The sequence below is a fragment of the Triplophysa dalaica genome, chromosome 7, assembly GCF_015846415.1.
Source record: "Triplophysa dalaica isolate WHDGS20190420 chromosome 7, ASM1584641v1, whole genome shotgun sequence".
In the NCBI taxonomy this organism is placed as follows: domain Eukaryota; kingdom Metazoa; phylum Chordata; class Actinopteri; order Cypriniformes; family Nemacheilidae; genus Triplophysa; species Triplophysa dalaica.
The window spans coordinates 13707671-13824608 of NC_079548.1; the positions used below are offsets into that span (position 1 = coordinate 13707671).

Here is a 116938-nt window from a genome sequence, read left to right on the forward strand (position 1 = left end):
TCTTCTTGATTTATAAGAGAAAAACACTCTAGCTTTTCTTTTTGGGTGACGGTTGAAACAAATTCTTCCGACATTCTATATTATTCTATTATTCTATATTAGTTGGTGCCCTGCGATGGGTTGGCACTCCATCCAGGGTGTATCCTGCCTTGATGCCCGATGACTCCTGAGATAGGCGCAGGCTCCCCGTGACCCGAGGTAGTTCGGATAAGCGGTAGAAGATGGATGGATGGATATTAGTTGGAAAGGTTATTAGTGGAGTCAGATCTGGCAAGTTCTTTACGAAACTATCTTTAGTAGTTGAGGTGATAGTTCTACCCTGTCGATAACGAGATACACAACTAATTAAGACACACCCTTCAAGTTCCTGCCGAAACATTCTGTGTCTTTTGTCAAATTAATCAGTTTTCTTTTAATTGAATTGAATTGAATTGAAATGAATTGAACTGAATCGAATGTATATTTGCCTGTTTTAACAATGCATTGTAGAGTTGTTTAGTTTAGTTATTGTTCCTGGTCAAGAGAGATATAAAATAGACAAAACATGTCATAGGAGCAGACAAAGATAAATCATCACAAGAAAATGCTCTAACCGAGTTAAACGAATTAGATTTCTAACTGGTAACAAAGATTCATATGTGAGTGGACATTTACTCGTTTGAGAAGATAGATGAACACAAGAAAGTGGTTTTAGATGCCACAGAAGAGCCTATAATATCTAACAGTAAGAATGAACATCTCTGGAAAATAAAGCATACAGCGATAAAAATTCTTAAAGTCAGCAAAATATAAAAATTAGTGGTGGGCCGTTAACGGCGTTAACGCAGTGAGACTCTTATCGCGCGATAAAAAAAATGTCGCCGTTAATCTATTCTCAAAGTTGGGTTGGGAGCTGGGTCTATACTACGCAAGCTATGATGACTTTCACCTTGATATTTTAGCGCGGATGTATACCAGCTTAACTGCACTGTACGGCATTGTATTTTTCAACTCGCGTGATTCGCGTGATTCATTGACAAGACTAAGGTTGTTTGCACCTTGTGCAATGCGGAATTGGTTTAAAAAAAACACTTTCTCTCAACAGGTAGTGGTCTAGCTTTAGTTGAAACCAGTAACTTTGTATTGAGATCTAATGTATTATGGCTCCTGTATGACATATCGCTTGTTGCTCCCTCACTCTTTGTAAGTCGCTTTGGATAAAAGCATCTGCTAAATGACTAAATGTAAATGTACTGTAGGAGCTCTTCCAGTCTCAAGTATCACCTAAACGCAAAGCATCCCTTAGCTAATGCGAAAGTAAACACAAGTTCATCTTATTGAAGATAATTTAATTTTCATCACCAATTATCATAGTAGAACAGCTTTCTCAAGCAGTTTGTGATGCATTTTGGAAACAGGAGATGAGCCCCTGGTCTAATGCGCCACCTGGCTTGAGAAACCCGTTCTCAAAGACTTACTTTTAGTCATTATTTGGGTAGCACACATATTCTGAATGCCTTCGGCATAATTCAAATGAGCCATTTTAATCTAGATTAATCTAGATTAAACTTGGAATTAATCTAGATTAAAAAAAAAATCTATGCCCACCACTAATAAAAATATAACAAATTGAAACCCAACAGAAACAGAGGTCATTTTACAAATGTTTTGTGTATGAATGTGTTATTATTAAGAAATTATTTACTAACCATGTTAAAGTTATATCAGAGTTCATTATTGTTGCCAGTTTTTCTTAAATATTTACAAAAACACTGTATACAGAACAAAGGTATGCATTAAAAACACTTGAATTCTTATAAAAGCATATCTTTGCCTATTTTATGCCTAAATCATGCTGGAATTAGTTTTACCTTGGATTTTACTTTGGCCCTTACACACATACATTATATTCTGTATACATCGTCTCATCTCGGCTTCCACTTAAAAGTGTGAACCAATCTTTCAAATCAATTTAAATGCTTCTCACTGTCAGGTGTAATAAAAAAGGTAGTGGGAATATCTTGTGTGTGTAACAATATTTTGCTGACTTTAAGTATTTTTATCGCTGTATGCTTTATTTATTTTATTTTTTAAACTGTCTATGTGAGGTACAGAGTGAAAGGCAAAAAACCACATGTGTTGCTGTTTTTAACATCATGTTCTGCAACTGCTTGTTTCTGGGTAAAACTGCTTGGATATATTCCTTGAAGGAAAGTGAGATTAGTGAATAGTGTATGTTTCTTTATAGAACAAGATATTGAGCTCAGAAGTGCCACAGATGTGCATGTTGGACCAACACAGTGGCTGTGATATTGACCATCTTGGCTCTAACTTTGTTCCTAGTGTATGGATACTGTGCTTTTTACCATTTACCTTATGAGCAATCTTCATATAATTCAGATTTTTTCATCAGTGGGTACATATTATTCTGAGTCCTCCTCATATGATGTGTCTTGGGATATTGATGGGGCGGATGCAAGTCCAAAAATAATCCCAGTACAGACCCTCAAGCAGTGGTAGCTTTTACGGGGAACATCCAGAGGGAAGAAGTAATGATGCTACTCGGAGCTTTATTTGTAACATTGGTGTAATTCTTCAGTTGAATCATTGGTCTATTGAAACGTAAGAAAATGCATGATAATGTGTCACGGAACTAAGTAGGAACCCAATTGCAAGGCAGAGACCGGACGAGATGGTAGGAGTAAACATGGTTATTTAATACAAACAAGACTATAAACTGACAAAACAAAACCCACGAGGGGAAAACAAGACAGGATAAATAATAGCAAAATAAGGACACAGACTGACTAAACTAAGACTAAGAAAACAAACACTAGATAAGAACACTAAACTAACACTTACTAGGACTCAGGGTAACAGGAACAAGGTAACATGGAAAACTGGTGACTACAACAAGGAACATCTCATACAGCAAACAACATACAATGAACATGCACGTGACAATGAATACAAGGATGTTTTAAAGGGAGAGAAATCAAGAGGGAACAGGTGCAGGGGATAAACTAATTAACAAAAAACTAGGAAACAGGAGGGCAGGAACGATGAGGCAGACCAGAGAGATGAAAACGTCTCTCTCCCACATGAAACAAAGGATCCTGTATGATTCCACCTCTAGAACAAGAAATACCTGACTGTCTTACATTATGAGACATAAGAGAAGGCAGAAAACAATTTGTCATCTTGAAATGATAAGGTTCTATCCAAGTAGGCTTGAGATATTGAGCTTTTTGCAGTTCATTTGACTTTGTAGATAAAACCTTTTGTTTTCTTATAAAAATCCCAAAATGTACACAACGTAAAGATAATAACATCACATAGTGTAAATATTTTGTCACAGAATGTTTTTGAATAATTGTATAAAATGATAATAATGAACTGATAAATGATAATAATATATGAAAAATAAAATAATAAAATATGCATTATTACACGGTGACAAATTTCTTATTATTTTTTCTTTCTTCATTTGAATGAATCATTTCAGCAATCTTAAGTTTTATTTTCTGAGAAACACAAATATTTCCTGAGGGCCACACAATAGTATTGCAAGATTTCTAGATTACTCTTATTTTTAAAGTCAATATGAGACAGTGAAGGGATGACAAAATCCCTCATATTTTTTGCATGAAAGATTCAGTGCTAATTCTGCCCAGGAAGACTCAATATCACGCCACCTATGACGCACAGACCTAACCAATTATTGTCTAACCAATCATTAATTAAACAACTGTGGTATATAAGATCGTCACACACCCTCTGTCTGTGTTCGCAGTTGAAGCCTCTGGATTTCACAAAGTTACTAATTCAACAAGTGAAGAGTTCATTTACAAAAACAGATAACTAAATTTTTCCCCCAAAATTCGGGTTCTAATTGTGCATTCCAATATATTCCAGAAATACTCTTAGCAAAAAATGTAGGTTTCCTAAAAATCGGACAGACACTAAGAGTTTCTCCTAAATCATCAAATTAGGAGCTTCTTTTAGCCTTAAGATGTTTTGTGAATACAGCTGTTTTTAAGGAAATGGAAAAAAAAATATTTTTTTTATGATTAAATACTGTGTTGTCAAGCACTGATAGATATTTGAAAAAACCCAGTTACTAACATTAAGAGTGACTTAAAAGCATGAAAAAATAGAGATACAATTTATAAACATTATAAATGTTATGCAGAGATAGGACTGTTATGGTTGTAATACTGATTCTAAGGAATGTTTTTGTACAAAACCACACACTGTTGTCTTGTCTCTCTTGCACAGTAAATAAACGTGTCTTTAATTTGCAGCCCAGTCATCTGAAGGCACTGCTTATTCTTGCTGTTTTCTCTTGAGATACTACATCATGCCTTAACCTTTTCAGAATAATGGATATATCTTCCACCCCACTCTGGCTGTTCATCCAGCCATCCAGTAGTTTCCTAAGTCGAAACCAGAAGCAGTGCAGGTCAGTTTGTGAGATCCTCCAGGTTTAATAAATACAGATTCAGACTCCATCAGATCTTGGCTCCTACAGTATTAAAAATGAAGAAAGGACACTAAATTTAATCAGAATATATGTGTTAAGTGGGTGATATAGTGGACTCTGTTTGGCACAATTTAAGGACAACACAAAACAATTGCAATACCCTGTGATAAAGCAATTAAAAGCATTGATTAATCTGACATGATATCCATAACACATGATATCAGATGAATAAAGTGTGATTTAGTTTTATAGATGTCTGGGATGTTAGTATATTTTGGAAAACAAAATTTTGTGATTGTATGAAGCTCTTCTGTCGTGTGAAAGCAACTGATAGCTTCGCTGTCGGAAAAGCACTGCAGGACTGGACCTCTCTGTTGAGTGATTTCACTGGAATTCAGCAGCGCTGGTTCCTTTTCCCTGCCACCATCCGGCAAAGCTCTTCGGATCGAGTCTGTGTAACCACTCAAGCCCCATGGAAGGATCTTCTTTGTTAGGAGCAGGGTATGTCCCTAGGCACCACATTCAGATGTAAGGTAGTCACGACAGAAGCCTCCGCGATGGCACACCGGCCTTTGGCCACTGGTCGATTCAGGAAAAGGGACTACACATCAACAGTATGGCTGGCCCTTCGCTACTTCCTTCCGGTCTTACAGGACTGCCACGTCTTAGTCCGATCGGACATCATGACAGTGGTGTCCAACATAAATAACCGGGGAGGTCTCTCCTCAAGACGCCTTATTTCCCTGGTACTTCGCCTCTTGGAATAGGCCTAGTGCAATCTGCGCTCACTGAGGGCAAACACGTGCCGGGCAGACTGAACCAGGGAGCAGATATGCTAGAGTAGAGTCCCTTCAGAAGAATGAAAGCTCCACCCCAGAGCGGTTCAGAAAATCTGGGAAGACTTCGGCAAGGCAGAAGGGCCCCCTTCAGGCGGTCGGAACAACTTTTTGTCTGCTTTGGTGACCACACCAAAGTATAGTATATGCTTTGTCTACGGTCACGAAGCATATACTATCTAAATGGGTAGTTGAGGCTATCGCACTGGCATATTCTTCCTTGGGCCTTCTTGCTACGCACCTACGTACTCGGTTACTAACTAAACCTCCGTTCCCTGAGATACGGGAACAAGAACTGTTTTCCTGGCCGTGTTTACAAGCTGCATATGGTCGTCGCTTCAGTCGAAGTAACCTGAGGGCCGACCCTACGGCGATGTGTCTGCCGAAATACCAATAAGCCCCACCCCTTTTAGCGGGCACCATCGCCATAGGTCCATGCAGCTTCACTGCCATCGGCTCAAAGTTTTACTTCGCACGCACCAATGACCAGCACTATTCACTGCGTTATTGTAAAACTTCAGTCATCAGAGAAAAAGGAGTTTTCCCCATAGCATCCAGCTACACATTACTTGTTTCCATATCTCAGGGAACCGAGGTTACGTTAGTAGTCGACTGCGTTATTTTTATACTTGCAGTAATGTGAAATTATTTGCTTTGTTACATTATGAATATTCTATTTCTTTTATGGTTTTAAATGTGCTTGAAAGGACTCAGAGATATTTTTTCAGAGCAATTTCTCTAACACAAATATATTCTCAGTAAATCCACATGATAGAGGAAATTGTTGGTTAAATGATATAAACATTGTAGTCATATTTAACTGTATTACTTGATAAACAGAAAACATGTTTTTGTTCAGCGATTCAGTCTTTTGTGTAACTGTGACTCCTTTGCACAGTAATACACAGCTGTGTCCTCAGTCTTCAGGCTGTTTATCTGCAAATACATCATGTTTTTGCTGATCTCTTTGGTGATAGTAAACTGCCCCTGTAGAGACTGAGCAAAAATTGTGCCAGTGCCATCTTCAATTCGCCCAATCCATTCCAGTCCATTGTATGGTTTCTGACGGATCCAATGCAACCAGCTGAGTGAGAGTCCAGTAACCTGACACGACAGTTTGACTGTTTCTCCAGGTTTCTTCACTTCAGGGCCAGAGGAGGTCAGTGACTGACCATGTACATCTTAAGGTTTATTATTCGCTTATATTTAGAAGTAAGCAACAAGGTCTCCAATAATATTGATAGGCAGATTTAAACTTACATGAAACCAGAACTATGAGCGTAAAATAACTCTGATACATCTTCCACTGATATCTCTGAAACTCCATCCAATATAATGTTTCAGGTGTACAATGGTGCTTGACCAAAAATGAACAGTTTTTATACAGAGAACAAACAGTATACAGAAGTGTTCATTTGAATAAGGGTGTGTCTTGGAATCTGTTAATACATAATTTCTGCTCTTCCCGGTTGGGCATGCAAATCATAGACAGCTAAAATACTACTTTAAATCCTTTTAAATGTTTATCATTACTGATAATATCTAACAATTTGTAATGTCCTTAGTAGGAAACAATGAGGAGGCATACGGAAATAAAGAATACTTTAAAACAAATCAAGATGCAGAATAGCACAGCGCATGCAGCCGCAGGCGGAACAATTCTCACGTCCTGTCTCCTATCTTCACATACAGATAAGCGCAACCTCTACTGCCACTTACTAGTCAACTTGCACAAAAGAACACAACACAATTATGTATTCCTTTATGCATTGCCAAAGCATGCTCTAATCTAATTTAGTCTAATAAAAAAAATACATTTTATCTTAGTCAGGTTCTCTTCTTATCAAATTGTATTGAGGTAAGCACACAGGTTTTTGTTCAGGGCCACAGTCTCTTTTGTCTCTGTGGGCGTCTTGCACAGTAATACACCGCTGTGTCTTCATTCTTCAGATTGCTCATATGCAGATACACCTGCTTCTTACTGTTGTCTCTGGAGGCAGTAAACCTTCCTTCAACAGCACTGGAGTAAAACTTTCTATCACTGTCACTCTCAATAGTTGCAACAAAATCCAGTCCTTTTCCAGGAGCTTGTCTGATCCAAGCCATCCAGTAGCTACTGATGTCAAGGCCAGATGCAGTACAGGTCAGTTTATGAGATCCTCCAGGTTTAATGACAACAGGTTCAGATTCAGTCAGCGTCTGACTCCAACCGTCTGTAAAACAAAGCAAAATTAGGTTTGAATTAAAAAAAAAATTTTTAGTGATTAAAATAGTTTAACTTACATTGAAATGTCAGGAATGTTGTAAGATAGCTCAAAATGGTACTTGGCTTCATTTTTAAACTCTCTTCACTTTATACTGTAAAATAGAAGTCCATATGCACACTTCTGTCAGTGAGACATAAATACTTTAATAATGGGAGGCGACTTGATTTAGTTTGCATGTCCCTTCCTCTTTGAGGTTAAATATGAACGGATATCACCATCATTGAGTCAGTGTGGGATAACATGAAGAGACAAACCAGCTGAGATAGTCACTCCATAGTGTATATAATATTAATATTTGTGCCATACCATTTAATTAGGAAGTCTGAATAGGCAAAACTTTGTTAACAAACGTGTTTTAGGGTTTTTTACCAGTCATCTGTAGGTACAGCAGATCCCTGTTGTTAAAATTCCTCTTAAAATTCTAAATTGTCTGTTAATCTTTTCAGAATACTAGATATAGCTGTAATAATGCAAATGGAAACAGTTTAATTTAATATGATGTTAAACCTTTAAGAATATATTTTACTGTTAATTAAAATTAAATTGAAAAGATGATCTCATAAATGATTTTTTGTATGCTTAAAAAAAGCAAAGCGTGTTTCAAATTACCTCTATTTTAAATTTACTTTAATTCAAGTAATTTTGATTTTTGATGATTTCCAAAGCTCCATGTGTTATGAATCTCAGAGGGGAACCCAATTGCAAGGCAAAGGCAGGACGACAGCAGGCGAAGGGTAACAGATTTATTAACAAAGAACAGGGACAAAAAAGGCAAAACAAAACCCACAATGGGGAAGACAAGACTGGAAACTAATAACTAAAACAAGGACACTGACTCACTAAACTAGAAAACGAAGACTGGATATGAACACTAAACTAACACTTACAGGACTCAAGGTAACAAGGTAACAAGGACAACTGGTGATTTCCAGAAGGAACAGCATACAAAATAGCTACATCCAAACAGATAGAGAAACAACTTACAGGCAAGGTAACACTTACAATGAACGCGCACAGGACAATGAAACATGAGGACTCTTTTGAGGCCTGGGGGTAAAAATGCAACTTTCTGTTTTGTTGTAAAATTTGTGTATGGCCCTTTAAGAGATTTCTCTCCCGTTCACGTGATAAGGTGCGCTGACTCTGTTTGCGCATGCGGGGCTCCGCGAAAAAAACGTGAAACATTCTTTGTGTGATACGTGTCATAGCGATCGGATGTTTGATGCATAGTTGTAATTACGGGATACGTGGATCGGTTGTGCACGTGGCAATTGAACCTCGTGGTGAGTGCTAGCGAGCATTTGGCCACTGCCGTATTTTGTTTCATTGTGTTTTGTTTCGTTTTATTTGCGTGTGTAGCGTATTTTTTTGTTTCTTTTGTCTGAATGAGGTTTATAACCTAATTGAATGGTTTGTAAGACATTTAAATTTTTGTAACACACATTTGATATTTTGTCTCAACCCTTTTATTGTTGGTGTTATTTTATTTCTTGTAAACCCGTTTGCTCCCATCGACCGCTGTAATACTTATTTTGTGAACAGCAGTCAGATTAAACCTCCATAATTTAATATTTTTGCCGGGTTGTGTTTTATTTCTCTACCCCCCGGCTACACTTTATAGGGAACAAACTTAAGAGGGAACAGGTGAAGGAGATAAACACTCATGGGAAGGTAATTAACACAAACTAGGAAACAGGAGGGTAGGAACGATGACGCAGACCAGAGAAAGAAGAAATCGTCTCTCTCCCACATGAAACAGAGGATCCTGTATGATTCCACCTCTAGACCAAGAAATACCTGACAAGGTGAGGTGGAATCATGACAACATGATCTGACTCAGAAATTTCATGCTAATAAATATCTAATAACATACTTGGGAAAAACTTAATTTGTTTTTGTACTGAGGTCTGTGTGTTATGTACATTGTGTCCCTTTTGACACAGTAATACATCGCCGTGTCATCAGCCGGCAGACTCTTTCCATGCAGAGTCACTGTACTAATGGATGGATCCTTAGCAATACTAAACTTGTTTTTTTAAAGAATCTTTTTGATAAATGCTACCACCACCCCAGATGTGAGCAATCCACTCCAGAGGTTTTCCTTTAGACTGTCAAATCCAACCTGTTGCATAGTTGTTATCTGTAAGAGAATATCCAGATACCTTACAAGTAAGAGTTAATGGTCCATCAGGTTTAACAACCTCTGAATCTGTCTGGTGGAGCTCATTTCCACACACCACATCTAAAAAAGAAAAAAGTTTTTTATTCATCCTTTTATGAATCAAAACTAAAAATATTTTTACCTTAACAACATCAATATTAATATAAAAGACCCCTCACAGATTAAAGCTGACAGCTTAAACAATAGGAAACATGTAGAGAACATGTTTTCTCTGAGGCAAAGATGAATTCACATGTAATGTACAAAGAAAGGCTTAATAAATCGGCTAGTAAGTTATGATTGGATAAGAGAGGAGGATGTGAGATTTTTTTATGTGCTAAATGACATAAAGATATATTCTTAAAAGTAGTAAAAGCACATTTATTTATTTTTTTACTTCAATTAGAGAAATATCTAAAATATTAATTTATGAAGCAATCTATATTAATAGAACAGCGTATTCAATTAAATATTTTCCTTACGTTAGTTATAGAAACTCACAGAGTTTACAATACAAATGATCCTATTGTTATCATAAGATTTGAATTAATATCACAATTTAGACAACATGCGACTGTAAAATATATATTTTGTTGTGTAAGGGAAAACTGAAGTGTGCCTGCTCATAGGTCAGAACATCTAACACAAATTCCCCTTGAGTTCTCACAGATGTAAGAACATTACGATGCAATTTTTTATTTATTTAATCTATTGATAAAGAGTAGTTTGTTTGTATTTTTTTCATACAGTAGTTTGGGAAGTTTTCTGTTTTAGTATCCTCAGGCCTTCAGTCATTTCATTCATGAACAGTTTTTGTGCAGCCCTGTAGTTTTCTGTTTAACTGTGGGTCTTTTGCACAGTAATACACAGCTGTGTCCTCCATCTTTAGGCTTTTTATTTCTAAGAGCAGCATGTTTTTACTGTTGTCTTTAGTGATGGAGAACTGTCCCTGCAGAGACTGAGCATAATATGCAGTTGTGCCTGTATCTATAAATCCAATCCATTCCAGAGGACTCTGTGGTTTCTGACGGACCCAGTGCATCCAGTAGCTGCTCATAGAGAATCCAGACACAGTGCATGAGAGAGTGACTGATTCTCCAGGTTTCTTCACCACAGAATCAGAGGACGTCAATGATTGACTACTTACACCTGAAAAACATGGAAAATTAATTCTAGATAATTTAGAAAAGTGAAGTGAAAATAAAAATCCAGGGAACTGAAATAATTTTCTCACATGAAATAATCGTCAGCAAAATCCCGTACTGTAACATTTTTAATATCACCCTAAAACTGTCAAATGAAGAGAATAACAAGTTACAGTTTACACTAAAAGGAAGCTACAGGCACAAACACTGACTGAGGATTCAGTTTATAATACAGTCTATAAGGACTTTGTGTGCCCCTCCCTTCAAAATAATTTGCATTTATAGAGCTTTCCAGATGTACAGTACATTGTACTTAAAAGGTGCAGCCACATCCACATAAAGATTGGAAGAGTTATTATGATCCCATGGATTTTCCAGTAAAATTGGATTTGTTTGGTATCATTTTAATTGTAAATACAAAGTGAAATTGCAATTTTATACTGGTTTCTTCTAAATATCCAAAATATTAAATTTGCTTTTGAGCATTGCAGTATAAACCTGAAGTCCAAGATTACTGCTTTGAAATTGTTCCTTTGCATCTTTACAGTGAGGATGAGGTCCGCTTGTATAAAAAGTTTAAACATACTTTTTAGGATTTTTTTTTAAGTTAGCATGATGAGCAGGCATGCATGTGGTGAAGAAAGAATCGCTCTATAGGCTGAACAAACTACAGCAAAAGATGTTAAAACTTGTAATGTTTAATAATTGTTTTGTGTTTTTATGTGTGTTTTTCTATTTTATTTATATATTATGCTCATATAAGCAGTTAAAGCAACATTTATGTATTGATTTGTAGATGACTTTTTGTGGCATGTAGCTATAGATATAAGGATGATATCCCATTTTTAGAAGTCTGATGACAGAAAAATGATACAATCTGATATAATACTGTTGACCAGTATTCATGAACATTTAACAAATCAATTTTGATTGTCATTTCCAAACAGTTCTTGTAGAGCTGATTCATCAGATCGAGTCACTGTGACTCTCGAGCACAGTAATATACAGCAGTGTCCTCTTCTCTCAGACTCTTGGCTTCAAGATATTGTGTACTTGCAGAAACGTCCTCACTCAGAATAAAATGATCTTTCATTGAGTCTGCATATATAACATCACCGCTACCAGAGTTAACTCTTCCAATCCACTCCAGAGCTTTCCCTGGTTTCTGTCTTATCCAGTGCATGTAGAAGCTTGTCATTTTAAAGCCAGATATTATACAGGAGATCTTCACTGTTTCCTGAGGTCTCTTTACCACAGCAGGAGACTGATCTAATCTGATCTCATCACCGCTGATACCTGTAAAATTAAAAACATGAATCACATAAACTCTTCTGTCAATGGATTAAATGCTCATTTAGCTAGAAAACATACACAAATGTTAAAAATACCTTGATGAGTTAAAACAACAATAAAGATGAAATGCCAAATGTGTGTGGTTCCCATAGTCAAAGTATTAATTTAGAGACGTTTCTGCTGCAAATGAAATGCTGTATTAGTTCATTGCCTATAAAGTGACAGTAAGCTGAATTTGATTGTTATATAGAGTTGAAAGGAAGTGTATTTGCAAACAGTATGATCTCAAAGATATGATTATTCTAAAACAGGTGTGCAAATGAGGAGGAGGGGTTACTGAGATGCTTCTTTTCTAAAAGTACTGCAAAACATGTCAAAATAGGCCATGGTTGATTATGAAGTCATATTGGGAAACAAAACGCCCTCTTTTGGTGGCATGGATCACTACTGAGTAAAGTTTCATGATTAGGCTATAGCAAATTTCAGTGTTGCTGAAAGTTATACAAAACACTCTGTGTGATGGTGTGTCATGTCAAAACAGTGTGTGATAATCTAGATTAAGAATTATGTTGACAAACGATATCTGTTGTGATTTGTGTACAGTGCCTGTGTGGTTTCTGAGGTCTTCTGGCACAGTAATAAACAGTCATGTCCTCAGTCTGTACACTTTGACCATGAAGAGACACTGTGCTACTAGCGTAATTTTTTGAGATGCTGAATTAAAAGACTTAAAAGACATTAAAATTCTTCTGTTGTGTGAGGACAATAATACAATTCACATCTGTAACAGAGAGAACAAGAACACAGAATAAAAAACAAATACCAGCACTGTTGTCCATACGTCTGATTCATGTTATGTTATAGTAATAAGCATAAGGGAGTCAGATTTCTGTTGATAATGACTTTTCTTTACCTCTCTGTGTGGCAAACAATACACTATATAAGACATATTGGGGAGGAGAAACTGCAAACATTTGCATAGAGCAATAAGATGTCTGGTGATTAGTCAAGGTGCATATCATATAGCTTAACGTCTCCACATTGACCATATTCCTGGACTTGTAGACTTGAGATGTTACCATTCTGAAACTAGTTAAATCATGTATTATATTAAATATTTCATCTATTTTGACCATCTTATAATTTTATTTTAACATTACGAAAGAAAAAGAGCGAAAGTATCTGTACGTTTTATTTATATAGTCTATTGTGTGAGTATATTACATATATAAAGACAAGTGTATGTTAACCTGCTTTTTATGTATCTTTCTACAAATTACTGTACTTTAATGCATTGAACTTGAATATGAAACTGTAATGTTATTTTTGAAGTGCTTGTCATCTGTGTATTAAGTTAGTATAACAAATATTTTATGAGTTTGTATGCACATGCAGTTTGATGACTGGTTTGTTCAGTTTTTTAAGGTACTTTAATGTGATTTGCCATTGTGGCTCACATGCACAATAATGGCGGTGTCTTCATTTTTCATATTATTTATGTTTCTTGTTGTTGTCTCTAGAGATAGTGAATCTTCCCTGAACAGTCTGAGAATAGTATGTAGTGCCACCACCACCAGAGATGTATGCCAAACACTGCAGACCTCCTCCTGGTGTCTGCCTGATCCAGGACATGTCATAATCACCACCAAATCCAGAGGCCGTGCAGGTAAGTGTGTGAGATCCACCTGGTGTGATGACCACTGCTGTCATGGTTCCACTACGATGTCATGTTTTATTCCTGTCTCAAGTGGAGCCATGGCATTGCCTGATGGTTTTATGTGGGAAAGACCTAGTTCTTGTCATTGTTCCCTACATCTCGTTCCTCGTCAGCCTCTCCTTAGTGCTAATCCCCAGCACCTGTTGCTCGTTATGATCCTGTGTTTGTCTCCTATAAAGAGTCCTCATGTTTCATTGTCCTGTGCTCGTGCATTGTTTGCTGTATGCTGTACATGTCCATGTCCTTGTACCTGTACCTGTTGTTACCTTGCTCCTGTTCCCTGTATAGTAAGTGTCAGTTTAGTGTTTGTTCCAAGTGTTTGTTTTCTTAGTTTTAGTTTAGTAAGTCAGTGTCCTTGTTTGTTGTTAAAGTATATATATTCCTGTATTGTTTTCCCCCATCGTGGGTTTTTGTTTTGCCTGTCTTGTTTTGTTGTGTTTATCTGTTAATAAACATCCCTGTCACATCTACCGTCCGTGTCTGCCTGCAATTGGGTTCTCACGCCATGTCTCACATTGAGAATCATGACACACTGCCTCAGATTCAGTCAGTGTCTGACACCAACAGTCTGAAAACAAACAATTAAACTTTAACATTTAGTGCAAATAAATTAGTGTGAAGGTCAAAGTGTTTCTCAAGAGCCAATCTTACATTCTAGAGTAAACATCAAAATAAAACCCAGCATAGATCAAATATTCATGATCATGTTGTGAAATCAGGAACCTGATGCAACTTCTGTGGTTGAATAAAAGCATGGGTGCTATTTAAGGAGAACAAGATGTTTGCATCGGATGCCCTTTAAAGGTTGATATTTCCGTTCTGTTTCTTCATCGACCTGCTGTAACAATGCCTGCCTTTCATCTTCTTGTTTGCTTATCCCTATTTAATAAGGGACATTTAGCATAAATAACTGGATTTGTAGCTTATTCATTATTCTGTTTGTCCTTTTTCTTTCAAAATCATCAGACAAAGACAAAATATTTTTTTAAATACTGTAGGTTTTTGTAATTAAATATGAAATTTGCATTTAAAAGTAGGTGACAAAATCGAATCAAAGTGTTTCTTAACAGAATATGCTGCATGTGACAGCATAACTTGTGCTGTCAAAATTGGAATTCAACACAAGTTTGTTTATACGCTAGATTGTTTTGCTGTAGGAATTTATTGATATTGAAAGTATTTTAATTTCTATTAGCATGTCAGAAAGAGATAAAGCAAAGAAGAAAGTGTGTTCAATGTACAATAAAATTAATTATATCTAAACCAAGTGAAAGATAATACGCAGTATTGCTTTATTTAAATAATAAGATAAATAAGGTGTGATGCATTTAACCTAATGTTTTTTAGAAGTCACTTAACAGAATTGTCATTAAAATTATTAGGTGATGTCTTATCTCATTTACCTTTACATCAACAGGCCATAGTTTTTAATAATTCAAAGCAATAATTTCACAGTTTATGGTTTTGTGGAAGTAAAAAAATACAGGCTAAATGATTACTATTTCATGTAAAGGTTTATTCAAACTGCCCGGACTGGTTTTTGTATGGCAGTGCTGTCTCTTTTGTCTCTGGCACAGTAATAGACTGAAGTGTCTTCATTCCTCAGGTTGCTCAAATGCAGATACACCTGCTTCTTACTGTTATCTCTGGAGACAGTGAACCTTCCTTTAACAGCACTGGAGTAATATTGAAGTGATTGTGAGTAATTGTGGCGACCAATTCCAGCCCAACCATTGTAACCGACCAACAAAGGTTTAAATAGGAATGACAGAAATAATAATTACAGACGAAACAGGAACATAACACTGGACTGGCTAAATTTATAACAGACTTGGCACTACTGACTAACACTGACTCTTGACATAGACTAGACTAGACTAGACTAGACTTTACTAGACTAGAGGCACAGGACCAATATACATTAGCCTCGCCAGTCATAAACACTCAGACGAGCAATACAAAACAAACGAGTACAGTACAGAAAAAAGGGCATTAAATAAGTAACTACATCAGGCAGGGATCAGGTGAGGGGCATGAAACCATAACAAGTTACCGTTTTAACAAGAGGGGGGGACATAGACAAGACCGGAGAGAAAGCACATTATGTCGTGACCGAAAATAATAGGCTTGTTCGACCTGATGCGAAACTGCGCAGATTGATCGAAATTTGTATGACTTGAACCGGTGTTCTGACAATTTATGTTACTCTATCAAATTTTAATACCTCAAAACAAAACAGGACTAACCCCTGCCCCAACCCTTACACCTAAATGACCCCCAACCCAATCACAACACGAGGGTATCGCAATTTTATGGGCAGCATAAATTAATAGAACACCGGCGTTGATGCCACGTGACCTTCACGTGTGGCATCAAAGTACCGCGAGAGCATTTCTAGTACAGCCGGCTTGCTCAGCGGCGCAGCATCTCAGAAGTGGCTGCACAAGGTTGTGACGACGACATAGCTTTTCATGATTGGGTAAACAACGATCATGTGCATTTCAGGTTTATTATAACACCCTTAGTTCATTGATAAATATTAATGCATGTTTTTTTAAACCACTAAAACTCTGGTCGTTTAATAAAATAAAAACGAAATAAATACAGACTCCGTTGCTTATTTAATAAGATATTTCTATGTTTACCATAATTTTTAGACACTGTGATTGGACAAATCCAATATTTTAATCCACTTTCAAACGAAGACACGGTAGGAACATCACTACGGCAAGAAGCAGGTGTCTGACTGTTTTTCTAGGTGACCGACTTAACTGCTCCTTTTTCAACTCTCTAATCTTTTTAACAACTACTAATCTCGCCGATTGGTCTGTGCAGCGCTGCATGAGCTCGAACACACCTAATGTGTTTCTCTCCAAACAAAACACGTGGTACTATCATGATCCTGCCCCAAGAAAATCCTGACAAGACGTGGCAGAACCATGACAACGCATTGTGATAAACTCAATATTCATACCGACTTGACCTGATTTATTTTACTATCCTCACAAAAACACTGCTTCAAATTGAAAATACACTGTCACTGAAATAATATATATAAAGAAGTAATATATCTAACGCAGGAAGTATTAAAAAAACATTTTGTATATTGTTTTTTTTTGTTTCAAAGTGCTTTACAAATGCAAGATATCATAAACTTAATCCAAACCATCATCTTAACTATTCGAAACAAATTCTGAACTATTGGAAACTAAATGAGAATAAAATGCCTACAAATCGGGAGAAAATATGATTGGTGGAGGAAAGGCCCAAGTGAATGATTGGTTTCACTTGACTAATGACTGAATCAGTACTGGTTTATTTTAACAAAGTGTGCCCCCATGTGGGAAAATATTTGTAAGGAGTTATGATTTTTATTACATTTTGTATTATCATTCATAACACCAATATTTTTACATTCATCCCAATTCTTACAAGTTGAAATAATTCCTCTAACAAATTAAGCAATAAGATGATTCATTCATTGAGTGAACATATCACTGTGATGAAGCCTGTACATTTTTCATGCAAAGATGACAAATATAATGCAGCATGAAAAAAGAGTTCAGTCCATCACTGCTTTTATAATACAGTGAATTTAGGCTACATGCAGTACTGCAGTTAAAATGAGCAAGTACTAAATAAAATTATGAATTTATAGTTCTTAAATTTATATAGTGCATTATCAATGCAACTATTCTCATGACTCCTCCTCATACTGTACTTCATGGTTTTGGAACAGCTCCGTGTATTATAGTTATCACTGTGATTCTCTTGCACAATAATACACTGCAGTGTCTTCAGTTTTCAGCTGATTCATCTGCAGATATAAATTCGAGCTGTCTTTAGATGCTGTGAATCTGCCTTGAACTGTTGAAGCCGAGCTCTTGTCCGTATCTGAATAATAATAAATGATCCATTCTAATCCTTTCCCAGGTGCCTGACGGATCCAATGCATGTTAGTGCCCGGAACAGAAAACCCACTACAGGCACAGGTCAGTTTGTGGGAATGACCTGGAGCCACAACTACTGGCTGTTCAGACTGTGTAAGCACAACCTGTGAGTCAATACCTGTTTATAAACACAAGTTGTGATTATTATATTTTTATTCACACTGTCGGATACACTTTTATTTATGTAGAGAGTATACTTACAAGACATAGAAGCTGTCAACAGGAAGAGATATAAAGTGACCATGATTTATATCAAGGCAACAATGGTGATTCACCTCATAAAAGATGAAAAAGAGTGCACTTAAAATGTGTCTGTAGGTTTGTTAATATGACATGTATGTCAAATTCATTTGCATTGAAAATGCAGTGTTCCTGCTATAGCCTGCCTTAATATTCATGCTGGCCCAGCCCCTTTTTTTGCTCACTAGACCTGCCAGTCAACCAGGAAATCTGATGCTGGTTGACCAGCAAGATCTTTCTTGGCAAGGTTGGTCCAGAAAATCTGAATATGGATAGACACATATCACAAATTTACCTCACAAATTTATTTTTTGTATATGTATCAGATTAAGTAATGCAATTATATTTTTTACTTCAATACAATTATTTATTTAAATCTTAACACATGGAGCAAATTTTAGGTTAACATTTTGTCAGTGTCATATGATCTTTATATCCATGGCAAACTTCTCTTATCTCATGCCTGTAGTGTTTGTTTTTGCAACCATATGTAATATGCACAGAGACGGCCAGCTGTTTCCTCAGTTTTCAAACTTTATTGCTGCTCTGTTTTCTTGGTGGAAGTCTCTAGAGATGATGAAGTGTTTTTTTAGTCTGGCAATGTAAGCTATTTGTGTTTTTGCCTTCAATTCCTAAGTGCACAGTGACTTAGTATGTTTGACTTATTATATATTCAATTAGGAATTTATTCTTTAAAAGCACACAGTACATATAACAGTTCTTCCTTAAATTGAATGTTTATATAAAGTATCACACCATAGCTTTTATTTTCATACTGTATATCTGTGCAAAAGATGTGACTGTAGTGTTAAACTGTTTTTATCATTGTGCCGCATATGTACCAAACACAGTATTACACAGCTGTGTCCTCTACATGGAGATTGTGTCTTTTAAGATATATTGTGTTCTTAGACATGTCTCTGGAGATGGTGAATTAGATTTTCAGTGAAACATTGTAATCTATGCTATACCACCAGAATGGATCATGCCAATGCACTCAAGTGTCTTCCACTGAGCGTGTCTGATCCATGAAGGTGCCTTTGAGCCATCACTAAAGAATAACACTTTACATGAAATACTAATAGATTCTTCAGGTTTTACCACAAGAGAGCTTGGTTGGTTATGTTCCATGTTGCAGTTCACATCTGTAATTTAGTACAATATTATGTTAGGTGGGGGCACGGTGGCTTAGTGGTTAGCACGTTCGCCTCACACCTCCAGGGTTGGGGATTCGATTCCCGCTTCCGTCTTGTGTGTGTGGAGTTTGCATGTTCTCCTCGTGCCTCGGGGGTTTCCTCCGGGTACTCCAGTTTCCTCCCCTGCTCCAAAGACATGCATGGTAGGTTGATTGGCATCTCTGGAAAAAATTGTCCTTATGGTGTCAGTGAATGAGTGAGTGTGTGTGCCCTGCGATGGGTTGGCACTCCATCTAGGGTGTATCCTGCCTTGATGCCCGATGACTCCTGAGATAGGCGCAGGCTCCCAGTGACCCGAGGTAGTTCGGAAAAGCGGTAGAAAATGGAATGGAATGGAATTATGTTAGGTTAAAAATGTAGTTTGGTTGTATCGTGTATTAACATGAAACAGTATAATAATGCATAAAACTATACAAGTATATATCAGCTTGTGCAACAGTGTAATCGAGACTTTTAAAAAATAACTGAAAAGTCTGAAAATGGCCCCAAATGTTGTTAATTTCACTTGTGAAATATATAAAACGTTCAATGAAAGTTGAAATGAAAGGGTGTTAATGGTAAAATGTCCCTTCATCATGAAATTTGAGAAAAATATATAACATTTTAATTATTAAGAAGTTTTGTACTTGTATTTGAATGAATGTGAAATTTTTGCATGACAAATCAAAAAAAATTCAGAGTTTATTTTCGGAAAATTATAAAAATAAGTTAGAATTTACACTTAGTGTGAAACCCAAGAATCAATGTTCAGAGATCATCCAATTAACAGATCTATCCAATTAACATCTACATCATGTGGTTATATTTTTAAATCATATAGTTATGTTAAGTATGTCATGTAAATAAACTCACCGTTTACAGAAACCAGCAAAAGAAAGAATGTTAAAAAAAACATTGTGTCTCTCTTCCCTTTCAGCCAATGAGGTCAGTCATAAATCATTTATCAGTCATTTATATAGGAAAGATGGCAGATGTGTTTTGCATTGCTGATGCATTTGTTCATGTAGGTGTGTTCAAACAAGTTTTTTTGTATTTTTTTAAACAACGGAGAAGGGAGCCCTCTTTTGAGGTCTAAAATAAAAATTTTTGGGGGGGCACACCACGTCATGGCATATAGTAGATTACATATACATCCATTAAATTGTTTTTCAAAGGCCTAATTACAACCTTAAGTGTTCAGTGCTCAAGAGATTTTTTGTACAATTTATTTTAACACTTTAACTTTTATATTTTGTCGAATAGTATGGATGGATTAAAATTTAAAATAGAAAAAAAGTATAACAACGGTCTATTTCTGTCATGATTCCACCTCTTCCTGTTAGGTAATTCTAGGTCTTGAGGTGGAATCATACAGGATCCTTTGTTTCTCAAGTCTACGTCATCTGTTCCTGCCCTCCTGTTTCTTAGTTTGTGTTGATTAGCTTTCCCTTGAGTGTTAATCCCCCGCACCTGTTCCCCCTTAAGTTCTCTCCCCTATAAAGAGTCCTCATGTTTCTCTGTCTGGTTGCTGGTTCATTGTTTGTCATGTGTACGTATTACCTCGTGTGCTTGATGTTCTCCAGTGTCCTCAGCTTTTTGCTTGTTCCTCGTTTCTTGTTCCGAGTTACCCCTGTATTATAATAAATACCTTTTGTTACCCGTACCATCACCTTTGTGTCTGCCTGCAATTGGATTTCCCTCACTGTCTCTCCTGTGGCTCAGTTGTGGGATCGGGGATTCGTCACACCAGAGACCCGAGTTCGATCTCCGATCCTGACAATTTCATTACATAACCCAAATACAACAATTTATTTAACTGACTATTAGTCTAATAGAGAGATTATTGTACAGGTTTTGTGGTAGTTTATGACATTGTGTTTATAGCGAGCACAATAATACACAGCCGTGTCCTCAGTGTTAAAGTTTTTTGCTGATAACAGAACTGTTTTGCTGGAGGATTCAGAAAGTTACACAGAAATATTCGATCCATTCCATATCCAGTTTGTGTAGCCACCGCCTGAGTCTGAATGTCCAGTAATCTTACATCAGATGGAAAACGTTTCTCTGGGTATAACTACCACGACTGCAGGTTGGACCCGCTGAATACTCTCAACACCTGAAAAGGGGATAATACTATATGGTTCTTTATGTAATGCATTGAGTTTAATACTCAAATTGATAGAAACTTAGAAATTAATCTAAACACGATTAGTTTTATGTTTTATATACTAAGTTTAAATATACTTAGATGAGAAACCCATGTGCTTATAAGACTAGCAAGAGTGCCACCTTTTGGAAAAAGTCAGTATAAGGGATGACTGGAGATGAATGATTACATTTCTTTCTTATAGTGACTTAAAGAGATCATATGGCGGGAACACGAGTTTTCTGTGTCTTTGGTGTGTTTTTAGTTGCCCATGCATGTATTATACACTTAAAATTGCAAAAATTTAAGTATCGGAACAAAAGATGCATTCTGTCTAAAAAGGAATGCTCACCCAGACCTGCCTGATACACCTCGTATAACCACATCAAAAATATGTTACTATGATTTGACCAAGACCGACCAACTAAAGATTTCTAGATTCTAGATCAACTAAAGATTTCTAGATTCTAGATCACACTAGAACCGACTCTCTAACCATCAGGCCACGACTACCCACACCCTTAATATACACTCAGTGCCCCTGGTTAAATATGGCATACCATTACAACACGTCACCACAATCAACGCAACCATACGCGCAAACTAGTTGGCTAAGGCTGTTCTAGCCTCATTTGCACCGTTAATGCATGCTCAGTGCCCCCTGTTCTGTATGCCGTAACATTCCAACACAAAACACCATTTTATTACGTGGTCACTTGGCAGCCCATATTGCGTCCTTCCGTTTCAACCACAACAAGTGGCTGCTTCTCTTAGCAATAGTGGCAAGTTCTTTGATTTGCTGGGTTTGACCTCCATCTGTGCCCAACTAATGTTCTCCTGGAGCTTATCCAGCAGCCACTTTGTTCATGCTTTGGTTGTTGTTATGTTTGTCATGTTATCCATATATGCCCTGATTGGAGGTAGGAGCAACCCATTTTTCTGACGCTCTCCTCCAACCTCCCAATTAATGCAATGCCCGGATTATTATTTCAATTGCCATTGTGAAAGAAAGTTGTTAATTTGTGCAAGCTGCCATTATGCCAACCTCCAGCTGTTGTCATGAGTTATACTATCCAGTGTTGTAATACAGAATTGGAGATCCTGAAAAAATGCCTTAATCAGCTTTGTTACCTGTTCTGGAATGTGGAAGAAGTCAAAGGCTGTAACAGCAGCTCATGTGGCAATGATCCAAAGGCATTGGCAAGATCTAAACCACATGCTGGTCTTACGTCACCTTTTTTTGCCATTTGCAGCTGGAGCCAGATGATGTTAGCAAGTTTCACTGAAGTGTCAATGAAGTTGTTTCTCTTCAGAAATCCTGAGAGTCTATTGGCCACAACGCTGAAAAAATCTCACCTTCCACATTCAAGAGGCTAATTTTGCGAAACTGGTCAATAGTTGAGGAGTTTTTTTACTTGGGGATCAGATTTTCTCCTGCCCTTCTCCAGACCTTTGGTATCACCTGCTTTTTCTATGCCACAGCCATTAATCTCCAAAGGTACCTCAACATCCCAGGGGCATTCTTGTAAAGCCTATGAGGTATACTGTTGGGTCCAGGAGCTGATCTTGCCCGTTTTACTGCACTGTCCACTTTGTTCTTTTTGGGGAATTTAGGACTCAAAAAATTGAGATTCAATTAAGAAACAAGAATTATTATGCAGAAATGTGACTATTATGGTTGTAATAATTTTTCTAAGGACTGTTTTTTTTACAAAAGCACACACACTTGTCTTGTCCCTCTTGCACAGTAAAAGCAGTGAAGCACACGTGTCTTCAATTTGCAGTCAAGTCTTCTGAAGCTAGCTTCTGTCAGAGGCAGGGACGCCTCCGTACTTCGGGTAGAGGTCACCACCCTTCTGGCAAAACAGGCATCGAGTTCGTCCCTCAAAACCAAGATGTTCAGTGGGTCACCACCCGCACTTCATCGCTCCCAAGAAAGACGGCGGGTTTCCCCCAAAGGCTGCGTACCCTGAACAGAGCACCTTCACAAGCTGCCATTCAGGGTGCTCACACAGAGGCGCGTCCTGACATCTATGAGGTGTCAGGATTGGTTCGTGGCAATCGACCTGAAGGACGCTTACTTTCATGTCTCGATCCTCCTCGACACCGGCCGTTCCCACGGTTCGCGTGCGAGAGGCGGGCATATCAGTACAGAGTCCTCCCTTTCGGTCTGTCCCTGACCGCCCTTTCTCCCTGAGAGGAGGAAGGCGAGCGGGTACTAAACTATCTCAGCGACTGGCCTATCTTGGCACACTCGCGAGATCTGTTATGTACACAAAGGGACCTGGTGCTCCGGCACCTAGGTCGATTGGGACTCCAGGTCAACCAAGAGAGGGGCAAGCTCTCCCCAGTGCAGAGCATCCTCTTTCTCGGTATGGAACTCAGCTCTGTCACCATGTCGGCACACCTGTCCGCAGTTGTGCCCAACCAGTGTTGAACTGTCTGAAATGAACATTTTAGGCAGACAGCGGTCCCCCTGAAACAATTCAGAGGCTCCTGGGACACATGGCGTCCTCGCGGGTTAATACCCCTCGAGTTGATGCACATGACACCGCTCCAACACTGGTTTCAGAGTCGAGTTCCGAGGAGAGCGTGGCACACCGGCAGCAGGCGCATGGTGATGCCGCCCTGCTGCCGACGCACCATAACCCCTAGTCTTTATGACTTTTTCGACGGACTCAGGTCCCTCTGAGCAGGTTATGAGGCAGGTCGTGGTGACGACTGAAGTCTCCCTGCAGGGGTGCGGTGTAGTGTGCAACGGGCACGCAGGTGGGGTGTTGGACGAACCCCCGCCTGCGCTGGCATATCAATTGCCAAGAGTTGTGGGCTATGCTACTTGCACTGAGCAGGCTACGGCCTCTCGTGCGAGACATGCACGTGCTGTTCCGAGGACAGCACTATAGCTGTAGCGAATACAGATCGTCAGGGTGGCGTTCGCACACAGCAGCTAAACACAACTTGCTCGACGCCTCCTCCGGTGGAGTCAACAGGTGACTCGTTCCCTGCAGGCCACACACCCCGGGCAAACTGAACTAGACAGCCGACGTGCTTTCTCGCCAGTTTATGCCTCGTGGAGAGTGGCGACTCCACCCCCGTGCAGTCCAGCTCATTTGGAGGCTGTTCGGGTAGGCCCAGGTAAAACCTGTTCACCTCCCGTAACACCACCATTTGCCCGCTTGATAGTCCCTGCCCTCGGCACGGATATCCTTGCGCACAGCTGGCCGCGGGATGGGCCGAAGCACACCTTCCCCCCCCCAGGAGCCTTCTTGTACAGACTCTGTGCAAGGTCAGGGAGCAGGAGCACCAAGTGTTATTGGTTACACCACACCGGTCTAACCGCACTTGGCCTCAGAGCCGATGCTCTGGACAGCGACTCCCCCTGAACCATTCCCCTGACAGAGGACCTGCTCTCTCAGGGGAAGGACGCGTTCTGGCATCCCAGATCAGACCTCTGGAACACCCATGTCTGGTCTCTAGACGGGACGAGAAGATCCTAAGATGGCTACTCCCCCTATACGGCTGAGACCATCACCCAGGCTAGGGCCCCATCTACTAGGCGGTTACACGCCTCTAGACGGTGCCTCTTCTCGTCCTGGTGTCTTTCTCAACGAGAAAGACCCACTGAGGTGCTTGATCAGGATTGTGTTCCCCTCCTCACGAGACTGGAGACTAACATCTCCCTTCCACACTGAAAGTGTATGTAGTCGCTATTGCCACTCATCACGACTCAGTCGGTGGAAAGTTTCTAGGGCAACACGACCTGGTCACCAGGTTCCTAAGCAGCGAGAGGGCGGAATCCGCCTCATCTCCGCTCCATACCCTCTTGGGACCCTAAGTGGTCCTGGGGAGCCTCAGGGCCCCCCAAAGAGCCCCTCGGAGGTTCCGATCTTCCTCATAGAGTAAGACGGCCCTCCTGACGGCGCTCACTTCCTTCAAGAGGGCAGGGGACCACCGAGCATCCTCCGTGTCCCTGGATTGCCTTAAACTCGGCCCTGGAAACTCTCACGTTATCTTGAGACCCAGGCCCGGATGCGTGCCCAAGAAGATCCCACTACTCCCTCCGGGGCCAAGTGGTGAACTTGCAGGCGCTCCCCATAGGGGAGGAAGACCCAACCCGATTAGTGTTGTGTCCAGTACGTACTGGACCGCACGCAGAGCTCTGAAGCTCTGACCAGCTCCGTGTCTGTTGGAGGACAGCAGAAGGGGAAGGCTGTCTCCAAACAGAGGCTGGCGCACTGGGTCGTGGACGCCGTTACGACGGCATTCCGATCTCAGAATCTCCCATGCCCATTGGCAGTGAGGGCTCACTCCACACGGAGTTTAGCCACCTCCTGGACACTGGCAGAAGCGCCTCTCTAGCAGACATCTGTAGAGCTGCGGGTTGGGCTATGCCCAAACACCTTCGCAAGGGTTAACAACCTTCGCGTAAACCCGGTGTCAGCCCACGTCCTGCGTGGCGACATGTAGGACTGGCATCCGGGGGGGCGTATGCCTGCGAAAGCACCTTTCCACCCTCTAACAGGTTGGGTCAGTGTGCTATTTACCTTTTCTTCTTACCCGAACACATCGCTAAGAAACTGGTACCTCACCAGCCTCACTTCTTACCCAGACACTGGTTAAGAATAGGCATTCCATCCATCACCAAACAAGCACCCCCTGGGGGCTGGCTGGGCAGAGCAGCCTTCCCCCTTAGGCCGGGATACCATGTGAGCTATCACAGATAGCTCTAACCGGACCTAGTGCTACCGGACGTCTGTAACACCCCCTCCGTGGGCTGTTCCGTCTGATGTATCCTCATGAGAATGGTTCCCACTCCTGGTAACCCATGAGCTTCCCCAGGTGGGCCTCCACCTCGCGGTTAACTACTCAGTCCGCACGTTCCATGCGTTCTCCTCCAAGGACGAGACCATACCTATATCCACCATATTCCTCCCCACGGGTAGGAGGTGGCCTCTGTAGCGCTTCTCTGATTAAGAGTCGCGCTTACCCGGTGTAAACTGATCTGGACGGCCTCTCGCCTATAGAGAGCTAAGGCCCCGTCCGTGAAAGTTACCGGTCAGGGCTGTACCCATCTTTCTCCAAGAAAGCTCTGGAACCCCCCGACCACCACACTGGAAGGTTACAGTCTCACGAAAGCTTCGAGATGACACGCCCAGGCTTGTTACCGTCGCTTCGCTAGAGATTGTGACGCGATACAGCGTTGTGGCGTTTTCCATAGGCAACCCCATCTGTCGTTCTCGACACAACGTCGAGAGACCGACAGAAAGGGAACGTCTTGGTTACGTATGTAACCTCAGTTCCCTGATGGAGGGAACGAGACGTTGTGTCCCTTATGCCACGAACACGTATCGTATTCTGCTGCAGTTTGAGAGGTCTCAGGCTCTTCAGAACAAAGGTAAGTGAATGCTGCACGCCGGCCTCCTTTTATACCGGATTTCCGGGGGCGGAGCCCGGCATGCAAATTGCATTCGCCAAATTTCATTGGCCTTTTCTATAGTAGTCAGAGTTGATTGGTTCTCAAGGGCGAACCCCATCTGTCGTTCTCGACACAACGTCTCGTTCCCTCCATCAGGGAACTGAGGTTACATACGTAACCAAGACGTTACATACGTAACCAAGACGTTTTCACAACACAACATTGATTTTGTCTGTTCAACCTCATCTCTCATAATATTTAAAACACTACTTAAAACCCATCTCTTCTGTGAATACTTGACAGACAAAACAAAAAAAAAACACTAACCCTTTCTCTCAACAGGTAGTGGTCTAGCTTTAGTTGAAACCAGTAACTTTGTATTGGCACTTAATGTATTATGGCTCCTGTATGACATATCGCTTATTGCTCCTAAACTCTTTGTAAGTCGCTTTGGATAAAAGCGTCTGCTAAATGTCTAAATGTAAATGATTATATAAAGCTGCCATTCGAGAAGGTAAGATTGGTCTATCGCTGTGGAGTGGTCATGACCTCTAGTTGAAATAAGTGTTGCTTGTGATTAGGTGTAAATAATCTAGGCTGACCAAAAAAGGTGCGTTTAGCAGGGAGTTGGAGGGGGCAGCCACCTAAATGTTACTGGTCTCTTACCTCTGACCAAGATCGGCGAGTAATGAACAAGATCGGCGAGTTTGTGACCATGAGATCCGCGTATAGATGGCCAGACATGAGAAATGGATGAGTGAATATAGTTAAAAGTAAAGCAGGATAATAAAACAATGACCCAAATTGCATGATTATCACTCATAATAATCAAATACAAATAATATCATTCAACATGGTTCCTTATTATCTTTTGGAGTCAGATAAATAACGCAATGTTAAAATAACCTTAACTGTAACTACCCAGAGCGCTGGAAAGGCAGAACGCACTGGGCCATTGGGCCAGTGAGTGGTTGGTGGTTCTTCATTTCTCAAATTTTTCACCACCACACAAAACTAACCGCAGAGGAATTAAGGAAATATCATTTAGCTAAACCATTGCCATGGCAGTACTACATGTGTGTTGTGTTGACACACACGAGGAAGAGGGGTGGGGTTCGCTCAAACTCATTATCATTTAAAGTAACATGCACTAAAACGGGTTGCTGTGAGCAGAGCTGATTTTGACGAGGCAAGAAGGGTTTTGTTTGAGTGTTTTAGGGGAAAATAGGTTCCAGACATTTCATGAAGACCCTTATAAATCATACCAATTTGATGAAATTGGTCGTTTGAGGAGACCTTTAAATAATCTAAATAATTATATTTTGTCTTTTATTTCAAGTTTAGTATAGTACATAAAAGTGGGGAAAAATACTGTATTTCTAGGTCTAAATCTTCAGATTTCACATTCTTGATCATTTTTTTTATTAATAATGTTTTCCATACAAAAAGCCCCTTGGTTTTTAAAAGTCCTTTGCAAACTTTTTATAAAAACCTATTAAAAGGTTCACCCAAAAATGTAAATTATGTCAACATTTACTTACCCTCAGGTTATTCAAAACCTTTATAAATTTCTTTGTTCTGCTAAACACAAAGAAAGATAATTAGAAGTAACCACATGGATCTCTCCCCCATTGACTCCCATTGTATTTGTTTCCCCTACTATGGCAGTGAATGGGGGATGGGATCTGTTTGGATACTCATATTCTTCCAATTATCATTCTAAGATTTTTGGATGAACTATCCCTTTAAGCTGTTTTTTGTAGCTGTTAAAGGAGGATCATTTTCAGTGCGAAAAAAAGTTAGTTACATGAACCGGTCCCTCAGCAGTTTCTGGTGCTGTGTATCACGAGCACAGTAATATAAAGCTGTGTCATCAGTCTGGAAATGTTGACCTTTTTGCTTTGTTGCTTGAGGGATCAGCAGTGAACTTCTTATTCTTCATTGTTTCACTGGCACTTGTGTAACCAGAGTTAAAAAAACAGCCAATCCATTCCATTGCTTTTCTCATTGTATCCAGTTGGTACAGCTACCTCCGCATGCTGAATATACATTAATCTTACAGGCGATAGAAAATTATTCTAATGGGCTTCCATACCATGACAGGAGGCTCATTCAACTCAATACAATTAACACCGGGAACACAGGAATAGATGGATGGATGGATAGATAGTGTGGCAAGGGGGGAGTGGTTTAGCGAGGTCTGCAGCAGGAGAGAGAGCTGGGAGACGAGCGATGAGTAAGTGGAGCACGTGCAAACAATAAACACCTGTATCTGATTCCATAGGGGCACAGTGTAGCGATTTTAGCTGCATGTTAAATTAAGGATGATTTTATCTCACCAAATGATTCTCAACCAGATCTATCAAGATCACATCCATGAAATGAGTTATTATCAAGGAATTAGTTAAGCTCAAAGGAAACTATGTATAATAATCGTCATTACACATACATATTTTACAATTCTGATTAGCAGTATAGTGATAATAATCCTATATGTATTCGTCCAGCAAATGCATCAATGATTTAAACACTAATGTTATCTCATGATCTCAACACCAAACAGAAGGGGATTAGAGAAAGTTGGGCCAGAGAAAGTTCCTTTGTTTCTCATGGCGCCTCATTTGCATAGCTCTGACAGTATGGTCAGTTTGCATTTAATACCTAAACTTAGTTATGGACATAGTATGATGCATTCTATGTTTTTATAACATACTCATCATGTAGGGAATTCAGAGAGTTGTAGTTACATACGAAAAATGCAAGGCATTGAACTGTGAATCATCCCAACGTATGAATACATCAAATGAACCCTAAATCAAAACTTGCATATCTAACAGTTACAGAGTATTTAAAATGGCACGAGCGCCAACGCACAACATAGACATTTCGATACATTTATAGAAAATGATATTTTAAATCACATAAGTTCCTATTTGTTAGAGAAGTTTCTCTGGTTAGCCTCAGATGTTAAGTTAGAGATGACACAGACACTTATCACCAATACTTTGAAGCTAAGGAGTCGTAAATATCCCACAGAGAAACCAAAGGGTTATCACACTCTCAGTGAGAGTTCAAATCCTAAAACCAGACCCCATGGAGCCAGGGACACCAGGACAAAAGGGAGTGAAGGGGGTTTATGGCTTTCCTCTCAATGATCCAGTCACTACACCAGATAAAAGAGGAAGACCAACAGACAGAAGGCGAGAGAGATACGGACAGAGCACGGGAGACCAGAGAGGGAGTTAACGCCTCTGGAGAGGCGTGAGAGATGGTTGGCAAGGATTTGCCATCTCCGGGGCACTCATCTGGTCCTCAGCCAACTGTATGGCTGCGTCCAGCGACGTCGGGCGTTGTCACTGGACCCACACGGCCGTCTTCCTGGGCAGCCAGGAGGTAAACTTTTCCAGCACCACACGGTTGATGATGTCCTCGACGTCACCTTTCCCAGCCAGTAGCCATTTGCGGCAGGGGTCTCGGACAGAACAGAGCACTCAGAGAGCATATAATATTTGACAGAAACACCTGTATAATACACATTTTGTAAAATAATATTTATGGTAAGTGAATGTTTAAAACATGCCTTAATGTACTGTAACGGGGCTAAAGGCACACTTTAAGAAAATGTGTTTTCACTGCACCCGTGATGTGATTGGAGACAAAATGTGTTAACATTGATGTTTTTAGGTTAAAAATCTCATAATGTATGATGTTGCGAGGGGGGACATTTTACACAACAAACAGGGTAAAAAGCTCACCAGCATGGGGTAAAAGGCACACACTGCAAAAAATGACTTTCTAACTTAGTCTTTTTTTCTTGTTTTCCGGTTAAAATGTCTACAAATTCTTAAATCAAGATACATTTTCTCGATGAGTAAAATGACCTAAGGAAATAAGTCTTGTTTTATGGGAAAAAATATGAAATATCAGTGAATTAGTGCTTTAAACAAGCAAAAAAATCTGCCAATGGGGTAAGAAAAATAAACTCGAATTAAGGTTGAACTTTTTCTTAGTCGCTCAATTCAAGATTATTTTTCTTACCCCATTGACAGATTTTTTTGCTTGTTTTTAACAAAAGTTCTATGAAATTTCATATATTTTTACTAAAACAAGATTTATTTTCTTAGGTCCGTATACTCAACAAGAAAATGCTTCTTGATTAAAGAATTTTTAGACATTTTTACTTGAAAACAAGAAAAAAAGTCTAAGCAAGAAAGTCATTTTTTTGCAGTGCAGTACTGATGCAAATACTTGGCATAAAATAATAATGTTTTAATGACTTTTATCTAAATACTGGTACAAAAAAATCACTTTAGCAAAGTTTATACTATTAAATTTTGTTCCATAAACACACTGTCATTAAAATATGTTAATATCACAATATATAAAATGAAAAATATATTTTCAAAAAGTTAAGATTTTGAAAGCATTGGAGATCTCATATAAATATAGATTTACAGTAGTAACTGTTATTATATGATTAATATAATATTTTAAATAAATAAAATAAATAATAATGGTTTCATTACAAATATGGTGTTTATCTCTGAGGTGAGCACCCAATGTAATATATGATTGTAACGAGGAAGGCGGGACGACAGTGGCGGAGCTACACTTTAAAAACAGGGGTGGCAAAGGGGTGTCAAGGTAAAAATAAATTATTTTCCACAAAATGTATATAGATTAAATTAAAGTTGTTTATTTTCCAAAATGTACAAAATTATATATGTATTAAGTATACAGCAAAAATAGAACAACAATTATTCAAAGTGCTCCTTGGACTAATCAACTCCAAGAGAAAAAACTGAGGTATACTCGGACCTGTCAAAACAAGGCAAGGACTAGGCAGTTGTACACATTCAAACATGTACTACAAGAATAATAGTAGAACAACAATACAAAAAAAACATAGAGCCCTTTATCACTGACTCTAATGATAAACTTCAATAGTTGTACCAGGTATAACCTGCATTTACCCATGGTATGGCACCACCAAGTTCACACATACAAACATTCAGATTCAGAACAGCATAATTCTGCGGTTCTGGTGAGATGAAGCAAAATGTTTTACACACCTCACGAAGAAACCATAATTTGGAACAATTTGCTTGTTATAATTTTTAAAATGAGTACACCGTTACTAATAATACAAATACTAAAGTAATACATGACGACAAAATCTGAGTATATTGAGGTCTAGCCTATTTGACAACACAAGGAAAATTGCTTAAAGACATCTAGACATGTTATCCCAGATAGCAAATTTTTGCGGCCCACATCTGGGCCACACCTTACTCCCCATACTTTACTCCTCTGGCCCACATACGGCGTGGAATGATGGCACTTGTGCGGTCCGCTCCTGTTTCTCAGATTTGGGCCAAAGGCATGCCAAAGCTATGCCACATGTCAAACATCAGAACAAATAAAGCAGAGCTGAACCAAATATAAACAACAGTTCATTTCAATTCTGACCCAGATTTATCCCAAAACCAACACCTCTCTGTGCTCCTGTTTTACAGAATTTGTATTTAGTTTCATTATTATTAAAGTGATGATTGAGTTATTAGTGATGAACATCTGCTGTTAACAAACAACATCACTGCAGAAAAGTTCAACAAAAACTACAAATAAATTACCCAGAGAAACATAACTACAACCTGAAATACAACCTGAAATAAAACTCAGCTAACAAAAATGTGTTATAAGAACGTTCCTTAGAGGTTTTTCAGATGTTTGATGATTTTTTAATGTTTTAAGAATGTTACCATCATGGTGATCAGTGTTTCCTTGGGTTGTGCTCTTGACACCTCGGCAAAATTTTGACTGATCTGCTGAATGTGGGTTCTTCTAAAGTGCATTTGTCATGGCAGAGCAAATGTGAACCTAACCAAATGGTGTTGGTGGAACCACTGTGGTGTTATAATGTAATTCAGTACTCTCATTTAGTTTGAGTGCTCAACTGTAGGTCCTTAAAGAACATTGTAAGATCACAAAGTTTGATTGTATTTGGATATCTAGAAAGATTTGTGAAAAACTGATATATTATCAAACATTTTGGAATGACAAAGACATCAAGAATCAATGTATGAATCTCAGCAATGGTGAGAAACAACCAACTAACTCAGATAAAAGACTTAACCGCAATGCATGCTGGGAATTATAAATATGTTTTGTGCTATGATGTTACCCAGCTTGCATTACAGCATGAAGTTTTCTTTTGTTTATTCTTACCATTGTTGAGATTCGTAAACTGATTCTTCATGTCTGTGTGTCTAAGTTCAGAGTAAATTTCTTTTTTTTTTCTAACAAATCTTTATAGTCTTAAATACGTAATCAAATTCCCAGATGTTTTAATGTACATACAGGATCAGCAGCACAGAAATTTATTCAAATGTAAACATGGTAGATATCTCACTGACCATCAACCAACACCATTAATCAGAGCATAATTTCAATATCTATTACAAATGTACTGTAAAAGTACATATATGTGCAAGAGTAAATGTCATGGGTCACGAGCCCAACTCAAGGAAACACTGATCACCATGATGGTGATTTTGTCAGCTGGGAACGATCTTAAAACATACATAACTGACATTTTGAATATATTAAAATGTAAAAAAAACTCTAAGGAACGTTCTTATAACAAACTTTTGTAAGCTTGGTTGTATTTCAGGTTGTAGTTGTTGTATTTCTCTGTGTAATTTTTTTTTTATTTTAAAAAGTAGATGTTCATCACAAATAACTACATTATCACTATAATAATAATGAAACTCAATACAAGTTCTGTCAAACAGGAGCACAGAGAGGTGTTGGTTTTGGGATAAATCTGGGCCAGAATTGAAATGAACTGTTGTTTATATTTGGTTCAGCTCTGCTTTATTTGTTCTGATGTTTGACATGTGGCATAGCTTTGGCATGCCTGTGGCCCAAATCTGGCAAACAGGAGCGAACCGCACAAGCGCCATCATTCCACGCCATATGTGGGCCAGATGAGTAAAGTATGGGGAGTAAGGTGTGGGCCAGATTTGGGCCGCAAAAATTTGCTATCTGGGATGTTAAGTAAGGGATAATGTATAGAGAGGCGGTTTTAATAGGGAATACAACACCGACAGGCTGTTTAGGAGCCCGGCGTGAAGCGGAGGGATCTTAAATCAGCCTGAAGGGGTTGTATTCGCTAAAACAACCACCTCGCTATACATTATCCCGCTTATTACATGGCTACCTACCAAATAAATAAATAATTTGACACAACATATTGATTTAAAAGGGAGTTTATTGATTTAAAAACTATTTATATTGCTTCCGCTAAAGAAAATAGTCCGTTCGGTCTGTACGGTTAGAATCCTGCGTGCATGGCAACGCTCTGTTTTTCATGACAACGGTCTGTTATACTAAGATTAGTGCTGCATTACACGTGCCAATATGAATAAGCCTACCTAATGTCTGTGATTGTTGCTGAACATTTGCTAACGACATGTTTTAAGCATATTCACGACTGCGTGACAGTATTAGTCAGTCAGTTTCACGACTAGTAATGCCCATGAAGTATTAATGCTAAGCACTAAAGTGCAACGTCTCCCTTACTTCCCGTTAAAACACTACTTCGTTTAATTTAATACCAATAAAAGCCGTACATACCAGCAAAATGCTCTTTCATCGATCCCGTGTGCTGTCGGCGTTGTTTTGGAGCCGTTTGGAGCACGTCACGAAGGTGCTGCGTGTCATCTTAACCAATGAAAAGTGTAGCAGCAACAACACGCTGCGGCTGCACGCTTGTGCGTGCTCCGTAAAGATGCATTCACGTCCGCTGGGAGATTTGGGAAATGTTCGTAAAAATCTAACAGTGTAATGTTTTCAGCGGGGTGGCAACAGGGGTGGCAAGGACTTCGTCTGGGGTGGCAATTGCCACCCCAACTAGCCCTCTGGCTCCGCCACTGCCCGTGTTCCAGTCGATTTTTGGATTACACTGGTCCTGTTGAAAGTGTTGTATGTTATTTCATCTGTCGGTGTATTTCGTGTTTTGGACTTATTATTTACTAGCTGTTTTGTTCCCCTCGTGGAAAGTTTTCTGTTTAGTAATACCTGTCTCTGTTTTGCCCCATCGTGGGCTTGGTTTTGTTGATTTAATAAAAGTCTCTGTTACCTTAAACCGCCTGCATCTGGGTTCTGCTCACACGATTCGTGACACACAGACGCATGCAAACACACATTTAATGTTCTCATGATTTACAAATACAGAGTGGATATTTCTGATTAAGTCATTGAAGCATGATTCTTTTGAGCGCAAAAATTTCGTTTGACTGACAAGAGTGCCACCTAATGGAAATATAGCAGTGAATGGAGAATGAATGAAGTTCAAGCATAACTGATATGAATGTAAACCTTTGAAGGAGATTATTTAAAAAACACTCATTTTTAATAATACCATCAAACAATCAAATATTTTAATGTTTTTTGCAAATAGTACTACTTTAGCATTATAATAACCACACATGAATGAGGAAGTGGTTTTTGTATTATACTGTCATTGAACCGATTCACTGTGACTCTCTAGCACAATAATACAGCGCTGTATCTTCAGTCTTTAGACTGTTCATCTGTAGATGCAGTTGACTGTTGGAGTCGTCTCTGGACACTGTGAATCTTCCCTGCACTGACTGGGAATAGGAGATATAGGTACTGGATGTGCTAATATATGCAACCCATTCAAGTCCTTTTCCAGGAGCCTGTCTCACTACAGCTGCCCAGCTGCTGCTAAATGTAAATCCAGATGCAGTGCAGATCAGTTTGAAAGATTCACCAGGTCTTTTCACCACAGCTGGAGATTGAGTGAAGGTTTGACAGTGAACATCTGTGGAGCATAAAACATAATAGTTATACATTGAAAAGTCAGTGAAAACGTAAAGGTCATTCTATAAATTATTTATTCATGAACGTATAATTATTTAGAGATTATTTACTGACCGTGTAAAAATAATATCATCAAGAGTGAATGAAGTATTCTGGTCATTTTCGTTTGATTCTTAATATACAGTGACTACATGTCTGTATAAGAGACACTTTAATACTTATAAGAAACATACATGACAACTTTGCATGAACTCCTCCTCCAGTCCGGCATTACTTGTTTGTTCCTGTTTGTATGAAAAACAAGTTCAGACAATGCGTGCGGTGTAATGATTCTGACTCCTTTAGTCAGGTTTTCATTAGACTTGTTGCAGGATCATGACAGACCCACTGTTACGGCCACTGCCATAACATTAAGAGGGAGACAACACAAAGCTCGGTCTAGGGTTTTATTTAAATAACATAAGGTAGGCACAAACATTGAATGGGAAGAAATTAATCAAATTAATCAGGTAACAAAGGCTCACATCTCTTCCCGGACGATCGCTCCAGTCTCGCCCCTGAGTGTAATGAAGCGGCTTCCTCTAAGCACACCGTAAAGGGTCCACAGCTGTAAGGAATTAGATTAATGACACAAACTAGTAAACGCCATGCCGGCCCCTAAGGGCAGACAGAGCGTTACAACAGAATAAACATTAAATGTAACACGTAACACCCACGTGTTTAATTGTTCTGACATGCCATAATATAGTTGATTAATATTGTTGATTAATGTGTTTGTGAAAGTTCAGGGAACATTATTAAATTAAGACTCGCTCTTCAAATTCCTGCCGAAACATTCTGTGTCTTTTTTCAAATTTATCAGTTTTCTTTGAATTGAATTGAATTGAATTGAATTGAATTGAATTGAATTGAAGTGAAGTGAATTGAATGTTTATTTGCCTGTTTTACCAATGCATTGTAGAGTTGTTTAGTTTAGTTCAGTTATTGTTCCTGGTCAAGAGAGATATAAAATAGCCAAAACATGTCATAGGAGGAGACAAGAAATCTTGTGATTTCATCACAAGAAAATGCTCTAACCACAGAGTTAAACGAATAACATTTCTAACTGGTAACAAAGATTCATATGTGAGTAGACATTTACACGTTTTGAGAAGATACATGGACAAAAGAAAGTGGTTTTAGATGCCACATAAGAGCCTATAATATCTAACAGTAAAAATGAACATCTCTGGAAAATAAAGCATACAGCGATAAAAATACTTAAAGTCAGCAAAATATAAAAATATAACAAATTGAAACCCAACAGAAACAGAGGTCATTTTACAAATGTTTTGTGTATGAATGTGTTATTATTAAGAAATTATTTACTAACCATGTTAAAGTTCTATCAGAGTTCATTATTGTTGCCATTTTTTCTTGAATATTTACAGAAACACTTTATACAGAACAAAGATATGCTTTAAAGACACTTTAATACCTACAATAGCATATCTTTGCCTATTTAATACATCTTTAAGTAAATGATGCTTGAATTAGTTTCACCTTGGATTTTAATTTGGCCCTTTATATTCTATATACATGGTCTCATCTGGGCTTCCACTTAAAAGTGTGAACCAATCTTTCAAATCACTTTAAATGCTTCTCACTGTCAGGTGTAATAAAAAAGGTAGTGGGAAAATCTTGTTTGTTCGAATCTCTTTGTTACTCTTGTTGTGTAAATGGGCTATTGTTTAAAGGACGATTTACCGTATTTGGTACTATGTCAAACATTTTTATACCACAGAGGTGAGTTGGAAACAAATGTTTTCAAGACGTGCACACAAAACTTCAACACAGAACACACGCTAGTGTAGGTTGCTTATGCGTATGAAGAGTGGGATTTCTAGACTAGTTTGATCTCACACCTGATTCAATTTGGTGAACAAGATGGAACCTCAGGGCACATATGAGATTCCCTGTGAGGATTTTGAGAGGGAAAATATTGCAGGTGAAATGATTGATCTGCCAGAGTTAATGGAGGCACCACCAAAAGTTGTCTATGTGAGGTACAGAGTGAAAGGCAAAGACCACATGTGTTGCTCTGTTTTCAACATCATGTTCTGCAACTGCTTGTTTCTGGGTTAAACTGCTTTGATATGTTCACAGTGGCTGTGTTATTGACCATCTTGGTTCTTACTTTATTCCTAGTGTTTGGATTCTGTGGTTTTTACCATTTACCTTATGAGCAATCTTCATATAATTCAGATTTTTCATCAGTGGGTTCATATAATTCTGAGGCCTCCTCATATGATGTGTCTTGGGATATTGATGGGGCAGATGCAAGTCCAAAAATAATCCCAGTACAGACCCTCAAGCACCTGGAAGAGACCCTCAAGCAGTGGTAGCTTTTACGGGGAAGATCCAGATGGAAGAAATAATGATGCTACTCTGAGCTTTATTTGTAACATTGATGTAATTCTTCAGTTGAATCATCTGTTTATTGAAACATAAGAAAATGCATGATAATGTCCTTACTTTTATTATGATTATGTGAATGTTGCATGAAATATGTCTTACATTGTGAGACATAAGAGAAGGCAAAAAACAATTTGTCATCTCGAAAGGATAAGGTTCTATCCAAGTAGCCTTGAGATATTGAGCTTTTTGCAGTTCATTTGACTTTGTAGATAAAACCTTTTGCTTTCTAAGAAAAGTCCCAAAATGTACACAACGTAAAGATAAAAACATCACATAGTGTAAATATTTTGTCACAGAATGTTTATGAATAACTGTATAAAAAAATGATAATAATATATAAAAAATAAACAAGTAAAATATGTATTATTACACGGCGACAAATTGCTTATTATATTTTCTTTCTTCATTGGAATGAGTCATTTCAGCAAACTTAAGTTTTATTTTCTGAGAAACACAAATATCTCCTTTTAATATTTCCAATCTAATAATAGTATTGTAAGATTTTTAGATTACTCTTATTTTTAAAGTCAATATGGACAGTGGTGGGATGACAAAATCCCTCAAATTTTTTGCATGTAAGATTCAGTGCTAATTCTGCCTGGGAAGTCTCAATATCACGCCACCTATGACGCACAGACCTAACCAATTATTGTCTAACCAATAATCACTTAAACAACTGTGGTATATAAGATCGTCACTTACCCACTGTCTGTGTTCGCAGTTGAAGCCTCCGGATTTCACAAAATTACTAATTCAAAAAGTGAAGAGTAAATTTACAGAAACAGATAACTAAATTTTCCCCCCAAAATTCAGGTTCGTATTGTGCATTCCAATATATTCCAGAAATACTCTTAGCACAAAAATGTAGGTGTCCTAAAAATCGGACGGACACTCTAATTTTTTAAAGAGTTTCTCCTAAATCATCAAATTAGGAGCTTCTTTTAGCCTTAAGATGTTTTGTGAATACAGCTGTTTTTAAGGAAATGGAAAAAATATATATTTTTTTATGATTATATACTGTGTTTTCAAGCACTGATAGATATTTGAAAAAAAAACAGTTACTAACATTAAGAGTGACTTAAAATCATGAAAAAATAGAGTGGTTGTAATACTGATTCTAAGGAATGTTTTTGTACAAAACCACACACTGTTGTCTTGTCTCTCTTGCACAGTAAATAAACGTGTCTTTAATTTGCAGCCCAGTCATCTGAAGGCACTGCTTATTCTTGCTGTTTTCTCTTGAGATACTAAATCATGCCTTAACCTTTTCAGAATAATGGATATATCTTCCACCCCACTCTGGCTGTTCATCCAGCCATCCAGTAGTTTCCTAAGTCGAAACCAGAAGCAGTGCAGGTCAGTTTGTGAGATCCTACAGGTTTAATAAATACAGATTCAGACTCCATCAGATCTTGGCTCCTACAGTATTAAAAATGAAGAAAGGACACTAAATTTAATCAGAATATATGTGTTAAGTGGGTGATATAGTGGACTCTGTTCTGCACAATTTAAGGACAACACAAAACATTTGCAATACCCTGTGATAAAGCATTAAAAGCATTGATTAATCTGACATGATATCCATAACATGATATCAGATGAATAAAGTGTGATTTAGTTTTATAGATGTCTGGGATGTTAGTGTAGTTTGGAAAACAAAATTTTGTGATTGTATGAAGCTCTTCTGTCGTGTGAAAGCAACTGATAGCTTCGCTGTCGGAAAAGCACTGCAGGACTGGACCTCTCTGCTGAGTGATTTCACTGGAATTCAGCAGCACTGGTTCCTTTTCCCTGCCGCCATCCAGCAAAGCTCTTCGGATCAAGTCTGTGTAACCACTCATGCCCCATGGAAGGATCTTCTTTGTTAGGAGCAGGGTATGTCCCTGGGCACCACATTCAGATGTAAGGTGGTCACGACAGAAGCCTCCGCGATGGCACACCGGCCTTTGGCCACTGGTCGATTCAGGAAAAGGGACTACACATCAACAGTATGGCTGGCCCTTCGCTACTTCCTTCCGGTCTTACAGGACTGCCATGTCTTAGTCCGATCGGACATCATGACAGTGGTGTCCAACATAAATAACCAGGGAGGTCTCTCCTCATGACGCCTTATTTCCCTGGTACTTCGCCTCTTGGAATAGGCCCAGTGCAATCTGCGCTCACTGAGGGTAACTCACGTGCCGGGCAGACTGAACCAGGAGGCAGATATGCTATAATGGAGCAACGTCCCTTCAGAAGAATGAACGCTCCACCCCAGATCGGTTCAGAAAATCTGGGAAGAATTCGGCAAGGCAGAAGTCCACCTTTTTTCCTCAGAGGACAACACTCATTACCCAACTTATTTTTTGAAGGACAGGGAAGCCGTTGCCCACAACTGGCCCAACCGGCTCCTCTATGCCTTCTCTCCGATTGCTCTCATACCACAGACGATTCGGAGGATCATAGAAAAGGCGCTCAAGGTGCTGTTACTAGCCTCACTCTGGAAGAACCAGCCTTGGGTTATGGAACTGTCTCAGCTGCTCATAGCACGCTTAAATCAGCTCTGCTTAAAGCATAAGCATTTGTAAAACATGTGGGCGATCAGCAGGCGCTCTCTCTGAGCCCCTCCTGTCTTGAATTTGGGCCTAACGACTCTAAGGTGGTCCTCAAACCTAGACATGGTTACATACATATGGTGGTCTCTACTCCCTTAAGAGCACAGGTATTGACACTTTCTGCGCTCCCCTCCTCAGAGCCGGACCCGAATCTGCTCTGTCCAATCATAGCGCTTAAGATTTACATTGAGCGTTTTTCGCCCCCTTCAGGCGGTTTGAACAACTTTTTGTCTGCTTTGGTGACCACACCAAAGCATAGTATATGCTTTGTCTACGGTCACGAAGCATATACTATCTAAATGGGTAGTTCCCACATAACAATTTTGTGTTGGCCCAGCTCCAGCCCACACCAATACTTTTCCCTCGGCCCACATACAACATTGAATGACGGCCCTAGGGTGGCCCAGATCCAAATTACAGACCATGACCAGATACCGCAACTGGTCCGAGCCTCCGCCAATTAATAAGCCATAACTGGCCCTGAACTGGCCCAGAGTAGGTTTTAATACTGGGTGCCGTATCGTAGCCAGAAGTAAACCAGATCAATGCCGGCTTTTAAAAAGAGACCCCCAAATTTAGCCATAGTACAGCCTATGATTGCCAAAATCATGTGAAAAAATAACTTCCAATACCTGACTTGTTTTTCAATAAACATTTTTTATTTACAAATAAAAATAAAGTGAACACATTGTGTTGAACATATTTTTATGTAAAACGGAAACCTTTAGACTTTAAATGAACAGTATCTAACACTTGAAAAAATGAAACCGAATACGGACTAAATGAAAACGTTATAAACCAAAGAAAGACAAAATTAAACTTTATAAACAACATAACACATAACTGCGTGTGTGCACATGAAAAGGAAATGAATGTATTTCGTATGTGTTCGCACGCATAAGCTATTGAGGCTCTAAATGAGAGGCACAGCTATTTATCATCTCCTTTCTCTTCAGCCGTTCTCTTCTTCCTCCATCCCAATCCGGAGCAAGCTGAAGCCATCTCTTGATATGACCATTTTTTTTGTTAGGGAATTTTTCTCACCGCAGCTGAAAGACATACATAATTATTAAATATAGTTTTGGTAATTTAAAAAAAATGTTTTCAGTTCATCGTTTAAAAAATGTTTGAGTGTGGAAACTATGGTGTAAATAAAATAACGGATAATGCACATTAAGTAAATGCAATAAAAGGTGTAACAATTTTTTATTCATATTATTTAAATACTTAAACAATCCGTAATGTACTTTTTTAGATGACAATTAAAATGAACATAACCTATAAACAGCATTATTTAATCTTAAGAAATAATTAGAGGGATTAATCCGCCTGTAGTTGTTCCAAGCATGTATACATTTCTTTGTTCTGTTGAACAGAAAGAGAGATATTTTGGAATAATGTTAGCAACCAGCTGTTCTGAAGCACCATTGACTGACATAGAAGGAAAAATGTAAAATGTAGTCAAAAGTTCCCCAGAACTGTTTGTTTTCCTACATTACTCAAAATATCTTCTTTTGTGTTCAACAGATCCAAAAAATGAAATGTTTTTCCTACTACGGTGCTTCAGAACTGTTAGTTGTTAACATTATTCCAAAATATTTATCTTTGTGTTCAACCGAATAAAGACATTTATACATGTTTGAAACAACTAGACTAGAGGGTGAGTAAATCAGACAGAACTTTCATTTTAAATGTCCATTACAATTTGTGACCCTGTCTGTGAAATCTAATTCTGAGAGAATGAGTATCAAAGTGTGATTTCAGTTATTCATTTCAATATGATTTAGATCTTTGACATGGCCATAGTCAATCAATATTTAATGTATCAACATTATATTTTCACATAATGTTATGTACATTATGTTATGATTTTAGGTCCAAAACAACTTCAGCTGGGTTTTCAAAGGCAGGGTCACATGTTGTTTTACAAAAAACAATTTAAAGGATTAATGCATACACAATGAGTACAGAGCACAGTGCTCTTGATTAGTGATGATATTAAGCAGAAGAGCTGCAAATAAGTTTTCAATTGAAAACTTATTAAAATCCATATAAAACCAAGCACACAATCTCATATTTATTAAAGATATTTTGAGGAGATATAAATATAAACTTACAAGTGTCAAGAAAAAGTTGAGGATTTAGTGGTCCTTTTGGGTCATGGCCAATGTTCCTCCTCTGAAATGGGTCAGCAGCTTATCTGTAGCTGGACTGGAGGAGTTCGGTCTCGCTGATGGTGGATTGGAGGACTTCTGCCAAATTAATTAAAAAATTAGGTCAAATATTAAGTGAATAATCCCATGTCAAAGATGTATATCATAAAGATGGAAACAAATTTTAAAGCTCGTATTATCTAAGAAGTAGATTTTCATTAACAGTTTAGCCATTCCAGAAGATAATGTTGTGTTTAAGGATCCCTAATTAGTGTTGTCTAAAACAATAAAGGACATGAATGAGTGCCATTCACTTGTATATCACATGCAGACACTTGAGCAGTTACAAATTAAGAGATTTATACATTTATAATCAGATACATTTTGAAATTATTGTATGTGTTATTTCATGTGAATACATTTTTAAATGAATATGTATCATGATTATATTGTATAAATCCTGACAAACAAGTAATACATTTTTAAACTATATAGTAAAACAAAGGTTAAACGTTTTAAATCAATAAATTTAGTTGTTACAAATGCCCCTATGCAGGCTGATTATCTTAATATTTGTAAGCATAAATAATAGAAAAACATTGATCCTGTTGCATATTAAAATATCAGATGCAAAACCCTCTAAGAAATCCTCAGTCAACCTAAGTTACTTAAATAATTTTGCTTCAAACCCCACTAAATAACACACTCTGGCTCTGAAAATACATGGAGGATTCAGATAAAATTACTCGTTTAAGAAAATTGTTCCAATTAACAACAACAGCACCGACCACACTTACCTAAAAACAGCCGTTGAAGAAGAGACGAGAAGAATCCTGGGCGGGAATATAGTTTTCGAATCCAAAGTAACCCGTGAACCTGACTCAAATCAACCAATAAGATGACGCCAGAAACTGTCGTGATTATGTAAATCGCGCCAAAACAATTAACCAGCCAATGGATGAACTGATCCAGATGCAAACTGGTTGAAAACTTGGTGGGAGGAGTCGGAGTTCTGCGCACGCGCAGAGACTGCACATTTGATTTAATTGCCAACCGCCACCGATTCGTCTGAGGTAAGCAATGTGTTTTGTGTTTACACAGTTCCTTATACTAAAATATACAATAATAACCAACTTGTTGTTCTTATACTGTTTTGGGTTTTGAAATGTTCTTGCATTATAATCTTGTAATTTATTGTCGTGATAGCACACGGCCTGTCTGATGTGGAAAATGTTGAAGCCGTTTTAATTGTTTTAAACGGCCACATGCAGCATCGATAAAGTGTAAAGCATAATTTAAGATAGGCGTTTGGCTATTTCAATGCTCGAGGTAAATGCGATGGTTTATTACCGCAAATAGCAAACAATTACTAAATCTTACTAAAACTTACAACAACACATGAGCTCATATATGTAAATAAAACGTTTATTTGTTAAAAAGCAGCAAAAAGTAAGTAATGAAATAAGAACAAAAAATAATTAGAACAGAGACAAATGATGTAAACAGTATGTTATATCTAGATCTGAAAGTTATTTAAGCGTTCATTAGTTGAACTTTATATTCACCGTAATTAAATGTACAGGCTGCTATAAACACAGGCAGTCACTGTTGTGCTTAACACATGCCTTCGCAGAGTGTTGTTCCATTCCATTCCATTCCATTTTCTACCGCTTATCCGAACTACCTCGGGTCACGGGGAGCCTGTGCCTATCTCAGGAGTCCAGAGTGTTGTTGAATTCTTATAATTTCAGACTATGATTGAATGTAGAAAACAGTATTAATCTAATCTTTAATGGTTTCAGGTACTGTCTGAACATCCCCTTTATCAGAGTGTTCTGGTGCACTTGCTTTGCATACCGTGCTGTTCCTGTACCACTGTAGGTGAGGAAGATATTAAAAATCCTTCAAATGCTAATGTTGTTTGGCCAACAACATTCTGACACGGTGTGTGTTTCAAAAGTTTTTTTAGCACATGTGCTGTGTATAAATGTTCTAATCTGTTAACATGGCTGCTGAAAAACAATATGTGACTACAGGAACTATTGGAATTCAAACTATTAGAAGCTTATGTTAACAGATGTCCCATTGTGTGTACCGTGATGTCATCAACAACTAGTTGTTCAGTTTTGTTCCATACACACTGATTGGATATTTTATTCAGGTGGAATATTTTACAAAGAGAATTGTTGTGTTGTTGTACAATAATGTGAATATTATTGCAACATGAGTTTGTGAGTGAATGTATTTGTAATGGGTATGAATTGTTTGATTTTTCTTGCAGGTCTTTTTTTTCTGCGAGGCTGAAGATATCAAGAGCTTAGATGTTGGCCTACAGTTCATTACACTGACTTCTTTGATGTTCCCTGAAAGACTGACTACTACCATTTCATTAAGCTAAACCGAGAACCTGTGACAGTTTGTGGAGTTTGAATTTAAAGTCACACATGTCTATCAATAAATTGAAGGTTTTGTCATGAGCTGCTGTTTTCTATTTGTCTTTCACAACATCACTTTTACCTTTTCAAAGTCTTGCAGTTTGTGTTTACATTGTGTTAGCATATTTTTTTATTGGCTCAATGTTAGTTATACAAAGTAAAAAAAATATTTTGCTATTAAACATATTTTTGTGGGCGTATTGTTCATTGTTATGTGTATTTCACAAATATACTTATATATTTGCTATTTATATATTAGCTCCAAAATTAGATTTATTTTCAAGTGTTGGTTTATTTTGATTTAGGCCATAAAACTAAAAAGTACAATAAAATGTGAAAACATAATAAAAACTTTTCTCTTTATTTAAATCGTTAACTCATTTTGAAATTATTTTGATTATGATATTTCACTTCACTGATACCTTATTAACCTATTCTGTAACTGATACCTTAAATATAGCTCAGCACACTGCTATACTGCAAGCTTGTTTCCTGCTGAAAAACAATAGAACCTAAAAAAATTCTTAAGGTTTCCATTAAAATACCATCATGAACCAATAGCCTTTTCTATTAAAACCACAATCTATGTAACCTACTAAAATAATTAGTTGTATGACAAAGCATTAAATAGACAAAAATATGTGCAAGTGTTTTTTAAGGCCAGGTTACTTTAAAAAAGAATCAGCCTTAAGTACTTTGAATAGACAGAGTGCTGCTTTACTTGATATTTCAAAATTTCAGTAGAACAGGCTGAGCGGAGTTAACCAAATCCGCCTGTAACCTGTTGCCAAAATGTACAAGGTAAAACATGTTTAAATGTAACCGTGCAATAATTGTGAATTACACAATGTCAAATGTGGCCTACAATCGCTAGACTGATCTGGGCCACAGACCTGATATCAACAATTGGTCCAACACCTCAATCCACAATCGGCCCAATTATTGTTTGCCGTCATGGATCCAGTACCATCACTGCCGCACATGGCCCACACTCGGCTGACTTGTTGCATGCCAGTGCCAGCAGTGCGCCAGCAGTGCCATTCTGAGGCCACATTCGGGCCGAGTCTGTCTGCTATGTGGGTTGAGGCTATCGGACTGGCATATTCTTCCTTGGGCCGTCTTGCTACGCAGTACAATTGAAGTATCGATGGGAACGTACTCGGTTACTAATGAATCCTCCGTTCCCTGAGATACGGGAACAAGAACTGTTTTCCTGGCCGTGTTTACAAGCTGCATATGGTCGTCGCTTCAGTCGAAGTAACCTGAGGGCCGACCCTACGGCGATGTGTCTGCCGAAATAGCCATAAGCCCCACCCCTTTTAGCGGGCACCATCGCCATAGGTCCATGCAGCTTCGCTGCCATCGGCTCAAAGTTTTACTTCGCACGCACCAATGGCCAGCACTATTCACTGCGTTATTGTAAAACTTCAGTCATCAGAGAAAAGGAGATTTCCCCATAGCATCCAGCTACACATTACTTGTTTCCATCTCAGGGAACCGAGGTTACGTTAGTAATCGACCGCGTTATTTTTATACTTGCAGTAATGTTCAATTATTTGCTTTGTTACATTATGAATATTCTATTTCTTTTATGGTTTTAAATGTGCTTGAGAGGATTCAGAGATATTTTTCAGAGCCATTTCTCTAACACAAATATATTCTCAGTAAATACACATGATAGAGGAAATTGTTGGTTGAATAATATAAACATTGTAGTCATATTTAACTGTATTACTTGATAAACAGAAAACATGTTTTTGATGAGCGCTCCAGTCTTTTGTCTAACTGTGACTCTCTTGCACAGTAATACACAGCTGTGTCCTCAGTCTTCAGGCTGTTTATCTGCAAATACACCATGTTTTTGCTGGTGTCTTTGGTGATAGTTAACTGTCCCTTTAGAGACTGAGCAAAATAGTGCCAGTACCACTGTCAATTCGCCCAATCCATTCCAGTCCACTGTGAGGTTTCTGACGGATCCAATGCAACCAGCTGAGTGAGAGTCCAGTAACCTGACACGACAGTTTGACTGTTTCTCCAGGTTTCTTCACTTCAGGGCCAGAGGAGGTCAATGACTGACCATGTAGACCTAAAGGTTTATTAATCGCTTATATTTAGAATTAAGCAACAAGGTCTCTAATAATATTGATAGGCAGATTTAAATTTACACGAAACCAGAACAATGAGCGTAAAATAACTCTGATACATCTTCCACTGATATCTCTGAAACTCCATCCAATATAATGTTTCAGGTGTACAATGGTGCTTGACTAAAAACTAACTGTTTTTATACAGAGAACTAAAAGTATACTGAAGTCTTCATTTGAATAAGGGTGTGTCTTGGAATCTGTTAATAATTTCTTCTCTTCCCGCTTGGGCATGCAAATTGTAGACAGCTAAAATATACTTTGTATCATTTTAAATGTATATCATTACTGATCAAATCTAACAATTTGTAATGTCCTTAGTTGGAAATATGGAGGCATACGGAAATAAAGAATACTTTTATTCATACAAATCAAGTAGCAGAATAGTACAGCGCATGCAGCCGCAGGCGGAACACTTCTCACTTCCCGTCTCCTATCTTCACATAGGCTACACATAACAGCAACCTCTAGTGCCACCTACTGGTCAACTTGCACAGAAGAACACAACACAATTATTTAATGTATTCATTGCCAAGGCATAAATAATCAATGCACATGATTTCTTAGTCTTAGGTGATCCTGTTAACTTAATGTATAGTCAGAATTTTGGGAAAATACATGTGTGTCTGGGAGGGTATGTTTTTGAGGGTTGGGATTACTTGCAGCGTCCTGTAGAGGCTGAAACATAAGAAGCCATCAGCTTTTGTCTGATCTGAAATCAGCTCATCTGCTTCACAATTTTGCAGTTCTTTGGTACTTTAAAAATTGCTATTTGTACAGTACAAGACTCCAGTTTGATTCAACAATGTATTGAAGTTTTAATTTTCTCAAAGAATCAATACTATTTTAACAATTTAATTAGATAAAACATATAACTTATTTTGGGGGTTCGATTCCCGCTTCCGACTTGTGTATGTGGAGTTTGCATGTTCTCCCCCTGCCTCGGTGGTTTCCTCCGGGTACTCCGGTTTCCTCCCCTGGTCCAAAGACATGCATGGTAGGTTGATTGGCATCTCTGGAAAAATTGTCCGTAGGTGAATGAATGAGTGAGTGTGTGTGCCCTGCGATGGGTTGGCACTCCATCCAGGGTGTATCCTGCCTTGATGCCCGATGACTCCTGAGATAGGCGCAGGCTCCCTGTGACCCGAGGTATTTCGGATAAGCGGTAGAAAATGGAATGGAATGGAATATAACTTATTTAAAATGAAATTGCAATCCAAAACAATATCTAAACTTATTTTACGAATGCTCTAATCTAATTTAGTTTAATAAAAAAAGACATTTTATCTTAGTCAGGTTATCTACTTATCAAATTGTATTGAGGTAAGCACACATGTTTTTGTTCAGGGCCACAATCTCTTTTGTCTCTGTGGGTGTCTGGCACAGTAATACACCGCTGTGTCTTCATTCTTCAGATTGCTCATATGCAGATACACCTGATTCTTACTGTTGTCTCTGGAGGCAGTAAACCTTCCTTCAACAGCACTGGAGTAAAACTTATTATCACTGTCATACTCAATAGTTGCAACAAAATCCAGTCCTTTTCCAGGAGCTTGTCTGATCCAAGCCATCCAGTAGCTACTGAAGGTAAAGCCAGATGCAGTACAGGTCAGTTTATGAGATCCTCCAGGTTTAATGACAACAGGTTCAGATTCAGTCAGCGTCTGACTCCAACTGCCTGTAAAACAAAGTTAAATTAGGTTTGAATTAAAAAAAAAAGTTTTTAGTGATTAAAATAGTTTAACTTACATTGAAATGTCAGGAATGTTGTAAGATAGCTCAAAATGGTACTTGGCTTCATTTTTAAACTCTCTTCACTTTATACTGTAAAATTGAAGTCTATATGCACACTTCTGCCAGTGAGACATAAATACTTTTATAATGGGAGGCGACTTGATTTAGTTTGCATGTCGCTTCCTCTTTGAGGTTAAATATGAACTGATATCACCATCATTGAGTCAGTATGGGATAACATGAAGAGACAAAACAGCTGAGATAGAGTCACTCCATAGTGTATATAAATATTAATATTTGTGCCATACCATTTAATTATGAAGTCTGAATAGGCAAAACTTTGTAAACAAACGTGTCTTAGGTTTTTATACCAGTCATCTAGGTACAGCAGATCCCTGTTGTTAAAATTCCTCTTAAAATTCTAAATTGTTCGTTAATCTTTTCAGAATAATGGAAATAGCTGTAATAATGCAAATGTAAACTGTTTAATTTAATAAGATGTTAAACCTTTAAGAATATATTTTACTGTTTATTAAAATTAAATTCAAAATATGATCTCATAAATGATCTTTTGTATGCTTAAAAATAGCAAAGCGTGTTTCAAATTACCTCTATTTTAAATTTACTTTAATTCAAATGCTCTGACTGTTTTTGTACTGAGGTCTGTGTGTTATGTACATTGTGTGCCTTTTGACACAGTAATACACCGCCGTGTCATCAGCCTGCAGACTCTTTCCATGCAGACTCACTGTACTGCTGGATGGATCCTTAGCAATACTAAACTTGTTTTTTAAAGAATCTTTCTGATAAGTGCTACCACCACCCCAGATGTGAGCGATCCACTCCAGAGGTTTTCCTTTAGACTGTCGAATCCAACCTGTTGCATAGCTGTTATCTGTTAGAGAATATCCAGATACCTTACAAGTAAGAGTAAATGGTCCATCAGGTTTAACAACCTCTGAATCTGTCTGGTGAAGCTCAATTCCACACACCAGATCTAAAAAGGAGAAAAAAAAATGTTTATTCATCCTTAAACAAAACTAAAAACATTTTTACATTAGCGACATCAATATTAATATAAAAGACCCCTCACAGATTAAAGCTGACAGCTTAAACAGTAGGAAATATGTAGAGAACATGATTTCTCTGATGCAAAGGTGAATTCTCATGTAATGAGGAAGGCTTAATAAGTCAGCTAGTAAGTTATGATTGGATAAGAGAGGAGGAAGTGAGATTTGCATGTGCAACATGACATAAAAATACATTCTTAAAATTAATGAAAGCACATTTAAGTTTTTTTTACTTCAATTAGAGAAATATATAAAATATTAATTTATGAAGCAATCTATATTAATAGAACAGCATATTAAATTAAATATTTTCCTTATGATAGTTATAGAAACTCAGAGTTTACAATACAAATGAGCCCATTGTTATCATAAGATTTGAATTAATATCACAATGGCACGATTTAGACAATATACGACTGTAAAATATATATTTTATTGTGTAAGGGAAGACTGAAGTGTGCCTGCTCATAGGTCAGAACATCTAACACAAATTCTCCTTGAGTTCTCACAGATGGTATGAATCTTACGACGCAATTTTTTTATTTATTTAAAGTTGTGATAAAGAGCTGTTTGTTTGTGTTTTTTTTTAAACAGTAGTTTGGGAAGTTTTCTGTTTTAGTGTCCTCAGGCCTTCAGTCATTTCATTCATGAACAGTTTTTGTGCAGCCCTGTAGTTTTCTGTTTAACTGTGAGTCTCTTGCACAGTAATACACAGCTGTGTCCTCCATCTTTAGGCTTTTTATTTCTAAGAGCAGCATGTGTTTACTGTTGTCTTTAGTGATGGAGAACTGTCCCTGCAGAGACTGAGCATAATATGCAGTTGTGCCTGTATCTATATATCCAATCCATTCCAGAGGACTCTGTGGTTTCTGACGGACCCATGACATCCAGTAGCCGCTCATAGAGAATCCAGACACAGTGCACGAGAGAGTGACTGATTCTCCAGGTTTCTTCACCACAGAATCAGAGGACGTCAATGATTGACTACTTACACCTGAAAAACATGGAAAATTAATACTAGATAATTATGAAATGTGAGTTGAAAGTAAAAATCCAGAGAACTGAAATAATTTTCTCACATGAAATAATTGTCAGCAAAATCCCGTACTGTAACATTTTTATTATCACCCTAAACCTGTCAAATGAAGAGAATAACAAGTTACAGTAGACACTAAAAGGAAGCTACAGGATCAAACACTGACTGAGGCTTCAGTTTATAATACAGTCTATAAGGACTTTGTGTGCCCCTCCCTTCAAAATGATTTGCATTTATAGAGCTTTGGAGCTGCACATTGTACTTAAAAGGTGCAGCCAAATCAACATAAATATCGGAAGAGATATTATGATCCCATGGATTTTCCAGTGAAATTGGATTTGTTTGTTATCATTTTAATTGTAAATACAAAGTGAAATTGCAATTTTATATTGGTTTCTTCTAAATATCCAAAAGATTAAATTAGCTTTTGAGCATTGCAGTAAAAACCTGAAGTCCAAGATTACGCTTTTGAAGTTGTTCCTTTGCATCTATAATGTGAGGATGAGGATCGCTTGTATAAAAAGTTTAAACATGTTTTTTAGGATTTTTTTAAGTTAGCATGATGAGCAGACATGCATGTGGTGAAGAAAGAATAGCTCTATAGGCTGAACAAACAACAGCAAAAGTTGTTCACATTTGTAGTGTTTAATGTTTGTAGGTCTGGAGTGTTTTGTGTTTTTATGTGTGTTTTTCTATTTTATTAATACGTTATGCTCATATAAGCAGTTAAAGCAACATTTATTTATCATTTTGTAGATTACTTTTTGTGGCATGTAGCAATAGAGATAAGGATGACATCCCAATTTTAGAAGTATGATTACAGAAAAATTATAAAATCTGATATAATACTGTTGACCAGTATTCATGAACATTTAACAAATCAATTTTCATTGTCATTTCCAAACAGTTCTTTTAGAGTTGATTTATCAGATTGAGACAGTGTGACTCTCGAGCACAGTAATAAACAGCAGTGTCCTCTACTCTCAGACTCTTGGCTTCAAGATACTGTGTACTGCTTTGTAACAATGAAAATTGTAAAAAACGCTATATAAATAAAATGATCTTTCATTGAGTTTCCATATGTAACAGCAACACCACCAGAGTATATATCTGTTGTGATTTGTATACAGTGCCTGTGTGGTTTTCTCCTGCTGAGGTCTTCTGGCACAGTAATAAACAGTTGTGTCATCAGTGTGTACACTTTGACCATGAAGAGACACTGTGCTACTAGCGTCATTTTTTGAGATGCTGAATTTATTTGACTGTGAGTTTTTTTTGGTTATACTTCCACATGTGCATGATCCACTCCAAAGCTTTCCCTGCGGATTGCTGAATCCAAGCTGTTGACAGTAACAGGATATCCATACACCTCAGATTTTAGAACAAAAGATTGTCCTGGCTGCACATTAAAAGACTTCTGTTGTGTGAGGACAATATTACAATTCACATCTCTAACAGAGAGAACAAGAACACAGAATAAGAAACAAATACCATCACTGTTGTCCATACGTCTGATTCATGTTATGTTACAGTAATAAGCATAAGGGAGTCAGATTTCTGTTGATAATGACTATTCTTTACCTCTCTGTGTGGCAAACAATACACTATATAAGACATATTGGGGAGGAGAAACTGCCTACATTTGCATAGAGCAATAAGATGTCTGGTGATTAATCAAGGTGCATATCATATAGCTTAACGTCTCCACATTGATCATATTCCTGGACTTGTAGACTTGAGATGTTACCATTCTGAAACTAGTTAAATCATGTATTATATTAAATATTTCATCTATTTTGACCATCTTATAATTTTATTTTAACATTACGAAAGAAGAAGAGCAAAAGAATCTGTACGCTGTATTTGTATATTTTATTGTGTGAGTATATTACATATATAAAGTCAAGTGTATGTTAACCTGCTTTTTATGTATTGTTCTACAAATTACTGTACTTTAATGCATTGAACTTGAATATGAAACTGTAATGTAATTTGTGAAGTGCTTGTCATCTGTGTATTCAATTACTATATCAAATATGTCATGAGTTTGTACATGCAGTTTGATGACTGGTTTGTTCAGTTTTTTTAAGGTACTTTAGTGTGATTTGCCATTGTGGCTCACTTGCGCAATAATATGTGGCGGTGTCCTCATTTTTCATATTATTTATGTTTCTTGTTGTTGTCTTGTAGCTAGTGAACAGTCCCTGAACAGTCTGAGAATAGTATGTAGTGCCAACACCACCAGAGATGTATGCCAGCACTGCAGACCTCCTCCTGGTGTCTGCCTGATCCAGGACATGTCATAATCACCACCAAATCCAGAAGCCGTGCAGGTAAGTGTGTGAGATCCACCTGGTGTGATGACCACTGCCTCAGATTCAGTCAGTGTCTGACACCAACAGTCTGAAAACAAACAATTCAGCTTTAACATTTAGTAAACATAAGTCATTGTGAAGGTCAAAGTGTTGCTCAAGAGCCAATCTTACATTCTAGAGTCAACATCAAAATTAAACCCAGCATAGATCAAATGTTCATGATCATGTTGTGAAATCAGGAGAAATCCTTGTGAAATCCTAATGTTGTGAAATCCTAACACAACTTCTGTGGTTGAATAAAAAGTAGGTAAAAGTAGGTGACAAAATCGAATCAAAGTGTTTCTTAACAGAATATTCTGCATGTGACTGGATAACTTGTGCTGTCAAAATAGGATTCAACACAAGTTTGTGTATATGCTAGATTGTTTTGCTGTAGGAATTTATTGATATTGCAAGTATTTTTATTTCTATTAGCATGTCAGGAAGATCAATAGAAAAAGAGAAAGTGTGTTCAATGTACAATAAAATTAATTAAATCTAAACCATGTGAAAGATAATACGCAGCATTGCTTTATTTAAATAATAAGATAAATCAGGTGTGATGCATTTAACTGCGCAGATTGATCGAAATTTGTACGACTTTAACCGGTGTTCTGCCAATTTATGTTACCCTATCAAATTTTAATACCTTATACAAAACAGGACTATCCCCTCCCCCAACCCTTACACCTAAATGACCTCAACCCAATATATATACAACAAGAGGGTAGCACAATTTGTAGCATAAATTGACAGAACACCGGCGCTGATGCCACGTGACCTTCACATGTGGCATCAAAGTACCGCGAGAGCATTTCTAGTACAGCCGGCTCACCCGGCGCAGAATCTCAGGAGCGGCTGCACAAGGTTGTGATGACGACATAGCTTTTCATGATTGGGTAAACAACGATCATGTGCGTTTCAGGTGTATTATAACACCCTTAGTTCATTGATAAATATTAATGCATGTTTTTGAAAACCACTAAAACTCTGGTCGTTTAATAAAATAAAAACGAAATAAATACAGACTCCGTTGGTTACTTAAAAAAATATTTCTATGTTTACCATGATTTTTAGGCACTGTGATTGGACAAATCCAATATTCTAATCCACTTGAATCTCACTTTAAAACGGAAACACGGTGCGAACGTCACTATGGCAAGAAGCAGGTGTCTGACTGTTTTTCTAGGTGACCGATTTAACTGCTCCTTTTTCAACTCTCTAATCTTTTTTAACAACTACTAATCTCGCCGATTGGTCTGTGCAGCGCTGCATGAGCTCGAACACACCTAATGTGTTTCTCTCCAAACAAAACACGTGGTACTATCATGATCCTGCCCCAAGAAAAACCTGACAAGACGTGGCAGAACCATGACAACGCATTGTGATGAACTCAATATTCATACAGACTTGACCTTATTTATTTTACTATCCTCACAAAAACATTGCTTCAAATTGAAAATACACTGTCACTGAAATAACATATATAAAGGAGTAATTTATCTAACGCAGGAAGTATTAAAAAAACATTTTGTATATTAATTTTTTTTGTTTCAAAGTGCTTTACAAATGCAAGATATTATAAACTTAATCTAAACCATCATCTTAACTATTCAAAACAAATTCTGAACTATTGGAAACTAAATGAGAATAAAATGCCTACAAATCTGGAGAGAATATGATTGGTGGAGGAAAGGCCCAAGTGAATGATTGACTTCACTTGACTAATGATTGACTCAGTACTGGTTTATTGCCCCCAAGTGTGCCCCCATGTGGGACAATATTCGTAAGGAGTTATGATTTGTATTATCATTTTGTATTGTCATTCATAACACCAATATTTTTACATTCATCCCAATTCTTACAAGTTAAAATAATTCCTCAAACAAATTAAGCAATAAGATGATTCATTCATTGAGTGAACATATCACTGTGATGAAGCCTGTACATTTTTCATGCAAAAATGACAAATATAATGCAGCATGAAAAAAGAGTTCAGTCCATCACTACTTTTATAATAAAGTGAATTTAGGCTCCATGCAGTACTGCAGTTAAAATGAGCAAGTACTAAATACAATTATGAATTTATAGTTCTTAAATTTATATAGTGCATTATCAATGCAACTATTTTCATGACTCCTCCTTATACTGTACTTCATGGTTTAGGAACAGCTCTGTGTATTATATTTAACACTGTGATCCTCTTGAACAATAATACACTGCATTGTCTTCAGTTTTCAGCTGATTCATCTGCAGATATAAATTCGAGCTGTCTTTAGATGCTGTGAATCTGCCTTGAACTGTTGAAGCCGAGCTCTTGTCTGTATCTGAATAATAATAAATGATCCATTCCAATCCTTTCCCAGGTGCCTGACGGATCCAGAACATGTTAGTGCTCCGAACAGTAAACCCACTACAGGCACAGGTCAGTTTGTGTGAATGACCTGGAGCCACAACTACTGGCTGTTCAGACTGTGTAAGCACAACCTGTGAGTCAATACCTGTTTATAAACATAAGTTGTGATTATTATGTTTTTATTCACACTGTCAGATACAGTTTGATTTATGTAGAGATTATACTTACAAGACATAGAAGCCGTCAACAGGAAGAGATATAAAGTGACCATGATTTAAATCGAGGCTAAATTGACGATTCACCTGATAAAAGATGAAAAAGAGTGCACTTAAAATGTGTCTGTAGGTTTGTTAATATGACAAGGATGTCAAATTCATTTGCATTGAAAATGCAGTGTTCCTGCTATAGCCTGCCTTAATATTCATGCTGGCCCAGCCCCTTTTTTTGCTCACTAGACCAGCCAGTCAGGAAACCTGAAGCTGGTTGACCAGCATGATCTTTCTTGGCCAGATTGGTCCGGAAAATCTGAATATGGATAGACACATATCACAAATTTATTTTTTGTATATGTATCAGATTAAGTAATGCCAATTATATTTTTTACTTCAATACAATTATTTATTTAAATCTTAACACATGGAGCACAATTTAGGTTGACATTTTCGTCAGTGTCATATGATCTTTATATCCATGGCAAACTTCTCTTATCTCATGCCTGTAGTGTTTGTTTTTCCAACCGTATGTAACATGCACAGAGATGGGCAGCTGTTTCCTCAGTTTTCAAACTTTATTGCTGCTTTGTTTTCTTGGTGGAAGTCTCTAGAGATGATGAAGTGTTTTGTTAGTCTGGCAATGTAAGCTATTTGTGTTTTTGCCTTCAATTCCAAAGTGCACAGTGACTTAGTATGTTTGACTTATTATATATTTAATTAGGAATTTATTATTTAAAAACACACAGTACATATAACAGTTCTTCCTTAAATTGAATGTTTATATAAAGTATCACACCATAGCTTTTATTTTCATACTGTATATCTGTGCAAAAGATATGACTGTTGTGTTAAACTGTTTTTATCATTGTGCCGCCTATGTACCGAACTCAGTAACACACAGCTGTGTCCTCTACATGGAGAATGTGTCCATTAAGATATATTGTGTTCTTAGACATGTCTCTGGAGAGGGCGAATTAGATTTTCAGTGAAGCATTGTAGTCTATGCTATACCACCAGAATGGATCATGCCAATGCACTCAAGTGTCTTCCACTGAACATGTCTGATCCATGAAGGTGCCTTTGAGCCATCACTAAAGAATAACACTTTACATGAAATACTAATAGATTCATCAGGTTTTACCACAAGAGAGCTTGGTTGGTTATGTTCCATGTTGCAGTACACATCTGTAATTTAGTTCAATATTATGTTAGGTTAAAAATCTAGTTTGGTTGTATTGTGTTTTAACATGAAACAGTATAATAATGCATAAAACTATATCAGTATATATCAGCTTGTGCAACAGTGTAAACAGGACTTTTAAAAAGAGCTGAAGTCTGAAAACGGCCCCAAATGTTGTTATTTCACTTGTGAAATATATAAAACGTTCTATGAAAGTTGAAATGAAAGGGTGTTAATAGTGAAATGTCCATTCATTATGAAACTTGAGAAAAATATAAAACATTTTAATTATTAAGAAGTTTTGTACTTGGATTTGAATGAAAGTGAAATTTTTGCATGACAAATCAAAAATATTACAGAGTTTATTTTCGGAAAATTAGAAAAAAACAGTTAGTAAGTTAGAATTTACACTTAGTCTGAAACCCAAGAATCAATGTTCCACTTTAATTGCTATATAAATCCCTCCCCTTTTAGGTTTTTGGTTTTTGTAAGAATAGCCGTATTACTTCAATCACGGTGAATCTCTGGCACAATAATACACTGCAGTATCTTCAGTCTTCAGCTGATTCATCTGCAGATAGAAATTCGTGCTGTCTTTAGAAGCTGTGAATCTGCCCTGAACTGTCTGAGCTGAGCTTTTGCTAGAGTCTGTATAATAGTATATAATCCATTCGAGTCCTTTTCCAGGTGCCTGACGGACCCAGTTCATCTCATAGCTACTCAGAGTGAATCCACTGCAGGCACAGGTTAGTTTGATGGATCCACCCGGAGACACAGTTACATGCTGTTCAGATTGTGTGAGCACAACCTGAGAGTAGATTCCTAAACACAGACACAAAAAACATCACTGCTTTACAGATCTATCCAATTTCCATATACATCATGTGGTTATATTTTAAATCATATATTTATGTCTAGTATGTCCTGTTAATAAACTCACCGTTTACAGAAACCAGCAAAAGAAAGAATGTTAAAAAAAACATTGTGTCTCTCTTTCCTTTCAGCCAATTAGGTCAGTCATAAATCATTTATCAGTCATTTATATAGGAAAGATGGCAGATGTGTTTTGCATTGCTGATGCATTTGTTCATGTAGGTGTGTTCAAACAAGTTTTTTTTTTTTTTAAACAACGGAGAAGGGAGCCCTCTTTTGGGGTCTAAAATATAATTTTTTGGCGGGGGCACACCACGTCATGGCATGTAGTAGATTACATATACATCCATTAAATTGTTTTTCAAAGGCCTAATTACAACCTTAAGTGTTCAGTGCTCAAGAGATTTTTTGGACAGTTAATTTTAACACTTTAACTTTTATATGTTGTCGAATAGTATGGATGATTTAAAATTTAAAATAGAAAAAATGTATAAAAACGATCTATTTCATTACATTCCCAAATACAACAATTTATTTAACTGACTAATAGTGTAATAGAGAGATTATTGTACAGGTTTTGTGGTAGTTTATGACATTGTGTTTATAGCGAGCACAAAAATACACAGCTGTGTCCTTAGTGTTAAAGTTTTTTGCTGATAACAGAACTGTTTTGCTGGAGGATTCAGAAAGTTACACAGAAATATTCGATCCATTCCATATCCAGTTTGTGTAGCCACCGCCTGAGTCTGAATGTCCAGTAATCTTACATCAGATGGAAAACGTTTCTCCGGGTATAACTACCATGACTGCAGGTTGGACCCGCTGAATAGCCTACACTCAACACCTGAAAAGGGGATAATACTATATGGTTCTTTTTGTAATGCATTGAGTTTAATACTCAAATTGATAGAAACTTAGAAATTAATCTAAACACGATTAGTTTTATGATGTTATATATACTAAATTTAAATATACTTAGATGATAAACCCATGTGCTTATAAGACTAGCAAGAGTGCCACCTTTTGGAAAAAGTCAGTATAAGGGATGACTGGAGATGAATGATTACATTTCTTTCTTATAGTGACTTAAAGAGATCATATGGCGGGAACACAAGTTTTCTGTGTCTTTGGTGTGTTTTTAGTTGCCCGTGCATGTATAATACACTTAAAATTGCAAAAATTTAAGGATCAGAACAAAAGATGCATTCTATCTAAAAAGGAATGCTCACCCTGTCATGATTCCACCTCTTCTTGTTAGGTATTTCTTGTTCTAGAGGTGGAATCATACAGGATCCTCTGTTTCATGTGGGAGAGAGACGATTTCTTCTCTCTCTGGTCTGCGTCATTGTTCCTACCCTCCTGTTTCCTAGTTTGTGTTAATTACCTTCCCATGAGTGTTTATCCCCTTCACCTGTTTCCTCTTAAGTTTGTTCCCTATAAAGAGTCCTCATGTTTCATTGCCCTGTGCGCGGTCATTGTAAATTGTACCTGTAGTTGTATGCTGTTCCTGTAGTTGTGTGCTGTTCCTGTAGTTGTGTGCTGTTCCTGTAGTTGTGTGCTGTTCCTGTAGTTGTGTGCTGTTCCTGTAGTTGTGTGCTGTTCCTGTAGTTGTGTGCTGTTCCTGTAGTTGTGTGCTGTTCCTGTAGTTGTGTGCTGTTCCTGTAGTTGTGTGCTGTTCCTGTAGTTGTGTGCTGTTCCTGTAGTTGTGTGCTGTTCCTGTAGTTGTGTGCTGTTCCTGTAGTTGTGTGCTGTTCCTGTAGTTGTGTGCTGTTCCTGTAGTTTTGTGCTGTTCCTGTAGTTGTATGCTGCTCCTGTAGTTGTATGCTGCTCCTGTAGTTGTATGCTGCTCCTGTAGTTGTATGCTGCTCCTGTAGTTGTATGCTGCTCCTGTAGTTGTATGCTGCTCCTGTAGTTGTATGCTGCTCCTGTAGTTGTATGCTGCTCCTGTAGTTGTATGCTGCTCCTGTAGTTGTATGCTGCTCCTGTGAAAGTCTTACTGTTTCAAGTTCCTTGTCTCCCGAGTTCCTGTTGCCTTGTCTTGTAAGTGTAGTTTAGTTAATGTTAGTGTTGTTTCAAGTGTTTGTTTTGTAGTCTAGTTAGTCTCTGTTCTTGTTTTGTTCAAATATATTACTCTGTCTTGTTTTCCCCCTTGTGGGTTTTGTTTTGCCTTTTTGTTAGTCTTGTTCTGTTTAATAAACCCCTGTTAACCCCTTCATCTGCCTGTCTCTGCCTGGCAATTGAGTTCGTCCTTGAAATTGATGACACACCCAGACCCGCAAATAATATCATCAAGAGTGAATGAAGTACTCATTCATCAAGTCATTTTCGCTTGATTCTTAATGCAGTGACTATATGTCTGTTTCTGAGACACTTTGCTACTTATAAGAAAAGTACATGACAGCTTTGCATGAACTCCTCGTCCTATGTCGCCTATGCCACAGTCTGGCATTACTTAGTCCAGTCTGGCATTACTTGTTTGTTCCTGCCTAAGTGTGGCAACTGCCTATGCCGCCTATGCCACAGGCCGGCCCTGACCGTAATTTGTACTATGTCTCACATTTTTCCACCACGGAGGTGAGTTGGAAACAAATGTTTTTTGGACATGCACACAAACCTGCAAAACAGAACACACGCAAATGTAGGCTGCTTATGAGCACTGCGTATGAAGAGTGGGATCTTGTTTTTTTACTGGAAGGCAAGAAATAAAATGAATGAGGGAGACATGCCGGGAGCTCAAAAGAGCAGCCGATGTGCATGTTGGACCAATACAGTGACTGTGATATTAACCATCTTGGCTCTTACTTTGTTCCTAGTGTTTGGATTCTGTGTTTTTTACCAATTACCTTATAAGCATCTTCATATAATTCAGATTTTTTCGTCAGTGGGTTCATATAATTCTGAGTCCTCCTCTTATGATGTGTCTTTTGATTACAAAAATAATCACAGATCCCAGTACAGACCCTCAAACACACGAAAGAGACCCACAAGGTGGTAGCCGTTACAAGGGACGATCCAGATGAAAGAAGTGATGATCCTACTCTGAGCTTTATTTGCAACATTGCTGCAGTTCATCAGTTAAATCATCTGTTTATTGAAACCTTAGAAAATGCATAATCATTTCCTTACTTTTATTATGAGGACATCAAGGTAGCATAAAATATGTCTTATATTATGAACCATAAGAGAAGGCAAAAAAAATTGTCATCTTGAAATTATAAGGCTCTATCCTAGTATTCTTGAAATATCGAGCATTTTGCAGTTCATTTGACTTTGTAGATAAAACCTTTTTGTTTTCTAAGAAAAGTCCCGAAATGTAAAAATCTTAAAGAGTACATATACAGTACAAGTATATGTGTAACGCTGTAATATCGCCTCCATCTGTGCCCAACAAATGTTCTCCTGGAGCTTATCCAGCAGCCACTTTGTACATGCTTTGGTTGTTGTTATGGTTGTCATGTTATCCATGTATGCCCTGATTGGAGGTAGGAGCAACCCATTTTTCTGACGCTCTCCTCCAACCTCCCAATTAATGCGATGCCCGGATTATTATTTCAATTGCCATTGTGAAAGAAAGTTGTTAATTTGTGCAAGCTTCCATTATGCCAACCTCCAGCTGTTGTCATGAGTTGGTACTATCCAGTGTGGTAATACAGAATTGGAGATCCTGAAAAAATGCCTTAATCAGCTTTGTTACCTGTTCTGGAATTTGGAGGAAGTCAAAGGCTGTAACAGCAGCTCATGTGGCACTGATCCAAAGGCATTGGCAAGATCTAAACCACATGCTGGTCTTACTTCACCTTTTTTTGCCATTTGCAGCTGGAGCCAGATGATGTCAGCAAGTTGCACTGAAGTGTCAATGAAGTTGTTTCTCTTCAGAAATCCTGAGAGTCTATTGGCCACAACGCTCAAAAAATCTCACCTTCCACATTCAAGAGGCTAATTTTGCGAAACTGGTCAATAGTTGAGGAGTTTTTTTCCTTGGGGATCAGATTTTCTCCTGCCCTTCTCCAGACCTTTGGTATCACCTGCTTTTTCTATGCCACAGCCATTAATCTCCAAAGGTACCTCAACATCCCAGGGTTATTCTTGTAAAGCCTATAAGGTATACTGTTGGGTCCAGGAGCTGATCTTGCCCGTTTTACTGCACTGTCCACTTTGCTCTTTTTGGGGAATTTAGGACTCAAAAAATTGAGTTTCAATTAAGAAACAAGAATTATAATGCAGAAATGTGACTGTTATGGTTGTAATAATTTTTCTAAGGAATGTTTTTTTTTTACAAAACCACACACACTTGTCTTGTCACTCTTGCACAGTAAACAGACGTGTCTTCAATTTGCAGTCCAGTCTTCTGAAGCTTCAGCTGATTCTTGCTGTTCTCTTGAGATGCTAAATCGTCCCTTAAACTTTTCAGAATAATGGAGATATTTACCACCCCACTCTGGCTGTTCATCCAGCCATCCAGTACTTACTTAGTTTTATAGATGTCTGTAATGTTAGGGTAGTTTTCTAAACAAATGCTGTGATTGTATGAAGCTCTTCAGTCATGTGATTAATTTTTCACATATTAACATTTTGTTTGCAATAATGCAGGTAGCAGTATTTTTTTTACTTGGGGTAATGTTAAATTATTTGCTTTGTTACACTATGAATATACTTTTCTTTTATGTTTTTAAATGTGCTTGAGAGGATTCAGGGATATTTTTTCCGAGCAATTACTCAAACACAAATATATTCTCAGTAAATCCACACGATAGGGGGAAATGATGAGTTAAATGACAGAACATTTCTAGTTATATTTGACTGTATTACTTTATAAACAGAAAACATGTTTTTGTTCAGCGATTCAGTCTTTTGTCTAACTGTGACTCTCTTGCACAGTAATACACAGCTGTGTCCTCAGTCTTCAGGCTGTTTATCTGCAAATACACCATGTTTTTGCTGGTGTCTTTGGTGATAGTAAACTGCCCCTGTAGAGACTGAGCAAAAATAGTGCCAGTGCCACTGTCAATTCGCCCAATCCATTCCACTCCACTGTGAGGTTTCTGATGGATCCAATGCAACCAGCTGAGTGAGAGTCCAGTAACCTGACACGACAGTTTGACTGTTTCTCCAGGTTTCTTCACTTCAGGGCCAGAGGAGGTCAGTGACTGACCATGTACATCTAGGACAAAATATTTATTAAACGCACATATTTAGAATTAAGGAACAAGGTTTCTAATAATATTTATAGGCAGATTTAAACTTACATGAAACCAGAACTATGAGCAAAAAATAACTCTGATACATCTTCCACTGATATCTCTGAAACTCCATCCAATATAATGTTTCAGGTGTGCAATGGTGCTTGACCAAAAACTAACTGTTTTTATACAGAGAACAAACAGTATACAGAAGTCTTCATTTGAATAAGGGTGTGTCTTGGAATATGTTAATACATCATTTTCGCTCTTTCGGGTTGGGCATGCAAATCATACACAGGTTAAATACTACTATAAATCCTATTAAATGTTTATAATTTCTGATCATATCTAACAATTATGTATTTATTTATTTATTGCCAAGACATAAATAATAAATAAAAAAAGGATCACCTGTTCTCAGGTGATCCTTTTAACTTGATGTATAGCAGAATCAGAATTTTGTGTGTCTAGGTGTGGGTATGCTTTTGAGGGTTGGGATTACTTTCAGCGCCCTCTAGAGGCTGAAACATAATCTTCTCTCTTATCTGAAACCATCTCATCTGCTTCACAATTTTGTTGTTCTTTGTTACCTTCAAAAATTGCTTCTTTTACAGTACAAGACTCCAGTTTTATTCAACAATGTATTGAAGTTTCTATTTTCTCAAATAATCAACACTGCATTTTCAATTTAATAAGATAAAACATTTAACTTATTTAAAATGTAATATCAATGCAAAACAATATCTTAATTTATTTAAGGAATTCTCTAATCTAATTTAGTCTAATAAAAAGGACATCTTATCTTCTTTTCAAATTGTATTGTGTCAAGCACACAGGTTTATGTTCAGGGTCACAGTCTCTTTTGTCTCTGTGGGTGTCTGGCACAGTAATACACCGCTGTGTCTTCATTCTTCAGATTGCTCATATGCAGATACACCTGCTTCTTACTGTTGTCTCTGGAGGCAGTAAACCTTCCTTCAACAGCACTGGAGTAATACTTTGAAGCACTGTCATACTCAATAGTTGCAACAAAATCCAGTCCTTTTCCAGGAGCTTGTCTGATCCAAGCCATCCAGTAGCTACTGAAGGTCAAAGCCAGATGCAGTACAGGTCAGTTTATGAGATCCTCCAGGTTTAATGACAACAGGTTCAGATTCAGTCAGCGTCTGACTCCAACCGTCTGTAAAACAAAGCAAAATTAGGTTTGAATTAAAAAAATATTTTTAGTGATTAAAATAGTTTAACTTACATTGAAATGTCAGGATTGTTGTAATAAAGCTCAAAATGGTACTTGACTTCATTTTTAAACTCTCTTCACTTTATACTGTAAAATTGAAGTCTATATGCACACTTCTGCCAGTGAGACATAAATACTTTTATAATGGGAGGCGACTTGATTTAGTTTGCATGTCGCTTCCTCTTTGAGGTTAAATATGAACTGATATCACCATCATTGAGTCAGTATGGGATAACATGAAGAGACAAAACAGCTGAGATAGTCACTCCATAGTGTGCATAAATATTTGTGCCATAACATTTAATTATGAAGCCTGAATAGGCAAAACTTTGTAAACAAACGTGTCTTAGGGTTTTATAACAGTCATAGCAGATCCCTGTTGTTAAAATTCCTCTTAAAATTCTAAATTGTCCGTTAATCTTTTCAGAATACTGGAAATTGGTGTAATAATGCAAATGTAAACTGTTTAATTTAATAAGATGTTAAACCTTTAATAATATATTTTACCGTTTATTAAAATTAAAATGAAAATATGATCTCATAAATGATCTTTTGTATGCTTAAAATAGCAAAGCGTGTTTCTAATTACCTCTATTTTAAATTTACTTTAATTCAAGTAATTTTTATTTTTGATTTCAAAACCTCCATGCTCTGACTCAGAAAATTTCATGCTAATAAATTTCTAACAACATACTTGGAAAAAAACTGAATTTGTTTTTGTACTGAGGTCTGTGTGTATGGAACATTGTGTCCCTTTGACACAGTAATACACCGCCGTGTCATCAGCTTGCAGACTCTTTCCATGCAGACTCACTGTACTGCTGGATGGATCCTTAGCAATACTAAACTTGGTTTTTAAAGAATCTTTCTGATAAGTGCTACCACCACCCCAGATGTGAGCGATCCACTCCAGAGGTTTTCCTTTAGACTGTCAAATCCAACCTGTTGCATAGCTGTTATCTGTTAGAGAATATCCAGATACCTTACAAGTAAGAGTTAATGGTCCATCAGGTTTAACAACCTCTGAACCTGTCTGGTGGAGCTCAATTCCATACACCAGATCTAAAAAGGAAAAAAAATGTTTATTCATCCTTAAACAAAACTAAATACATTTTTACATTAGCAACATAAATTTTAATATAAAAGACCCTCACAGGTTAAAGCGGACAGCCTAAACAGTAGGAAAAATGTAGAGAACATGATTTCTCTGATGCAAAGGTGAATTCACATGTAATGTACAAAGAAAGCCTTAATAAGTCAGCTGGTAAGTTATGATTGGACAAGAGAGGAGGAAGTGAGATTTTCATGTGCAACATGACATAAAAATACATTCTTAAAATTAATGAAAGCACATTTAAGTTTTTTTTTACTTCAATTAAAGAAATATATGAAACATTTATTTATGAAGCAATCTATATTAATAGAACAGCATATTAAATTAATATTTTCCTTATGATAGTTATAGAAACTCAGAGTTTACAATACAAATGAGCCCATTGTTATCATAAGATTTGAATTAATATCACAATGGCAAGATTTAGACTATATGTGACTGTAAAATATATATTTAGTTGTATATGTGATATACTGAAGTGTGCCTGCTCATAGGTCAGAACATCTAACGCAAATTCCCCTTGAGTTCTCACAGATGGTATGAATATTACGACACATTTTTTTCATTTATTTGAAGTATTGATAAAGAGCTGTTTGTTTGTGTTTTTTTTTAAACAGTAGTTTGGGAAGTTTTCTGTTTTAGTGTCCTCAGGCCTTAAGTCATTTCTTGCATGAACAGTTTTTGTGCAGCCCTGTAGTTTTCTGTTTAACTGTGAGTCTCTTGCACAGTAATACACAGCTGTGTCCTCCCTCTTTAGGCTTTTTATTTCTAAGAGCAGCATGTTTTTACTGTTGTCTTTAGTGATGGAGAACTGTCCCTGCAGAGACTGAGCATAATATGCAGTTGTGCCTGTATCTATAAATCCAATCCATTCCAGAGGACTCTGTGGTTTCTGACGGACCCATGACATATAGTAGCCGCTCATAGAGAATCCAGACACAGTGCACGAGAGAGTGACTGATTCTCCAGGTTTCTTCACCACAGAATCAGAGGACGTCAATGATTGACTACTAACACCTGAAAAACATGGAAAATAAATAATTTAGATAGTTTAGAAAAATAAATGTGAAAGTAAATATCCAGAGAACTGAAATAATTTTCTCACATGAAATAATCGTCAGCAAAATCCCGTACTGTAACATTTTTAATATCACCCTAAAACTGTCAGATGAAGAGAATAACAAGTTACAGTTTACACTAAAAGGAAGCTACAGGATCAAACACTGACTGAGGCTTCAGTTTATAATACAGTCTATAAGGAATTTGTGTGCCCCTCCCTTCAAAATAATTTGCATTTATAGATCTTTGCAGATGTACATTGGACGTAAAAGGTGCAGCCAAATCAACATAAATATTGGAAGAGATATTATGATCCTATCGTTTTTCCAGTGAAATTGGATTTGTTTGGTATCATTTTAATTGTAAATACAAAGTGAAATTGCAATTTTATATTGGTTTCTTCTAAATATCCAAAAGATTAAATTTGCTTTTGAGCATTGCAGTAAAAACCTGAAGTCCAAGATTACGGCTTTGAAGTTGTTCCTTTGCATCTATAATGTGAGGATGAGGTCCGCTTGTATGTTTTTTAGGATTTTTTTAAGTTAGCATGATGAGCAGACATGCATGTGGCGAAGAAAGAATAGCTCTATAGGCTGAACAAACTACAGCAAAAATTGTTCACATTTGTAGTGTTTAATGTTTGTAGGTCTGGTGTGTTTTGTGTTTTTATTTGTGTTTTTCTATTTTATTAATATGTACTTGACTAATGATTGATTCAGTACTTGTTTATTTTAGCAAAGTGTGCCCCCATGTGGGAAAATATTCGTAAGGAGTTATGATTTTTATTATCATTTTGTACTATCATTCATAACACCAATATTTTAACATTCATCACAATTCTTACAAGTTGAAATAATTCCTCTATCAAATTAAGCAATAAGATGATTCATTTATTAAGTGAACGTATCACTGTGATGAAGCCTGTACATTTTTCATGCAAAAATGACAAATATAATGCAGCATAAAAGATGAGTTCAGTCTATTACTGCTTTTATATTATAGTGAATTTAGGCTACATGCAGTACAGCAGTTAAAATGAGCAAGTACTAAATAAAATTATGAATTTATAGTTCTTAAATTTATATAGTGCATTATCAATGCAACTATTTTCATGACTCCTCCTTATACTGTACTTCATGGTTTTGGAACAGCTCCATGTATTATAGTTCACACTGTGATCCTCTTGCACAATAATACACTGCAGTGTCTTCAGTTTTCAGCTGATTCATCTGCAGATATAAATTCGAGCTGTCTTTAGATGCTGTGAATCTGCCTTGAACTGTTGAAGCCGAGCTCTTGTCTGTATCTGAATAATAATAAATGATCCATTCCAATCCTTTCCCAGGTGCCTGACGGATCCAGAACATGTTAGTGCTCCGAACAGTAAACCCACTACAGGCACAGGTCAGTTTGTGTGAATGACCTGGAGCCACAACTACTGGCTGTTCAGACTGTGTAAGCACAACCTGTGAGTCAATACCTGTTTATAAACACAAGTTGTGATTATTATGTTTTTATTCACACTGTCGGATACACTTTTATTTATGTAGAGATTATACTTACAAGACATAGAAGCTGTCAACAGGAAGAGATATAAAGTGACCATGATTTAAATCGAGGCTAAATTGACGAACACCTGATAAAAGATGAAAAAGAGTGCACTTAAAATGTGTCTGTAGGTTTGTTAATATGTCAAGGATGTCAAATTCATTTGCATTGAAAATGCAGTGTTCCTGCTATAGCCTGCCTTAATATTCATGCTGGCCCAGCCCCTATTTTTTGCTCACTAGACCTGCCAGTCAACCAGGAAATCTGAAGCTGGTTGACCAGCATGATCTTTCTTGGCAAGGTTGGTCCAGAAAATCTGAATATGGATAGACACATATCACAAATTTACCCCACAAATTTATTTTTTGTATATGTATCAGATTAAGTAATGCCAATTATATTTTTTACTTCAATACAATTATTTATTTAAATCTTAACACATGGAGCACATTTTAGGTTGACATTTTGTCAGTGTCATATGATCTTTATATCCATGACAAACTTCTCTTATCTCATGCCTGTAGTGTTTGTTTTTGCAACCATATGTAACATGCACAGAGATGGGCAGCTGTTTCCTCAGTTTTCAAACCTTATTGCTGCTTTGTTTTCTTGGTGGAAGTCTCTAGAGATGATGAAGTGTTTTGTTAGTCTGGCAATGTAAGCTATTTGTGTTTTTGCCTTCAAATCCAAAGTGCACAGTGACTTAGTATGTTTGACTTATTATATATTCAATTAGGAATTTATTCTTTAAAAACACACAGTACATATAACAGTTCTTCCTTAAATTGAATGTTTAGTATCACACCATAGCTTTTATTTTCATACTGTATATCTGTGCTAAAGATATGACTGTAGTGTTAAACTGTTTTATCATTGTGCCGCCTATGTACCGAACTCAGTAACACACAGCTGTGTCCTCTACATGGAGAATGTGTCCATTAAGATATATTGTGTTCTTAGACATGTCTCTGGAGAGGGCGAATTAGATTTTCAGTGAAGCATTGTAATCTATGCTATACCACCAGAATGGATCATGCCAATGCACTCAAGTGTCTTCCACTGAGCGTGTCTGATCCATGAAGGTGCCTTTGAGCCATCACTAAAGAATAACACTTTACATGAAATACTAATAGATTCTTCAGGTTTTACCACAAAAGAGCTTGGTTGGTTATGTTCCATGTTGCAGTTCACATCTGTAATTTAGTACAATATTATGTTAGGTTAAAAATCTAGTTTGGTTGTATTGTATTTTAACATGAAACAGTATAATAATGCATAAAACTATATCAGTATATATCAGCTTGTGGAACAGTGTAAACAGGAGTTTTAGAAAATAACTGAAAACGGCCCCAAATGCTGTTAATTTTTTACTTGTGAAATATATAAAACGCTATATGAAAGTTGAAATGAAAGGGTGTTAAGTTAACAGTGAAATGTCCATTCATTATGAAATATGAGAAAAATATAAAACATTTTAATTATTAAGAAGTTTTGTACTTGTATTTGAATGAATGTGAAATTTTTGCATGACAACAGTTAGTAAGTTAGAATTTACCCTTAGTGTGAAACCCAACAATCAATTTTCCACTTTAATTGCTATACAAAACCCCTCCCCTTTTAGGTTTTTGGTTTTTGTAAGAATAGCCGTATTTCTTCAATCACGGTGAATCTCTGGCACAATAATACACTGCAGTGTCTTCAGTCTTCAGCTGATTCATCTGCAGATAGAAATTCGTGCTGTCTTTAGAAGCTGTGAATCTGCCCTGAACTGTCTGAGCTGAGCTTTTGTCAGAGTCTGTATAATAGTGTATAATCCATTCGAGTCCTTTTCCAGGTGCCTGACGGACCCAGTGCATCCTATAGCTACTCAGAGTGAATCCACTGCAGGCACAGGTTAGTTTGATGGATCCACCCGGAGACACAGTTACATGCTGTTCAGATTGTGTGAGCACAACCTGAGAGTAGATTCCTAAACACAGACACAAAAAATATCACTGCTTTACAGATCTATCCAATTTCCATATACATCATGTGGTTATATTTTAAATCATATATTTATGTAAAGTATGTCCTGTAAATAAACTCACTGTTTACAGAAACCAACAAAAGAAAGAATGTTAAAAAAAACATTGTGTCTCTCTTCCCTTTCAGCCAATGAGGTCAGTCATAAATCATTTATCAGTCATTTATATAGGAAAGATGGCAGATGTGTTTTGCATTGCTGATGCATTTGTTCATGTAGGTGTGTTCAAACAAGTTTTTTTGTATTTTTTTTAAACAACGGAGAAGGGAGCCCTCTTTTGGGGTCTAAATTTTTTTTTTTGGGGGGGGGCACCGCGTTATGGCATGTAGTAGATTACATATACATCCATTAAATTGTTTTTCAAAGCCCTAAATACAACCTTAGGTGTTCAGTGCTCAATAGATTTTTTGGACAATTAATTTTAACACTTTAACTTTAATATTTTGTCGAATAGTATGGATGATTTAAAATTTCAAATAGTAGAAAAGTATAAAAACGGTTTATTTCATTACATTACCAAATACAACAATTTATTTAACTGACTAATAGTGTAATAGAGAGATTATTGTACAGGTTTTATGGTAGTTTATGAAATTGTGTTTATTGCGAGCACAATAATACACAGCTGTGTCCTCAGTGTTAAAGTTTTTTGCTGTTAACAGAACTGTTTTGCTGGAGGATTCAGAAAGTTACACAGAAATATTCGAATCCATTCCATATCCAGTTTGTGTAGCCACCGCCTGAGGCTGAATATCCAGTAACCTTACATCAGATGGAAAACGTTTCTCCGGGTTTAACTACCATGACTGCAGGTTGGACCCGCTGAATACACTCAACACCTGAAAAGGGGAAAATACTATATGGTTCTTTTTGTAATGCATTGAGTTTAATACTCAAATTGATAGAAACTTAGATATTTATCTAAACACGATTAGTTTTATGATGTTTTATATACTAAGTTTAACTATACTTAGATGAGAAACCCATGTGCTTATAAGACTAGCAAGAGTGCCACCTTTTGGAAAAAGTCAGTATAAGGGATGACTGGAGATGAATGATTACATTTCTTTCTGATAGTGACTTAAAGAGATCATATGGCGGGAACACAAGTTTTCTGTGTCTTTGGTGTGTTTTTAGTTGCCCATGAATGTATTATACACTTAAAATTGCAAAAATTTAAGGATTGGAACAAAAGATGCATTCTATCTAAAAAGGAATGCTCACCCAGACCTACCTGCCTACCTACATGACAGCTTTGCATGAACTCCTCGTCCAGTCCGGCATTACTTCTTTGTTCCTGCCTATGTGTGGCAACTGCCTATGTTGCCTATGCCACAGTCTGGCATTACTTAGTCCAGTCTGGCATTGCTTGTTTGTTCCTGCCTAAGTGTGGCAACTGCCTATGTCGCCTATGCCACACGCCGGCCCTGACCGTAATTGGTACTATGTCTCACATTTTTCCACCACGGAGGTGACCTGGAAACAAATATTTTTTGGACATGCACACAAACCTGCAACACAGAAGACACGCAAATGTAGGTTGCTTATGAGCACTGCGTATGAAGAGTGGGATTTCTAAACTAGTTGAAGGTAAGTGAGATTAGTGAATAGTGTATTTTTCTTTATAGAACAACATATCATACTTGGGTTGAATAAATGATAAAAAAATACCCTCTCTTGTTTTTTTACTGGAAGGCAAGAAATAAAATGAATGAGGGAGACATGCCGGGAGCTCAAAAGAGCAGCCGATATGCATGTTGGACCAATACAGGGACTGTGATATTAACCATCTTGGCTCTTACTTTGTTCCTAGTGTTTGGATTCTGTGTTTTTTACCAATTACCTTATGAGCACCTTCATATAATTCAGATTTTTTCGTCAGTGGGTTCATATAATTCTGAGTCCTCCTCTTATGATGTGTCTTTTGATTACAAAAATAATCACAGATCCCAGTACAGACCCTTAAACACATGGAAGAGACCCTCAAGGTGGTAGCCGTTACAAGGGAAGATCCAGATGAAAGAAGTAATGATCCTACTCTGAGCTTTATTTGCAACATTGCTGCAGTTCATCAGTTAAATCATCTGTTTATTGAAACCTTAGAAAATGCATAATCATTTCCTTACTTTTATTATGATGATATTAAGGTAGCATAAAATATGTCTTACATTAGGGAAAAAAATTGTCATCTTGAAATTATGAGGTTCTATCCAAGTATTCTTGAATTATTGAGCATTTTGCAGTTCCTTTGACTTGTAGATAAAACCTTTTTGTTTTCTAAGAAAAGTCCCGAAATGTTAAAATCTTAAAGAGTACATGTACAGTACAAGTATATGTGTAATGCTGTACGATTGGACAGATGAGAATACCACCGAGTTCCAGTGAAAAGATTTTAATCCAAAAAATCAAAACAAGGTAAAAATCAAGAGATCAACAGGCAAACATTTCCAAAAACAGATACTGAAATATTCCAAGATACCAGACTAGAACACCAACTGAAACACAATAATCGACAGAGTGGAGGTAAAACAAACACGTATATATAGTCAATGAGGATTAGGGTGAAGGTGCCGGTGTAATTGTAATCAAAACTCAGGTGATCGTGAACAGAGGAATCTGTGCTCTGATGAGGGAGGCGTGGTCACAATATGAATAATTTTGTCAAAATGAAATGACAAAAAACATGTACTATTACAAGGCGATGAAAACAGTATTGTAAGATTTCTTGAACCGACTCTCTAACCATTAGACCACGACTACCCACACCCTTAATATACACTCAGTGCCCCTGGTCCAATATGGCATACCATTACAACACATCACCACACTCAACGAAACCATACGCGCAAACTAGTTGGCTAAGGCTGTTCTAGCCTCATTTGCACCGTTAAGGCATGCTCTGTAACCCCTGTCAAAGAAGTCAAAGGCTGTAAAAGCAGCTCATGTGGCACTGATCCAAAGGCATTGGCAAGGTCTAGGAAAAACACATGCAGGTCTTACTTCACCTTTTTTGCCATTTGCAGGTGGTGCCAGATGATGTTAGCAAGTTTCACTGAAGTGTCAATGAAGTTGTTTCTCTTCAGAAATCCTGAGAGTCTATTGGCCACAACGCTGAAAAAATCTCACCTTCCACATTCAAGAGGCTAATTTTGCGAAACTGGTCAATAGTTGAGGAGATTTTTTACTTGGGGATCAGATTTTCTCCTGCCCTTCTCCAGACCTTTGGTATCACCTGCTTTTTCTATGCCACAGCCATTAATCTCCAAAGGTACCTCAACATCCCAGGGGCATTCTTGTAAAGCCTATGAGGTATACTGTTGGGTCCAGGAGCTGATCTTGCCCGTTTTACTGCACTGTCCACTTTGCTCTATTTAGGAATTTAGGACTCAAAAAATTGAGGTTCAATTAAGGAACAAGAATTATTATGCAGAAATGTGACTGTTATGGTTGCAATATTTTTTCTTACAAAACCACACACACTTGTCTTGTCACTCTTGCACAGTAAACAGACGTGTCTTCAATGTCCAGCCCAGTCTTCTGAAGCTACAGCTGATTCTTGCTGTTCTCATGAGATGCTAAATCGTCCCTTAAACTTTTCAGAATAATGGAGATATTTACCACCCCACTCTGGCTGTTCATCCAGCCATCCAGTACTTTCCAAGTCAAAACCAGAAGCAGTGCAGGTCAGTTCATGAGATCATTCAGGTTTAATAATAAAAGATTCAGACTCCATCAGCTCTACAGTCTGTCTACTGAAGAAGGACACTATTTTGAATCAGAATATGTGTGTTAAGTGGGTAATATAGTAGACTCTGTATGGCATACCTAAAAACATGGACAGCTATACTTTCTCTCCAGATACCCTCTTCGTGGATGGACGTAAATCGAGTCCTCCATGCGATTGGCTCGGAGTTCTGCTTCGGGGTATCTGATGGGGACTTGAGCAAGGGTCGTCCACTATCAGTCCTAAGCGGGGGGGTTCGCTCTAACTCACCCTGGTACTCCACCACCATTTAGTGGTTTTGCCTTCTGTTTCTGATGTCCTTATTAGTCCCTCACCTTCAGTTTCCCTTGATTGCGTTTCCCCGTGTATTTAAGCCCTGTGTCCTCGGTTCCTTCCTTGTCTGCTATTGTTTATGTGTGTGTGTAACTCCTGTGGATTCATTAAAACTATTCTTGGATTATACTTCGTCTTTGTCGTGCGCTAATATCCAGTCGTCATGTGACAAATAATTAATCTGTTGGTCAGGGTGCAGATCGTGTGCAGTCAGGGAGGAGTGGAGTAATGTGTGTTTATGAATGCACAATGATAATACAATTGACATAGTCACACCACCATCTAGACCTCTAGAGTCTTTAAAAAAGTCAATCTCACTTCACTGACTCTTTCTTTGGTCTGAAAAAACATTACAAACATGAATAACGAGAATGTAATGAAGAAATACCACAGTGAAGAGCATTTATTTTGTTGAAAATTACTTCTAAAATATGTTAACGTGAAAATATAATGTCACACATTATATCCCAAACAAATGATATCAGATGAATAAAGTCTGAGTTAGTTTTATAGATGTCTGTAATGTAAGGGTAGTTCTGTAAACAAATGTTGTGATTGTATGAAGCTCTTCTGTCATGTGAAAGCAAGTTTTTCATTTAATTATTCACATAGTAACATTTTTTTGGGAATAATTCAGGTAACAGTAATTTTTATACTTTTTTTAAATGTGCTTGAGAGGATTCAGAGATATTTTTTCCTGAGCAATTACTCAAACACAAATATATTCTCAGTAAATCCACACGATAGGGGGAAATGATGAGTTAAATGACAGAAAATGTCTAGTTATATTTGACTGTATTACTTGATAAACAGAAAACATGTTTTTGTTGTGCGCTTCAGTCTTTTGTCTAACTGTGACTCTCTTGCACAGTAATACACAGCTGTGTCCTCAGTCTTCAGGCTGTTTATCTGCAAATACACCATGTTTTTGCTGGTGTCTTTGGTGATAGTAAACTGCCCCTGTAGAGACTGAGCAAAAATAGTGCCAGTACCACTGTCAATTCGCTCAATCCATTCCAGTCCACTGAGTGGTCTCTGACGGATCCAATGCAACCAGCTGAGGGAGAGTCCAGTAACCTTACAGGACAGTTTGACTGTTTCTCCAGGTTTCTTCACTTCAGGGCCAGAGGAGGTCAGTGACTGACCATGTACATCTAGGACAAAATATTTATTAAACGCACATATTTAGAATTAAGCAACAAGGTTTCTAATAATATTTATAGGCAGATTTAAACTTACATGAAACCAGAACTATGAGCAAAAAATAACTTTGATACATCTTCCACTGATATCTCTGAAACTCCATCCAATATAATGTTTCAGGTGTGCAATGGTGCTTGACCAAAAACTAACTGTTTTTATACAGAGAACAAACAGTATACAGAAGTCTTCATTTGAATAAGGGTGTGTCTTGGAATCTGTTAATACATCATTTTCGCTCTTCCGGGTTGGGCATGCAAATCATACACAGGTTAAATACTACTATAAATCCTATTAAATGTTTATAATTTCTGATCATATCTAACAATTATGTATTTATTTATTTATTGCCAAGACATAAATAATAAATAAACAATCAATACACAGGCTTTCTTGTTCTCAGGTGATCCTTTTAACTTGATGTATAGCAGAATCAGAATTTTGTGTGTCTAGGTGTGGGTATGCTTTTGAAGGTTGGGATTACTTTCAGCGCCCTCTAGAGGCTGAAACATAATCTTCTCTCTTATCTGAAACCATCTCATCTGCTTCACAGTTTTGTTGTTCTTTGTTACTTTCAAAAATTGCTTCTTGTACAGTACAAGACTCCAGTTTTATTCAACAATGTATTGAAGTTTCTATTTTCTCAAATAATCAACACTGCATTTTCAATTTAATAAGATAAAACATTTAACTTATTTAAAATGTAATATCAATGCAAAACAATATCTTAATTTATTTAAGGAATTCTCTAATCTAATTTAGTCTAATAAAAAGGACATCTTATCTTCTTATCAAATTGTATTGTGTCAAGCACACAGGTTTATGTTCAGGGCCACAATCTCTTTTGTCTCTGTGGGTGTCTGGCACAGTAATACACCGCTGTGTCTTCATTCTTCAGATTGCTCATATGCAGATACACCTGCTTTTTACTGTTGTCTCTGGAGACCGTAAACCTTCCTTCAACAGCACTGGAGTAATACTTTGAAGCACTGTCATACTCAATAATTGCAACAAAATCCAGTCCTTTTCCAGGAGCTTGTCTGATCCAAGCCATCCAGTAGCTACTGAAGTCAAAGCCAGATGCAGTACAGGTCAGTTTATGAGATCCTCCAGGTTTAATGACAACAGGTTCAGATTCAGTCAGCGTCTGACTCCAACTGCCTGTAAAACAAAGCAAAATTAGGTTTAAAATTATATTTTTAGTGATCAAAATAGTTGAACTTACATTGAAATGTCAGGAATGTTGTAACATAGCTCAAAATGGTACTTGGCTTCATTTTTAAACTCTCTTCACTTTAAACTGTAAAATAGAAGTCCATATGCACACTTCTGCCAGTGAGACATACATACTTTTATAATGGGAGGACACCTAGATATAGTTTGCATGTCCCTTCCTCTTTGATGTTCAATACAAACATCATCGAGTCAGTATGAGATAACATGAAGAGACAAAACAGCTGAGATAGAGTCACTCCATAGTGTGTATAAATATTTGTGCCATAACATTTAATTATGAAGTCTGAACAAGAAAAACCCTGTAAAAAAAGTGTCTTAGGATTTTATACCAGTCATCTGAAGGTACAATCGACCCCTTTTGTTAAAATGCCTCTTAAAATTCTAAATTTTCCGTTAATCTTTTCAGAATAATGGAAATAGCTGTAATAATGCAAATGTAAACTGTTTAATTTAATAAGATGTTAAACCTTTAAGGACATATTTTACTGTTTATTAAAATATTTTCATTATTATTAAATCACATTATTATTTTTATTTATATAAATTGAAAAGATGATCTCATAAAGGATTCAAGCTCAAATTACCTCTATTTTAAATAACCTTTAATTCAAGTTATTGTGTTTTTGGTGGTTTAAAAAAAAAATTGGGTGACTCTAAAACTCCATGCTCTGACACAGAAATGACACGCTAATAAATATCTAATAACGTACTTGGGAAAAACTTAATTTGTTTTTATACTGAGGTCTGTGTGTTATGTACATTGTGTCCCTTTTGACACAGTAATACACCGCCGTGTCATCAGCTTGCAGACTCTTTCCATGCAGACTCACTGTACTGCTGGATGGATCATTAGCAATACTAAACTTGGTTTTTAAAGAATCTTTCTGAAAAGTGCTCAACACCCCAGATATAACCCACACAGGTTAAAGCTGACAGCTTAAATATTAGGAAATATGTAGAGAACATGATTTCTCTGATGCAAAGGTGAATTCCCATGTAATTTACAAAGAAAGCCTTAATAAGTCAGCTAGTAAGTTATGATTGATAAGAGAGGAGGAAGTGAGATTTGCATGTGCAACATGACATAAAAATACATTCTTAAAAGTAATGAAAGCACATTATATATTTTTTTATTTTGACTTTAATTAGAGAAATAGCTAAAATATTCATTTATGAAGCAATCTATATTAAATAGAAAAGCATAAAATATTATTCATTTAAATATTTTCCTCATGATAGTTATTAAAAATTATGAGAGTATATAAAGAGTTTACAATACAATTGAGCCCATTGTAATCATAAGATTCGAATAAAGATTAGATTGGCAAGATTTTGACCAATTTGTTACTGTAAAATATATATTTTAGTTGTATAAGTGATATACAGAAGTGTGCCTGCTCATAGTTCAGAACATCTAACACAAATTCTCCTTGAGTTCTCACAGATAGATAAACATTACGATACAAAAAAATTATGTAATTAATAAAGAGTAGTTTGTTTGCATTTTTTTTGATACAGTAGTTTGGGAAGTTTTCTGTTTTAGTATCCTCAGGCCTTAAGTCATTTCTTGCATGAACAGTTTTTGTGCAGCCCTGTAGTTTTCTGTTTAACTGTGAGTCTCTTGCACAGTAATACACAGCTGTGTCCTCCATCTTTAGGCTTTTTATTTCTAAGAGCAGCATGTTTTTACTGTTGTCTTTAGTGATGGAGAACTGTCCCTGCAGAGACTGAGCATAATATGCAGTTGTGCCTGTATCTATATATCCAATCCATTCCAGAGGACTCTGTGGTTTCTGACGGACCCAGTGCATCTAGTAGCTGCTCATAGAGAATCCAGACACAGTGCACGAGAGAGTGACTGATTCTCCAGGTTTCTTCACCACAGAATCAGACGACGTCAATGATTGACTACATACACCTGAAAAACATGGAAGATTAATACTTAGATAGTTTAGAAAAGTGATGTGAAAGTAAATATCCAGATACCTGAGATAATTTTCTCACATGAAATAATCGTCAGCAAAATCCCGTACTGTAACATTTTTAATATCACCCTAAAACTGTCAGATGAAGAGAATAACAAGTTACAGTTTACACTAAAAGGAAGCTACAGGCTCAAACACTGACTGAGGCTTCAGTTTATAATACAGTCCATTAGGACTTTGTGTGCCCCTCCCTTCAAAATGATTTGCATTATAGAGCTTTGCAGATGTAGATTGTACGTAAATGGTGCAGTCAAATCAACATAAAGATTGGAAGAGATCCCATGGATTTTCTACTAAAATTGGATTTGTTTTGGTTTCAATATAATTATTAATACTATTGGCAAAGTGAAATTGCAATTTTATACTGGTTTACATATAAGCAATTAAAGCAATATTTATGTTTTGATTTGTAGATTACTTCTTGTGGCATGTTGCTAGAGAGATAAGGATGATATCCCATTTTTAGAAGTATGACAGAAAATTAAAAAAAATCTGAGATAAAAATCTTAGATTAACTTTATAATAAATAGTTTGTTGACCAGTATTCATGAACATTAAACAAATCAATTTTGATTGTAATTTCCAAACAGTTCTTGTAGAGTTGATTTATCAGATTGAGACACTGTGACTCTCGAGCACAGTGATATACAGCAGTGTCCACTTCTTTCAGACTCTTGGCCTTGCAGACACGTCCTCATTAAAAGTAAAATAATCTTCAATGAGTCTGCATATATAACATCACCAATACCAGAGTTAACACTTCCAATCCACGCCTGAGCTTTCCCTGGTTTCTGCCTTATCCAGTGCATGTAGTACTCTGTTATGTCAAAACCAGATATTTTACAGGAGATCTTCACTGTTTCTGAGGTCTCTTAACAACAGCAGGTGACTGATCTAATCTGATCTCATCACCACTGATACCTGTGAAATCAAAGATATCACATCAACTCATTTTTTAAAAGGCTCTTATAGTTGGAAAACAATAAGTGTAAACATACCTTTATGAGTAAAAACAACAATAATGATGAAATTCCAAATATGGTCCTCATAGTTATGATAATAATTCAGAAATGTAATTGATGCACATTAAATGTGAATTATTTTCTTTTAAATTGAGCAGTTTGCTGAATCTGATTGTGATGTATAGGTAACAGCAAGCCCATTTGCATGAGCTGTAGTATTTGGTCTTACTATCTAGAATATGATCTTTCCGAGATTATCATTCCAATGCAGGTAGAATATTAGGAGGAGGAGTAACTGAGATGTTACTCCTAAAGGCATGACAAAAACAGAACACCTTGAACATTTAATTTATGGTGACGCCCTCTCTTGGTGTCATTTGGGCACTATTTTGTAACATGTTATTATTATAATACATCACAGTCGCTATTAAATAATTGATTAAAACAATATTTTAAAGTTGTTAAAATATTGACAAATAGTTCACAATTGCTTAAATTTTCTGTTAACTCTGAACAGGGAACAGATTTGTCAGATCTCTAGAACAGATCTAGTCTTTTCCTCTTATTTTAAATGGTGGATTATGGTGTTTAGATTAAGGTCTAGATGTTGATAAAGGTATACATTTTTCTTTGCAATAAATTACCATTTACGAAAAATGAACTGCATGCAAACCAGCCAGGCAAGTTTTTTGTTTTGCTAACTGCAAATGCTTTGCACACCCAGATAAGGTCTTTTTATAAATACATTTCTATAATGTTATTAAAGTGCTCTATTGTCACACATTTATTTTGTAGTTAATATATAAAAAATATGTTTTTATGTATTCTAATCATGGTGTTTCAAAATAGCGCAGTTGACTTAGATCTAGTCAAATCAGATTGTCACGGTTCTGCCTATCATGTTTGGCTATTCTTGGTCTTGAGGCAGAACCAAAACAGAATTCCCTGTTTTATGTGGGGAGAGAAGTTTTTAGTCTTTTGGCTTTCCATACTCTCTCCCCGAGTCTCGTCAGTTCCCGCCCTTTCTGTCTCATTGGCTTTCCTTGATTGTTAACCCCTATCACCTGGTCCCTATTAATTATCCCTTGTCTGTTTCCCCTATATATACCTCTCATATTTCATTGTCTTGTGCTGGTTCGTTACTTGTGGATACATGTACGTGAAGATACTTGTGCTTATGCTCAGTTGATTGCATCTGTTTTGCTGGTATACGTTTACCCAGTCTTGCCTTGTTCCTGTTTCCCCGTGTCTTGTAAGTGTTAGTTTAGTGTTCCTTTCAAGTACTTTGTTTTGTAGTTTAGTTAGTCCTTGTCCTTGTTTATTTATATATATATATCTTGTCCTGTTTTCCCCCTTGTGGGTTTTGTTTTGCCTTTTTGTTAGTGTTTGTCCAATAAATTCCTGTGTTACCCCTACCTCCTGTCTCGTGCTTGCCTGCACTTGGGTTCTCCCCCGGAAATCATAACAGAACGAACCAGCCCAAGATTGAACCCAGCGGCAGCATGAACACAGACCGGACAACCCTGGCCCGTCTCCTCTGCAGCCTTCGCCAGGGAGAGGAGACTGTGGATGAGTACGTGGGGAGATTCCTTGATGTGGCCGAACAAGGCACCTTCGGAGAGGAGGAGTTGGCAGTGCTATTCAACGCCGGTCTCAGAGAGCCACTCTCTCGCTCGGAGATGAGGCCGTTGGACAGCCCGGTGTCCAGCCCGCAGCCCTGCCGGCGACTCAGCCCGCAGCCCTGCCGGCGACTCAGCCCGCAGCCCTGCCGGCGACTCAGCCCGCAGCCCTGCCGGCGACTCAGCCCGCAGCCCTGCCGGCGACTCAGCCCGCAGCCCTGCCGGCGACTCAGCCCGCAGCCCTGCCGGCGACTCAGCCCGCAGCCCTGCCGGCGACTCAGCCCGCAGCCCTGCCGGCGACTCAGCCCGCAGCCCTGCCGGCGACTCAGCCCGCAGCCCTGCCGGCGACTCAGCCCGCAGCCCTGCCGGCGACTCAGCCCGCAGCCCTGCCGGCGACTCAGCCCGCAGCCCTGCCGGCGACTCAACTGGGAGCATTCCTAGGTCCTTGCCGTGTCCAACCGGCAGCCAAGACTGTCCCTACAAGGTCCTCTGGGACTAAGACTGCGCCCCCCAGGACTTCTCAAATTAAGACCCCTGGGGCTTCACGCTCTCGAGCGTCACCCCGGTCTAAATCTGTTCCCCTCCATCCCAACCCTACTGGACATTCCCCCATGAACTTTGTTGTTCCCCCTCCCCCCCTCCCTTGTTTGTTATTTTTATTGTCTCACCCCAACCCGTTTATTGTTCTTGCTTGTCTGCCCCTAGTCTTGTTTTCTATGTTTTGTTTGATCTTGTCAATGTCCCTGGCTGTCTTGTCCTGCGAGTCTCCTTGAGGAGCGTCAGGATGCCGCTCCTTAAGGCGGGGGTTCTGTCACGGTTCTGCCTATCATGTTTGGCTATTCTTGGTCTTGAGGCAGAACCAAAACAGAATTCCCTGTTTTATGTGGGGAGAGAAGTTTTTAGTCTTTTGGCTTTCCATACTCTCTCCCCGAGTCTCGTCAGTTCCCGCCCTTTCTGTCTCATTAGCTTTCCTTGATTGTTAACCCCTATCACCTGGTCCCTATTAATTATCCCTTGTCTGTTTCCCCTATATATACCTCTCATGTTTCATTGTCTTGTGCTGGTTCGTTACTTGTGGATACATGTACGTGAAGATACTTGTGCTTATGCTCAGTTGATTGCATCTGTTTTGCTGGTATACGTTTACCCAGTCTTGCCTTGTTCCTGTTTCCCCGTGTCTTGTAAGTGTTAGTTTAGTGTTCCTTTCAAGTACTTTGTTTTGTAGTTTAGTTAGTCCTTGTCCTTGTTTATTTATATATATATATATCTTGTCCTGTTTTCCCCCTTGTGGGTTTTGTTTTGCCTTTTTGTTAGTGTTTGTCCAATAAATTCCTGTGTTACCCCTACCTCCTGTCTCGTGCTTGCCTGCACTTGGGTTCTCCCCCGGAAATCATAACACAGATCAAGTGGTATGCTACTCATTTACTAAGGAAATATTATTGTGTAAGTTTTTTGTTCTGTTGAACACAAAAGACCCAAATATATATGTTTTGGTAGTCAATGGTGCCTCAGAACTGTTGGTTGCTTACACTCTTCCAAATATTTTTCATTGTGTTCAACCAAACAAAGAATTGCATACATTTATATTTGGAAATACTGAAGGTGAGTAATTCATTACAGAAGTTTAATTTTTGAGTGAACTATCCAAAATTAATGTGTGAGTAGTAAATATGATACACCGTGTGTCAAAAATTGTGATTTATTACCCAAATTTATGGCCCCCTGCTGTGTTTTATGATTATGACCTCGTTTGACCCCCTAATTTATGGCCCCCTGCTGTGTTTTATGATTATGACCCCCTTTGATCGTGCAACGTGTGTACATTTATGACCTTTGTTGATGATCATAAAAGATGTTTGTAATGTCCAGACCTTGCTGTCACACCCCCCCTTCACAGCGGAAGAGATAAGGAATTGGTTTGGTCAATGAGCTCCTGTGAATGAGAGCAATTAAAAGTTAAAGAATACAAGAAGCACTGATGTTTAATAAAATAGATATATAGTGATCAAATAAATAAGACAAAATAGTCAGGTTGAGATTTTTAAGCTTAAAAATAACTTTTTTAAAACATTATGAACTTTTTTTCAGAATGAATGGTCTTTGACCATAATCTCTATGGATGAAATGACACAAAATGAGTTAAAGAATTAAGAAGAACTGATGATAGATAAATAGCATTTAACTGAAATAAGATTAAATATTTTGAAAATCAGGTTTTAAGTTTAAAAATAACTTGATTGTGTTAAAGTGTGATGCATGCAGTCAGTTGATAAAATTGAAGTTCCAGCTATGCTCGAGGATTCTCTGTCCCCCTTCCTACCCACACACACACACACACACACACACACAGACCTCCCACCCCCAGAACAAGACAATGCTTTCAGACATGTCTCCCAACACCTGTGTGAAGTCTATCTGATGTGGGTGATTAGTATATGAGAGGAGAGATAAATGAAATGTTAATGCGTGTGATGTTTCTTCTAAGATCAAGTAAAAAAGTTTATAAAAGTCTTGCTCTGGTTCCTGGGTCTGGCACCCCACACCACCTGGCAAAATGTTGGTCCCATCCTACAGGACTTACAGCGGGTGTCTGTCTCGTAACCCAACATGACACTAGGGGTCTGTCTTTCTTATCAAGATGTCCCAAACAAAGTTCATATAGGTTCATTTTTATGACTTGGTAAAGAAAGGTTTAGTTGAGTATGAGAAATAACTTGCCTGTGTTGAAAGCTGTTGCACGCAGTCAGGTGCATCCATCTTGCATTTATGACACCCTTTTTGTTGTTCAGGATTTTTGTGTGTGTAATTTCCAGACCTTGTTGTTTCCCACCCCCCTTGTTTGTAGAAGAGATGAGGATGTGGTTTCAGAATGCTTGGTCGTTGGCCGTAATGTCTGTGAATGAAGCATTACAAGATGAGTTAAAGAAACAAGAAGCACTGATGTAAAATAAAATTGATATAAAATGAAATACGATAAAATAATATTTTAAAGTCGGGTTTTCAGTTTAAAAGAACTTGCCTGTGTTGAAGTGTGATGCATACAGTTAAATGGTCAAATGAAATGAAGTTCTATCTATGTTGGAGAATCCTCTCCCCCCCTCCTTCCTCCCCCCACAACCCCCTCCACCCCAAACCAAGAGCAAGCTGTGACCCTGGCGGTCTTTTTACCTGGTAACATGATGTGCTGTGGGTGATTTGTAAATTCGAAAGAGATAAATTGAATGTGAAAGTGGGTGACGTTTTTTTCTAAGAGCGAGTTGGTTTTGACTTTTATGTGACAAATGATGAAAAGTGTTTGAGGTTTTGTCTTCTTATCAACGGGTTCCAAACAAAGGTAATGTTTGTGTGTTTTAACAACCTGGTAATTAATGTTTAGGTTTGTGTTTTTATGACCTGTTGTCGTGTCCCCACTGTCGCTGCTAAGTTTCTACCCCCATTCCAGTTGGTAAAAGGTGGTTCCACCCTGTCAGCCGGGATGTCTGTCTCCAAAGACAGAGTGAAACCTGTCTGTTGGGGTTGTGTTTATAATATAGGGAGATAGATGAAATGTTTATGTTTGTGACGTTTTCATTTAAGAATCTGTTGGTTCCATGTTTAAGTCTTTTACCTGCCAAATGATGAAAGTGTTTGAGACTTTGGAGGTCTGCCTTCTTATCAATGTGCCATGAACGATCTTTTAATTAAAGGAAATGACCCAACATGTTCTTCCTGGTCATAGAGTGTGGGTCCGAATGTGAGTTTTTGTTAGACTAAACAAGGTGCTCTGACAAAGGTTTAGTGTGCAAGGGTTACGTCAAAGATTCAATTAGAAAAATATGTGTTTTTCATCATGCCTGATGTTCTTCTGTCTGTGGAAGATGTCGGAGGGTGTCTGCTAGGCATGTAGAGCAAGTATATTACTGGTCTGCATTCTTAACAACGCTCGTCAATTAGCTTTTGATTAATGCACGTGCCCGACATGTTCTCTCTGCCTGTGCAAAGAAGGCAATCCACATGCCTTAACACCTCTAAACTTTCAGTTAAACACAACTATAGACTTTAGGAGTTAAGTCAAGGACTTAACAATGTTGTGAGGTTCTGTCCTGGCTGACTTTCTTCTGCCTGAAGAGGCCACGGGCCTACCAACCACGGGGGCGGACGAAATTCCGGCAGCTTAGGCAGATAAAGGATCTCTTTTGAACCTCACATTAAAAACCAAACATGTCAAAATCTGGTTTAGCGTTAAACTTTTAAACCTGAACTTATAGGAAAAACATATATCTACATCTCCATTTTGTTTAGTTCTACACTGTTTTATTTAATGAATGTTCAGTTTAAGATGATATTAAAAGATCTAAAATAAGGATAGTCCCCTAGTTTAGTTCTAACCATAGGTTAAAATATAAATGTTTAGCATTCTTTTCAAAATTCAAGAATGATATCTATTTTTATTTTTTAAAGAATAAGGTTTAGTCTAATAATTTATTTGTATCCTGTTGAGTACAGACAGTGTCACAATGTTTTCTTTATGTTTATAGCCTCTGTTAAATAAGTTGAAGCTAAGGATTCAAAACTCTTTGTAAGTCGCTTTGGATAAAGCGGCTGCAAAATGTCTAAATGTAAGGATGTGTTTATGTTAATAGGTAAAGAGTTTTTATTTTGAGGGGCAACCCTGCAACCCCTCAACACTTCCACATCCACTTTTTCACAGCTTAACTGACAACTTATTGTCACGATAGACTGCTGTGAGACTAGAGTTTCTTTTTAGTTCCAAACCTCTACATTGACAAATTGTGTGTTGTATATCTGATCTAGCAAGGAAATCAAAGCAGTCCACACAGTAAGTGTTTCTGTTTTACATTATTTTAAGGGCATTAAAATGTAGGGGTTAAACAAATGGTTAAATGTTTTTCATGGTTTGCTACAGATCTAAAACTTCTGAACCGGGGCAGGTTTTATTTAATTGCCAGCATTTTCTTAAATCGCATGCTTCTCACTCAAAAAACATGTCTTGAATGTACATAACTTACTAAATAAACACATGCCGACTGGACATATCAAAATAGCAAGAGAAATACATTACGAAATACATATTAAGTTTTTAAGGACCCCTATATTTTCTCTATCTGTAAAGTGCTTTTTATGTTTTTTCCAGACAGATCTGACAGATTGTGTTCTGGATTGGGAATAACACGTAAATGGTAAAACTGGTTTACATTTAAAATAATTTTTACATGTAAAATCTAGACTTAAAATTGAAATAAATGTACAAATAATCGAAAAATGGCTCTAACATGCAGGGAATTGTGCAACTTCTGCAGACAATGTGTCTTGTGAAACGCTGTTATTGGTGTTTTAAATGTTTCAAAAACACAAAGAGCCTCCACGATAGATGTGCTCTAGTTTCGGCTCTTAGAAAGTTCTTCATTTAAAAGATTGTATGTTACCTCTAGTTTCAGCCTTTGGTCTTCTCATCTTCTTTTCTTGATTGCTCTATAAGTACTGGCAAACATGCATATCAGTAGAATTTAAATTGACCTTTGACTTATCTCTCAGCGGTGTAGACCTGCTCCAACAAATGGTACATTCATGTGCATTACAAAATCCAAAACTTGCTTGTTACTTTAGGTATGGACTAATGTCATATATACACTACAATGCATGTACTCTATAAATATGTGATTTTGTTAATGCATCTGTTGATAAAGAGTGAAATACTTGAACGATGAATACGTGTCTTGTGTTACCATGTTGTCTCAATAAATAGAAATGCTTTAAAAAAAGAGCAAATGATTTAATCCTACTAGGCCTATAACCTAAAATACACAACATGAAAGCAAAATGGATCTCTCACTAACAACAGTTTTTGACACACAAACAGGTTTGTTTACTACAGGAGTTAGTAGCATCCCCATGTGAGTGTCAAAAACATTTTCCCTTATCCTAAATCATGCTCCTGGTAAACATGAGTATAGTTTTAACACCTAAGTTTAGTCAGTACAACGTTTTACACTTGCATTACATAGAAGTAGTTTTGTTTTGGTTCTCACTGTTTTGTAAATATTAAAAGAGGCCATGTGATTTGTGTTTAGAGTAACTTAATGTGATGTGCCAGTGATCTTTTGTTAGTTTCATAGTTTTACTAAACCTAAAGAATTAAACAATGAGCCTCGTTTCAACTGCTTTGCCAGTAAATGTAGGACAGCTTTTTCATTTTCTGAAATAATCTACAGAAAGCTATAACACAAACATGATTTCTATTTATTTATTTAGTTTTTGAAAAGATGTTAATTTGAACTTATTCATGAGTTCTGCCATCTATATTTCCTTAGTTTACCGATTTATAATTAGCTGGACGTTTTTTTTTTTTCTTTGACGTTTTTAGTTATAATTGTGCAGGTTTTAAATAGTTCTTTTTTCAAAAATCTAATTCTTAAGTTTGAACCAGTTCACTGTTTTTGGGTCTCATGATCCTCACTGATTTATCCAAAATGTCTCAGAATCAGTTGTTCAGATGTTTCTCACTTTTCGAGCCATTTGATGTACCGTATGATTGCCTTCATTTAATAAAAAAAAAACACGTATTTACATCCAAAACCTTCTTCATCTTAATGTCTCTATTCATTTTATGACTCTTCTAGTAATTTGCTATTGTGTATGTAATGTTTATTCTTATACATTACCACCAATATTTGGCCCTAAATATGCATGCAGTCCCTATGGGCTGAAAAAAGAGGATGCTATCCTGTAGCTCAGTTGTATTTTACTAAAAACCTTTTTTTTTTTGCAGGGCAGACACTATAAACAACTTTCCTTCCTACTTTCAAGGAAAAACTAACCTAAATCGATCTGTTGTTAGATGCTTTGTTTAGTAAAATACAACTGAGCTACAGGATAGCATCCTCTTTTTTCAGCCCATAGGGACTGCATGCATATTTAGGGCCAAATATTGGTGGTAATGTATAAGGATAAACATTACATACACAATAGCAAATTACTAGAAGAGTCATAAAATGAATAGAGACATTAAGATGAAGAAGGTTTTGGATGTAAATACGTGTTTTTTTTTTATTAAATGAAGGCAATCATACGGTACATCAAATGGCTCGAAAAGTGAGAAACATCTGAACAACTGATTCTGAGACATTTTGGATAAATCAGTGAGGATCATGAGACCCAAAAACAGTGAACTGGTTCAAACTTAAGAATTAGATTTTTGAAAAAAGAACTATTTAAAACCTGCACAATTATAACTAAAAACGTCAAAGAAAAAAAAAAAACGTCCAGCTAATTATAAATCGGTAAACTAAGGAAATATAGATGGCAGAACTCATGAATAAGTTCAAATTAACATCTTTTCAAAAACTAAATAAATAAATAGAAATCATGTTTGTGTTATAGCTTTCTGTAGATTATTTCAGAAAATGAAAAAGCTGTCCTACATTTACTGGCAAAGCAGTTGAAACGAGGCTCATTGTTTAATTCTTTAGGTTTAGTAAAACTATGAAACTAACAAAAGATCACTGGCACATCACATTAAGTTACTCTAAACACAAATCACATGGCCTCTTTTAATATTTACAAAACAGTGAGAACCAAAACAAAACTACTTCTATGTAATGCAAGTGTAAAACGTTGTACTGACTAAACTTAGGTGTTAAAACTATACTCATGTTTACCAGGAGCATGATTTAGGATAAGGGAAAATGTTTTTGACACTCACATGGGGATGCTACTAACTCCTGTAGTAAACAAACCTGTTTGTGTGTCAAAAACTGTTGTTAGTGAGAGATCCATTTTGCTTTCATGTTGTGTATTTTAGGTTATAGGCCTAGTAGGATTAAATCATTTGCTCTTTTTTTAAAGCATTTCTATTTATTGAGACAACATGGTAACACAAGACACGTATTCATCGTTCAAGTATTTCACTCTTTATCAACAGATGCATTAACAAAATCACATATTTATAGAGTACATGCATTGTAGTGTATATATGACATTAGTCCATACCTAAAGTAACAAGCAAGTTTTGGATTTTGTAATGCACATGAATGTACCATTTGTTGGAGCAGGTCTACACCGCTGAGAGATAAGTCAAAGGTCAATTTAAATTCTACTGATATGCATGTTTGCCAGTACTTATAGAGCAATCAAGAAAAGAAGATGAGAAGACCAAAGGCTGAAACTAGAGGTAACATACAATCTTTTAAATGAAGAACTTTCTAAGAGCCGAAACTAGAGCACATCTATCGTGGAGGCTCTTTGTGTTTTTGAAACATTTAAAACACCAATAACAGCGTTTCACAAGACACATTGTCTGCAGAAGTTGCACAATTCCCTGCATGTTAGAGCCATTTTTCGATTATTTGTACATTTATTTCAATTTTAAGTCTAGATTTTACATGTAAAAATTATTTTAAATGTAAACCAGTTTTACCATTTACGTGTTATTCCCAATCCAGAACACAATCTGTCAGATCTGTCTGGAAAAAACATAAAAAGCACTTTACAGATAGAGAAAATATAGGGGTCCTTAAAAACTTAATATGTATTTCGTAATGTATTTCTCTTGCTATTTTGATATGTCCAGTCGGCATGTGTTTATTTAGTAAGTTATGTACATTCAAGACATGTTTTTTGAGTGAGAAGCATGCGATTTAAGAAAATGCTGGCAATTAAATAAAACCTGCCCTGTTTAGAAGTTTTAGATCTGTAGCAAACCATGAAAAACATTTAACCATTTGTTTAACCCCTACATTTTAATGCCCTTAAAATAATGTAAAACAGAAACACTTACTGTGTGGACTGCTTTGATTTCCTTGCTAGATCAGATATACAACACACAATTTGTCAATGTAGAGGTTTGGAACTAAAAAGAAACTCTAGTCTCACAGCAGTCTATCGTGACAATAAGTTGTCAGTTAAGCTGTGAAAAAGTGGATGTGGAAGTGTTGAGGGGTTGCAGGGTTGCCCCTCAAAATAAAAACTCTTTACCTATTAACATAAACACATCCTTACATTTAGACATTTTGCAGCCGCTTTATCCAAAGCGACTTACAAAGAGTTTTGAATCCTTAGCTTCAACTTATTTAACAGAGGCTATAAACATAAAGAAAACATTGTGACACTGTCTGTACTCAACAGGATACAAATAAATTATTAGACTAAACCTTATTCTTTAAAAAATAAAAATAGATATCATTCTTGAATTTTGAAAAGAATGCTAAACATTTATATTTTAACCTATGGTTAGAACTAAACTAGGGGACTATCCTTATTTTAGATCTTTTAATATCATCTTAAACTGAACATTCATTAAATAAAACAATGTAGAACTAAACAAAATGGAGATGTAGATATATGTTTTTCCTATAAGTTCAGGTTTAATAGTTTAACGCTAAACCAGATTTTGACATGTTTGGTTTTTAATGTGAGGTTCAAAAGAGATCCTTTATCTGCCTAAGCTGCCGGAATTTCGTCCGCCCCCGTGGTTGGTAGGCCCGTGGCCTCTTCAGGCAGAAGAAAGTCAGCCAGGACAGAACCTCACAACATTGTTAAGTCCTTGACTTAACTCCTAAAGTCTATAGTTGTGTTTAACTGAAAGTTTAGAGGTGTTAAGGCATGTGGATTGCCTTCTTTGCACAGGCAGAGAGAACATGTCGGGCACGTGCATTAATCAAAAGCTAATTGACGAGCGTTGTTAAGAATGCAGACCAGTAATATACTTGCTCTACATGCCTAGCAGACACCCTCCGACATCTTCCACAGACAGAAGAACATCAGGCATGATGAAAAACACATATTTTTCTAATTGAATCTTTGACGTAACCCTTGCACACTAAACCTTTGTCAGAGCACCTTGTTTAGTCTAACAAAAACTCACATTCGGACCCACACTCTATGACCAGGAAGAACATGTTGGGTCATTTCCTTTAATTAAAAGATCGTTCATGGCACATTGATAAGAAGGCAGACCTCCAAAGTCTCAAACACTTTCATCATTTGGCAGGTAAAAGACTTAAACATGGAACCAACAGATTCTTAAATGAAAACGTCACAAACATAAACATTTCATCTATCTCCCTATATTATAAACACAACCCCAACAGACAGGTTTCACTCTGTCTTTGGAGACAGACATCCCGGCTGACAGGGTGGAACCACCTTTTACCAACTGGAATGGGGGTAGAAACTTAGCAGCGACAGTGGGGACACGACAACAGGTCATAAAAACACAAACCTAAACATTAATTACCAGGTTGTTAAAACACACAAACATTACCTTTGTTTGGAACCCGTTGATAAGAAGACAAAACCTCAAACACTTTTCATCATTTGTCACATAAAAGTCAAAACCAACTCGCTCTTAGAAAAAAACGTCACCCACTTTCACATTCAATTTATCTCTTTCGAATTTACAAATCACCCACAGCACATCATGTTACCAGGAAAAAGACCGCCAGGGTCACAGCTTGCTCTTGGTTTGGGGTGGAGGGGGTTGTGGGGGGAGGAAGGAGGGGGGGAGAGGATTCTCCAACATAGATAGAACTTCATTTCATTTGACCATTTAACTGTATGCATCACACTTCAACACAGGCAAGTTCTTTTAAACTGAAAACCCGACTTTAAAATATTATTTTATCGTATTTCATTTTATATCAATTTTATTTTACATCAGTGCTTCTTGTTTCTTTAACTCATCTTGTAATGCTTCATTCACAGACATTACGGCCAATGACCAAGCATTCTGAAACCACATCCTCATCTCTTCTACAAACAAGGGGGGTGGGAAACAACAAGGTCTGGAAATTACACACACAAAAATCCTGAACAACAAAAAGGGTGTCATAAATGCAAGATGGATGCACCTGACTGCGTGCAACAGCTTTCAACACAGGCAAGTTATTTCTCATACTCAACTAAACCTTTCTTTACCAAGTCATAAAAATGAACCTATATGAACTTTGTTTGGGACATCTTGATAAGAAAGACAGACCCCTAGTGTCATGTTGGGTTACGAGACAGACACCCGCTGTAAGTCCTGTAGGATGGGACCAACATTTTGCCAGGTGGTGTGGGGTGCCAGACCCAGGAACCAGAGCAAGACTTTTATAAACTTTTTTACTTGATCTTAGAAGAAACATCACACGCATTAACATTTCATTTATCTCTCCTCTCATATACTAATCACCCACATCAGATAGACTTCACACAGGTGTTGGGAGACATGTCTGAAAGCATTGTCTTGTTCTGGGGGTGGGAGGTCTGTGTGTGTGTGTGTGTGTGGGTAGGAAGGGGGACAGAGAATCCTCGAGCATAGCTGGAACTTCAATTTTATCAACTGACTGCATGCATCACACTTTAACACAATCAAGTTATTTTTAAACTTAAAACCTGATTTTCAAAATATTTAATCTTATTTCAGTTAAACGCTATTTATCTATCATCAGTTCTTCTTAATTCTTTAACTCATTTTGTGTCATTTCATCCATAGAGATTATGGTCAAAGACCATTCATTCTGAAAAAAAGTTCATAATGTTTTAAAAAAGTTATTTTTAAGCTTAAAAATCTCAACCTGACTATTTTGTCTTATTTATTTGATCACTATATATCTATTTTATTAAACATCAGTGCTTCTTGTATTCTTTAACTTTTAATTGCTCTCATTCACAGGAGCTCATTGACCAAACCAATTCCTTATCTCTTCCGCTGTGAAGGGGGGGGTGTGACAGCGAGGTCTGGACATTACAAACATCTTTTATGATCATCAACAAAGGTCATAAATGTACACACGTTGCACGATCAAAGGGGGTCATAATCATAAAACACAGCAGGGGGCCATAAATTAGGGGGTCAAACGAGGTCATAATCATAAAACACAGCAGGGGGCCATAAATTTGGGTAATAAATCACAATTTTTGACACACGGTGTATCATATTTACTACTTGTGTGAACAAAAATCAGAACATTTAAATGATTAAAGTGCACTTTTTTCACCTGGGCACTTGAATGAACTGTTGATCTGTTTTTGTTATTTTCTCATCCTCAGCTGAGCTACTGTGAGTCTTTCTACAGTTATACACAGCTGTGTCCTCAGTCTGCAGGCTGCTGATGTCTAAGTACAGCTCATATCTGCTGGTGTCTCTGGAAATACTGAACCGACTCTTAAAGGAATTTCCATGGTCTATTGATCCGCCACCCCATATGATCCCGATCCACTGCAAGGGATTTCCAGGAGCATGTCTGATCCATGCTGTGCCAAAGTCACTGAGGGCATAATCTGAGATCTGACAGGACAACCTGAGAGATTTTAGATTTTTAAGGAACAGCTGCAATGAGCAGACATTGTAACTTCATGGAGCAGGTTTCTCGGCCGGAGCTTTAAGTCAAGATTCAGTCTTTTTTTGCAAGGCATTAAAAAAAAACATGCAACTAAGGTTTGTTCATGGCTTAATCTAATCACTGTCCGGGAAACAGCCACTAAAAACCTCAAAATTATTAGGTTTTACAAAATTATACAGCATGTGTAGTGTGGTTATATTGTAATTTGAAGAGAGGTCACATTATGGCTGTAAATGTTTAGGAACATCCATTGTTCTAGACATTCAGTGAAAATTATGGTTCAATGACTTGAAATGGCTGCAGTCAAATGTAAAACAGTACATACTTAAGTTTAATAGAGCATATTGTCCAACAGTATTTGTGTAAAATTAAATTGTCATTTTAGTTTCTCTAAAAGACATTGAGTTTATGTACTGCACATGAGCCTCTTGTGTTACTGTGTTTCTTCAGGCACAGTAATACACAGCAGTGTCCTCTGCCTGTAGATTTGTAATGTGCAGATACACCTGCAGTTTACTGTTGTCTCTGGAGATGGTAAATCTGCCCTCAACAGTTTTAGAGTAATATTTGCCAGACCCACTTGGAGCTGAAATATGTGAGATCCATTCAAGCCCTTTGCCTTTAGCTTGTCTTAGCCATGAAATGTCTGCGTTGCCAACAGCAATCCCAGAAAAAGTACAGATCAGTTTATGGTTGTTCCCGGGTCTGATGATGACTGGCTCAGACTCTGTCAGTGTCTGACCTTCACAGGCTATGAGGTAAAAAGTAATAAATGATTACAGTACATTTCAATAATAATAATAGACATTGACCTAAATGTACAGTCTATGTTCAGTTAATACATATACAGTCACAAAACAAATCTTACTTACCGTCAATAATGACTAATAATGCTATTAAAAAAAACATGCTTTTGAAGACTATTTTTTGGGGATTTTGAGTAAAAACTTTACTGACAACTACTTTGACAGAAATTAAATCAAGCGTTGCATTTAGAATTGAGTTTATAGGGGAGCATCAATGTAAATGTGTATTTGCATAGCCTGCCCTCCAGCAGATGTTTGACAAATAGTGAAGGTTAGACCAAAACATTCAACACCATCTGGAGTCATCTTGCAGACTGTAAACTATACGTCTCACTATAGTATTCATGTACTGTTAATGTCAATTATTTTTGCAGTGAAATTTCTCATAGCATAAAGTGTTAGCATTCTTGATATTGCCAGAACACATAATCTCACATGCAGTTAAAATCTAACATATGCCGTTTTTGTTGCTTTATTAATAAACAACCTTATTAATTCCTTATTGATTAGGGTGTATTTTCAGGCTTTCAGGAAGTCATTTAAGATAGCTTTTAAGATAGCTTTTTTATTAACATCTGCTACCAGGGCTGTGGTTAAGTGTGATATTTTGAGAAGGGTCTGACTAGGGGTCTGTAAGTAAGAGCCGGGTTGTATTTGAGTATGGTGCTGGAAAAGTTGAATCAAGACATCTGTTTGTATTGAGTACCAGCAGTATTTGTGTGCTGCAATTGGGGCTTTGAGAGATCAGGAAACATCAGATTTGTATTTTCAAATACTGTATAATGTGAGCATCTCTTCAGCAGTTCAACCAATAATGTATAGATTTGTACAGATTATTTATTATTTCACCTGGAGTCACAAATGACAATGAAGTCACACTTAGTTATTGATGGATGAGAGAAAAAGAACAAAAAACTAGAACCAAGGAAATGAAAATGTTAAGATCAATATTAAACTCATTCCTTTGAATAGTATACTTAAACAACAGCGAATTGTGATCATAACAATTTTATCACTATAATGCCAATTTATATTCCCCAATGATAATCATAATGTGATGTGTGATGTTTAAAACCTAATATGTGTAGTTGATGGTTGACAGTTCTTGTAGAGCTGATTCATCAGATCGAGTCACTGTGACTGTCGAGCACAGTAATAAACAGCAGTGTCCTCTTCTCTCAGACTCTTGGCTTCAAGATACTGTGTACTTGCAGAAACGTCCTCACTCAGAATAAAATGATCTTTCATTGAGTCTGCATATGTAACTTCATCACCACTACCAGAGTCAACACTTCCAATCCACTCCAGAGCTTTCCCAGGTTTCTGCCTTATCCAGCTCATGTAGAAGCTTGTCATGTCAAAACCAGATATTTTACAGGAGATCTTCACTGTTTCCTGAGGTCTCTTTACCACCGCAGGAGACTGATCTAATCTGATCTCATCACCGCTGATACCTGTAAAATTAAAAACATGAATCACATAAACTCTTCTGTCAATGGATTAAATGCTCAGTTAGCTAGAAAACATACACAAATGTTAAAAATACCTTGATGAGTTAAAACAACAATAAAGATGAAATGCCAAATGTGTACAGTCCCCATAGTCAAAGTATTAATTCAGAGACGTAACTGCTGCATATGAAATATTGTATTAGTTCATTGCTTATAAAGGGACAGGATCTGAATTTGATTGTTATATAGAGTTGAAAGGAAGTGTATTTGCAAACAGTATGATCTCTAAGATATGATTATTCTAAAACAGGTGTGCAAATGAGGAGGAGGGGTTACTGAGATGTTTCTTTTCTAAAAGTACTGCGGAACATGTCAAAATAGGACATGGTTGATTATGAAGTCATATTGGTAGACATAACGCCCTCTTTTGGTGGCATGGATCACTACTGTGTAATGTTTTATGATTAGGCTATAGCAAATTTCGGTAGTGCTGTATAATAAAAAGACAATATTACAATTCAGATCTGTTACAGAGAGAAAAAGAACACAGAAGAAGGAGACAAATTACAGCAATGTTATCCATACGTTTGTTTCATGTTATCCGATGAGGACACTCACAGGTTATGCCTGCCAATAGTAGCAGTTATAAGCATGAAGAGGACATGATTTCTGTTGAAAATGGCTTTTCTTTACCTCTCTGTGGCAAAAAATACACATAGCACTATGTAGACACATTTGGGCTGGAGAAACTGCACAAATTTGCATAGAGCAATAAGATGTACTAAATAATTGATGTTCAGTCAAAGTGTTTATCTTATAGCTTAAAGTCTAAACCTTGATCATATTTCTTGACTTGTAGACTTATGAGATTTTGATTATCATTTAGCTACCATTCTGAAACTAGTTATTTCATGTATTAAATTAAATATTTCAACTATTTTGACCATCTTATAATTTTATTAACACATTACGAAGAAGAAAAGCTGAAGTTGTATATGTCTGTAAGATTTATTTATTTATGTTCTATGAATTAAATACATTAAATAAGACTTTAAACAAGTGTAAGTTAGTTAACCTAGTATACCTCTTTACAACTTACTGAACTTGAACTTGAATATGAAACTGTAATGTCATCTTTGAAGTGTTTGTCATCTGTGTATTAAGATACTGTAACAAATATTTTATAAGTTTGCAGGCACATACAGTTTGATAACTGGTTTGTTGCGTTCAGTTTTTGTACAGTACTGGGGTATTTTTTGCAATTGTGACTCTCTTGCACAATAATAGACAGCGGTGTCTTCATTTTTCATATTATTCATTCGTAGATAAATCTGTTTCTTGTTGTTGTCTCTAAAGATAGTGAACCGTCCCTGAACAGTCTGAGAATAGTATGTAGTGCCACCACCACCATAGATGTATGCCAGCCACTGCAGACCTCCTCCTGGTGTCTGCCTGATCCAGGACATGGCATAATCACCACCAAATCCAGAGGCCGTGCAGGTAAGTGTGTGAGATCCACCTGGTGTGATGACCACTGCCTCAGATTCAGTCAGTGTCTGACACCAACACTCTGAAAACAAACAATTTAACTTTAGAATTTAGTAAACATAAATCATTGTGAAGGTCAAATTGTTTCTCAAGAGCCAATCTTACATTCTAGAGTAAACATCAAAATAAAACCCAGCATTGATAAAATATTCATGATCATGTTGTGAAGTCAGGAACCTAATAAAACTTCTGTGGTTGAAGAAAAGCATGGGTGCTACTTAAGGAGAACAAGATTTTTGCATAGGATGCCCTTTAAAGGTGGATATTTCCGTTCTGTTTCTTTATCTAACTGCTGCAACAATGCCCGCCTTTCAACTTCTTATTTGCTTATCCCTATTTAATAGTTAATTGACATAAATAACTGGATTTGTAGCTTATTCATTATTCTGTTTATCCTTTTTTTCATAATCATGACACAAACATGAATATTTTTGTGCACGCTGTGGCTTTTTGAAGATATATGCATGACATGAGTTTTGAAGTATGTGCGATCAAAAATCTGACCAAAGTGTTTCATAACAGAATATGCTGCATCTGACTGCATAACTTGTGCTGTCAAAATAGAAATCCAACAGGCGTTTTTTACGGGCTAGATAGTTTTGCTTTAGGAATTTATTGATATGTTGAAAGTATTATTTATTTCTAGCATGTCAGGAAGTTACAGTATAAAGCAAAGGAAAATATTTGTCAAATCCATCCATCCATCCATTTTCTACCGCTTATCCGAAATACCTCGGGTCACGGGGAGCCTGTGCCTATCTCAGGAGTCATCGGGCATCAAGGCAGGATACACCCTGGATGGAGTGCCAACCCATCGCAGGTCACACACACTCACTCATTCACTCATGCACTCACATCCTACGGACAATTTTTCCAGAGATGCCAATCAACCTACCATGCATGTCTTTGGACCAGGGGAGGAAACCGGAGTACCCGGAGGAAACCCCCGAGGCACGGGGAGAACATGCAAACTCCACACACACAAGTCGGAAGCGGGAATCAAACCCCCAACCCTGGAGGTGTGAGGCGAACGAGCTAACCACTAAGCCACCGTGCCCCCCCAATATTTGTCAAATGTACAATAAAATTACTTCTAAAGTGAAATATAATACAGAGTATTGCTTTATTTAAATCACAAGATAAATCAGTTTTGAAGCATTTAACTTTAGAGTATTTTAACCTCCTGTGTCTTTGGAATTTGCTGACATAGGCTGCCTTTTATCAGTCAATCTTTTAAGAGTTTTGTCATTTAGAAGATGATGTCTTATCTCATTTACCTTTACATTAACAGGCCATACTTTTTCAATAATTCAGAGAAATCATTTAACAGTTTATGTGCAAGTAAAAGATACAGGCTCATTGATTACTTTGTCATTTAAAGGTTTATTCAAACTGCCCGGACAGGTTTTTGCACAGCACTGAAGTCTCTTTTGTCTCTGTGGGTCTCTGGCACAGTAATACACTGCAGTGTCTTCATTCTTCAGGTTGCTCAAATGCAGATACACCTGCTTCTTACTGTTGTCTCTGGAGACAGTGAACCTTCCTTTAACACCACTGGAGTAATATTTGCCAGCACTGTTATGAGTAATTGTGGCAACCCATTCCAGCCCTTTTCCAGAAGCTTGTCTGTTCCATCCCATCCAGTAGCCATCAAAGTCTAACCCAGAGGCAGTACATGTCAGTGTGTGTGATCTTCCAGGTTCAATGATGACCGGTTCTGACTGAATCAGTGACTGACACCAACAATCTGTAAAATCGAAAAATTAAAACAAGATAAAATGCAACAATGTGATTCAGTTAGAGTCGATTTACAACCCAAATCTTAAAATTTCAAACATACTTTGAGCTGCCAGTAATATCACTGTAAATCCCAAGATTTTTTGCTCCATGGTATTATAATGTAAAATCGTGTAGAAACAGTGTATACAGTGATGCAATGATTATGGGACTATAAATGCTTGAGGATGATGCATTTGCATAATCCCACCTATTAAAATATGGTCTTTGTGTTAGGTTAGGGCATAGCTATAATAAATGAAGGTGCCTCAGTCCTCAGACGTCCTATTTTGATAACTAAGAATTAATATATTTAATTGTATATGCAGTTTTTGTGAAGCTGCTTGTGCATTGCATTATGCATTGTGATAAACTCCATATTCACACTGACTTGACCTGACCAGTATTTATTTTACAGTCCACATAAAAATGAAAAGACACTGTAAAATTTGATGTATAATCATTTATGTAACGCTGAAAGTATGAATAAAACTTTTTGTAGATTGATTTTTTGTAAATGTCAAAGTGCTTCAGAAATGCAACTAAACTAATCTAGACTATTTTCTAAACTACTAGAAACTAATTCTGAACTATTGGAAACTAAATGAGAATAAAATATAACAATGCAAACAAATATGTAGAGAATATGATTGGTCGAGGAAAGGTCCAAGTGAATGATTGGTTGAGTGACTCAGTAATGGTTTATTTTAGCAAAGTGTGCCCCCATGTGGGAAAATATTATAAAGGAGTTGTGAATTTGATTATCATATTCTATTATAATTTATAACACTAATATTTTAACATCCTTAGTCTTACAAATTTAAATAATTCCTTACTAAAAAAATTAACAATTGCATGATTCAATTAAGTGAATATCACTGTGACAAATATAATGCAGTAAGAAAGAGTTCAGTCCATTACTGGTTGTATATAAAATATAGTGAAAGTAGGCTACATGCCATTTAGATAGAATAGTGACCTGTTTTTGCATTTCAAGTAAACTAAACATGTTTAAAGTCCTTAAATTACTTCAGTAGCACTGACCCCTTTTTCTATATCTAACCATCTAAACCCTAAAAATGCAACTATTCTGATTTCAGTGTCATATGATCTATATATCCACACTCTAAAAAAAAATTTGTTTACTCAACTTAAATTTCCTAGTTATCTTTTTGCACTTAAGGATTTAAGTTGAATTTACTTAATATTTAAAGTATTTTCAACTTAAAATGTGTAGTTGGCATAATTAAACTATTTGGCCCAACAATTTATTTCAAGTTGCCTGAACTCAAAAAGTTTATTTGAAGCACGTTAACTTACATTTTCTAGTTATCTAAACTAAATTGTATGTTCTTTGAACTTATTCTGGCATATTATCTCAACTTGCAATAGCACATTCAACCAAATAAATAACAGATATTTTTCATTTAAATTATTTTATTGTCCCTTACATATAAATACTCGTTAAGGAGAAAACTCAAAAAGTAGATTCTCATGACAAAAATGAAATATAACATTATGTGTCACATTTACATTTACATTTAGTCATTTTGCAGACGCTTTTATCCAAAGCGACTTACAGTGCACATATTACAGGGACAACCCCCCTGGAACAACATGGAGTAAAGTGTCTTGCTCAAGGACACACTGGTGGTGGCTGTTGGGATCAAACCAGCAACCTTTGATTTACCAGTTCAGTGGTTTAACCCACTAGACCACCATCTCACATTTAAAGTATCTCCTACACAAAATGACATCTCCACTTCAATAACTCTGAGTAAAACTCATGCATAAATACACATATCCTTACAGAAAAGACACATGAATTTCACATGTGATCATATGCTTACCACATGTGTTTAACATGTGCAAAAAAACACATGTCAAATGTGTGTTTTTTGAACATATGGGTGTGAATCCCATGTGAATTCCTGAGTGAAACACATATGATAACATTTAAAAATCCATGGGATGAAATGTGAAAAACAGGTTGTCATGTGAAGAACATGTGTTCACAAGTGGAGACATATCACCACATGTCGCACATGTCATCCCATGGGTTTTTACCTGTAATCATATGTGTTTCACATGGGAATTCACACCCAAATGTTCCAAAAACACACATTTCACATGTGTCTTTTCTGTAAGGGATATAAATATATATATATATATATCAGTATATATATATATATATATATACATAGAATATAGAAATACTGAAAAGTAAAAAAACTATTTGAACACACATGAAAAGTGTTAGTCCACAAAAACATGATTTTGGGTGAACTAACACTAAGATTTTACACATTTATAAAACCACTTTAACTTCGAAGTAACTTAAAACAATTGAAAACTTAAAGAATTTCTGAGTAAAATTTAAACAGATTCTTGGAATAAATTAATAAGACAATGCATTTTTAAGGGAGTGCACTCTTGAAGTACAAGTTTCAGCGCTGACGTTCATCAGTGGCCTCTGAATTACCTCAAAGGTGTATCTGAGGTTTCTGGGTAGTTTATGTTGACAGCATACAACAACCCCATCATGTTCACATAGGCATTCTCAGAACAACTGCTTCCTCAATTGAAAGGGCCACATCACACAAGCTGCACGGAAGGGGGTCTGTCACATCTTCCACCACTGTGAGGATTCCAAGAGTCATGCCTCTGGTCATCACTTCTTCCGAATCTGTGTTCTGTATTTAAAAAATGACAAACTTCAAAATGTGTGTTTTCACATATACAGCACTAAACATCAAAGACTTAAATACAACATGAGTACACCAAATCGTATTTACATTCAACAAATCAAACCTTATTTTAAAGCCAACATGTACTTTCATGACAAGTCCAGCTTGAATAACTATGCTGACGCATTGCTGCCGTGCATCGAATGCACCATCAGAATAGTTCCTTACTAATGAACAATTGTTTTTCATAGGGATGTACAGAAATGCCTCCACTTTGAATAAACATCATCCAAATTCATGTTTAATAACAGAACCCAGGCAAATTCAGTTTTAAGATGTCCTCAATGGAAACAATTACATTCCAACTAGTGCTATTGCTGATATGACATGTCTTTTAACCCAGCCCTAGTCTCTGCTATATTTAATTTAATACATACCCACTTGATCAAAAGTTAAGGATCCCTTCACAAAATTTTTTTAAATTAAAAATAAATTATAAATTACAATAATAAATTAAAACTTTTAATTAGAGTCCAACAAAAAAGGAATTTCTTTAATACTGTTTAAAAGGCTACCAAGTTGAGACCCCATGAAGCTGAATGATAAAAAGCAAAGTGTACGGTTTAGCAAATTTTAGTCAAAGGGTGACTACTGTGAAGATGCTAAAATATAATATACTGTAAGTCATATATTTTGAATGCTTTTAAGCCACAACATAAATCCCATAGTTACAACAGTGTTGTTCAAATTTCTAAATCTTTATTTCTTTTTTTTACTCTAAATTTGAGTAAGTGATCCTAAACTTTTGACCGGTCCTATACTCCATCCACATCCAACTTCAACTTCTCAATTGTGCGTACGCATGTTTTACAAATCCCTACTATCGAAGAGTGTACAGAAGCTAAATTTTCAGGTGCAACAAGTGCCAGATTTGATAATGAAACTCCGAACTGGACATATTTTTAACATAAAAACAATTTTAATGCTGCAAACGAGTCAAGTCTGTAAAAGGAGGCGGGGCTCTGTTGTCACTGGACTCACTTGCAGCATGTCATCCTCGCTATGGCAAAAAGTGAGTGAATGTGAATATATGTACTTACATTTTTATCTAGGCTGTCCATTATGGCCCTGATTTCTACAATTCCATACAGCACTTTGAACGGTACAGACACAGCAGCTTTGGTAGATGGCGGTCTATACCCTCATGGAAAGACTTGCTCAGATCCAGTGTCACTAGGCTGTTGAATTCTGCACTGATCTAAAGTAATTATATTAAATGACACAAACATAACAACAACATGTTAAAGTACATTGCAAGAAGTATAGCTACTAATTAGGTAGCATGTTACAAAATTGTATTAATGTCATTGTTCTGCTGAACACAAAATAACATATTTAGAAGAATATCAGTGACTAAACAGATCTCATCCCAAATTTACTGCTGTAGTAGGGAAAATAAATAATATGGGATTGATTTGGTTACTGAGATTCTTCCAAATATCTTCCTTTGTGTTCATCAAAACAAAGAGATTAATACAGCTTCAGAACAATATGAGGGTGAGTAAATGATAATAGCATATTCATTTTTTAGTAAACTATATATTTAAATAATAACAGAATCATACCTGTCTTTCACAAAAAAGAGCAGCCCATTTCTTCTTCCTTTCAGACACTGGAGGCTCTTTATGAATGATTTTCTGTCTTCGTAGAGCATATGTGCTGCTCATGGCTCCATCCACAAAACTCATGTCTGGATTTTTCTTTTTCATCTCTTGGCACATCAGTCCCCTTTCGTGTTCCAGTGTTTTCTGGTCTTTTCCGGCAGGTAGATCTGGGAGAAAGTTTGTTTCAGATCTTTTTGGCTTCTTCACTTTGTTTTGTTGTCCTTGGACTCCCTCTCTACCTCTCTTTGTAGACTTTACTCACTGTGCTTATAACAAAACAGCGCCTCTCGAGGCATAATGCCGCAACTGCAGTTACAAAAAACAGTCCATTGAGTGCACCCAGTGTTTTTTGAGAAGACTACCAACTTGGAGTTATTTAAATGATGTGTGATCTTTAATGTGAAAATTCATGCAGATGTAGTCAAATCACACAAGCTGTTTTAATTAACCACTTTAGCAGTAACGTTTGCGAAAAGCATGTTTCACTCGCACACAAAGCTATTCTAGTGTTTGTTTATTCATGTCACTTGCAACGAAATAATATAATAAGTATTATGATCAAAGTTTTTTCAGCAATGGGAGCGTTCACTTACATCTATGTCGTCTAAATAGATCGGACTCGGTTCAGCTGCTAAGTAACTTTTCAGTTCACGTGAAGGAGCGTCCGGTCGCACAGGCTTTAAAGCCTGCCATACGTTACCATTTAATGTTACAAAGCTTTACATGGAATAACATAACATTTGTCAATCTCGCGTAAACGCTGATTTGGCTGTATAGTGATTCGTTTTGACGCAAATAACTTGAACAGGAAAAATTAATTATGAAGGCGCGTTATGTCTCACAACACATTTTCCCGCTCTGTATTTTGCCATTTATCCATATTTCTCTCTCACATTATTAGAACGGTGCAGATTACTTTACTTAATTACACATTAATTGAAATATTGTGATATTATTTGAATAAGGGAGGGCATATATCATATATCCTCCATGTAAAATTAGCAGCAACCGCCTTTTAGCAACAAATAATGCACGTCTTTAATGAATTGTAGAAAAAGATGTGCTAGATTAAGTTACTAGTTTTGTTGATTTTTTTAGCTTTGATTTGCAGATGATCAACTAAAGTACTGATAACTGGGTTATATGTGGGAACACCACATGGATTGCAACGGTCTAATCAGTCAGATCTAGAAATATTAATAGTGTAAAAACACATTGACGATTTGTAAAAATACATTGACGATTAGTTCATACATGTCATTTTACAAGTTATTACACCTTAATGAACAAATATACTTACCAGATTAGATGATGATTGAGGAATTAAAAACAACTGCCGAAATAAACTCCATGTCATGGCCTACGAACATCTCCCGCCGCTTCGCTGCAGAAGATCTCGCGATATGCTAACCTTACTGGTTCAGCAAACATTTTTAAGTTGAGTCGACACATTCTTTAGTTCAGTCAACTTGAGACTAGTTGAGACAGTGAAAACTTAGCATGTTCAGTTATATCAACAAATTAAAAAACTGCAAGTTGTGTCAACTTACAAAATTATGTTGAGAAAACTAAAATGCGGAATCATTTTTTACAGTGCATGACAAACTTCTCATATCTCGTGCCTGTAGTGTTTGTTTTTGTAACCGTATGTAATATGCACAGAGATGGACAGCTGTTTCCTCAGTTTGCAAACTTTATTGCTGCTCTGTTTTCTTGGTGTGTAATATTGACATATTTAGGCATTTAAAAAAGGGCATATATATATATATATATATATATATATATATATACATTAAGGTTATCTCTGAGAGATTTAACTTTAGTAAAGAGTATATATCGGCTTCATTTGTGCCTTTATTTTATGTCCCCTGAAATATTACCTGGAAAATTCTGTTGAGTTGAAATGTCTTAGTTTGTTCATTGTTTATTTGGGAGTGTACGTATTCTGTATATGTTCTTTTAGTAGAAAGTAGAGGACTTTTAATTTGAAAGGTTTACACCTGGGGAGAGGAAGGCCTTATGGAAGAAAAAGGAAGTGATGTTCAGGATACAAAAAGATGGAAGCTGAGACATGTACTGGGCAAAAAGTAAAGATCTGGATGATTACCTAAATGGAGCCGATGTCCAGATAGTTTGCTGGTTCTCTCTGCTCAAACTTATTGTTTGTAATACTGATCGAAGTATTCAAGAGACCAATTGGAATTTTTTGTAATGTATTATTTTTGAGCACTTTGTGGATTACCTAATGGAATATCTTACCCATGGATACCCTGTATTAATATCAAACAGGGCTGTAATTGTCCATCTACTTGAGCACAAAATAAGAAACAAATAACAATAACACTAAAGTAATATGCGTTTGCATAGATTGCACAGTAGAACATAGCTGTGTCCTCAGTCTGAAAATGATTTCCTAGCAAAAACACAGCTTTTTAAGTGTCCTGACTAAAACTGATCTTGTTTTTACTGAATCTTTTATATTACTGCTACCACCACTACAAGGATATCAAAGCCACTCCAGTGCTTTTCAAACTGGTTGGTTTATCCAGTGAAAGCAAAAGCTTGATTCTGAAATTCTGCAGGAGATAGAAAATGATTCTTGAGGTTTTACAACTATAGATGCAGGTTGAATCAACACAGAAAACACCAACTTTTTGTACAAAGAGCAGGAGGATAATTTACATACAGCAATACCAGTTGTCCAAGAATTTGAGATGCTTTTTTTTTATAAAAATGTGTATGTGTTGTCTTGGATTGTCAGCATGGAAGGGGACAATAGTCTTTTATGGAAATAATAGCTAAAGAAGTTAATTTTAAAAAGGTTACATATTTATTCAGTAAAGTCATTTAGTTTTGCAGCATTTCGTACAATTATACAATCCAATTTTTTATGGTTTTATGGAAATAGTACTACTTGAGCATTATAATAGCCATACATGAATGAGGAAGTGGTTTTTGTTTGATACTGTCATTGAACCGATTCACTGTGACTCTCTAGCACAATAATACAGCGCTGTATCTTCAGTCTTTAGACTGTTCATCTGTAGATGCAGTTGACTGTTGGAGTCGTGTCTGGACACTGTGAATCTTCCCTGCACTGACTGGGAATAGTAGATTTGACCACTGGATGTGCCAATATATGCAACCCATTCAAGTCCTTTTCCAGGAGCCTGTCTCACTACAGCTGCCCAGTAGCTGCTAAATGTAAATCCAGATGCAGTGCAGATCAGTTTGAAAGATTCACCAGGTCTTTTCAGCACAGCTGGAGATTGAGTGAAGGTTTGACAGTGAACATCTGTGGAGCATAAAACATAATATACATTGAAAAATTAGCAACTTTTATAACAATCTGTCACTCTACAAATTATTTAGATTATTTACGGACCATATAAGAATAATATCATCAAGAGTAGATTGATTATAGTCGTCATTGTTGCTTTGATCTCTAGATTAACTACATAGACAGAAACATTTCTTCAAAGACTATTGCCTCTTTTAAAGAACACACAGTTTTGCATAAGTCCTCCTCCAGTGATGTCTTGTTTGTTCTTGTGTATAAAAAAGTTCAGCTAAATTTGTAACAATGTGAACTGATATTTAGGAAGTGAAATGTACAAGACTTGAGAAGCAATTTGATGATTCTTTAAACCATTACTGAATTAAACACGTAAAAAGGTTGTATCTCCAAAAAATTAAAAAATGACAGCTTACAAATTATAAATGAAAATAAATTATTACGAGGTAATTTTCTGAAATTTGCCATTTGCAAGTATTGAATAGTCAAACATGTGCACACACGCACACACTGTATTCTATATACAAGGGCCTCATCTGTGCTTGTGCTGGGTTGATTTTGACGCCTGCTTAAATAAACACAATGCTGGGTTTAGATAACCAATTAAAAGCCATACAATACTATTTAAGTTAGATATCATTTAACTTTGGCAATTTAACTATATTACAGTAAATGGGCTTTTACTTGATTTAATTTTTGCACAGACCTGTGGCTTGGTGGTTGTTAGCATTGTTTCTCCGATTTACCCACTGACATACATTTTCTATAAAAAGCATCTAAAAAATGTAATAATCATAATTAATTTTATTTTGTCTTTTATTTCAACGTATACTTTACGAAACACAACAGATCAGGGCAGGGCAGGGCGGGATGACGGCAAGGGCAAAGTTTCAGATGAGGGTAGCAAGACATGTCCTTTAAACAATGAACCGGCAAGGGAACAGAGAACACAAATGCATTATAAGGGGAAACTAGCAAAGTATAATTACATGGGGCTGGTCACGGAGAGATGAGGGGAATTAGTCCGGGAGCACACCCATTAATGGATTCAGGCACGTGAATAAGCCGCGCAGGGTTTGTCGTGGTGGAAGGAATTGAACACAGGAAGAAAGATGCGAAATTGACTTGTAATGGAGATCCGTGACAGTGGTTAAAGAAACTAATATAGAGTAACACAAAGGTAGGCTACAGTTGTGTTCAAAATTATTCAACCCCCAATGCTGTAAATGGTTTTAGGGAATTTAGTGTACATTTGTAATTGTATTCAGAATGAAATCCTACAAGGACTTCTTAAAGAACCATATGCAACTAAAATGACATCAATTAGTTTTGTAATACAGTAGTAAATGTTTCTTTTGTGAATTCTTCATTGACATAATTATTCAACCCCTTAAAGACTACCACTCTGAAGAACAGAGGTTCAATGAAGTGTTTTCAATCAGGTATTGAAAACACCTGTGGATATCAGGGAGCAGCAATAAAGCCTAATAAGCACCAATTAGGCAGCTTTAAAATGACTGTGATACTCAGCTCCTTCTAGACATTTACTGGTGTGGTTACAAACATGGTGAGGTCAAGAGAATGGTCCAGGAAGACAAGAGAACAGGTGATTACTCTTCACAGGAAGGGCAATGGCTATAAGAAGATTGCAAAGATGTTAAACATACCAAGAGACACCATAGGAAGCATCATTCGCAAATTCAAGGCAAAGGGCACTGTTGAAACGCTACCTGGTCGTGGCAGAAAGAAGATGCTGACTTCGACTGCTGTGCGCTACCTGAAGTGTAGAGTGGAGAAAAGTCCCCGTGTGACTGCTGAGGAACTGAGAAAAGATTTGTCAGATGTGGGTACTGAAGTTTCTGCTCAGAAAATACGGCGCACCCTGCGTAATGAATATGGGATTCCTTTTGTGCCAATAAGTACGAACGCGAAATAAAAATAAATAAACAAAAATAAACAACACGAAAGAAGAAATACACTTTGAAAACGAAAAAAATGAACTCAAATTGCAAACTTTTAACATACTTTCAAACAAACTGCATTCATCATCAAATGTTTTCTAAATATCCTTTTCGAAAATCATTGTTTATGAATACGATGCCCGAGATTTCGTTTGCGCTTCATTATTTTTCGTTTACACTGCAAAAAGTTACGTTCGGACTTCTGGCACAAACCTCTCGCGTGGGCGGGAGTTAACAGTGCTTTACTCTCATTGGCTAGTCAGATTTTGATCGACAGGTCCGTGACCTGGAAGTGGAAGAAGTCTTAGTGGCGGCGCGCAACTTCAGAAGCGATCTGGAGGTGGACGGTGAAGTTACTTGTGATTAGTTACCTTTGTTATGAAACGTTGTTTTTTGCTACAGCTTGGATTGAAATGTACGGAGCCCGTCTAGTCTTTTTGCATAACCTTACATTTTTGGAAACATCCACTATTCATTTATCATTCTTAACAAGTAGTGCTGTTATTTTCCTCAAATGCGGTCAATTATGTAAATGAATAAAAGGAACCAGTGTTTAAATGCACTGTACAGAATACTGTCTAGTAACTCTGTCTTTCTCTCTCTCTCTGTTTACCCGTATGTGTTAAAACTGTTGAGCGCAGATTGTTTATTCCTTATCATATGGTATGGACTGATTTGATTTAATTCAATATTACTTTGACTTGAGTCTACCTTATAAAGAGATCCTTTATATTTTAAGTGTCAAACACAGGATAACTATTAGTCTAAAGACAGTCAAAAAAATCATGTGGAGAAATGGACTATTTGGATTTATTGACAACACAAAAACAGCCCAATTAGGGATATCCAGCGATAATTACGACGTGGAGATGCTGACCCACTTGCTGGAGAGAGGAGCTTCATCTATGGCAAAAGCAAAGTTTCCAAATTTAGGGATATATGACAGAAGTCATTCATCTGATGTTTTATATGCCCCAAAATAATCTGAAAAGTGTTCTGTATAGCAGGAATACAGACCCTCATGTCATTTAATTTCTGTTGAACAAAAAATATGTATTTTGAGAAATGTGTGGTGTCCATTACATGGAAGGCTACTATTACAACTAAAACTAATAATAATCATATTAATAATACTAATTATTATTATACAATAAGGGCAATGTATTCTGGTTATCAACATTCTTCAAATTATATGTTGTGTTCTGCCGAAAGAGGTCACAAGTTTGAAACGATCTACATGTTTGTTTTGATTTTATGACCGACATAATTTCACTTCGATTCATGCTGTCCTTCGTTAGGGATATTTTCATGTTAATCATATTGTCTGGCACAAAAGTTTTTTTATGCTTTAATAAGATTTCCTGTGGGCACTTAGTGGTTAGCACGTTCGCCTCACACCTCCAGAGTTGGGGGTTCGATTCCCGCTTCCGACTTGTGTGTGTGGAGTTTGCATGTTCTCCCCGTGCCTCGGGGGTTTCCTCCGGGTACTCCGGTTTCCTCCCCTGGTCCAAAGACATGCATGGTAGGTTGATTGGCATCTCTGGAAAAATTGTCCGTAGGGTGTGAGTACGTGAATGAGTGAGTGTGTGTGCCCTGCGATGGGTTGGCACTCCATCCAGGGTGTATCCTGCCTGGATGCCCGATGACTCCTGAGATAGGCGCAGGCTCCCCGTGACCCGAGGTAGTTCGGATAAGCGGTAGAAAATGGATGGATGGAAGATTTCCTGTGTCTCAGTGGTAAGAACATGGCGATTGGTTCGATCCAGTATATTGCACAACGTCAGAAACTAATGTATAATATAATGCAATGTTCATCGCTTTCAAAGCATCAAAAATACTTAAATTATGTTAATGTTCCGTTTGAATTCTCTTATGTATCGAGACAAAAACATGACCTTTATGTATGTTTCCTCACTGGTAACCTACCTCCTTGCGAAGCTTATAGTTTTTTGTAATAAAAGTAATCATTTGTTTTTGGGTATTGATTATTGGCAAACCCATTATTTGAAACTGTTCTTATTCTTCATTGTGTCACTGGTGCCTTTTTCAGTAAAGCTACAAAACCACTTGAGTGTTGCATCCAGTTGGTACAGTCACCTCATGATGCTGAATATCCAGTTATCTTACAGGCTATAGAAAAATCTTGCATTTTTGCAAAAAAAAGTCAAAACAAATTCTAAAACTGTTAATGTGTAGTATGCCAGCTGCACAGGACAGGAATGACTTGGCCCGTGTGGTCAAGACTGCAAAGACCTGGAATTGGTTTATGAAGAACGCCTCATGAAAAAGGCCAGAAACAGAGCTGAAGATCCCACCCGTTCCATGGACGGTTTTAACCTCTGCCCTCAGGGCGGAGGTATATGACTACAAAAGCAACTACAAACAGATTAGAAACCGCTTCTTTCCAAGAGCTGTGTACTCTATTACACCCTTTGCACTTCCACCCTCAAGCTAATGACATAACCTGTACTTTATTTTTGTTGTAAATGTTGTTTGTACATTATTGATGGTCGATGTAAGCTATTATAGTTTGTAACTGAGACTCACCAGACATAATTTCGTTGTACTCTGTACAATGACAATAAAGTAAATTATTATTATTATAAAACACTGATTTTACAGTAGTATCATTGTGCTCCCAACAATGTTGGGTTTACCCTAACCACACATAAAGGCGCACAAAGGCACGCACACACACATTTTGATGTTCTCATGATTTACAAATATAAAGTGGATATTTCTCGTTAAGAAACACATATTTGTGAGTCATTGAAGCATGATTCTTTTGGGACCAAAAATTTCATTTGACTGACAAGAGCGCCACCTATTGGAAATATAGCAGTGTATGGAGAATGAATGAAGTTCAAGCATAACTGATATGAATGTAAACCTTTGAAGTAGATTCAGGGGCGTTTCCAGCATTGAAGGACATCCGGGGCTTAGCCCAGAACATTTAATGCAAATACAGGGATCACTCGAAGAGGTTTTTTTTTTTATTACAGTCAGTAACACTTTACTTTCAGTCAAAATACATCTTTAACATTATCTTCAAGGCAGGCTAACATCCTCTCAGTGCTCAACTGAGCACAACATTTTTTTTGGATATGAAGAGCATAACCATTGCTCAACTGAGCATGATAACATTATACATCTTTAACATTATGCTCAATACATATACACAGAGTCAACATACAACATACACTATTCACCTCTTGCTGTCTATCTGGTATGTCCTTCTATATTAGTTATATTTCTCTCTCATCACCTGCTGTAGTCTTTCTCATCACCTGCTGTAGTCTGTGTGTGTGTGTGTGTGTGTGTGTGTGTGTGTGTGTCCCTTGATTAGCTGACATAAGACGCACACACACACACACACACAGGACATTGGCATACAGCGCGTTCTCTTGTGTCTTGTCACGCTTGGAAGTATTTACATGAATAAGCGTGATGATCATGTAACGCTAAGCAAAATGGATATAAAAACGGACGCTGCGTTATTTGCGTTAAATATTTTTAATGCGTTAAGCTGAAAAAATGAATCGCCCGCGTTAACGCGTTAATTTGCCCAGCCCTAATTAATTTATTAAATCGATTATTGGACATTTCAGATCGATTCTGAATCGTTGCAAATGAGAATCTAGATTCTTCTGTGAATCGATTTTTTGGCACACACCCCTACTAACTTCTATCAGATGCTAGTAACATACAAGTGATGCTAGTACCCTAATAGCTAGTTAAACAAATAGACATACAGTGAAAGAAGACATCCAGATGATGATCTTTAGATTTAAAGGATTAAAAAAAATGAATTCTTACCCACTGACTTCTTTCCAAAAAATCCCCAAAGTCTCGTTTGCTTCATTTTTCCTGCCCGCTGTCTGTCGTTATTAACAACACTCTCTCAGACACTTGACTTTGCTGCTAGCTCCTCCCCTACCTGCTGCATATTCAACACGAAGAAACGACAGCAAAGAAATGTAGCCTATACTCTAGGCTAGATTATTTTTAAGGTCTATTTTTACAGGCTGTATGCACTATGCAGTACGTGCAAAACCAAAGCGCAAATAGGACAACTTATGATTTCGCGGGTTTACATAGGCTCAAAAAAAAAAAAAAAGGGATTTTTTTTTTTTCTCGTTCGGGAATCGGGGCTACACTCAAAACATCCGGGGCTGAAGCCCCGGCAAAATCGGCTGGCTCCGCCCCTGAGTAGATTAGTAGTAACGTAGTTACTTTTTCTAATAATGCCATCAAACATTCAAATATTTTAGTGTTTTATTCAAATAGTACTACATTAGCATTATAATAACCATACATGAATGAGGAAGAGGTTTTTGTATTATACTGTCATTGAACCGATTCACAGTGACTCTCTAGCACAATAATACAGCGCTGTATCTTCAGTCTTTAGACTGTTCATCTGTAGATGCAGTTGACTGTTAGAGTCGTGTCTGGACACTGTGAATCTTCCCTGCACTGACTGGGAATAGTAGATATAAGAACTGGATGTGCCAATAGTTGCAACCCATTCAAGTCCTTTTCCAGGAGCCTGTCTCACTACAGCTGCCCAGTAGCTGCTAAATGTAAATCCAGATGCAGTGCAGATCAGTTGAAAAGATTCACCAGGTCTTTTCAGCACAGCTGGAGATTGAGTGAAGGTTTGACAGTGAACATCTGTGGAGCATAAAACACAATATTAATACAATGAAAAGTCAGTAAAATATGTTAAGGTCATTCTAGAAATGATTTATGCATGAAAGTCATGAATGTATAATTATTTAGAGATTATTTACTGACAGTGAAAAAATAATATCATCAAGAGTGAATAAAGTATTCTGGTCATTTTCGCTTGATTCTTAACAGACTACAGGTCAGTATCAGACACACTTTTCTACTTAAAAGAAACATACATGAGAGCTTTGCATGAACTCCTCCTCCAGTCCGGCATTAGTTGTTTGTTCCTGTTTGTATGAAAAACAAGATCAGACAATGTATATTGAGTGAGGTGTACATGAGGGGAAGAGCATATCAAACATAGGCCAGATTTCAAACATGAAAGAAGACACGTTGGTTTATTAAACCCATAGCACACTTAAAAATCTTGAATCTCCAACCATGGAAATACTAAAAGATGACTCAACGATAGATGCAGGAATGGGGTGGTGGCATAATATAGTTGATCAATGTGTTTGTGAAAACTTATGACACATAATTAAATTAAGACACAGCTGTGTCTTCAGTCTTCAAGTTCCTGCCTATAGAAACATTGTGTGTCTTTGGTCAAATTAATGGTTTAAATTTAATTGAATTTACATTTGCCTGTTTTACCAATGTATTGTAGTATTGTTTGGTATAGTTCAGGTATTGTTCCTGGTCATGAGAGATATAAAAGAGAGATGAAACATGTCACATCGTGACAAGAAAAATGCTTTTACATTTTACATTTTTAAATGGTAACAAAGATTCACATGTGATTAGACATTGAAACGTTTTGAGAAAATACATTAACAAAAGGAAGAGGTTTTAGATCCCACAGAAGAGCCTATAATATCTAACATAAAAATGAACAGCTCTGGAAAATAAAACATATAATACAGCGATAATAATACTTGGAAAAGTCAGCAAAATGTAAAAATATAACAAATTGAAACCCAACAGAAACAGAGGTCATTTTACAAATGGTTTGTGTATGAATGTGTTATAATTAAGAAATGATTTACTAACCTTGCAAAAGTTATATCAGAGTTCATTTTTGTTGCCATTGTTTCTTGATTATTTACAGTAACAATGTAGAACAAAGGCATGCTTGAAAGACACTTTAATACCTATAATAGCATATCTTTACCTATTTAATACATCTAAATCTTAAATAATTTTTACCTTGGATTTTAATTTGGCCCACACACACACATACATTATATTCTAGTATACAGGTCTGCACTGATACTGGTTATCACCGCGAGAAATAACCGTCTCTTCCAAGTTCACTCCCAGCACAATGCACATACAAATTACACATACGGTGACATCCATTAACCATTTTTCTAAAAACAATTCATGCACACTATCTTGATGTTTCTTCAACAGTATGTTGTACAACATGTATTTGGGTTTATATATAACGTCGTGGAGACAGATATAACCTGATGGAGGGAACAAGACGTTGTGTTGTACCGACAGATGAGGTTTGCCCTTGAGGACATATCAACTTCTGACTTGTTTAGAAGAGCACTAGGACGAGAAGAGGCGCCACTTATAGCCATATACCCGCCTAGTGGTCGGGGCCCTAGCCTGAGTGATAGGGGTACCACCGTAGGGGGAAGGCCACTCAGGATCTCCTCGTCCCTTGTCTGGCATTGGATGCCATAACGTGCCCTTCCCCCGAGAAAGCAGGTCCTTCGTCAGGGGAATCGGCCAGGGGGAGTTGTCGTCAAGAGCATTAGGTCCGAGAACCAAGTCCGGTTTGGCCAGTACAGCACAACTAGTAACACTTGATGCTGCTCTTCCTGTGCAATGTGCAATGAGAGTCAATGGGGGGAAGGCGTACTTCCGCTTGTCCCGCGGCAAGCACTGGCGAATTGAATCGCGTAGCGGGGACGGATCGTTTCCCGTAGCTACTGTGATGTTGTGGGAAGCTCGAGCCAAGCTCTTAGGGACCCAGACAGGGGGACGGGGTGCCGTAGCTGGTGTCGGCGAGGGTTGGGGCAGCTGGGGAGCAGACACCCCACGGGATCTCAAATGCCTGTAGGCGACCAAGTCATGGTGGGGTAGGGACCGCGCCGTCACCTTAGTTGTCCGTACAGCGAGGTCGGTGATGGTGTGGAGTTCCTGCATTAACCCGGGTCGGTCTTACCCTCTTGGAGATCTTTCAATGCCTTGGCCTGGTGGACATGCAGGATGGCCATGGCGAGGAGATAGGAGGCAGCTTGGCATGCAAAAGTGAAGGCCTTCGACACCAGGGATGCTGAAGTCCTACACGGCTTGGATGGGAGTCTCGGTCGACCTCTCAAGGTGGCCGCCGTCTGCGAGCACAGGTGCACCGTGACTGCACATTCCACATGGGGCATGTCAACGTAGCCTCCAGCTGCCCCACCATCGAGGGAAGTCATGGTTCTATATTGAACCGTAACCATCATTAAATAAAAAAAATAACATTTTGGTATTATTCTGGCTTAAAATCATACATGTAAATAGAAGAGACTAAAAACTAAAGACTTTGAAGACTTGTAAGAGATAGCTGCTAACAGCGGCAGCATCCACCACAGTTATGAGGAGATCATGGTTTGAGATGTGTTGCAGCTAGTTGTTTCTTCACATCTCCAATAAAATGAGAAAATTTGCATATAGCGGCTCAGCCTATACATGTCACCCAGCAACAGAAGATAAGAGACAAACTCATTCATCAACATTGAATCTGAGACAATAAGGCTCAATAGGCCTATACTATAATACTTGTCCATCATGTTTATTCACTAATCTTAGTTGTATTTTTCTGAAGATCTTTACATTCATTATTTATAGCACAAAGATGTTAGAGAACTGGCAGCACTCATCTGCATCCCTGCACCGCTTTGACTTGTTTAAAGTAAAATTTGCCTGTTTAGAGAGATTTGCCACATATAAAAATGGAGCACAGGGACACTAAACTAAACGCTTTTTTTAAATTTACCTGGCAGATCAACAGAAGCAGCCAATGCCATTCTTACAGCTGTCCTGTAATGCAAACTCTAGAATCACATATGAAACATTTGACTTGAGATCAAACGCCTAATATGCTGTTTAAATTTTTAGCGCTTAACAGCTGTAGACTTGCAGCCCACCAAAAGGTTTGACATTTCGAAACTGTTCTCACAGTTTGATGGGGAATGGCACGGTTTGTGGTACGCCACTATATTATTTGTTTTCCTTTCTGATCTGTCTTTGTGGGTCACTTTTGCACAGTAATATCAAA

The 116938-nt window shown here is 37.2% G+C and overlaps 2 long non-coding RNA genes and 6 gene segments (V, D, J or C); all 8 read right to left on the bottom strand.

Annotated features, from left to right (window-relative positions):
- Positions 1-7176: 7176 nt before the first annotated feature.
- LOC130425841 (immunoglobulin heavy variable 3-7-like) lies at positions 7177-7665 on the bottom strand. The segment is given in 2 exon segments: positions 7177-7511; positions 7582-7665. Coding segments are annotated over 2 exon segments (387 nt in total).
- Positions 7666-11847: 4182 nt separating this feature from the next.
- On the bottom strand, positions 11848-13874 carry LOC130425842 (immunoglobulin heavy variable 1-69-2-like). The segment is given in 2 exon segments: positions 11848-12167; positions 13766-13874. Coding segments are annotated over 2 exon segments (429 nt in total).
- A 27588-nt stretch (positions 13875-41462) lies between these two features.
- On the bottom strand, positions 41463-43779 carry LOC130425985 (uncharacterized). Its single transcript, XR_008907121.1, has 3 exons — positions 43660-43779; positions 42827-42961; positions 41463-41758 (listed from the first exon to the last, which is right to left on the bottom strand). It is a non-coding gene; the product is annotated as an uncharacterized LOC130425985 (long non-coding RNA).
- Positions 43780-48784: 5005 nt separating this feature from the next.
- Positions 48785-49313, bottom strand: LOC130425843 (immunoglobulin heavy variable 3-7-like). The segment is given in 2 exon segments: positions 48785-49119; positions 49191-49313. Coding segments are annotated over 2 exon segments (387 nt in total).
- A 494-nt stretch (positions 49314-49807) lies between these two features.
- On the bottom strand, positions 49808-50316 carry LOC130425844 (Ig heavy chain V region 914-like). The segment is given in 2 exon segments: positions 49808-50172; positions 50269-50316. Coding segments are annotated over 2 exon segments (411 nt in total).
- A 26184-nt stretch (positions 50317-76500) lies between these two features.
- Positions 76501-76991, bottom strand: LOC130425845 (immunoglobulin heavy variable 3-7-like). The segment is given in 2 exon segments: positions 76501-76835; positions 76900-76991. Coding segments are annotated over 2 exon segments (387 nt in total).
- Positions 76992-95736: 18745 nt separating this feature from the next.
- LOC130425846 (immunoglobulin heavy variable 1-69-2-like) lies at positions 95737-96289 on the bottom strand. The segment is given in 2 exon segments: positions 95737-96059; positions 96152-96289. Coding segments are annotated over 2 exon segments (378 nt in total).
- Positions 96290-100805: 4516 nt separating this feature from the next.
- On the bottom strand, positions 100806-105338 carry LOC130425981 (uncharacterized). Its single transcript, XR_008907115.1, has 3 exons — positions 103693-105338; positions 103168-103325; positions 100806-102073 (listed from the first exon to the last, which is right to left on the bottom strand). It is a non-coding gene; the product is annotated as an uncharacterized LOC130425981 (long non-coding RNA).
- Positions 105339-116938: the final 11600 nt, after the last annotated feature.